Here is a 111,775-nt window from a genome sequence, read left to right on the forward strand (position 1 = left end):
GTGTTTGCTTTTGCAAGAGAACTACAATGTTTTGATGATTGGGTGACAGGTTTTCTTATTTGTGTGAAGAGTTTTGCAAAATTAGCCAATAGTTACAAAAAATGTGCTTACAGTTTTTTCTGATTGCTTAAGCACATTTTTTGTAACTATTGGCTAATTTTGCAAAACTCTTCACACAAATAAGAAAACCTGTCACCCAATAATCAAAACATTGTAGTTCTCTTGCAAAAGCGAACACAGCTAGACTAACTCTTCACACCTTCGTAAAAGTGGTGTTTCCGTATCAAACAGTACACACAAGCCATCATCTACTAAGCACACAATGCGCCAACTGCACACTGATGGTATGAATACAAAACACATCTGGCTTTTGCTTTCTCTGTGCACAAGGTAGGCTATGTCAGTTTGAGCTCATACTTCTGTCATAGATCCATAAGCATAGAGGGATCCAAACTTCAAGTTCTCCTGTTTATTCAAACACATCAAAACAAACACAAGTGTTTATTTCCAAGTATAGGATTATTTGCAATCGCCATAATGACTATATGGGTTACTTGGTCTGCAGTGAACATGCTTCCTCTGCCCCCAGCATCTGGTCATCTAGCAATTCTGTAAAGTAACAATTTCAGTATTTTTACATCAATGGTATTGGTGTGTTTCTCATTGGCATATGGCAGTGCTACAAATCTTTGTGCGAAGTGACTGTTCTAACCGATTCTCATTTCAAGATGTCCCTATGGTACTTGCTACAGTGTAGCGGCTCGAGTTAGGCTGGACCCGTTGGCCAGCTACCCTCAGGGTCATTCCACGGTTGATTACATGGTCCACTATTGTAGCTCTGATGTCATCAGCAATTCTATTTCTTACTCTTCCTACCCTTCCTCTCCCCCCTCCTCATTTTCCTCTCCCCCCTCCTCATCTTCCTCTTGCTCCTCCTTGTCCTTGTCGTCCTCTTCATCCTACTTCTTCACCTCCACATCCTCTTCCTCGGCCTCCTCTACTTCTCACTCTTTCTGCTCCCTCCATTGTACTCCGCACACACAGCTTACCTGTATTACAGTTTTTTGCAGTCGCTAACAAGCGTTTGTCCAAACAGTTGTCACATTTGCAAAACTCTAAACACAATTAGCACAGCATCGGTCTGTTGTGGCCATACCATTCACACATTTCATGTCGTGTTCACCCAATATGCAGTCAGTGAACACATTTCCACGATGCTTACATTTTCTTAACAGTCAAGCTATACCTCCCAACAAAATTATGGACTGATTTTGTAGTATCTACGAATGTTAACAAACAACAACCCACAATAGCAAAAACAATATTCCAAACCTTAGATACAGTATAAAAACCTCTGCTTCTGCAATGATATCAGTACAAAAACAATATCAATATCAAAAATATATCTCAGCTGTAAACAAACAAACAATTGAATAATTGACACACAGCTGATTTATGTTGGGTAAATTGGGCCAACCACAGCTTCTTCCATTCTGGCTTAGACTCAGTGGGGTTTATAAGGCAAGACCTTGAGGAGTGATGTTTTTGGAAACAAAAAAAAGACAAATACTGTAATTTCTGGTCGAGGAAGAGTAAGAGCAAGGGGCCCAGGGAGAAGAGCAGGCCCAAGGAGAGGGCAAGGTAGAGGTGTAAGAATGCGTGGTGGTGGCACTCCAAGGGCTGCAAGAACAGTAGTCAGTGATGAAATTCATGCCACTATCATTGACCATGTAATCAACCATGGTCTTTCACTAAGAGAGGCTGGTGAAAGAGTGCAGCCCAATTTGAGGCGGTCAACGGTTGCCTCCATTATACGCATCTTTCAACAAACCAACAGGTAAGTATTGCATTTTACATGGATTGTTTCTATTCTCACTTGACATGTCAATATGGTCATACAGTAATGCATATGTTGAATTTTTTGTCTTTCTAAAGAATGCAACGTCTTCCACCCTCTGGGGGAAGATGAAAGCTCCTCAGTAATGATCAGGAGCTTGCCATTGTAGAAATGGTTACTGCAAATAATGCAATAAAACTGCGTGAAATTCAAACTAGAATTGTGGCGGACCATGAGATATTTGACAATATCGATAGAATCAGCCTCACAACCATTACGCGGACATTGTCCAAACATAGAGTGCGGATGAAGCAGCTCTACACTGTTCCCTTTGAGAGGAACAGTGAGAGGGTCAAGGAGCTACGACGACAATATGTCCAGGTACAGTGTATATTCAATCCAATGTCCAGTTCTATAAGCTTTGCACTTTGCAAGTAGGTAACCTACACAATACTAGGTTACAGTACAGTATGGTATACAGTAATAACATGACTTACATAAACTTTGTTTCAGAGAGTTATGGAATTGGAGGCCAACCAGGCCCCTCATGAATTCATAGACATCGATGAGGCAGGATTCAATCTGGCCAAAAGGCGTCGACGTGGACGAAATGTAATTGGAAAAAGGGCCACAGTTGATGTGCCAGGACAGAGAGGGGCAAACATTACCATGTGTGCAGCAATTGCAAATGCAGGATTACTCCTTCACAGATGTCAGGTTGGACCCTATAATACAGAGCGCTTGCTTGCCTTTCTCAATGATCTCCACCAGCGCCTGGTTCCAGAGCAGGGTCAGGAGGGTGAAAACATGAGGACCTTTGTAATTACCTGGGACAATGTGGCTTTCCATCACTCGCAAGCAATAACAACATGGTTTGAAGTCCACCCAAGACTGGTAAGTCTCTTCCGTCCACCCTATTCACCTTTCCTCAACCCCATAGAGGAGTTTTTTTCTGCATGGAGGTGGAAGGTTTATGACCATCAGCCACATGACCAGATGTCCCTCCTTGAAGCCATGGATGCTGGCTCCAGGGACATCACAATTGACGATTGCCAAGGGTGGATCCAACATACCGGGCGGTTTTATCCCAGGTGCATCGACTTGGATAACATCAGATGTGATGTTGATGAAAACATGTGGCCTAACCCTGAAGATCGCAGAGATTAGATGCAAATTTTTTGCCTTTTTTTAGCCCCCCTCCCCCTCCCCCCTTTTTATCTTGGCTTTTTGCTGTTGTTTTTTTGTTCAGAATGCTCTTGTGTGTTTCATGGATATTTTGTTCACTGTAAGCAATACTGTAAAACTTTCTCTGTCCTATCATACCGTGTTTCTACTGTACCTCCTGTAGTAAACAGTAAAGGAACAAAAACTTGTTTGCTTTTTACTGGAATGCTTTTGAATGTGAACATTACTGTACATGTGGACATACAGTTACCAACCAAGACATTTCTGGTGTCAAAATGGTGGATTGCATGTTTCGCATGCAAATACCTGTAAAACTGAAACATAAAAGTCTATGCAGTTTTTGTAATGTCAATAATAGCCAGTATTTTGAAACAAGGTGTACTTTGATTGACTGCATGTACCTTGTGAGGTGAAAACAAGTGTTATTCTTTGACAGACTAATTTCATTTTGAGTCAGATTTATAGTGTTTTTGTACAGTTAGTGTGTGCAGAGAAAGATGTGTTCTATTTTGAAATGAAGAGTTAATATATATTTAACAAAATGTATTTTTGAGAAGAAAATTATCCATTTGGCCAATTGTGTTTTGTAGGTGTGAGTCTGTGTTAAGAGTTTAGAAAAAGTATCTGAAGTATGGGTAGGCGCTTGTTAGCGATTGAAAAAAACTGTATAGTGCTTAGGCAGATTGCAAAGTGAACGAATTATCTAAAAAAGTTTTCACATGTGAAAGTGTGCCAGACAGTTGGCAAATTAGTGTTAATGATAGCCATACATGTGTATACTTTTGCTAGGAGTGTGTTGGAAATTTGGTAATTGAGTGTTGTGCAGTGAATTGTGCCTACAGTTTTGCAAAGTGTGTTACAAAATTGCAAACTGAGTGCAAAGCAGTTTTTGTGCTTTTAGTTTTGCAAACTCAGTGAGTGGTTTTGCTATAAGTCTGACTAGTTTTAGAGATTGTGCTACAGGAATCACAGTTAGGGTTTAAGCATTCAGAAAAAACTGTAAGCAATCAGAAAAAACTGTAATCTTAAACCTACTGAACTACTGAATAACACTAATTTATATTCCCATTTGTGCATATATTTGTCTTACAAACACACTGAACATTACAACACCCTCAACTCTTTGTATGGACAGGCCTTTTGTTGGGAATTACTGCCATAAAAGTACCAAACTGCTAGTGTATACAGCAAAAGCTTTGCTATATTGTTTTATTTCAGGCTGCTACTAATATCAGCCACAAGGTGGTGTGATGTGCACAGCAGAAAGCTCCTAGTTTAGGTTTCAATAGGGTCAACAGCAAACAGACAAGTTGGAAAAGAAATCAACCCCATCTAGTGGCGATTTTGGTTGGGAGACCAAGTCTGGGAAAGCGGGGTTAAATATGAAGTCAGTGAGTTTTTCTTTGTTTTTGAACATCAGCCCATTCCCACTGAGCTACAAACAGACTGAACTCACTGCCATACATAACTCTAAAAGCAGGACTGGATCGTGCAGTGAAGAATGCAAAAAGACTCACAAGTAGAGCAGCACCTGTGGTTGGGAACATCCCATCCATCTTTCTGCACAGGGGGAATTGCGTGCGTGTGTGCATAAAGGAGAGGTGAGTGAGAAAGAAAAAAGAGGGATGGAGGGAGGATACTGTGGAGTCTGTGAGTAATAGGAGAGACAGTGGAAACATATGTGACCCACTGACATTGAGCAGACTGCGGTCTGTTTCTTATGGACATCCGAAAGCTGCAGGGACAATGGCTTACATATCAGCAGTGACCCACCGGCTCTGAGCTCCATTTACTGCTAGAGAAAGTCACAAATAAGCTTATGCTGGAAGTTAGGTTCATTGTTAAATTCAAAGCTTGTTGCTGTAAACTGGTTCATGAGGAAAGCAAGAAGCAGCTTCACACACACACAGAAGAAATGTAATAGAACTTGGACCTCCGCAATTCCAGCCCAAACAAGGAGCCGCTTATCATCCGCCATCTCTCCCACAGCTAATATTTCACTTCAGCTCCCGGGCCCACAGAATGAGAGACGTTTCCATTTCATGTCAGTCATTTCCAGGCCTGTGTGTTACCTGTGTGGTGATAAGTGTTTGACTGACTGGGAGTGTCGTTAGTCACTGTCCGGCTCCGAGTGACAGCCACAGATTGACGCTGATGATGAGGAGGAGAGGGCCCGGTGTGTTCAGGGACGACAGAGAAAACCGGGGTTGATGCAGGGGTGGGAGTGGGTGGAGGGGAGAAAAGACATTTGCACACTTATAATGATGAACACAAAGCCATGTGTAGACACTCAGTGCACGACAAGGTGCATTTATTTGCAAAATCACGCTTTGCATAATTCTTGGCTCTCATAAATAAAATCTGCCATTCTTTTTAATGGTGAACAATTACTACCAGTTACACTTCTTTATTATAATAAATTAAATGTATCAATTTAATAACTGATCTACCTGTTTGGTAACATAATCTGACATAAAATGCAGGAATAGGAAAGACAAAGCTCTCTTTTTTTTTACCAGTAAAATTTTGGTTTAAGAAAGAAAACATGGATCATTTTCAGTTTTTAGAGCTAAACATCCAATTTTTCTAATTAAGTGCATTTTAAATATTTTCCACCCTAAATTTACAGAATCCTGTGGAGGAACAATCCAACTAATTCTGCATTAACTCTAAGTATCGACTCCTTTATTACTCTTGCTTGCTGCAAAGTTTGTTACAGGATACAATGCAACTGGAACCTTATTATAGTGATTTCTAATCAACATTTTATGTCCACATTGGGGCGGGAAACAAATCTGGCCCTGCAGCAAAAAATATTTAGCACCCTGTTATTGCAGAAATTAGCTTTTTCGTCATAATGCTTCACCTATGTAAATTTTTATGAGTCTATGTTGAGGGCTCATGCACATGCCAGTTGTTGTTACCACATACGTTCTGATATTATCCTCTGTGTGGAGAGGAAAACCTATCCACTGTTCCTCAAGTAATAATAGAAGTATCTCACAAATGAAATTGTAGTGTAAATGCATGCCGCTGTTTAGCGTCTGGGAATAAACATCTAATTTTGTAGTGCAACACAGACAGGTTTTCTTTTCCTTCTTCTTTTATTTTATATGTTATATATATACAGTGGTAACACCTACATCCTTATCTTCACGTGCAATTTGACTTTTCACGAATAAAATAAATGCATTTCGGTCATCGTTTTAGTTACCAGCTCCTGTGCTGCTGGTCATGAGGAAAACTGGCCTCCACCGTGCAGAAGGTGTAAGAGATGCAGTGAGGATGTGGTAAGCGTCTACACCTGGGCTCAAGTCTGCGTCGAAACATCTGCCACAGCAAAGGTAGTATGGAGAGAGATGAGTTGTGTTTAGGTACATTTCGCAGCTCTGATCTCACCACTACTGAAGAGCAAGTGCGACAGCACAGAAGATCTGACGTCCTCCAAGAAACGCTGAACACAGATCTGCCGTGTCCCCTGAAAAAACTGTTTTCTGTTTAGATAAATAACAACTAGCCCGAGCATTCATGCCTGAAATGGTTGCATTTTCTGTGTTTGCTGAGGTGAGTTTGTTGAAATCAGTTTTTTTAAATAAATTATTGTTCACTACTGCTTATAAAGGCACTTAAACCATGCTACATACAGTACGGCTCATGATTCAGTATCTTGTAGAACCTTTAGCAGAAGGTTGTCTGTATGACTTTATCAGTCTCTCACATTATTATGGAGGATTTTTGGCCCACAAGTCTTCACACCTTTGCTTTTATTTGAGGTTTGGAGGCTTTAATTTAGGCACATGCAATGTTTTGTAGTTGATCTGAGGTTGTATTTCATTCATTTTAAGACCTTTTAAGGATCAGAATATTTTTTTTATTATGTCCTATATTCTTAAAATCTTATAATTGAAAAATAATGTTGTTTCCAGCATTTGCCACTCATAGCATTGTTGCTGTCACACAGTTTAAAGCTGACAGACAACAGCAGTAAATACTAACATTCATCCTTCTATTTTCTTGCACTTATCCTTATATTATATCCTTATATCCATTAATTATTGAAAAAATACATATTATAACAATCAGTTATTAAAGAAAACCTCCTTACTAGCAGGTTGTGTTGTAATGCGCTGTAATGTAGCACACTTCTTTTTTTAAAGCATTGTTGGGTACTTTGAGTGCACTTTATAGGTAATAATGTATATTAAACATTTGGATAATACTATCGAATGGCAAACTCACTATACAGTGAGTACAGCTCTTACATGTCTGTTTTGTTTACCTTTTTAGGCTCCAGTTTAGTTGAAAGTGGGTTTTCTGGAGGCAGCAGGTGCAAATTGAAAGCAGAAAATTGACATATTTAATGCTTTTTGTGTTGAACTTAGTAACCAGGTGCTCATTTAAACTTCAAGCGCTTGTGCAACAACAACAGCTTTTATTTAGAATCTAGCTATCTAGCTATTGTGCGTGCTGTTTGATGCCTCTGTGGTGAACAGCACAGTTTCGGAGCATTTTCACTGAAAAGAGCTGCCTGCTGTGAGGGTGCTGAGTGTGAACCCAACGCATTTTTTTTACGCATTGATTCTGTTTCACATCGTTTCTAACAGCTGCCACTTTAATATTCACTTTTGCACTCTTTTTGCAGACAGGGGGAATATGTATATTAAAAATGAACACAGACTGTAATGGGTTAGCCCTGAAGAACAAAATAGGTTGTAGTTTGGTTAGAATTTAGTACAGCAAGTGCACTTGTGAGCTTCTTTGCTTTATCGTTAGAATCTGCTGACTTTAGCCGCTACTTTGACTGCTCTCTTATTTACAAGGGAGTCATGACTCAGGGTAGCTCTGTATGTTTGCTTTGGCAGGCTTTTTACACCATATACCCTTCCTGACACAAACCCAAAGATTTGTGTCTCATTTGAGTCTTAAACAAAAAGAAAAGTCGAAATATAAAATTGTACAGTTAACTGTTTTGTACTTTTTACTTTGTGCACATGTATGCTTGATTACTGCAGCGCTGTGCAAACGTCTATCTTGAGCCACCCTCATTTCTTTATATTTAATTTCCACCGAGCCAGGATTTCTTGTCATTTTTAAGGAGGTTTTGAGGAGTAGTTCTCCAGGCTTTCTGAGTCCTTCAACATTTTTCTTTGGGCAATCTCATTTTAAGTCCAGTCCTTGCTAAACCACTTAACACTGAGTTGTGAGTCTTTTGAGCACAACAAAAGCATTACACTCAACAAATGGACCAATAGATGAGTAAAAGAAACAAAAAAATGCATCTTTTGACATTTTGTTACTGACATCGCCTTAGCTCAATCCATGAAGAATGCCCATAAGGGGATTCCCAGACTTGGCATATCTCTGCATGGTGTGCAGTTTGTCCTTAAAATGTTTGAGGAAACCGGACAAATGGAAGACAAAAGAAAAATGTCTGTCCTTAAAAAAACTATCTGCAGCAGACGACAAGCATCTGAAAGTCTTGTCCTTAAGTAACAGGGGGAAAAAATCCGGCAAAGACCTGACACAGGACCTGAGAGATGCATCTGGCTCTTCAGTTGATCCATCTGCTGTTCACTGAAGCCTCATAACAAATTGTCTCAGTGAGAGGGTGGCTGTCAGGAAGCCATTCTTAAGGAAGAGGATCAGGGAGAAAAGGCTGAAGTGTGTAAAACTACACAAGAACCGCACTGAAAATCAGTGGCAACAAGTCTTATGGAAAAAATTTGGATTCCACCTGTCATCAGTGTTTGTGGAGCCATCTGTAAAACATGGTGGGGGCTCTGTTATGGTTCGGATTTCAGCCAGCAGTGTTGTAGATCATCAGTAGATAAAAACTGATGGATGTATAAATACAGAAATGCACCATCAGGTTTTGATCCACCATGCAATAACATCTGGAAAACATCTGATTGAAAACATCTGATCTGATTGTAAAACTATGTTTGCTATAAACCAAAATTATGGAAGATATATTATCAGTTATGTAGCTTTAAACCGTACACATGCCTAAATAGCAGCACTAATCTCTATATTCATATGGCGGGCATGCAAAAGATGTTTCTGCTGTACTCTTTAATCGAGAATTTGCACAAATCCAACAGAAAGGAGAATATTGCATAAACATATTTTGGTGAGAATGAAGCCAGCACTGGCAGCACTTTATAATATATCTCAAAAATAAAAGAGAAGTAAGAGTAAGAGCAGTAACTTGTTACATTACTGTACTTTGGACCAATTTGATTAGTTATGCAAAACTTTGTAATTTATTACAAATGCCAGCCCTGTAATTATAGCGTTTTCAATAGGAATCATGCACTAAAACAGTGGAAAAGGATGATGGTTCAGGTATCAGTGAGTACCGAAGCTGGGAAGCCTTTCTAAAAGATGAATTACAACAGCATTGTTTTTACTATTAGTCTCACTATGGGCAAAAGTGGAAAAAGGAAAAAAACAGGAAATAATAAAGCACTACAAGGCCAAGAAGTTCAATCTCTGGACATCTCTGGAACATGTTTTCACCCTCACAGTCTCTACTCGTGCCTTTTACCACCTCTTCCAAAAACGAGGCAGCAAGCGGCGAGATGGATGGGCTGAGCGTTGCAAGATTTCCAAAAGCGAACAGAGTCTGACTGCTGCTCTACCTGAGGAGCAAAAACAAAAGAGCCATCTCTACCTGTAGGACTGTGGGAGTCGAGGCTTTGATCTGGACCAGAAAGAGAGAGTAGTTTGATGAAATATTGATGCTTTTTTTTTAACTGTGTCCTGTGGGAGCTCAGTCTGCTCTTAGGATGTGTGCGCTGATCCACAATACTGCTGCGTGCTCGGCTGTATGAGAACAGACTTGACCGTGGAGCTCAAGGAGTGTTATCGGCCCTAATGGGCCCGATGATGACCCCCCACTCTGGGCCTGAATTGGTCAGGGGCTTCTTCTACTGATCAAAAGAACAGGTGCATTTAATCAGTCGGCACCCATTGCAAAATACATACACCGCTGATATGTGTCTGACATCTAAACAGAAGCTTGACAGCAAACCTGCACAACGTAAATCTTCATTTGGTGATGGACGGGTAATTGTTTGCCCTTGAAACAAAGGTGCAACAGCTTCAGATGTGCATGCAGTGAGCGCACAATTAAAACTGAATAACGGTGTTGGAAAACTGTTTTTAAATAGCCGGGGATTATTCACACTGAGGCTGTTTTGGCCGAGCATTCAAATACTTATTCAAAGCAAGCATCGTGTAATATCCGACTGGATGCTCGGAAAGTTTGCTATAAGCTCGTATGAAAGTGACCCATATTCTTAAAGCAACAACGTCGGGAAAAAAGGAAAAAATTTGAATGTTGATAAATTGCCTAGAGTGCTTTTGTTTGAAAGTTAAGAGGCCAACGAAGCCCAATCAGCCTGGAAAAGAGTGTGAAAAACGAGGATTTATCACTCCCATGCCTACGTCCATGCACAGATAGACGGCGGAGCATAATGACTTCTGTGGAAATAGCAGAACGATTATTTAAACTTAAAGGAAGAGGAGAAAGAGGCAGAGAAACGGGTCGAGTGGGGGGGAGGAAAGACAGGGTCTTTGGAGGAGCCAGGGGCAGGAGATAGTCTGGGAAAGGTCTCGCGTTAAAGTAGCATTAACATGCCTTTCCATTGGAGTCCATTAGATAATCATATTCATACCACACAAGGCTCAAAAACCTCTCTCTGTTTCATTATTCCCTTTTAATCCAGCCTGATAAGGGGGTGCAGGCGTCGTGGTTTTATTATGTCGTCATTTGGAATCCACATGAAATCCCCACGGGATGTTATCACAGGGAAATTGCTTAAGTAGCCCAAGTGGATATAGTTTTGGGTTTATTATTTCTGACGGATTCAAAATAACTGCAAATATCATTTTTTTCCCCCTGATTATTGGGGGCTAAGAGTCTTATCAGTCATTCACACTAATGGCCCACTCAAGCCACCCGATACCTTCCGGCAGGGGGGAAAAAGGAGGGATGCTGAGAGGAGAAGACGGGTGTGAGGGTGGGGGGGTTTGGGAGTGCTGCGTTTGAGTGTGTCCTAAGTGTACAAGTGTGCACAGGCACAGGACATGTGAGGAAACTGAAAGCAGGAAAAACAACAACACAAAGAGCGATTGAAAGCGGAGACTTCTGAACAAAGTAACATGCTCCTGACGGTAGATTAGGGGCTGCTGGCGCTCTCCTTTGCGGCCGCCAGATCTTCCCTGGCAAACAGAGCAGATGTCAGATTGCTCCCGTCGTTTGTGGTTCGGCAGATTTGTGGTCTTGAGGAAAGCGAACACTTTGACTAAATCCATTAGGGCCTGTATTAGACAGACACTACACAGGGAAGAAACACGAGGCAGGAAATATATGGGCAAACAAACCTTTAATTTAACCTTTAACTAATGAAATATATGTAATTATTAAGTCACGAGGGATAAGGTGTTCATGTTTACGGATTGAAAAGTCTTCTTTTTCTGTTTCTTGTTACAAAGAAAATCTTGTGCAAAGTCAAACGAGTTGTCAAAGCAACGCTGAAGCAAGGTCGATTTTCTCTGCTGGGAGTTTTTAGAAGTTTTGAACATTTTTGCAGGATTTTATCAAACTATCCTAAGCTTCTGGAGTCACAGGTTAAAAGGTCAGGCCCCTCAAAGCAAAGGAAATCTGTGTTTTTGCTCATTTGTATGTTAAGGTACGTGTCCACACACACACATTTCGCTTTTATACGCTTATATTTTTGAGATATATATGGCTCCTCAATACAGAATAACAGTGCACTGAACTCCAATACTTTGAAGGACATATAGGGTACCCAATATATCGAGCTGGCACTATATACTGTGAATGATGTTTGTCTTAAACTACACTGCTAATGGCTTATTGCTTTCCCTTTAATATCTGCAATTAAATATTTTTCCAGAAAGTGCAGTGTTCTCTTCTTATAATGATAAAATTGACAAAAAATGATGGTGACTGGTTAATATCAACATGTTTTATAAGATGTATATTTTAAAATTTCACTCTTTTTGTGATTATTTTCTTATATTATGTACAACATTTTTTTAGACATAAACCCCTGGGAAAGCCTGGGCATGGAGTCAGAACTGAATAGTAAGTTTTGTAACCAAGCAGCCACCAAATGCCTAAGTCTTGGAGTTTAGTTTTAAAATTGCTAGCTCTTATTTCCAATCGAGAAGATTAAAATACTACTTTGTGAGCATAAACAGATTTAATAACCTGCAATTTGTGTCATGTAAAGGCAGAGATCAGCTGAGACTTGGTTGCTTAGTAAAAACTTACTGACAACTTGACTCACATTCAGCTCCTCACTACTTTCGGCCTGTGTTTGTCTACAGCCGAAAACACTTCAAAAACTCTGTAATCTGAATACAACTTATCCATTTTGCAGCAAACAGTACAGTCGCCCCTGTCATTCCTCTGTTTCATGCAGCCGCTCCATTTCCAGCGGTCGCATCTGTGTGGATATAATATGCTTATTCTGCTGTATCCATTTCACTGTGACATCTGTCCACCAGAGAAGAATTAAAGGCAAAAAAAAAAAAAAATCCAAATGCCTACGCAACACTCTGCCAAGTATTGATTTACTGTTACATGTGTAACATACAGTACGCGGACAAACCGAGCGCTACATTTTATTTCAGTGAGATCATCTGAAACTGGGAACACGCTCTGCGGGGTTGGTGATTATTTGAGAAATGAGCCCAGATGCTGATCTTAAACGCACGGCGCTCCTTCTCGATTGTGAGCTGGTGAAAAGTAAGACTGGGTGCGCAGGGATAAGATGTCTGCATCCCGCGTGTGTGTCGGTGTGTGTTTGTGTGCCTGTTTGTGAGCACGCCCGAGCGTCCACCTTAGTGAGCGCACCTCCCTGTCTGTAGATCTCAGGGTCTGGAACAAACAGTAGTTCCTTCTTAATTGGGGTGAGATCTGGGGCTTAAAGAGGGCCAAGAAGGGACCTGAACCCCTTTCTTTCTCCTCCAGAATCGCTTTGGCTACAGAGGCGCTTTTGATGTGTGCTTTGGCTCTGTGAGTCCTACTTTGGAATATGTTCTTGGGAGACCGTTGGTTACTTGCCTCCAGGCAGAATCTCAATCCCCAGGATCCTGGCCCTCTTTGATGAAATACTTTCGGGAGCCGCTAACCCCACTGATGCCCATGTGCACCTCCTCCCTCCTCCTTTACCCTCTTGTTCTCCCCTACCTCGCCCCGATCCTCTTTCCACCCTTCACCTCCCCCAGCCTCCCACCTCTACTACCACGTTCCTTGGATTCTCTTTGAGAGATTCATAACAAGGACTTTATCTCTGTGTAGTCCGGGCCAGATGAGCACCGCCTGACAAACTGACAGGAGAATTAGCGGCTGTCTTACAGAGCACCTTTGACTGTCTCCTCTCTCGGCCCGATTTCCTGTAGCTACAGACGTGAGCGTTTTCTATTCATATTCTCATACTCCATTCTTGTGCACGTGGAACACTTCTATATTTAGTTTTATGACCTCTTAACCTTGTTTATTTTGTCTGTTTCCCCTTAAAATAATAACTAAACATAAATATCTTTTAAAAAAATTTATGGATGCCAAAGAAACTTCACACCCATGAAAACCAATATAGTCGTTCACACACTCATCACAGTTTACAGTTTTGTCACCTTGCTTCTAACTGACATCCGAAATCCATCTTCACATTGCGACAAAGTCAAAATCCCGACACTTATAACGATGACAAAGACGTTGACAGTTGTGACAGAAGATCCTGAGCTCTGATTGATTGGGCGGTAATTAGTCATTGCTGACTTTATCAGCATAATAAGTGTCAGGAAAGTGATTATAAGGCAGCCTTAAAAGACGGATATTTGTCTTTAAATCAAACGGTTTAGTCATTTGTCACAGCAGCCGATTGGATGTGTGTTACAATGAGGAACAAATAGACTTGACGGACCTGACCTCTCGGCCACACACACACATTCAAATGCTGGTTAAACGGTTGATTTTCCTTCCCAAACTCCCACCTCTTCATTGATTGAAACTGCACCCTAAAGACCTCTCTTACCACATAATTTCCCTGTATATTGATTATGTATATTGATTACACCTAACCCTACAGGAGGGCTTCCCTCTGCTGAAGCATTAGTAGGTATGACTCTGAAGGCTGAGCCCAGGAGGCTCTCATAAATCTGCAGTTAAATGTATGTATGAGTTTCTACATTAAAAAGTGGGTGTTTTCAACTGAGATCTATGAGATTATTTCAGCTATTTTAGTTAAAGCTTGGATCCAATTAACTCTTGGTCCCTAAAATGCAGTCATTCATGCTTAACCTGGACCTGTTTTCCTCTTCTTTGTGGTGTAAGGACTGAAACTTCAGTTTTATTTTGTTCTTTCTCCCCTCTAGGTTTATTTCTACTACAGAAATAGTACTACTGAGGAACAAGTCTTTAAAATGCTTACTAAGAAAGAAAGAAAGAGAAAGAAAGGGGTAGCCTGCACAAAATAAAAAAGGAGTAGGCAGTGAGTAAAGGAGGGAGCAATCCGAAGGGAGGAGTCAAGCGAGGGAAGGAGCAGCTGGAGTCCCACACTTCGCCCTCACTCTCTCTCTCTCTCTCTCTCTCCCTCTTCCCGAAAAAAAAAAACCGCTCTAAATGTAATAACAACTCTCCATGCGCTTCTCTGACGCTTATGTTGTTTTTACGCACATCTGCGGTCTGCTATCGGCAGATATTATCGGCAGGCTGATGGTGTTAGTCCGGCGGTGGTTGAACACAGCAAACTGTGAGAAGGAGGAGAAAGACAGACAAGAGGAAAAAGTCTGGCAGCGCCGTTTTGGAGTTGGAGTTGCAGCGTAAAAAAAGAAAAAAGAAAAAAAAAACTCCCAGGCAACTCTAGAGGCACATCTGCAAGTTAGGAAGAGGAGGAGAAGAGGAAAGAAGACACATCTATATATTTTTTTCTTTTTTCGCCTGAGAAGATTTTTTTTAAAGTCGAGAATTAGAGGGGAATTCACCCAGAGAGAAGTAAGTAATCTGCTGAAAGCTCGCACACACCGCTCACAAATACACTTTCTTTTTCTTTCTGAACATTGTTGCGCTCGTTTGTCTGCTTTTAAAGTTGAGAAAGCCACTCAGAGTTTGTGAAGCAGCGGAGGTTTCATATTTCAAAACGATGGAATTTCATACAAGTTCAGATGTAGAGGTGAAGTGCACCAACTGCGAGAACAGTTTATGAAACTAGCGAAGAAAGCCTCGATCAGGGACTCCCCCCTCCAAAAAAAGAAGAAAGAAAAAAGAAACAGCGTAAATGCACCACTGTCTGTTTTACGCTCGGCCCGGCTGTGATTTAATCTGTGAAAGAAGCGTCGGTTGTTAGAAACCCCCGGATGGCAGACTTAACAAGTATCCACCGCAGACAGATGTGCATTTTCAAACCAGTTGCATAAACTTTCACATTAATGAAAAACGTGTTTTTGTAAAGTTTAATAAGACAGAGAGAGGGGAAAAAACACTCTTAGAGTTTGGAAGTGAAACTTTATTGGACCTCAAATAAGCGCGCGCGGGGGTGTGGTGTATAGTGGCGTGGGATGAGACGGGGGGGGGGGGGGGGTCATATTTATGTGCATTTGTGATCATATTTCAGGATCTGTTATTGATTTGCTTTAACAAGCGAGAGACTCGGGGAAACACTTAGTGACGGCATACATGTTCAACTTTTTATTTCAATCCACCCAAAACCTGTGGCTGACCCTCCCCTTGACCTTTGACCTCCCCTTGCTTCACTATCGAGCACCTAGTCATTTATAGTTTTGTAATATTTAATTAGCCGAGACTTAAAATTGGAAAAACTCAAAAAAAAATTGACAATAAATTATAACATTAAATTTCCTCATGAAATTATTTTTAGTTATAAAAACGGAGAAAATTAAAGTATTTGGATGATTTCATATAAATCTTTGTTTTCCCTGTCAGCATCCGCTAACCTGACGTAGTTAAAGAGACTCTCCAGAGCTTCTGTCAATTTGATTTGCATTGGAAAATTTTTAAAATGATGTTCTTCCCCTTAAGAAAGAACATATTTAAGCGTACATCACAGTGTGTTTGAAGGCATGCGCATGTGCTCAGAGAAATTTAAGCCCATTACACTGAGGTCTGTGGCCCTGCAGGGGTCCATGGGGGAGGTTTTATGGGGGACCCAAGCAAAATTAAATAAAGCATAAATCCTCTGTATTTTAGTTGATTAGAGTTTGTTAGTATTTAAAAAGTGATGGATATACTTCACATGCAAGGTGTCATTTAAAAAGTTACATCAATAATAATAATTATAGGAAGAAGAAGAAGAATAGAAAGCTCTCACATGGGCTTGTGCAGATTTAAAAAAAATGTGGGAACAGGGGAACAGAAGTCTGGTGTGTTCATTTTGGGGGTCCAGGACATGAAAACGTTTGGGAGCCCCCCCCACCCTCGAGCCTCCACATGTGCAGATATTTGTTTGAAACTTTCCCTCCTGTTCCTCGCCAGCTGTTCCACATTTTATCTGCTCCTCTGCTCTCGGGTTTCATACAGACGACGAGGGTCCGAGGTGCTCAGCCATGCGGTGCAGCTCAAATCCTCCCTTTTTTTGTGAGTGTTGTGTATGTGTGTGTGGGTTTTCTTTTTTCTTTTTTTTGGCACATGGCAAATTATTAACGGAGGTTTGGCTGCCTTGAGACGGAGCAGCGAGCGAACGCATGCGAAATAAGATGTTTAACAGGACACACAGATAAAAAAAAAAAAATCTCCTTTTGGGTGTTTTTTTATAAGGTTGCTCTCATCGTTCATCTTGTCTGAGCATTTGGCTTTGAGCGGGGCTTTTGCAGGTCTTGGTAACATTTGTCCAATAAAATAAAATAGGCACTGTCACATAAACTGTCATTTAATATTTCCCCCATTCTATTTTATTGATAATAACAAAATAACATTCGCAGGGCTGAAGCTGGAAAATTTACCACTGCACTCAGTTAAAAAAATAAAAGCAGACAAGTCAGGCCTTAAAAATCTGAAAATTTTAGGCCTAAGCTTTATTTTTAAAATGACAACTTGAGGACAATTTGTAATTAAATTTTGTTTGCATGTATTTATGCATTTTTATGGCGTGTGACTTCTTAATTAAGCATTTTGAGATGATACTGGTAATTAAAAAAATTACACCGATAAATATTGTTCCCTGTATATCATCATAGGAGGCCCTTGTCATTTTATTTTCAGTATAAGACATCACATTTAAATTTGACGATTAATCAACAATTCAGTGCTGATAGATCAAAATATGTAACATTTTTAAATGGTTAAATCAATTAAAAAATAATGGCTTCAATTTCTATAGTTACACAATAATCTAATGTATGTAATATATATTTTCCAAATATCTAATAAATAATAAATCATAAGACAGGAAGTCCACCTTGTGAAAAATTGTAAAAGATAAATCTGCACACTGTCTGTGTGTATATCTAATTTTGCTGCTTCTGCTTTCGCACGATACTATCTGAAAGTGGTGCACCTTTTCCAAATAAAGGACTTTGTCTCATTACAATGCAGCAGCAAGGATGAATGCAGCACTGTTTAAGATGCTAATCTTCTGGAATGAGATGCACAACTTAGAGCCATTCGCTTACTGTAGCCAGGAAAGATGTATCGTTGCCGCTCTGTGCTTCATAACTCCACGCGCAAGGAAAAGGCGGATAACGTTTCCCTCTGCAGGAATCGGTCCGTCAGATATCAGCGGCGGCGGCAGCAGCGTGCTGCTTTATCTCAACTTTAAAAATTTCTCTTTTATGCATGGGGACGTTGGCCGAGGACACCTGTGACCTGGTGACCTGGCAGAATAGGGGATGTCATGTTAATGCAGGGAGATGATGTGCTATTAGCTTTTGAGGTATGGCCTGCTCCTCTTTGTAAGGGCCTTACATTCACAGTTACAGGCAGTTTGTGTCCTCAGGCCTTTTTTGCCCTGTTGGAAGTATACCTGTTATCAGGTTTGTATGCAAGAAGCCCTAATGAGCTGTTTTGTTGTGCTAATGCCACGACCTGAAGCACTCAAAGAGGTGGCAAATGTTTTGTTAAAACGAGGGTAATGTGAGGGAAGTTGATTATCCTTTAGATAATGAGCACAGATGTGAGGGTTTTGTGTAATCGTGCTCACTTTGTGGGTTTTCCTGCAGGTTGCTGTTGGTTCGTTGATTTTTTTTCCCTCGCTTTTTTGTACTTTTCCTAAAACTTCCTGAGAGGATAAAACTGACAGTTTCATTTTATGTAATAATAAAAATCAGCTCACATTGTGATTAGCTGTTGCTTTCCTTGCATACGGCTGGCGTAGTTGAATAGATGGCCCCCAAAAGAAATCTCTTACTCTCTTACTTTGATGATTTGGTACTTTGATATGTTGACATCAAATGAAACAGACACAGTGGGGAAAGAAAGAGGACAAGTCAGACAGAGGTAGTGATTGAGGGGAAAAAAAGGCTGTTCATGAGAGCGGGTGGAAATGTGTGTGTGTGTGTAAGTGCAGTTTGTGAGGCACGGAGGAGTGCTCTGAAAACTTGGGCTGAGACAGCAAACCTGAGGAGCGTCAAAATGTCTGGATGCATTTGCGTATGAGCAGAGACAAGAAGGGGTCTTCGGGTGTGCGAGGGCTTCTCCTTGGCCTCCTAATCCCCAGGCCCAGCCATCCCTTCAGGGCATGCCTCAGATCTGGCTCTCTGGCTCTGTGCGTGGACGACCCAGCTCCGCCAGCAGATTTAATATGCTATGTGTTCCTGCTCCCCCGGCTCCCCTCCACCTCAACCATCATTGTCCCAGAGCGGGACCCTCACTCGCTGTTTCAAGGAGTCTGCTAAAGGCACCTTTCAAGCCAAGGGGTGATGTCTTTGGATAAGGCGTATGGCGGGGAGGGAAAATAGTGATGAAGGCGATATGAGACTCGAGAAGGGAAAAATGTAATTTCACATATGTATATGACTCGCATTCAGGGATTGTAATTCACTTGGGTGTTTGCTAGCCAGCAAAAACAGTCGTACTCTGAGTGCACATGCATTCTCGTGCTCATTCACACTCTTATTTCTCTTTCTTGTTCTCTCATTCATACAGTTTTTTGTTTTTGTGTGTGTGCTGTTCTCTTTCTTACTGTCTTTTTTTCGTCTTTTAACTGCATGAAAAATAAAAAGGAAAAAAAAGTTGGAAAAGTTTTTTTTTGCTATAGCTTTCGTCCTTTGGAAAGTCCATTTGCACCTGACAATTTGCCTCCCAGAGTGAGGTGAAGAAAACGGCAATAAAAAAAAATGGTGGGGGTGGGGAAACATTCACATAAATTTGAATCAAGTGGTTCGGATTTACGGTAGATGAGGCTGTGTTTGACAGCTCGACATAAAGCCTGCTGTAGGAGACGGTAAATTTTATTGCGGCAGAAACGCGGGCTTGTGTGCGAGGATCCAGTGGTGTGCCAGCTCGTGACTGGTGTTTTCTTTTCTCGCACACTTTGGAAGAGAAGCGGACAGGTCACGCCTGCGTGTGACTGCCGCTCATCTCCTCCTCTGTTTGCTGTAGCTGCTGTAAAAATGTCTTTAAGTCCGCCGTGTGAAGTGTAGCAGCGAGAGTTGAAGTGCTTTTAGTCCGGGGGCCCATTTGTTTGTGTGTAAAGTTTGTGCGCCTAAAGAGACAGTTTCCTGGGGCTCCGGGGCGGTGGCGGGTTTGGTGGGGGCTCTTTCTTAGTGCAGATGTGGCATTGTGTCAGCTTTGATGGGAGCCGGTTGTGGCATCCGTGAGGGGGTCTGTGCTTTCCTGTCAAGGGTGGCGATTGGGAGACAGATGAACTGGCCGCTTGCTGTGAACAATGATCCGTCACGTACCGCTGCTTCTTGACGTGTGGGGCTAGGCTGCACCGAGGCATCAGTTTGGGCACTAATTTTTTTCCCTCTGCCATAACTGTTTAAACTGAGCCCTGTGTAGTGCATTTTGTTGCACAAAACACCTGCACTCACAGCAGTAATTAAGTTATGTGTTGTCATGCAACGATGCTCGCGCTGTGTGTTTGCAGCCCCGTGCTGCTTGTAGTTGTCTTTCAGTGGGAGTTATCGCCGAGCTTTGGTGAGTCCCCGAGTGGAGGTCAAGGGGGTGTCTGTTGTTTGGATGTCACATATAAATCCCAAGGTTAATACCTGAAAGAAGAGCAGGCCCAGACATTCTCTTTGCTCTCCAAACATGTTTTAGATGAGTACCTCTTTACCCGCTCTGCCGCCTTCGTTTCCGTCTGCCGTGGACTTGGGGCAAGTTGGAAAAGGAGGGGCGTGTGGGGCGGGTATCCCAAATAAACCCCTTTAGTGTGTTCTTTTCAGTAATGAATGCTAACAGACTCTGGCTCTAATAATGCCTCATCTTGGAAAAACAAAAGGGGAACTCTACTATCTGAGCAAATTTCTACCCGAACCTGAAAGAGCCCTCCTTTGACAGCGCAGCATTTGAAGACTAATCGTTTTTTCTCATGCAAAGCACGCTGTTTTAAGAGCCCGGGCCACGGAAAGAGAGGGGGCTGTGTTTTAACAATACTCTGCAGGGAGTGAGGAACAGGGTTCTGGGAGGGGAGGTAGGGTTGTAGAGAAGAGGGGTGGGGGGGGATTCCTCTCTCCTTTGCTCCTCAGACAAAGCCCGGTTCCTTTCAGTTTTGCATGGGGGGTAGGGTGCGTGGAGAAAAGGAGGGAGCGAGCAAGAGTTTGAGTTCCTTGAAAGAGATGGACTCGAGCCGTTTTTAATGACAGTTTGTCACTGTGGCCTCTCTACTTTCCAGGGAATTTGTTGGGCTGGCCTTGCAGTGACAGGCCTGGAAAGAAGCAGGCCTGAGAAAATTTATCGAGAAACAGAAATATTAACGTGTACATGGGGCCCTAAAACGGCTTTGGCTATTCCTGCCAGACTGGTGTTTTTATTAAGAGGGGTCGACATGCTTTGGAAATATATCTTATTCATGAAGAAAGCCAGGTTAGACTTCCCAAAGAATTCATTATGTTCCCCCAGATGCGGCTTTGTGGGTCGCAGTCGTCCCTTGGAGGACGTGGAGCGTGGAGCGCAACATTGTAAAAGCTCCCTCAGTGGGCATGGGAGTGCGAAGGGTTCCATTTGTCAAAGGTGCAAGAGTCTTTTTCCCCTCCTCAACACTTTCCCGGCTCAGTCTCAAACTCATTGTCTGAGCAAAGGCAGGACATTAGTCACTGCAACGCCACGGGAGCCTGCGGGGGCTAAGGACCAGCGCTCTGGAGCCCGAGTCGGACAGAGGGGAGGAGAGAGGGGAGAAGGAAGAACGGTGGGAGGGAAGGAGGGAGGGAACAAGTGAAAAAGGTGAAAGAAGGGCAAGAAAAGTGGAGGAAATGTGGGGTAGATGGAAAGTGAGGAAAAGAGAACATGGGAGCTCAGAGTATGTGTGTGGGAGAGGGAGAAAGACCGTGGGGGGGTTAGAGGGAGTGGAGTCTGTAGCTCTACCTCAGGGTTCAGTATGTAAGCCCCTGTCTACCCCCCAAAGCTGCTTTCACAAAGAGATTTACAAGACAGGTCTCCGGTGTGCTTTGCTGCCCTGCATTATGAGTGAGTGTGTAAATGTGTGTGTGTGTGTTTGACTTGGAAAAATGGGCCTTTCTGTTTTTCTATTCCCTGACTTATTTTCTTCTTTGCATCATCTATGCAAAAAAGATTTGGTCAAATTTACCAATCCAGACAGGTCAGACGCTCAACAGCCCCAGTGGAGCGGTGTGAATAACCTATTCCCCCTGGTGGCAGTGTTTGTGTGTGTGTGTGTGTCTGTGGGTGTGTGTGCATTCACGTGTGAATGTATTTCACAGATTCACACATACAAGGGATCCTGTTAGCTTTTGGAATTATTTATAAAGCCTGGCTTTTGTGTGGCGCCCTAAGTCCCTGTCTCCTCCCATTACTGCCTATGACTCTACCTGGGCTTCCTTCAGCTCCAAATGCTCCCTCAGCCACCCTCCCAGCCGAAGGAACTGAGTTTGGTGTTAAAGCTAAACCCTTTATCTGCTGCTGCTGCTACTTTCTTTTTCTTTATGTGCAATCGCTGAGCATTTTCATCCTCTGTAAAAAACAAAAAAGTTTTCTTATTCAGAAAGTCATAATGTGCAAAGACAAACACAAGTCGTGCACTTCAGAGCAACACACAAAGTTACCCAGAACCATCCCATATGGCCCTGATTACCCTGTAATCCAGGAAAGTTTTTTCCCCATCCCTTTTTTCTTGCACACACTGATGGGGTGAAGGTTTTTTTTATTTAGCGTGTTTTTTGAGATGCTTTATGTTAATGTTTGTCTTTTATTGAAACAAGCTGGAATGTGATTATAGTCCTGCTTGGTACATATGAGCAGCGAACTGCTCTAGTTTCTCCATCTCCCTCTGGCATAGAGATCAATGCAAACCAGCTAACGCAGGGTAATAAGCCATTAGTACACACATTGTTGCAGAGATTTACATACATCGACCGGTGAAGTGATAAACTAGGTTCCGTGTCCTAGAGGTAAGAATTATTGTGTGTGTGAGTGATTAGCTGAATGAACCCCAGGTTAGAGTAGGTGTGTGTGTGCGGGCACGCGGGTGTGTGTGTGTGAAGCATTGCTGGGTGATCTCCTTGCGACTGCCAGTCCTGTGTGATAGGTGCCAGATTGCGTAGCTGGGAGCCAGGTTGTCTCTGCTTGTCAGGAGTGCAAGGTGGAGGAGGGGAGATGTGAGGATGATTACAGTACACTGTTCCTCTGATCTGATTCATCACTAACTGTCTCTCCTGCAAAGGGTGAACTTATTATCCCTGTCTCAACTTCCACGGTGGAGCCAGCTGCTCTCCATGCTTCCCAATTAACCCCAGGCGCCCGTCAAACGCTCCAATTAAGGCCTCCTCCTCCTCCTCGCAAATGTATTTGCCTGCGTTTGCCGGGCTGCTGGAGACGCTCGAACATGCGGCGGTGAGCGAGCCGAGTGTGTTTGTTTAGGAGCTGTCCTGAGAAATGGCGCTATAGCTCCCAGATTTATTTGAGATGGGGTTGCTAACAGCTGAATGAAGTAAATACACCCAGATGTTTGGCTTCTTCACAATCAAGTTGGCAGGCGGTGGGGGGGGGGGGGGGGGGGGGGCTGTCTGTCTAACGACAAGTCTTGTTCCTCGGTTTCTATGCTGGGGATTTTCAGGGGGCCATTTTGTGCCTGCTCTCTTTGGAGTTTATGGGAAGTTTTATTTCCACGAACACTCGGCAGTACTGTTAGGTTAAGGCATCTCATCCCGGCGTCGTGCCGTGTGATATTGCCTTGGTATTTGAGTTGCGTGAGTCTTTCTCACTGGGCTGAGAGTTTCTTCCGAACTCGGTGTTTCAAAATCCTGTGTGTTTTTGATGCACGGGTTTCTGGCGCGCAGCAGTGTGCATGCGCGCTTCCGTGTGTAGGAGTGTTGCTGTAGGTGGTGGGATACAGGTTTGGCAGCACTAGCAAATCCTCGGAGACTGCCTGTGTGTGTGTGTGTGTGTGTGTGTGTGTGTGTGTGTGTGTGTGTGTGTGTGCATGTGTGGAGCCTATGAGCCCGTGCAGGGAGAGGTAGTGGTGGTGGTGGTGGGGAATCTGTGGCTGATATGAAAGTGAAGGGAGAGAGTTGTCTCCCGACGCTGCCGTGGGGAGAGCCGTCAGGGAGCTAGAAGTCTTTGGGACTCCCTCTGAGCTTCAGCTGTCTTTGATCTCACACCTCCGCTGCGGTACACTCCACACTGCTCTATAGAACACCCTCACCTGCCGCCGATCCAGCAACACAGACTCACAGCTCGCATAGATGAGACTCTTAACTTGTATACTTGCACTTACGGCAACGCAGGGCTCAGTGCAACTGCACTTAAAAAACTGAGGTGGAAACTTTGCAAGCAGCAACTGTCAGAGAAATATATGACAATAGAGACTACACTGGTTATTTATTTATTAATTTTTTTAGGATGTATTAATTACTCGGGTAGTGTGTAAAGTTTGGGAAAGTTTTTAAAAATCAGGAGGACTCCTCATATTGCTCATCCTGTCTGATAAGGAGTCCGAAATGCAAACTTTTAAGGATCTAGACTCACAGATTTAGCATGCATGGTTTTTTTTAAATAAGATATTCTCAACTATGGTGTAATCAGTAATGACAAAGGTAGCGTGCTTAAGAGTCCTGCTAGTTTAAGCCTGCACATATGAGTTCATTCCCTCGCCTCTTTTTTCCTGTCTATTACTGACATGTTGAATTAAGGTTGAAGTGCTGACCCTATTTTAAGGTATTTTTTAATGACTTGTGATGGAAGATAAATGCAAAGCCACAAACAAGCAAACAAACAAAAAAAATCCTAATAATTTTCTCCATCTGTGGAATATGTGACTCAGTGCTACCCTTTTGGATCACTTCCCATCTACACAGGAAGTCTAGCATTAAAGCAGTGCTCCTCCTTTTCTCCATGCATTCCTTTGACTGACTGTGGCACATTTCTGGACAGCCTCATTCAGCATTCCTTTACATGCCGATTTGTTTGCCCTCCCTCTCTCCCTCCCTCATTTTTTTTTTCCAAGTCTTCCTCCGTTAACGTCCGGCTTTATCATACGAGAGCCCAACACCAAGACAACTTCATCTCATCCAATTTTCACCCCTTTAATTCGGTTTAAATGGCATGGCCGCGAGGGCCAGGGCGGGAATTAATAAGAGCCAATAAAGCTCGCCGCTGGGGCATCGAGGCCAGTCTTTAAGTAAACATTATGACTTCTTGAGGGGGGATTCAGGCGCGGCAATTGATGAATTGCGGCGAAGCTTGGGAAGGGCTAATTTCTCACTTAGCCGTCCTGATGGGGCTAGCTAATAGGCCTTGCTTTGCCTGGCTGATTGTCTGCTGGCTTTATTATTGTGCATTATCACGCTGCCCCCTGGCTGTTTTTAGCGTTCGGCCCCGGAGACGCCAGAGCACGTCATTAATCACATTGCGGCACTGACTCATTCCACTTCAACACTTATTCCAATGACACAGTGGAATGAAGGAAAGCAAGGAGGGAGGGAAAGAAAGGGAGTGCGAGCAAAATGAGAAAGGAGGAAAACTGAACTGAAAAGAGGAGGAAATTCAAGTCCGAGTGGGCAGGACAGCTTCACAATAACACTCTAACCTGTAGCTGTACAGCCATCGGATTGCACTCGGTAGTTCAGCTGCTGCAAACAGCGCTGGTTTGACTTCTGTCTGGGGTGCAGAGGATAAGAGGAGTGTATTCTACAGTCCCCTGGGCTAAGTGGAAGATCTACTGTCAAAATCATACGTGCTGCCACTCCACTTACACAGGACCCTCCGTCTGCTTGATCCTCCTCTGAGCACAGAGGCAGAGAGAAAGATGTGTGTGAGGAGGAATTTCACTTCCTCCACTCATCCCCTCCCTTGGGCACCCCCCCTCTCTTGCTCATGTTCTACACACAGTGATTGCGCTTGCATATTGAAAGGGATGTAGAGAAACATATGCATCCACGTCCATACATACTGTTACACAGCCGGTCTCGCATACTGTCAAATCTACTCGAAACATTTCCTCTTTTCCTCCCGTGCCGTGTTCACATACACATGGGTTACATACAGCCGCTGTTTAACATTTACTTTTTTTTTTTTTTGCTGTGAAAGCACAGCGAAGGATGCTGTTCTTGCGTCTCTGGTTGTGGCATAGCGTAGAGTGCCTTTTAATGACATGTATGAAGAATGCCTCCACAGACACAGAGCTGTTCTCGCTGCAGTTTGGAGGCCCGTTCTCCTGTGCTTTATAATATCTGCCATGTGCACGGGCTAATTGAATGGAAAACTTAGCTAAGAGTGTAGCGGGCTGCTGCAGTTGGCAACAATTAGTTTGAAAACTTTAGATAAAAAATAAGGTGTGCAGTAAAAAAAAAAACAAGTCTAGCATTTTCTCTTCTTTTCAAGGACCTTTGGGATATTTTGCTGAAGTATTAGTTTGCATTGTCTGCGAAAGGCTTCAGTAATCGGCTGAACAAGCATCTTTTCCTTCTCCTTAAGAATCAGAAAAAGTGTCTGATCAAACAAAGGCTCTGTGTTTTAGCATGGGAAGAAAATGGATAGGAACAAGGGAAACCGATACTGCATAACTGGGCCACCGCAGCATCAAAGCTGCCCGTATTATCCATTGTCTCAGTTGTCACAGCCCCACTTGCCCTGAAACAAGTGGTTCGTGAACAAATGCAAAGTCAAAAATATATAAATAAACAATCTAATAAGCATGGGGCTGTGGGGAAAAGGAGCAAGGCTTCCATTGTGGCGCTCGCTTTATTTGCCCCTTATCTACTGGGTAGCGAGCGCAAAAGAGGCGTCGTGTAAGCGTCGTGATTACATCGTGTGGGTTTGTTACCCAGGAATGTAAGATGCGCTCGGCTCATTCTGCTGTGCAACACACAAGGTCCCTCACCAGCCCTCCAAAGCATCTTAAATGGAGAGGTCTGAGGGACCAAGACGCATGCGAGGATAATCTTATTAACTGTGGTGAAAGCTACTGATGCTCTGTGTTGTTGCACTGTTTGTCCTTGGAAATAAAATACAAATAAAATCAGTCTTCATTTGAAACAGGCTTTCCATTTTCTAATTGTTGTGCAATACACTTGTGGTAGAAAGCTGTTTTTTTGCTGATGGGATGCTTTTAAGACCACGTATCTTTAATATAAAGATAAATCATGAACATCAGTATGTTTAAAATGTACAAAAACATCAAATTGTCATTCATAAGTAGTCTCAATAAAGCTTTGCAGTGTAACTAGAAAAAGCTGAACTCACACGTGACACAGTAACGTGTAAATGACTAACAAACTTAATGACTCAGACATGCCACACTGCACAAAAAGGGTGAGAAGATCAAGCACTAAACCAGTTTGCATGTGTGTATCTGGGATTGGATATGTGTGTGTGTGTGTGTGTGTCAGGGTGTGACTAATTCTTGCTAAATGGCCCTTACTTGAGAGTCTGGTCCCCATCAGCTGTAGGCCAGACTTAGTGCCATCTGGGCACAATGTTAAGTTTTTGCTGGTGAATGAGAGCCCCAGCCCCCAAATCCCCCCCCAGCCCCTTCCCCTTTGCCCTTCAGGGCCAAGGGCATGCTGTAAAAGTGCAGTATTGAACACGAGGCCTAAGCATGTGAAGCTATTGCGCCTCCTCAGTAGGGGTTTTGAACCCATTACAGGTCCTCTAACCACCACCGAGAACCTCTACAGTCTCCTTAAGGCATCTCATCCCCTCACACTGACCTGATCCAATGCAAACACGTGCAGTCCATAGGAAGCACACTTTGTTTTATTGCTAGATTCAGCTAATCTCGCCGAAGGGCTCACACTCCTCCTCCTCCCTCTTCTTCTTCGCCCCTCAGTGTTTTAGTTGTTCCAGCTGTGAAGGAGCTTTTAATATTGTTGGCATAGCTGCGCGACGTGCAAAACACACATTGTGCATGCAGGAAAACATGTGCAGGCACGCAGGGGCGCAGTGAGGTGCACACGGACGCATGCGTGCATACGTGAACACCCGTACACACGTGCACGTATAGTCTCAGTCTCACACTCCTCCCTTTCTCCATTCATTTTCTCCCTTATCCCACTTTTGCTCACAATCTCCCTCAATCGTCTCCATCTCCCATCTCTCCCCTCTAACTCGCTGCGCCGCGGTGCGTTTGTGCAGTGTTGATAAGCCTAAGATAGCAGATCTCGGTGGTCGCTGATGTAATGATGATGAATGCTGCGGTGCTGCCAGTCTCCCCCTCGGGGGGCCCTCGACACTGAACAGTCGCCCTAATGAAATGAACACAAATACAGTACCCTGTCTGTGAGGGGGGGGGGGTGTTGCCAAATCTAAGAAGACACTTCAAGAGTTTATATATAAATGTCCTCCAGTTTTTGATTGTGTGCGTGCATGTGTAAGTGCGTGTGCCATGCAATTGCAAATGTGTTCCTGATGAGAGCACGCAGGTACACCTAAAGCAGCTTTATAAAATTAAACTTGTGAAGTTGCAGGCTTTAAATAACAAACAGCGGTGATTTTTTGATAGCATTAGTGCTCGTTTAAGCCTGCGTGAAAGAAAGCAAACAGTTTTTTTTCTATCAAAGGCAAAAGTTTATTTTAGTGTTTCACTTTGATGTGTACAATTTGCAGATGACTTTCAACTCAGTGCCTTTTTCACCGAAGCGTATAATTTATGTTAAATTGATTTGCTTAATGTGCTTATAAAATAAGATTTTTTTTTCATTTTTTTCAGAGGGAACACTTTGAATTGTGGTATTTTAAACCTGTTTAATCGCCTCCCTTTCTGTGCGGAGGGATTACAGTTGAATGCAAATAATGATACACCCTCGTTTTTCTAATTGGGTGTAGGACATTTCAATGGCAGAAACATTAATGTGAAATTAAGATTTATTCTGACTAACAACGGCATCCAGCGCCTACTTGTGAGTCATTCTGTATGTGCCAGGGATCTGTGGAGACAACTGTGGGGCTGTAAGAAAGTCCACGTACAGGTGATTATCTCTGTGATGCACAGTGTAAATGTAGCAACGTGATTTCTTGCGAGGGGGTCAAAGGGCCAAATGGCAAATTAAAACTTCTTTTGACATTTTACGTTAAGGGAAAAAAAAGCTGTAAATTTTCTCTAAACATAGACTGATGTGTCTATGTGAGGGTATGATTTTGAGTGTTTGTGGATGGGGTAAAAATGAGCAAGCACGAAAAACGAGGGCACAGACAGCAACATCTGCACGACTGGGTGTGGGCGTCCAGGTCAGAGGGATTATGGGTGAAAAGGTCCTGCTTTTAATTGCTGCTTTGGAACTGTGGCCTGCCTTGTGGAGCACAAAAGGCCCGTCAGACACGCTTCAGTGGCTTGGACTTGTGAATATTTGCCTGACCAGTGGAATGCCCCGCTTTCTCCTCAGCCACCCCCCTTCTGGTATGATCCCCAATCCAGAACCTCATATTTACTGCACTTTCAGCTCATTTGCTTTGGTCTGACTCACCTGGGGTGTGATAGGAATACACACATGTTTATGTGAGCTAGGCACACGAGCATGTCGGGAGCTCAGGACTCCTCTTGTTCTTTTCTCCTTCACTGATTTTACCCAAGTTCAGCTGTACAGATGATGTAATGACAGTTTCACCGGGGCAATGGTGAAGTTTTCTCTCACCGTGCTCTTGTTTGACTTTATGCTGATGAAGTGAACGAGTGGCACCCACGAACTTAATATGAATGCACAGTGCCACGAAAAAGTACTTGCCCCTTCCTGATGTCTTTTGCACAGTTCTCACACTTAAATGTTTCAGATCAACAAACAAATTTTATATTCGACGAAGATAACCTGAGTAAATACAAAATACTGTTTTTTCTGTCCAAACCTACCTGAGCTTATGTGAAAAAGTAATTATCTCACTTTGTTAAATCATGAATTAAGTGAGATTAACCACATTTTTTAGAAAGAAAGACTTCAAATTCACTAGCCAGTCTCAGACCTGATTAACCCCACACCTGTTGATCAAGAACTCATTTAAACAGAACCTGTGTGAGAAAGTAAAGTTGTTTAAAAGATCTCAAAAATCATAACATCATGGCTCTCAAGTATACTTCACAAATGAAGAAAACTTGAAACAATGGTGAAACCTACCAAAATGTAATATCGATGACTCAACCAGGAGGTCACAAAAGAACCAAGAACAACATCTAACAAACTGCAGGCCTCACGTCTCTCAGTTAAGGTCAAAGTTCATGATTCAATAAGAAAGAAACTGGGGAAAAAATGGCATCCATGGGAGATTCCAGAGAAACAACCACTGCTGACAAAAACAAACACGAAGTCTGCCAAAAACATCTTGATGATTTCCAAGAAAAATGTGGGAAAATGTTCTGTGGAATGACAAGACGAACGCTGAACTCGTTGGAAGGTTTTGATTCCACTCCATTTGGGATCAAACTAACACAGCATTTAATAAAAAATATTATCACACCAACAATCAAACATGGTGGTGGTAGTGTGATGGCCTGGTGCTGCTTTGCTGCTTCAGGACTTCCTGTAATTGATGGAAACATGGATTCTGCTCCCGGAGAATATCCGGCCAGCAGTTTGTGTCTCGAAAGCTCAAGAGCATTTAGATTAGTCCACCTCTGAATATCACAAAAAACAAACAAAAAAAACAGAACAAAGTGAAGTTTTTGGAGTGACCTCAGGAGAGTTTGAGTTAAATCAGATTGAGATCCTTTGGCACAACCTCAAAACGAGCTGTTCATGCTCAAAACCCTCTAATGTGGCTGATTAAAACAATTCTACAAAGAACAGCGGACCAAAATTACTCCACGGTAATGTGAAAGACTCATTGCCAGTTAACGTAATTCTTGATTGCAGTTCTTGCTGCCAAGGGTGGCACAACCAGTTATTAGGTTTAGGGGGCAATTACTTTTTCACACAGAGCCAGTTTGGTTTGGATAAAATCATCATCATCTAAAACCTGAATTTTTACTTAAGTTACTTAATATAAAACGTTGCTTGACGATCTGAAACACATAAGTGTGACGAATATGCAAAGAACTAAGAAATCAGGAAAGAGGAACATACCTTGTCATAGCACTGTACATGTATTGCACACGCTCTAATGATTATAACTCGCTCAGGCTGCTTAACCCCCACCCCAGAAATGAAAGCATTCACTCTATCAAACACATGCAGCAGTGATTTGAGATGATATCAGTTCAAGTAGGACAAAAATGTCTTTGGTTGGAGATGACGGCTACGCATGTATTCATGTGGGAGTGATTAGAGGACAAGCTCTTGTTTAATTCTGTTTTGATTGGTAGTGGTGTAATTGCATTGTGTTTTTTTCCTCTCCTTTTTTTTTGTAAGGCAGCAATTGCTTACAGATGTTGTTGTCGGGTCAGAATGGATGACAGACTCTGGTTTTTCAGGGGGTGGGGAAAAAAACAAACAAAGCGCACAGTGTTTGTCTGAAGTTTACCCCTCACCACTTCCCCCTTGCCTTCCTTCCTTGGGGAGTTGGTAAAAATCAGCTCGCCCCCCTCTTTCTTTGAGCAGCACTACTCTCTTTGCATCACAGCTGACTTTACTGCCTTTGTATCCATGCGTGTTTACAGAGAGGAGGACAATTAAATAGTACAGTTGGGTAATTAGCTGCTCTTTATTGTAAAGAAAATCAGTCAGACTAAATATTTCCAGTAATTATCCAAGAATTACGGGGTCTAAGTAAAGGCTTTGTAACGGACCAAATGAAACTGTCCTATACTTTGTGTAAATGAGTGGTTGTGGTGTATCACCATGTTGTCTCCATAATCAGAGACCTCCATGACCTAGATACAGTTGAGCTTGTAGACAGCCTCTGAGGTGCTGAACTGAGCAGCATGTCTGCTAGACTGTTGGCTGAACCCCTTCTAAACCCACAGACAGTATTAACTTGAACCACCTTTATTCTTTGAAAGAAAAATTGCCCGGCACCATGATATTCCCAAAAGGGCCTTCAAACAACCCTTGTTTTTTCAGGACTGTGAATGTTTCTCTCTCTGTGGTATCCCCTTAAGGTTTCTCCTTTCTCTTTGGAAAGACTGCTAGAGTGGGATTATCAGTATATCCACAAGCTGCCTTTACTTCTATTCTGAGATATAAAACCTAGTCGGGATGTCCTGCCGCACTCTGTTTATAGAGTTGTTGTGTTTTTGACAAGATGTCAGAAGTTTAGCGTGACAGCTGAAAACAGTCGCACTAAATTTTGGTTTTGGATATTTAACCGCAGTTAGCGAGGAAGGAAATCAGGCCCCTGACAAGCAGATCAGAGCCCAGCAGGTTTGAGTTAAAATAAATCAGTGTGAGCTCCTGGATTGACCCTCAGTGTGCTCTGGGCACCATGAAAAGGGAGGACTGGATCTGAAGTTTTCCTCACAGGGTTCACAGTCTATTTCTGAAGCATTCTACAGATAACATTAGAAAAAGTAAACTTATTGCTAACTTATTAATCTTCTAAATATAAACTTAATCTTTGCATTCACCGGGTTTATCTTCTGTTTTTTCTCCATTAGTTATCCCGTCTCCATGAGGTCTTGAGGAATGAACAATCGTCATGGAAACCCAGTCCCAGGCCAGTTCAGCAGCTGAGAAGAAGAAGAGGGTGGAGACCATCGTGGCTACCAAGGGCTCATTAGCACGAAGTGACATCAGTGAGAAAGCAGTGGCCTCCAGCACCACCTCAAACGGTACAAGTCACCTCTAACTGAGCTGCAGTAATTTATGCCAATAACCTTTTGATCTTTCGTAATATAGCCACAAGCCGCCCCATTAGTCAGATTACTCTTTGAGTAATAAAAGTCCACAATTGAAGGAATGCAATGCACACAACTTATATTAAGGTGTTGTTTTTTCAGCTGGGACGACTGAAAATAAAAAGTGCATTCAGGTTAACCAGATCAGATAACAAATGCTATCCTAATGTGTGCATGAACATACTACTGAATGAAAATTTCCTATCCATTTTCATGTTTTATTTTGCTAGAGTCACAAAAGCTTTTGTTATTCAGCATTTTTTGGTCAGATGAATTTCAGACCTCTGTGAGTTTGGTTACAATATGTCACTTCCTGGCTGAAAAATTAAGTGCCAAAGCCTGCAGTTCCAAAAATAGCCACCAGCTCCAAACTGTAACTGGTTTACAGTTGTCTTAGACTTACAAGACCGGGTTTTACAGCAGAAATATGGATATGTACTTGGGAAAAGAGAAATTTGGTTCTCAATAATAAATTTGATGCCCCGGTAAAGGTAAAAAAACAAAACAAACAACCCCAAAATGATTGATGAACTTAAATATAAACTTCCTTATTAAGAAGTCATTTAAGTCATAGGCATAGTGTGGCAGTGCATATACTTAAAATGGACTGCTGCTGACAGGCAGCCTCATTACATACACTACACTTAAAGAAACAAGAACCTCTGAATGTTTGTATCAAAAGGTACTGCAAGCGTTGGGTTTGGTTCTAATTGTGTCACGGCCTAACATTTTGAATACTTATACTGGGATTATGCTTTCCGCATCCACAAGTTCACTAGGATCCAATAGGATCCACTTGGGTCTGCATGATGTACATTTCATCATCAGATAGTTAGCATGAGGGTCTGTGAAGATGTCTGTTTTTTATGACTTTGCAGACTTGTCAGCAAAATTTACATTACAATACATGCGCCGCAGGAAGTGAAGTGCTACAGGAATGATGTTTTAAGGCTGTAAAACCCCTCACTACACACTTTATAAACTTTTCTCAGACAGGCATGAACATTTTCACGCTTTTCTCTCTTGTTTAAATACTCTCAAAGTTCAAACCTTCGTAGAAAAAAAGGTCCAGTATTATAGTCTGAAACCAAAGGCACCCGCAGCTGCCTTTGACGGTGCAAAACCTTTGGATGACTTTTGTTTTCACTCCCATATTTGATTTCTTTACCACTTTCCCGCTAGGCCACTATGTAACCGCTACCTGTCTGCTAGTCATAAATGAAGCTACTTGTACTAACAGGCCAACAAAGTAGTCAGTGTTCCAGTTTTTATGCATGTATTTTATTTGTATCTAACTTAGCATTAGTTAGCAGGTATCTGTTTCTGTGTGATGCATCCTTTCAGGCAATGGATGCACTTTGCTAACAAGCTAGCTTGTACTAGCTAATAACAAAGACATACGATCACATATTGGTCCATGAAATCACAACAATGACTGCTGCAAGGTCACAATAAAGTCCACAAAGGGTGACGTGATGGTGTCTACAGCCATCTTCTATCTACAGTCTATATGTATCAGCGACCATCACTCAACATGTTCGAGCTGTAGGGCCACTGAACTAACCGGCAGTCCAACGAGTATTATAGGACTTAAACGACCATCTAAAGATTTAGACACCCACTGTTTTTTTGACATAACTCTTTCTTTATTTTCATGGCTAACAGTGAGTCAAATACAATGCTCACTGGTAGCAACTTTGACATGTTTACTTAGCAATGTCTTTAACACTTGCTATTAAAAGCTGCACGGAGCTTGCGCTTAATTAAGCTTGTCGTCATTCAGCCTTTCATTCCCAGTTCTGAGCCTTGGAGTAGAAATATTAGACTTTTTCTTTTGTTCAAATGAAAGTCATAACAAAATCGGAGCTGAGATCACCATGGCCTAAGCTGCAGCTGCGCTCATTAGCAGTGAGAGGATTTGGAAGGTTTTTGGGGGTATGGAGATTTGACTCTCGGAGGCAGAGCTGGTGGCCTGATAGAGTGTTTTGTGACTTCCTCTTCATTCTGCTGATGTCAAACATGATCATTCCAAGTGTGAACGGAAGACAAACAGTCTAGGAAGGGGTAAATAAGTCGCTGTGACTTGCTCTCCATATGGAAGTTATCACAGGAAGTAGGTAAGCTAATGCATCCTGAAGCATCTTGGGAACACTCTCACTCTTACTCATTCCCAGATGGCTGGCTCTGTTTCATTCATTAAAGGGACAGTAAGAAAAAGTTTACTACGGAAAAAGCATGGCTGTAATTTGGAACCGTGATTGTGGATTTTTCTTAGTAATGTGCTGATAATTACAGCTCTAAACGGCGCAAGCTTTGTCTTAAAAATCTCCCGTTTGCCACGTCACAGGGCGTGCTACGACTTTGCACTCCCTAAAATACAGTAGTCCCATAACTCACTTGACGAGGGGAGGGATGATACTTATCTGTAGAGAAAGGTCCCTTTTAGATCTCAATCTCTCTCTTTGAATCATAAGATAGCTTACACATTCTTTGTGTGGTTATAATTACAGCACATTCCCCATTCGGCCCCAGAACTCATAACCTCTTATCAGGTGTAACCCTACACTCGCCTCAACTTTAACCCTCGTAGCCCTTGCCCCAATGCATCCATCCAAACAAAAGGTAATTGTGAGCAGCTGTGGAACCCCAGTGACTGGTTCATCTTATGAAGGGCCGGCAAAATATTTCCCCCCGTCAGGCAGAGTAGCGGCCCCTGATCTCAGCACAGCAGAAACCCCCACGGAGTGCCTGGCAATAGCGTGCTATGATAAGTTGTGAAAAGTGGAAAACAATTAGGGAGGGCAGGTGGACTGGTTAGTGCGCATGTTTCCAAAGATATCTCTGCTACCAGGAAGCACAGACGTCTTCTGTGACCGTGAATCAGCTCGGAAACGGGTATTGATCTGATCAGAGCTTATTAGTGATGATAACCTTAAGCTGCAAAATCCTCCCTTCGTGTGCACTGCAGCGATAATTCCCAACTTAAGCATTCCTTGCTCCTTTGCTCTCTTCTCCATAGTTGGGTTTGTCCAGGATGAACAGGCCCCGGAGTAATTATTGAGTCTTGGTAGAGCGTTCCCACATGGTTAGCTAAATGGTGGCTTCATCCTGTGTACCATTCATCTCTGTGTCCCCTCCTTTTAGCAGTGACAGCTCAAAAGAGCCGACTGTGCCACAACAATGCTGTGATTGGTGCTCTTTAGGAGGGGTTTGGAGATGAGGGGGGGGTGGGGATGAAGGGGGGTGGGGGGTGGGGGTGTCTCTCCCCGCCAATCCTCATCATTCAGCAGGCAGGTGGACCACAAAGTCCCTTGATTCTTTTGTTAGGTCCTACGATTAAAAAAAAGATGTCCATGCTCCTTGGTTGGATAAATCCTGTCGTCATGGGATAATTTGCTAATAAAAAAAATAAAATAAATAACAGGGTGGGGGAGCTAAAGGACTGGTTATTTGCAAAGGAGAAAAAGAATAGTAAAAGTTTCTGGTTGGTTGGACGTTTATGATATGAGTGCTGCCGATCCAGGGAAGGAGAGGGAGCGAGTGTAAATAATAGGATGGGAATTGAAAAAGCGGGCTCAGTTTAGAAGATTGTCAGTGAACGCCGCTTCGACTGCAGAGCCTCTGCAAAGCATGTTATTAAGTGGGCGAGTTGGGATGCTTTAATGGGCGTGCTTAAAAGGGTGAGAGAGTGAGGGTCTCAGAAGGCAAACAAGTTAAGCCTTAAAGGGCAACAAATGTTAGGCTTTCGTGTAGGTTACTGCAGAAATCCCCAAGCAAATGGAGAGCGTGGCTAAAGTGTTTAAAGAAGAAAAGGAGCACTTGACTACACTGAAAAAAAAGGAAAAAAATCTTGAGATGGGCAGACAAGGTTGAATGATACAGAGAGATGGGTGAGGAGGGGGGGTGATAGAGGAAGAGTGAGGGGCCTCCTTCTTTTTAGGCAGCCATTTAAATGATCAACAGTAAATAGAGGGGAATGTCATCTGACAGAAATAAAGTTCCCGTTAACAGCAGGGATGGAAAGTAATTTACAGATACGCTGTCCCCGCCATCTTTGTGCCTCCCAGATAAGGTTTCATTTCAGAAACGGATAGGAGACATTTTCACTTACGGGCCCCCATTCTGGGACACCTGTGATAACAGCTTGTGGACCCCTAATTGAAAATGGGTTTCAAAATGGATTTTCACTTTTCTTCCTCCCTCTTCTCCCCCCTCTCCATTTGCTCCCTCCCTCATGACTAACCCCCTCCTCCCTCCATCCCCACAAACACCCAGCCCCCCTTTTTTTTCTTTCCTTGGCGTTCCCTTGTCGTTGGCAGAGGGAGGCAATATTGGAAGGACAGGGAGGGAGGGAGGCTTGAAATGGAGCACTGGGAGCGGATCATCCCTCAGCCCTTGTCACAGCTATGACAGCCGCATGATCCGTCTTATTAATGAAATCATTGATCACTTGATGGGACTCATAATCAACTGTTTCTCCACTGTGTCCTGCCCCATCTCCTCCCCCTCCTCCTCCCTCCTCATGCTGTCACCTCTGCTTTCCACTTTTTTGTCCCTGCTGCTTATCCCCCCCCCCCCCCACACACACACACACACAAACTCACACACACACACAAAAAGAACAATACCTACCATAAAGGAAAGTTATTCATGAATGCATAAATTTAATAGGAACACTCAAACACAGCCTGACTATAACTGTTATCAGATGACTCAGCATAATGAGGAGATCTAACGGGAGGATTGATTCCTTAAATATTTTAAGTGCTGTTTTCTTGAACTGTTGTTTTTTTTTCTTTTCCTAAAAGGTGATCTGTGTCATCTGAATTTGTGCTATATGTTTTTTTTATGGGGACCAAAGAGGAAGGCAGGGGCCTCTTCATGTTATCCTGCTGGGGGCTCTGCCTGTGGGAGCTAATGAGAAAGAACTGATGGAGGGATAAGGGACCTCATGGGAGCGCTGCCTGGCCCGTGGGTCAAACAGCACAATGGAGGAGGCGTTATAGACCCTGACATGCAGCCCCACACAGGAAAAGTGGCTTTAAGTGTCAAACGACCGCTGTATGCTACATGCATAATACATAGAAATGCATAAAAACACATTGTGTTAGAATTAGAAGGTATACATAGAAGGTGACAAAATGTAACCATATGATAGTACATTATGAGCTTTCAAAGATAAATATTGAAGCTACCTGTAGAATTGTAAAATCACCATGTGCACACGAGGCGGATGTGCTTTGCCTTCACTGGTGAGCCATAGCCATTTCATGGACTTCTGCACTGAAGGCAATTTCCTGCAGCAGCAGGAGGACAGACTTTGGCAGAGCCACCTCACAGGGGCCTGAGGCGCAGGATTAGCTTAGCCTCGCTGCTACTCAGGGCGGAGGGGAACCTCAGCAGCCCAACCCACTCCAGCGTTGCCTGGCCTCTCTCGTCTGGCACACTTCTGCCTGCCCAGATCTGCCTGCTGGGGCTTCGCTGCTCCCTCACTGCTGGAGGATGCATATAAGCCGCCGCCTCAAGACTTCTGAACACTGCAGTGGTGCCACCACAATTTAGCTGTAGTGGAATTGCATCTTTTTTTTTTTTTTCCACTTAGTGCTACTTGTTGTAGATAGAACAAAAATCAACTTAATTACAATGTAGATCTTCTTTTTGTGCTAGCCAGCTGTTACAACAACACTGGACTTAATATAGCAACTGCTGAGATCCACCACAAAGACAAGAGACAGGGCAAAAAACAAAAACAGGAAATGATAATCAATAGAAGCATCTCTGAATAAGCCACATGTTTTTACCGATTTGCAAAGGAAACTGAGTGAATGCACAGCAATAGTCTAAACCAGGAAGTCTGCAAACCGTATTAGATAAGGTTACCCCTTTTCCTTATCTTCGAGTAAGTTTGGCAATCTCAGCTTTTGTTAAAAATCTCAGTATTGTTTTTAACGTTAATGTTGTCTTTCAGCAATGATGCTGAATTCTGTGGGGTATTTTTTTATGTGTGTGTATCTTTAGATACTAAAACAAATTGTAGTTAAATGATTTCGAATTCATGGCATGCATACATCTCAAGTCTTAGATTTTTAATATGTTGTGAGAGTTCGTGTCACAGCGGCTCCTTAAAAAAACAAAAACAAACCCGAGGTCATTTTTACCAGAAAGGCCCAGGGGTCAAAGGTCATGCAAGTCTAAACCAATGACCAGCCGTTTAATGACAGATCAGCTTGTCTCATGAGAGAGGATTGGTGCGTATTGACCAGCTTCAATCTGCTGTATCTAAGGTCCTGCTGGCTCCTGCTGCTCCCCTCAGAGAGCGAGGCCGGCGGCCTCGTAAACCCGTAAACCCATAAACCAATAAAGTGGGGAAACAGTAGTTGATTATTCTACCATTCTGCCCATTTGTCGGGAGGCATCAGTGGCCTCCCACCTGCCAGGAGGAACAAAGCAGGAGTGTCACGACCCGACCGGGAGGATTTATTGTGGCGTGTTTTTCTCTGTTTGGTTTGTTTGCTCTCTTCTCTTTGGATGAAGGGGCAACTAGTGGCCTTGCCACCAGGGTTGGATTTTATATAAAAGAAAAATAGGCTTCGATATTGTCTGTATAGTTTGATTTTATTTACAAAGATGTATTTATTATGCACAGTGAAACATTTTCAGAAATAATACCAGCTAGTTGGCTTATGAATAACCTGTGGATTCTTTGTTTTCTGCAAAATAAATACATAAATAAGCCAAAAAATATAAAATTATTAATATATTATAGAGTTGTGAAATCATATGTTATGTGCACAAAGAGCTAGAGTCAGTTTTTTTTAAATATATTTTATATTTTTTACCTTTGTGAGGTACTTACTGCCTTTTATAATTAGCTTTTTGCATGAAAGATATTTCCAGGCCATTTGCTGCTCTGCGCTCTAAACTCACTGGATTAAATCAAGACATGCTTTCAGATTTGAGAGCGCAAAAGGCTCTGTACTCCCTAATCTCTCTCCCCTGACCTCTACACCCTCTGGGCCTTGACTCTCACCCTTCCCTGTGCTTTCCCTCCCCTTTCTCTGCCCAACTCTCTCCCTTCCAGTGCGAAAGAGGAGCTAGGATCAAAGGCCATAAACCATGGCAGTGATTTCTGGTGATTGATTAGAAGCAGAGGTTGAGAAGCAGCAACTCTCTCCCCTCAGTTCTTCCCACCCTCCGGTGCTGTGCACGTATTCTCCCAGGGCTCTCGTAAATAGCTCAGGCTTTAAGTGTGAAAAGAGTTGCCACGATTGGCAGACAGAACCCAGAGAACACATCCGTGCTGAAGCGGCTTGGCCAGTTTTTCTGCCTTTTCTTTCTGGACGGCAGAGGGGGTGTCAGTTGATAAGAACCATTTGTTGTCTTGCTCGGATCTGGGGAGGGACAGTGTAATCCCTTCGCCCTGGTCTGTTCGCAGACCTGGAGGAAAAGAGCAGAGGAGAGGAGGAGGAATTGATTTTCAGAGTGAGGGCATGCGGAGAATTGAACTCAGATGTGTAGCACAGACAGGGTTTGAAAGAAGCTTTCTACTTGCGGGGAAACAAACGTCTGTAGCTTACAGCAGAGGAGGTCGTGCAATTTGAACTTGAGCAAGTCCTTCTAATGTTAATCAATTGCATAGCTGTCTTTCACCATTCCCGCCTCCCGCCCGCTCTGCCTCCCTCCCCTATCCCGCGCACAACTCAGCCCGGAGGCCTCTTGACAAGCAAGTGGTCCTGTAAAGGCATTTTAATAGGCCACGGTCATTCAGTGGCATGGAGATGAATGCTTGAACCAGATCTCCAGCATGCGTGCTTTTGCACAGACACAAATACACTTGGATCTTCCGGTCTTTGCTACCCTGCATGATCTCACCTGGAGCTGTGAGTCTACTGATGTTCAGAGTGTGGGCCTTGCAGCGACAGCTCCGGTCCCGGGGAGATGTGTCTCATGTCAGACTTTGCGCCAGACAGACTCCAATGAGGAAGAAGGGGGGGAGGTGGTTGTGGTGGTGGTGGTGGGGTGGGTGTTCTGCATTGCAGCTGGAGCGAGGCCAAAACTAAAAGTGCAATTCTCTGATGGTTTTGTCTCTCCTCTGTGGTATTTACGCAGTGATTGAGCACATTTTTGGGTGTCATGGAGTATCTCATTACGCCCTTAAAAGCTTTTTGTCCGTCCACATGCTCTAAGATATGTACACACGCGTTGCAGACTGTGGAAACTCAGTCATGCGTGCTTGCAGACACCCTCGTTTTCTCTCACTTTTCTCAGCGGCACCAAAACTGTACACGCACATTTGGTGCAGCTGGAGGATGGGGTCGTCGTTATTAACTGTTTGGCGACCTCATGACTTCATCTTCGGTGCTGTCAGAGGCGGCCCATTATGTCTCTGCTCGGCTCAATGGGCTCTTTGTTCTGGCTTGGCTCTGGAGGAGCTCAGCATGTGGCTGCGTGAGTCCAACAGTCCCACTGCGGCCCAAAGGGGAGAGGGAGAAGGATGGAGGTGCTGGGAGGTAGTGGATGAAGAGAGGCAGAAAATGCAAGGGGAAAGGGATGAGAGGAGATGGAGGAAGACTGAGAAGATTTGGGGAAGACATGGGAACAGGAAGTAGGCTTGGAGTGTGAGCTGAAGGCCAGGAGTGAGTGAAAATGCACTGAAGGAGTTGGGGCGTTGAGAGGGAAAATTGGGGGACTTAAGGATGGAGAAGAAAAAGAAAAGCAACAGGCTACAGGTGAATCCTGTGGTAGCCTTAAGCATTTTAAGTCAGCTTTACCTCATCACACCAATTCATTCCAGTTCGAGCAGCGGTTTATGATGGCAATGTGTCACATGAGCTCCAACGGCCGAGTGTGGGATTAATGTAAAAGTAATGCAGAGATTAGAGAAGGAGGATTCCAGTGGTGGGAATGACAGGAGAGGTCATACATGAGAGGAGCTTATTACTGAGCAGGGACATCCACAGGAAGGGGAGATGCAGGGGGGAATAGTCGGGGAAATGGGAAGTGAGGTAAATGGACGCAGTGTAGACGGAGGAGATTTGATGAGGAAAAAACGAGGAGTGAAAAGGTCGAGAAAACAAACACAAGGACAGACTGCAATACATCTGGTCAAATAGAAGAATGTGGAACGGTACAGGGAATGGTAAAGGCTTCGATTTATAGATTTTAGGATATTTTTTAAACAAATATATATGCATTTGATAGGTGATGCTAAATCTGGGTCAGTTATCAGTCTGACATCATAGTTTCATTTTAAGAAAAGCTAAGTATCCATTAAAAAGTTTATTTTTGTAACAATGTGGCCAAAGATGCTTGCTCCACTTTTCACATTTTAAGTATTTGTATTTGCATCCCCTTCATCGTCCTCAAAAAACAAACCTGACTTGCTCCATGAGAAGTGAGTCCTTCACATATAAATATTAAAGTTTTGGTGCTCTAAATATTACTGCAGCTAAACTTGGCAGATGGTCCTTTGGAGCAGATTTATTCATATTGCATATTTCTCTAGAACAAGTAACAATACAATTTTTCCACAATGTCTCAATTCACCCACAACATTGCTTTGACTGTACTCGTCTGAAGTGGATTTAAATTTTAAAGTCGTGGACTTTAAAATTATGGTTTTTGTGTTTGTACATGTCACTCAAGAGTGACATGTACAAACAATCTTTAACTTCCAGGATCCTCTCAGATAAACATTCCCTATACTCCATACTACACTTTACGTTAAACGAGCATATAGCCCCTCAGTCATACTTTACGCATCCTGTCTGATCTAACCTGTGACATATGAGACCATTTCTCCAGCAGCTAGTCCCATAAATTGTCCACACCTGCAAGTTTCACTGTGTATTGTGCTTTCTCTCGCATTACAGAGGCATTTATCTAATCACATAGAAATCTTGTGCTTTTTCATTTCCTCGCTCACCTCCAACCTTCAGCCCCTTCCCAACAGACAGTGGTTAAGTCTGTTTGGCCAACATGGCAGATCCTCTAATCTGCAGGGCTTTCCCTGCCTGCAGCAGACACTATAATGAAGTTGTCCACATCTCACCTTTATTTTGAGAAGGAGAGGGCTAAACTACCCTCTGTTATTAAGCCGGCACTCCCGCTGATATCACACATTGGGGGCAGGTGAGGGTCAGGTCTTCTGTAGGAAATGTGGCCTGACTATTAAGCGTCATAAAATGACAGCATGTTGGAAAATCTTTATGAAGTGAACTGTTAGCTGCTCAGTCTTGACGATTAAACTGGAAAATGGGCCAATGTTATTTTAGATAATTAGAGTTGCAAAAGTAAAGTGTTGATTCACTTTTTTGAAGCCAGGGTGGATTAACGTGCGTGCCAAAGAACAGCCCCTCATTGTGGGAGCACAGTGAAGTGAGTCTGTTGAGTTGTTTTATTTTTATGGCATTTGGCTTGTAGTTTGGAATTCTGATTGTCATGGTCTCTGAAAAAAAAAGACCTTTGCGTTTAAATGTGATGGGTTAGAAACTGTAAGCATTACCAGCTGCAGCATCAAAGCTGCAGGCATGCTGTTCGTTTAACCCAGATCCGTCACACTCACATGTAGCCCCCGATTCAACCTGTAATGTAGACATTCAGCAGAAAGCATGAGACTGGGACTAATGCAGATTTATGGTTGCAAATTAACTCCCCTCAAAACTCCCAAACTGTGATATGTCAATGATTGCTAGCTAAATTTAAATATATTTGGAGAGGTACTTTAAATAAACACAAGTAAATGTATCCCTGTAGGTTTGTTTCACTTACGTTGGTTGACTGTTCAGTTTCACAGGTATGACAAGTTTGAAATCAGCAGTTCATTCATCTTGCAGCTTAAACAGAAAATGATTTAACTGCGACAGCTGAATTGTGATTGGGGAAAGTGATGACAGAAAGCAGGAGGAGGCAGAAAAAGGGTATTCGCATGAGGTGTTTGGTGAGATAAACTAAATCACGAGCTACTCCGTGAGAAACCTGCATGAGTCCAAAACTGAATCTACTCCACTGGCCTGCTAAATTGCATTGCAATGGTTGATTGCTTGTTATGTAGCATGCAACATTAGCAAGCTAAACAAAAGTCAGCTAACAGTTTGTACAAACTAAGATAAGAAACTTGAATTACGTCCAAACCTTATGCTTCTCAACAAGCTTAGCCTGAACACAACAAAGCGTACTTTGGAGGAAAGAATGTTTGCTGTGTGTTTAAATACAGGCCAGTAAACCACCTTTAGAAATGTACCGATGCGGTGACTAGCTTGCTTGTGCTGTATGCTATGTGAAGCAAACTCTTGATAAAACAGTATTTAGTCAGTCATTTGCCCTTCAGGGTGTATCTCCAGACTGCTTGCTGTGATGCTATCCCCTGCTGTATGCTAAGCATCGACACTAGCAGCTTTCACTGCATTCCAGTTGAAGTCGGAAGTCAGAATTTTCAAGACAGAAAGTTGGAACAACCCCACCAACATGACTAAGTAAGCCAAGATGGCGGCTGTAGAACAGTAAACACTAAAACTGTAAGGGTTTATTAAGCAAGGCTGAGCGTGGTTAAGCAATCCCCAAATAGTGCTTATAGGTGTGGTTAGTTTTACGGGTCATTTACAAAAGTTACATCGTTTTGGAAACAAGGTTATTAGTTAATTAAAATATCAAGCGCAAAAAATAAGACACGCTTCTTTCTTGCATTAAATATTGACAAACTTAGCACTAAACTGTTTGTTGCTCACGTTAATAAATGATTGATTTAAATATTTTCTTTGCATGCTGACAAGAAAAACTCTGCAAAATACATACGCAACAGGTCAGTTACAAAATTCTCAAAATACAATGTGCTTGCTACGTAAATATTGACAGTACTTTTAAAAAAATGCTAAAATCCAGTTTTGTGCTCGCGTAATGCGCTGGTATGTTTAGTCCTTAAACTTTTAAAGAAGAGCATTAATGAGGGTCTATTCATGAGTGTGCTGCAGGGGTGCTAAGTGTAAGAAAAAAAAAGCTTTGTTCTGTATTTCTTGTGGTGGATGAATGTTCTACCTTTCCGAGGAGCTCAATTCCGCAATTAAGTCATTCCCAGCTTCAGCATCCGACTCCTGAGGCAAATGTAACGCAGCATTTGTCGCTGTATTGCTGTAACTGTAACATGTGGTAGTTTCCTAATCTGGAGAGCTTGAGGTTGTGATCCTAAGGATGTTTATAGTCCTTTTTTGAAGTAAGGTATACCTATTCTTCTTGATTTCTCTTGACATCTCCCCGCATTCAATTCATGAGAAGCCAACAAACCTTTCTTTGCCATCTCTTTTTTTCTTGCTACTGCTATTTTCTTTAAATTTATAAATAAAAAACTGGTTGCTTTCAACCTAAATGAATCCCCATAGAGCCCCAGCAGTTTTTTCTTTTTTCTGAAAGAAGTACTGTGCATCCTGCAGTAGGGAACGTGCACAAAGCTGCGACCCACCCTAAAACTGCACGATAATTTGTGCGGTGGAAAATGGTCTACTCAGTCACTGAAATAGGATGAAGGCGATCAGCCTTCTTCCTACTGTTACAGCATTTTTAAATCATTTGGGAAGTGCTTTTTAAATACAGTTTCCAAAGTAGAGGCTTCTGGAACGACTTCACCTATTTATAAGGTGCATAGTAAAAGAGGAAACGGTCATAACCATGATAAAAACCACGAGCTGACATGTGTTTGAGTAGCAATAGAGCTGTACTATTTGTACAAGTGTTTCTGGCATTTTGACCTCGTCAGATGCTGTTTAAATTGGATGCGGTATGAATGATGTTCAAGCTTGACTCTCAAAAAAGTTTCACCTCTGTTTACTTAGCTGCTTTGCAGGTGTGAGAAGAGATCAGCAGCAACAGCACAGGCAGTGAATTAGACAGACAGATCTGAACATCCACGGGCTTAATCACCATGGAGGAGTGAGTGAGGGAGGGAGAGAGTCCACTCTGGACTTAGATGTTCACTAGTCATTGATAAAGTGCTTAGCAGCAAGAAAATTAATGAATCCGGCCTGACTGGTGGAGCGGGGGGGGTTTGGTTGGAACGGGTGGGAGAGGAGGAGGGGTGTGTACGGGGGGGTAATCCTGTTCCAGCTAAATGGCTGATCTCTCTCATTCCTCAGATATCAAATGTCAAAAGTTAAATTAGCCTGCTAGCCTCAGATACGAGTTAACATGCTTTTAAACGGGTCGTGGGGCGGCGATTTCTGTCTCCCCTGGGAGGGCGGGCAGGTGCCTTTGAAGTGTCTAATTATCCAACTCCCAGTAAGTGTGGGCAAACTATCTTAATGGGGTTCTCAATGTCTCAATGCAATGCACTAAAAGGCTCTTACAAACCTTTACCCCAATGTGTGGATGTGTTTCTCTACGTAAAAACTCATTTTGTTTACATGAAAGGATTTGAATTATAAATGCACAAGGTTTGCGCTAATAAAAGCTGATTATTCATGCTTAGAGCTTTATAAATTCTTATTCTATACTAAAAGGTGAGATATAGCCACAGTGGAATTTTGGATCATGTTTGATGTGCTTGAAATTACTGTATTATTTTTTTTTATAATTTTATCCCAACTGTTGGCTCTGCATTTCTTTGGCTGGATATTCATTTCTCTTGGCGAGCCGTCCCTAATCTGAGTGCCACAGACTTGGTCCGGATCACTGTGGTGTCAGAAGCGGGATTCCAGTGCTATGGCCCAGTGGAAAGCTGGCCCACTCTGGTCTGGTGGGCAGTGTGCCCAGATCCACCCTCGAAGACAAACTATCCCATGCGGACATGACTATGCCCTCATCTGCCCTAGCACATAATCATTTTATATTGTTGCGGAGGACATTACAAAGGTCTAACAGGTTATGGCTGATGATAGCTGGCTTGTGACAGTCTGAAGCAATGCTAATACAGTCTATGAGCCAATCAGAGCACTAAATGGCATCTTTTTGCTTTGAAGCCTTGATCAAATGCATCTCTTGGTGTTTGATTCCTCAAAGAATACAGGCCAAGGTGCCCTTTGAGTGAAAAACCTTAAAAGCTGTAACTATCTGTGGTCAAAAAGGCATCAGTGTGCTTTTTACAGTCAGGGCTTTCAGCTCTCTCACTGCGATGCTCATTGCTCCCTCACAATGTGGCCCTGATGAAATGGTAGTGGGGTTTCGGGCAGCTCTACGGTGGGCCTGTGCCCCTAATGGGTGAATAAGGGGTAGCTTAGGGCAGGCGGAGGCTTGGCACGACACAACCCTGCTGTGAGGCTGATTTGAGGTGAGCGCAAGGAAAGAGAAAGGAGCCAAGCAGGCTTTGATTTGCCCCTCCCCAGCCCCGGGGCCTGGAGGCTGGGACTGTGAGATGCTGAGGCTCTGGGTGCGTCCCAGAAGACCCCCGGCGGCAGAGAGAGCAAGCTGGGACCGCGAGTGGTGGAGCAGGGGGCTGGGGCGTAGGCTGCCGAGAGCCAAATTGAGATGTGGGAGTCGTCAAATTTGCCTAGATGAATATTGAAGAGGGCATTTGCGGACGCTGTGTGGGAAATCAGCCGCCGACAATAGACTGCTAACCAGGAGAGGGAACATCCTGACCTCTCTCTGCAATTCGTCCAAGCATCAATCAGGCACTGATAGTTAAATAATGTACCACAGCGGGTTCACTCTGCAGAGACAGAATCAAACACGAGTGCAGAGTGAGAGGGAGCTAACTTTTATATTTGCTGAAGTTCCCCAGACGTTTAGACTGGGGGATTGCTAACTATCCTGCCCACAGATATCAGAGTAATGACCTCATTCTGCCTTCTGACATTTAGATGTCTTTGTTAAGGAAGTTGTTCAAAAGTCAACCTTTTTAGTCAGATACATCAAGGCTCGCTAACCTTCACATAATGCATAACTGAACCTTGTTCTGTGGAAGGCCCCGAGCTCCTTGTGGCATTGAGCCTATCAGCCAAGAAGTTGATCAGAAAAATACCTCACACAATTGCAGTAATCCCCTACGCGCTTGCTGTTGGGTTTGGTAGAGCTTGAACGGTCTCTCGCTCTCTCCCTCGTATTTCAGCCTGCACTAATCGTGAATGATTCCCTCTGTCTTTAGCTCCAATGCCAGGGCCGGTGAATCAGGTACATAAGCCTAAGCTGCTTGGAGAGGTAGTCTTATTAAACTCTAGCCAGCTGCTGGAATTTTTCTTCCCCCTCTCATTGTTAATTGGGGAGTCTTGAGTCTTTCCCGGGAGTTGATTTGCAAGAGAAAGAAAAAGGGAGCAAGAGATTATTGCACAGGAGGAGAGGAGCTTTGAAGAAGTGTTTTGTGATTTCACCGCATATCCTCCACTCCTCTTCTCCTTGTTCGCTCTCCATGTGCTCCCCAGCCAAAACGTGTTTGTGCCACTGACAAACAGCGCTTTGAGAAGTTCGAAGGTGGAATACAGCGCATGTCTGGCTTTGGCTCAGAGGTACAAGAACACCCCTTCTGATATTTTGAGCTTTTAGAAAAAGTGGTAACTGGGGATGGGGGAAACTATGGTGCGCAATGGCCCTTTGTACAACATGCATGTCCCAACTTTGGAGACTCTGACTGAGTTCAGGCCAGAAGGCGAATCAGACGGTTGGGAGTGAGGGACCGATTGGCATGTGGAGGAACAACAGTCCTCGTTCTTAACCTGCGCCTCTAGAAAATGCCTTCAAAAACAACAAGCTGAGCGTTTTGTTTCACTTGCTGTTTCTTTGAATTGGCTGGGCATCCTTAACTTTAGCCCCCCTCTTGTCCCAGGGCCCAGTTCTAAGAGGTACTGGCCCCACTCCATATCTCATTATCTCTTTCAAAATTTCATTTTGTCATTGCATCCACGCTGTCTTTTATACTGCCATATTAAAGGCCATGCATAGGGTTTTCTTGAAAGGTATTTGAACCAGAATCCTACAATAGACACCCCAGACAAGAGGAAAAAAGGGAGAAACCTGGGTTTTAGGATTTAATGAGCGGCTTGCTGGGGGTGAAAGAAGGATAGAAACCAAGTGAGTGAGAGCAATACAGAGTGCATTTGTAGAGGGTCAGAGAGAGAGAGAGAGAAGGAGGAGAAAGAGTAGTAAGGGAGGAAGAATGCAGGAATGGAGCACCAGGTACCATTATAGTGGCAGAGAAAGCTCCTGAAATACTAGAGCTGGGGCGTGTGCTCTGATCAGGACGGCAGTGAGCACAATTACCTTCTTTTCAAATCCTTCAGTGACACTGCGGGAGGAAGGAGGACTTTGAAACTTGAAAGGCAGGAGCTCGCTTTCAACCTCAAACGCGAGCAGGAAAGGGCTCTGAAATTTGTTCAGTGCTCCCCATCCACCATTAGCTTGTTTCTTCCTCTCGCCTCCAGGCATTTAAGCGCTTTTTGAAAAGATGTTAAGAAATTCAATCACCATAGAGAGAGCGGGATAGTTCTTTTTTCTGTTTTTTTGAGAGGCATGCTTTTCCTCTGGTCCACAGAGGACCGGCCTGCTGCTTTTGTGTTGGGCTGAATAGACCTGCAAACTGGTAGAGGACTGGATGCGGCAACCATGGGAAAAGAGAGGGAAATAAAAGAGGAATGAAAAATGAGGGAGGGAAAAGGGGAAAGGGTCTGCTGGGCTGATGGTCAGAGTTGGAGAAGTGTTGCAGGGTTGAACTTTTCAAAGTTGCATGTGTTTACCTGTGTCTTCTCTGTCTTCATTACCTCATTTCTTGACAGATGCTCAACACGTTAGAAGGATGTAAAAAGTTTCCACTCGCCAGGTACAAGCAGCATAGAAGAAAAACCTTACCAGAGACTCTCTTTCCTCCACTGAGGAGTCAAGGAGTCAATTGACCCTTGTGCTGCAGAGTGTTTGTTTAACTCTTTAAGGTCCTATGAACTGATGTAATGAACTCCCTCTAGGTGGTATATGGTAGAATGATGAAACCCACCCAGGGCTTGCTGGGGTGACTGGAGGGGGGATGGTGGTACTGTGACAGTGCTGTGATTGAACTATTAGTCGCTTGACCTCCCTTTAGGGAGAAAGACACATCTGAATAGCGGTGGGGGTCACCAAGAAAGTAAAAGGAAAGAAAAAGACAGAACACGAAAGATTGAGGACAAGAAGAGTAGTGCTCACTGAAATAGTTGGCAAATAGAAATGTAAAGTATAGATTTTTTTTTTAAAAAAGTAAACGCTTGAGTCTCCTTTGTAGTTTTTCATAACTTCACGCTACACCATGTCAAGCCCCAGTGATGAATGTATTTATAAAACATCAAATATATGTATGAAAGTACAAAAACAAGCTCATGAATATGTAGAAAGTTTCTACTTTCCCAGATGTAATGCTAGATTTTTCTGGATGTTAAAGAATTGAGCGTGCACAGTAGGAGCCGGAGCTGCACACAGCCACACGCTCTGCCCTTAGCATCGCTCGCTCCCCGCATAGTTTACAGTCTCGACTTCCTCAATTCATGTCAGGAGATGAACCCAATTCTGAAATCCCTTTATGTTAATATTGCGCTTTGCAAGCGCAGACCTATTAATCCAGCTTTAACCGTATAAGTTGCATTATTCCCTTAATAAGATCACTGGCTGTGCAGTATAGGATTAAATACTTATATCATAACTGACACTGTCATTTCCCGGGGATGAGAGCGCCTTGCTTCTCTGGTTGTCAGTTCCGCGTTAAGAATCCTTGAAACTGCTGCCAGTGCTGCACGAGGGCACGCTGGTCCAAACGCAGGTAATGGATGTGGGAGAGTGAAGGGAATAAAAGCAGGACCCTTGGGTTGCTCCTCCTGCTCTCTCGCTCTCTTCGCCTCTCTCAATCTCATTCTCCCTCTCTGTTTTTCTCTCTTAACCTCCTCCTTTCTGATCGCTTCTCTTCTTCTGTGAAGTGCTACAGCTCTATAGCAGCACTCTTCAGTGCTTAAGGTAGTGCGCTCTTTAATCTGGCCCTCGCCTCTGTTTCTTAATTGGCAGTTGGATGCTGTTGGGTTGCGGCACATAGTGGGGGAGCTGCTCACGCTGTTAGGCTGCTAATACTGCAGTACCTCTGGCGCCAGCACAACGGTATTTTGCCAGGTTCCCGGTGAGAAGCGTTAATACAAGAAAGAACATTGGAGTGTACTGATGACCAGCAGCCTTAGTGGTGAACTCATAATTGCATATAACCCGGGCTGAACATGGAGACCTGCGGGCAACACAAGCTGGAACTGAAGGATTTGGCTCAGGGCAAAAAAGCAAGGGCTTGCTCTTGACAAATGATGATTTTTTTGAATCTATAACATACAGATGTCTCAGTTCAAAGCAAAACCTAAGAAAGTACCCAAGTCCCTAAGATCACGTGTTATTGAAGATCATTTGGAATTCATGTTTTGACCCTTTTGATAGTGCAAAATGTCAAAATATATAAAAACAAAAATAATTCTTAAAATAGGCCACGTACAAACAATCACACTCTTTTAAGGTCTGGCCTGCCTATCTAGTTAGCATGTCACCAGTGATTTTGCAGAATTTCCCACAAACACATTAAAGTGCTGTTCACTAAAATATCCCAGTTCAGTCTGCCCCTGAGCATCATGACGTCCGGGCCTAAATCATCAGGCAGGATTTATGTCCTCCTGTTTTAAAGATTAAATCAACCCAGTTGAAAAAAAATGACATACTTTTGATGGCATGTTTCTTTCTGAGTTAGTCTCTGTGGTATCAGACTACAGAAAGGGCTAATACCAGGTCACGAGGATAACTGACCCTTATATATGTCATCTCAGAGGTCAAGCCAAGGGGTCAGAGGTCAGGTCTTTCTGGTGGAGCTTAGCCCTTGAACTCAGCTCCACATTTATCCGCTTTATACAGCATGCCAAGCAGCTTTCTCCAGAGGGCCTCCTAATTTCCCCCTTAGACACAGATAGAAAAAGAGAAAAAGATTTAGTTTAAGAGTGAAAGGTGGGGGTTGGTTGGAGACTGAAGCAGGGTGGGGTTGGTGTAGCCAGTGATGCTTGCTAACGGGCATCTTTGAATGCTGACTGAACGCCTGAGTTGTTTTCTTCATGAGAATTTATTTTTATATAAAAAGAGAAGACAGATGTGAATTTAAACACTTGTTCAGATGTTTGGAATTTTTTCCTCCATGGTGTCCGTTTGCTCATACGCTGACTGCTTCTGAACTCTCATATCCAGGGGCTGAAGGAAGGCAGATTTACCGTAGGTTTCAGGTGTGCAAAGCAGCTCCTCCTTTTATGAGCTCCCCCACTACATGAGCAGCGTTCATAGCTACAGCTTTTATTCTGATATCTGTTTAAAAGAAAAATGTGTTGCCCTTCCAAATTTATAACACTGGATTCTTCTCCTGTCTTTCTGTCTTCATGTCCACGCAGAGGACGAGAGTTCAGGCACGCCTTACCACCGTGAGAGACGCAACGCCATCAGCTCTCAGGTCCCTGACAGAAGCATAAATGAGGAGCCCTCTACGTCTACGGAGGAACGCCCTTCCTTGCTCAAGAAGGAGCAGCACGGTTCCCTGCCACATCTGGCTGACCATGCACTTCCATACCGGGGCACGCTGTTTGCAATGGACCCTCGCAACGGCTACCTAGACTCGCACTATCGTAAGTCCGCGAGCCACAAACACAAGAGCCGCTCACTTCATTTTAAAATGGTAAACTTGAAACTTTAACGTGTAAAGTTGAGAAGCTACACAGCTCAAGGACATGCTTGCAGAACCCGTAATGCTGAAGCCAAGTTTCCCTTTTTACTGTAGGTGAGAGGCAGGGCCGCCAGATGCTTGATTAAGTCTGACAGATTAGCCCTTCTCTTACACTCCGTCTCTCCTCTGCACACAGATACAGGCACACACACTTGTGAACGCACGCACGCACTCTCGCCTTGTGTTGCGCTTGGGAAGTTAGTATGGGGAACGGCCAGCGTAGCTTCTTAATTCCCTCATTAGGGGCCTGTCTGAACACAGTACTCAGCTTTCTCTCATCAACACACACTTCAAAGTCCAAAAGCAACGCAGAGTCAAACCTCACCACCCCCTACTCTGCCTCTCGGTCTCTCTGGGACTCAGAGACTGTATGAGAGAAAGGCAGAGGAAGACACAGAGAGGGAGAGAGTGCGAGAGAGACTCACAGAGACAAAGCCCGAGAGAATCGGGTGAAGGAAGGAAGCTGGCAAAGATAATTCCAAGAAAAGGTGAGACACATAGCGGCGGTTAAGTAAAAGAAATGCTGGAGAAGGGTGTTTGGAGAGCAAAGGGGCTGATTTGGAAGTTAATCTGGTGGCCAGGACTTTAACTGCAGACAAGGATTTGATGTGATAGCTTGTTTAGTTTGGTTATACTGGTGCTGAAAGGGAGCAGGAGGAGTGCGCCAGAAGGATTTTAATCCAGCGGCAGTAATGAAAGTCCAGTGGACCCCAACCTTATACTGTAACTCTATTTATTCAGCCACTTCATTAACTGCTTCTCCATCGTGGTTGGGTGCCTGAGAGTCATCAAGGTGCCTCTTTAAGGTAAAGGTTACTTAAAACCAGGCAGTTCTCTGGACAGAACCCTCGAGGGCAGAACATTACTGCCCATTACATCCTGACCTAACTCAGCAACACTGCCACTTCTCATTTTATGTATGTGTGTGGGTATGTGTGAAGGAACTCTGGTGGTTCCAGACCACTGAAGCCTTGGGGTAGGAGTCAGGAAGGTTGGAGGGGTGGGGGTTGGGGGGAGGGGGTTAAGTCTGAGGCTTGGGGTCATGTGGAAAAGTCACAGTCTTGAAATGGAGAGTTCAAAAGCAGCAGGAAAAGTCAAAAGGGCTGTAGAGCTTCAAGAGGAATTCTTCGTGCACGAGGACTCGAGAGGGTGGAAGACTGCAGACGTATGGAGCAGACAGGAGTAGAGGACTGTGATAGCAGTGATGCTGGGATGTGTAGGCACGTGTAGGCATGATGCACAGACATCTGCAGCAAGGTTCTTGTAGTTTTTGGTTTTTCAAGACAAGGATTTACTATGTTTCTCTCTTTTCTGGTGTCGACCAGGAAAAACAAACAATTTACATATCATGTTGGGATCTGCCAAATTATCACAGGCATGATGAAAATATTAATAAACTAAATAAGAAAAACAACACAAACATTTAAGAATTACACAAAAAGTTGATTCCCGGTGTTCAGGGAAGAATGAAAACACCAACAAGGTCGGTGTCAGTGACTTCTGGTGTTTTTCATTGATGTTTCTATGATCTCTCCTTCGCTCAGGAAGACTTATGATTTGAGATGAGAGCATTGCTGTGTAAAACACCTCCTTCTGGCCCCAGGTGTTGAGGACATGGGGAGTTCCTAAAGGCAGTGGTCCCATTCTGTCTGATTGAACCCAGTACCAGAGCTCAATCCCCATGAGCTCTGACGATCTGAGGGTCAGCAGATCGAAAGGGGTCCCCCTTAAACCTTTGCCACCCCCTCCCCAACCCCTGCTCTTCGGCTGCTTTGAACCAGGAGCCTATAGCATCTGTCGCCACTCCTGCACCACAAGGTGTAAAAAGCTACGGGCTCCTGTTCTGGTTTCTGGTTCAGTACACAATTGAGCACACATATTTTGCACATACACACACACTTAATTCTCCTGTGGCAGTCCCTCTCTATGAGGGCTTTGTCACCTCCTTAATTCATCCCAGGTGTGTGCGTGCGTGTGATGGAGAGGGGGCCCTAAGCCGTTGTGCTGCGCTTGCACAGCGCTCCACGCCATGCAGCAGACAGCCAGGTAAATCCGATTACTCTTACCGCTAGTGTGTGTCAGTGCTTAATGTGCCTAAATGCGATGGCACCTGCAGCCTCACCACACCTGGCCGATGGGTCGTTAACATGGTGGCGAAGCTCTGGGAGGTGTGGGAGTCGAGCAACCACAAGAGACCGAAAGAGGGGTTTATCTTCAGGGCCTCGCGCTCTGAGTAAATCTGCGCTATTCACCCAGACTTGTGATCTCCCACTCTTCTTATGTCCTTGGCCTAAGTCTCTGTTTACTCTGGTTTTAACACCCACTTCAGCGCAGAAAAGAGGAGGCACCAAGGAAACATTGCTCCTATTGTTAGCATTAGCTAATCGTGGTGATGCCTGAGTCTTAGCCGCTTTTCTTGGGCAAACACTGGATAAGAGTCCATATCCTTCTTACCACAACGCTAATACATGAGGCTTTGCTGCAGGATAAGGAGAAAGGATTGAGATGAGGATTAATGAGGGAGAAGTCTTTTTTTTTAAGATCTTTAATTGTGTAGAAGTGTGAATGCGACGCTGTGCGCTGACATCTGTCTACATTGTGTGCTGATTAGCCGGTCAGTGGTCGTGCAGCAACAGTGAGCCCACTTGCTGGCGACGCATCTCTGCTTCCTCCAAAGGGATCCTCTTTTTTTTCTTTTTTAAAGTTTCTCATCTTTCCCTTCTTTGCCAGCCTAAACACATCTATGGAGGGACTTAAATCGCGTGCTTTTCAATGGCTTTCTTACAAATGTTGAAACTACTCTGAATGGTTGATGAATGCAACCAGTAAATTTGCAAAGCTTTAGAGATGATGCTAAAGAATTTCGTCCCTGAAGTGAGAAGTTTTGTTGCTGTGTTATATCTAGTCTGGGCAGAGCAGGCACAGCAAGTATCTTCAGGCTGTGATGGATAACTATCAGTTCAATAGTCTTCGGTTTAGCTCCTTAAAAATCTAGCCTAGATCTGGCTGCAAGGGCTTAATCCCCACACACCAAAGCCTTGCTGTCCTTGACTGATCTCAGAAACCAATTGAGCTACGCACAGGCGGTGGAGGTATGGATCTTTTGGCCGGAGGAATCCTGCTCTCTGATCCTGGTCAAAGGTGACTGCATGGATCATACTGGCCCTGTGTTTGGGGAAAGCTACCGGGAACGCTGAGCCGTGGTGTAAAACCTGTTCCACGATTTTATGGTTATAGGGAGAGGGGGGTGGGTGTCCAGTCACAGGGGTTAAACTCTGAACCGCTGCGCCAAGCTGATCTCAGGTCTACTCGGCCGTAGCACGCCGGCCGCTGCCCCGGCGTCATTCTGTCTGCCTCTATATCAAAATGCAGCTGACCACTGAACTGAATTAGCTGTCATCAAACTGTACGTGATCCACACAACAATGGCCCTGGCCTCGCTACAGTTAATTACAGTCCTTGGTCGCTCACTTCGTATGGACTGCACAGGGCCTTTCTATACGTGGCAGAGAGAGGAAGCACTGTGCGCTATGTATAATGTAAAGTATAAAGTGTGTGCATGTGTACGAGGAGAAAAAAGTAGCAGAGTGCTCTCACCGAACAAACTTTCTGATCTCTTGTTGGTTTAAATGTGACAACCGGCTTGGATGCAGGTTCAAACATCCCCCCCCCTCAAACAACTGAGGAGAGCCTGGGGTGAGAGGACACGTGCCTGTTTCAAGGGTAAGTGTTTGTCTTTGTGATTGTTTCAATATTGGCTTTTTGAGCGTGGTGGCATGGTGCAGTCCCCCAGTGGTGTGCCGGCACAGAGAAGCCTGGGGCACACTGCAGGCGATGGAAAGGGATCCCTTCCATCCACCTCCTTTCATCAAAAAAGAACAACATGGGCCTGTGCTCTGCCGTGGCCCCTTGGTCCAGCACACCAGGGATAATCAGATGATCCCCTTTTATACAGCTTATTAGAGGCATCTCGCACCGTAAGATAGGCAGTATTCTCGCATGCATGTGCCTCTTTGTAGTTCTTGATGATTTAAGAGGGTTAAGCGGAGTTTGAAGTGCTTCAAGAATGCACTTTCATACCATCTTAAGGTCATGCGGCGCTTTTACCACAAAGCTGATGTGTGTGTGTGTGTGTGTGTGAAAACGGCATATCTCTGAACAGTAGCAGTTCCTATTAACAATGACGAGATTAAATGTGAAGGAGCTAAGAAGAATTAAGAAGAATTTCTAGAGGACTGAAGATGTTCTCAGTGTTTCTCAGTGCCGTTGTAGCATCATCTGCCAGTGTGTTTACCCTCTTTTCCAATGTGATTGGTTAATCGAGTCGCAGATGCAAATAGGAACAATGGCGCTTTGTCGACGGGAAAGCTTAAAAATGAAGATTTGTTGTGTCTTGTCCATCCAAAAGGAGAATAAACACTCCCTCCTGCTTACATTAAGCACCAAATTATGAAAAGAAGAAGACTAAATACCCATGAGGGCTTCTCCTCAGCTCTCCGGTTAAAGCCACAATATCACAAGATTTTCCTCTCCGCTTTGAGTTACCCCGTATTCACCAGTATGATAGAGTCCGACATGTTTCTTCTGAATCCATATCTCATCACTTTTTTTTTCATTTGCATTCCTCTCACATAGTGCCAAAGATAAGCACCCTTATCCCTCCAACCAACAACCCGTATCTTGCTCTTGTCTCTGGAGGGTCACAAGTATATATTGTTCTACATGAAGAAGAGGCTGATGAACATAGTATAATTAAAATGTTTCTAACGGCGTGGTGAAGTGGAAGATATCGCTGGAGAGAGGAGAAAGACGGAAAGGGAGGCACGGCTGAGTATGAGGGTGTAAGTGAGACAGAGGGCTAAGAAGTAGAGAGAAGAGCAGTAGAGAGTGTAGGGGGTGGGGGGGTGTAACAAAGCAGAAAATGAAGAGAGACATAAAAGAATGGGAGCTCAAGGAGGTCAGGCCCATCACAGGCTTTAGTGTTGCCTTCAAAGATGCCTGGGACAGGTGGCAGCTCCAGACAATCTCGCACCACAGAGCAGCATCCTCTCAGGACGAGATAAGGGATTCCTCCATCCAGGCACCCTCCTCCCACCTCTCCTGCGTGCACACACGCACACACCCCACCTCCCTCATGCCCACCCCTCCCCCCCTCCCTCCCATCTCGGGGTTCTCCCAGACGGGCCGCTTTGATGTGGCTCAGTGTGAGCGGGCAGCTGTAGGCCACGGGGCTGCAGCAGCGCTGCTGGGCCACTGGGCCGGCGGACCGTTGGGATCCGACTGGAGCGCGGCTCAATCAGCGGGGCTCTCCGGTGCCCGGCACTTTCAGGTCTCATTAAAGCGCTCCGGCAGGGTTAATCCTCTTTAAGGTTTACATGGGCCTCCGTTTGTCTCTCTGCCCAGACTGAGGGAACCCCTGGGCGCCACCTGCGTGACAAAGACTCAAATCACTGTGACACAACTTCCCTCCGTCTGTACTCCTCCACACCCCTTGTATGTTCTTCTCACTCCTCCCTCTTTTCCTGCATCCGTCCCCTGTGCATTCTGCCTCCTTGTTCCTGCCATTCCCTTGATAGTACCTAGGCCTGGTTCTGAGTCTTTTAGGATTATTTGGGTGGAATCTGTTGACAGCAGTGTAGTAAATGGATTACAACTTTGTCCTTGTTTAGGGATGCTGTGAGGAGGGAAAGAGGGAGAGATCGGGGAGGATGTGCTTTGAATAACGAGAGAGGCAAAGAAACAGAGATAGACAGAAACTGGGATTAACTGAAGGAATTAGGAATACAATGCAAGAGTGAGAGGGTGAAAGAGAGGGTAAGGTGACAGCAAAGCACACTGTACAAAGAGTGAAGAGGAAGGAGACTCAGAGTTACAGATGGTGTTTTACTCATAAGACCCAAATGGTCCAGAGGCATCAAACTGTATTTGGTCTTACAGAGCCCAGGAGCCATTTGTCTGATTGTTGTAACACTGGGCTTTGTCTTTACTCTGTGACACGTAGTTTCCTTCCACCCGCCTCAAATAATGGCCACATACCTCTAGAGACCTGAGCAGACTTTGTCTAATGTCTGGATTCAGTGGAAGATAGAGCAACAGCCACTCAGCCCAGGGAGAAAAAGCCATTTCTGAGCTAGATATTTAAAGGACTGCACTGGTAGTTTTGAATGTTTATGGTGATAAAAGATTTGGGCAATCAAGTGGTGCTGCATTGGTTAGCACTTGTGCCTCACAGAAAGAAGGCCATGGGGTTGAAACCGCCTGCCAGCTGGAGCCTTTCTGTGTGGAGTTTGAGTGTATGGGTTCTCTCTGGGAACTCCCGTCTTCCTCCCACAGTCCAAAGATGTGCATGTTAGGTTAATGGGGATCCCAAATGTGAGTTATCTGTCTCTCTGTTAGTCCTACGATGGCTGTTCAGGTCATACGCTGCCTTTCGCCCTGTGTCAGCAGGGATAGCCTGCACTGGATAAGTGGTTATGAAAATGGATGATTAGTTAGATTTAATTCACATGTTCTAGCTGCTGGTTTCACAGCATGAAAAATGCATGAAAATTAACTCACGTTGGCTTTCGACTTGCCAGCTTGTTTTCATTCCCAGGGCGTCAAATACCTTGCAGTCAAAGCTGCCGGCATATCACAAATATGCATGGTGGCCCGTGGCCTCGGTGCCAGGTTTATGTCAGTAGTGAGACAGTTCTCATTTCCAGCTCATCACATACACTATATTTAGCACGTTCTTCTTGAAAGTGTTCCATTAAAACGTATGTGAAAGTATACTTTTTCCATGAGCAGAAAAAGAGGCAGGTTTAAACACGCAGTGTTATCTCCTGGCATCCAGCAATAAGTCAAGACACAGGTGCCACAGGACTGCTACGCATTTCTTTGACACCAGCATTTATATAATATCATGGATTTGAAAATTGAAGATTATTGAGGAAGAAGAACATTGAAAAGATTCCAGGTCATGTTTTGAAAAAAATGAAGTGGAACAGAGTGTTTTGCGGTTAAGTAATGTGATGCATTTTGTCTGCTCATACTTAAAGCTCTCTCAGATTGTATTTCCCACTTTAAGTCACATTATTGGGCTTTTCTCACTCACTGTGAGGGATTTATAATCTTAATCAAGACCCAGAGGTGAACTAACAGCAACAATGGCTACCAGCAAATGCATTTAGCGAACAAACTACATTAACATTGCTTGCTGCGGTCAGTGGCCTCTCAGCGTGAGTCAAAATTGAATAGTCGTCCATTTTCCCCAGGCGGCGGCGTCCAGTCTGTGTGTTATTAGAATGCAGGTGTGTTAACCTCGCAGTCACTGTCACACAGCCACATGCAGTTTTGGTATCACCTGCATATAGAGGCCTGAGGATGTGATGTGACACTGAACCGCATAGAGGGTCAGACTGTCCTGGTAGCCTGATGCAGCATGGACAGTCGTGAACACACTCTCTAATACGACCTCGGCTTGTATCAGAGTAGTTTATCGTGCATTTTCTCTAATACAGGCATTTAAATGCATCAGTGGACTCTTTTCTAAATAAAGATCTCAAAAAATTCCAAGCCCAGTATTGGCCTTGAATTTGAGTGGAATAAATCATGCAGCTGAAGCAAAATAAATGTAGCCAAGTCCTGCTTAGTTAACCTGAGGTTTAAATCGACTCCCTTTTATCTGAGTCGTCATTGTTTGGCGAAAAGGAGATAGACAGATGCAAGAGATACAGAGGAGGAGGTGGAGGGAGAGAGAGGTGTAGTGTGGAGTTTTAGCTGGTAAACTGCTGCGTCTTTTCTCAGCCGAGTCGGGGAGAGGAGGCTGGAGGGTGGAGTAGGGCAGAGAGGGTGCGGGAGTGAGGGGAGAGGGCCAACGCGTAGCTCTTTGTTCTACTCCCGGGCTTATCCCAATCTGGAGAAATTCGGGAAATGTAAGAGATAGATGGGTGCTCCAGAGAGGCCCAGTGAAATAACCTTACTAGGATACAGGGGAAGAGAAAAAAAGAGGGTGCATTGCTGAGGTTGGGTAGTGCTGGGGGCCCCTGGCAGAGATGTGTGCGTGCTTAGCTCCACTCTCTAGCATTAAAAAATCCTTAGATTGGAGTGCAATTTGTTAAGATTACGACTCTGGTTCGTAAATGTTTTGCAGCTGTGGAGCTCTGCTGAGTTATTTGTGTAACTTATGTCTAAACGTCCTGCAATTGGATACATATTTTAATGGGTAGTCATCTGTAAATCCTCTAAAAATATGAGATAAAGTCTGGCAGGGAATTGTTGCATGTCCTGCAGGTGGTGTATGAGCAAAGTAAACCCCTGGAGGGAAAAAATAAAAAGACCCAGTACTTAACAAATAAATAATCTGTTTGAACATTAAGTCTCAGAGCAAATATGCACAGACTTGCGGGCACTGACTGACTTGTTCAGTCGACGTCTGACAGCGAGTAGCGATGGAATGTATGCTCAAACAGAAAGCCTGTTATCGTGCAGACGTTTCTCTCTTTCACGCTCGTGTTCCGTTCTCTGCCTTGTTTTTCTTTTCCGCTGTGTTAATTGCTTTTTACCAAAAGAAAGACTGCTTGTGTTTAATGGTGTGAGAGCAACTGAGCAAGAGAGACAGAGAAAGCACGAACAGCAGAGAAGATAAAAAAAAAAATCTATTGACTTACAGAGGAAGGGCAGAGTGTGATCTGCCAGCCTCGTACATATGATGAATGGCAGAGAGATTGGCAAGCCAACACTTAACATTTTTCTTTTATTTAACCTCTCTGCTTTCTTTCTTCTGCCTCACTCTCACTGTTGGTCTTTGCTGAATAAAGGCTTGTTTTTATCTTTCTCTATTCTCGTGCCCGAGCATTACATACAGCGGAGAAAGCTCTGCACAGCACGAACATTAGGCTAATTTATACAGCGGTAATTAGGCCATTAGACCTGAAACAATCTGGGACCTGTAATTAAGCAAAGCGCTCCAAAAGTCAACAGCAACTCCCATTGAGCTTAGCTAAACAGTCTCCAAAAGTGTTATTTACATGTCCAAACAGCTTGAGGTCTCAGTGTAAGCAAACATGATGAGAGGCGGGGTGTGAAAGGATTGATCACAGGGGGAATTTAGAGGCAGCTTCCAAACTATGTCTGCTGATAGTCTGTTGAAGGCTTTTTTTTTCAATCTCTGGCCGGCCTGATAATGATGAGAGGCTCAGCGTCACATCTCTGGAAGCAAGTGTGATCAGAAGTGTTAAACGCACCAATCATGTAATAGTTCGAGCAGACTCTGAGTACTCACGGTAAAGCTTGTCTGCAGATATGCCATAAAGAGGAAAATATGGTGTAATACTCTTACAATTTTATATATTGGAAGCAGGGTTCGAAAATAACACCTGGCAAGCACCAAATGTCGCAAGTAAATCTTGTAAGGTTAGCTTAGTTAAAACAATACTAAGAATCTCTGTGATATCGATTACAGGTTCAGCCCTGTATTCAACAAACCCTGTTCCTGCTCTGTGTCTGTGCAAAAAAAAAAAAAGTCAGTGAGTCTTTTAGCGTCTGCTTGCAATCAAACAGTGAGTGCAAGGGTCCCCGTGGACGTCCGGATGAACGCCTAATTTTTGTGACCGTACAGACTCATCCACCCAAAAGTTCAAGCAGACTTTTAAGAAAAAGTATAAGAGAAACGTGGTGTCTCCAGCTGTATGTGTCCATGTGCTGCATAATCAAAGCTTGAGGAGCACACCATGAAAGAAGCTGGGGGTGGAGATGGGGTTGCAAAGTGGCTTGCAGATATGCAGCAACTGTAGGCAGTCTTAAATAGCATCGAAATAGCATCGGATCGACCAATCTGTCAGGAATGTTGCTGAGCTGGACTTTGTCGACTGATTTATTAGCAATAAAATTCCATTGAATTTTAAACTCACGACTTGTTAGCCGTTGACCAATACATTAGAATAATTTGGCTTCACAGCCTCTCCTTTTAAATACATTTATTTTAAATAAATAAACATATAATTTTAGCACAGATGTAAGGAAATGCATTCCTGCAAACCCACAAATGCATTTTCCTGTGCTCAGTTTATTTCAAAAAGTAAAAAGCTAAGAGTTAACCACAGCTATTGTAGCAGTTCCTAATATGGGGACTTTTGTGGGGTTACGCTATTAGACAAATCAGTTATAGATGACTTTATTCCATAAAAAGATGGAATGGAAGAAAGCTGGAAAAACAGCTGTACAAAGACCTGACCACTGTAGTCTCTCCTTTAAACACATTCATTTCCTTTAGCTTGAAAAGTTATTCAAATGGACCAATCGAAGAAAGCACTGTCTGGGTTTCACATCATCTATTTCTAGAAGTCACAATGTAGCAGGAGTGAGTATAACACTCTCTGTCTTCTTTTCCACTTGTACTTACTTCCAGAAAGGAGCGGCACACACGTGCGCTATTAAACGTGCAAATACACAAAGTCTTGAGCATCTTTGACGCGCTGCAAAGTGTTGCAGAGTTGGGTTCTAACTGTGGGCCCTGCTGCAGACGAGCATGCCTGAACAGTGAGATCACGAGCGAGGAAAGAGGTGGCATAATGAAATCTGGCACTCGCGGCCCCGGCACAGGCTTCATATGTTCCACATTAGCAATTCACAAACCTCTGGAGCAGGCCCCAGCAGCCCTTTTCTCACTCCGCCTTAGTCGCTTATGACAAACTGTCACTGGCTCTTTGTGCTCTCGCAGTGGAGCGTCGATGAGAAGTGCAGCGTTTATGGTGGAGTGTTTCGTCCTTGGCTGCGGGTGACACTCTGTGCGAGCAGAGTCAGTGAACCCTCACCGCGGGAGAGGAGGAGCCCAGGTTTTTGCCGTCAAGACAATAAACTCACAATGCTGAGTTGACAACAAAAGAGCAACAAGGGGAAATTGTTTGTATTATCAACACCCAAATCAGAATTGCAAGTGACAGCTCAAATTCTGCAAAAGTATCAGCTCACGCTTGTTCCGGAGCACGTTTAAGACGCTTTGTGCCAAAGCTTCCACTATGAAAGGAGATTAACCAATAAGGATATTGCAAATGATGTGCTTTAGGCTTTATCCTCCCCTCGTCCTCACCCCCACCCCCCACCCCATTCTTTTGAAATTATTCAAGTGTCCAATAAAGGACAAGTCAATTACCATCCTCTCTTTAATGAGGTGGAAGCTGGCTTTTGGTCCTGAGTACAGAGTGTTTGTGTGAATTAGAATTAATGAGCCTGGTCAAAGTTTGCTTCTAATTGCCCTTTCATTAAGACCCATTTGTGATCATGTCTTAATACCTTCCATCCTTTCTCCTAAAAGACTGAAAAAAGAGGGGGGCAAAACAAAAATGAACACTGCTGCTCTGAAAAGTTGCACAGAGGTCATTAAAATGTTCGAGAGGAGCTCTGAAGAGCTAATGAATTAGTTGAAAGTTATGAAAGATGCTACTACAAAAAGTTCCTGATTCTCAGTATTTGATTGGCTGACATGCTTTAAAAACATAATTAACTTAACTATACGTAACAGGGAGAAAAACCGTTAGGATTACACTTTCTTTAGGAATGCTCGAGCGGCCGTGGTGTGTGTGGCCACAGTGGGAAGGTAAAAACTGTGACATGTGTTTTGGCTTCCCGTGTGCCTTCCAGCTGTATTCTGTATTTGACAAAGAGAATACCCGGAATATCCAGAGAAGCAGGGGCAATTTAGTTTGGGAGTAAACAGTAAGGAGTCCCTACAGGAAACACTGGAGATAGATTGCAGGATGGAGGCTCTCCCCTCTTTTTCTCTGCTCTCTGTTCTTCGTGACTGTATACATTCCCTGTAGTGACACGGGTCGGTTTGCCTTGCTAATGGGAAGCTGTGCTTGGTGTAAAAGAGGTGGCAGGCTCTATTTAGATAGGGCCGTGGTAAAGTAAACTTCAGACTTGGATTTAAATAAACCTCAGCGGAATGGTTTGCCATGCTGTAAAGTCGTGGGCAGCAGAAAGAGTAGGAAGGAAGGGAGGGAAGGAGTGAGAAAAAGGCTCTTGTTTCAGTACAGGGCTGTGCTGAGTGAGTGGCTCCAGAGACATAAACAAAAGGGGGATCTGGGTAATTCAACGAGGAGCGGCGGATGTAGGAATGAAGGTGTACGTTGCAGCGGTGAAGGGGTGGAGTATTTAAATTGATAGCACATTTTTTTAACCTCAGTAGCTGTCTGTTATTGCACAACATGACAGAGGCTATAATAAAGTTCCTGCTATGTGGGCAGGGATGAGTAAGATTAGAGAACATGAAGCTTTTACTCCCATAGACGCTGGTAAACCTGATGCTTCATTTCCGAGTCTGACAGCCAAGGGCCGACAGCCCGGGAGTGGAGCTGTGGAGAGTAAACAAAGCAGATTCTGCTCTTGTCTACCAGCAGCCCATCCCTTCATCCCAGCATCCCCTCATCCCTCCCGCCCTCAGCAGCTCTGGAATCAGCTGAGGTGAGCCAAGCCAAAACTGAGTCATCAGGAGAGAACTATCAAACAGACAGAGACGGAGTGGTCAGATACTTGCCAGAGCTGCATGGAGGAGGCTTTTACCACTTATCTCTGCTATTGTGAAAAACAGGATGAAAACCCACGAGTGCTTTCTAGAAGTTTGCCTAAGTTTTCTCTTCACTTGTTGAACAAATTTTCTGTGAAACTGGAGAACTTTATAGCGTACTGTTATACAGCATGATGCAGAAGTTGACTTATGACTTGGATTTAAGAGCTGTTTGGACACGGGGTAAATATATACAATTTCATCCTGAAGTCTGACTGCCATCCTTCTCACTCATCATTGCAGGGGTGCAAACTTTGCAACTTTGCCCTCAGTTTTAGCAACTTTCTTTTCTTAAAAAACAACTTGTGCGTCTCCACAGATGAACCACCCCATTAGAGCACGTCTCTAATGGGCTTAAGCGTGGTTTCTAGTGTATTTAAAAGTAGAATGGGAGGTAGAGCCATCAGCTTTCAGGCCCCTCTTCTGTGGAGCCATCTTCTAGTTTGGCTTGAAGCTTTCCTTTTTGTTAAAGCATGCCATTATGGGCTGGATCAGGTGACCCTAGACTGCTTGGGCCTTCCCATGACGCACTTCTTCACTCACCTCTAGCCCTGTCTCCCTTCCCTCACTCCTCAACGTTCACGTCAGATGGCTGCCTCTCCCTGAGCCTGCTTCTGGTTGAGCTTTCTTCCTTCCCACTGTTGGGAATAGTGCTTGCTCAAAGGGTATTGTCTGATTGTTGGGGTTTCTCTATGTTATTGTAGGGTTTTTACCTTACACTATAGAGCACCTTGAGTCTCGCATTGAGATGACTGTTGTTCTGATTTGTAGCCAGATATAGATAAATGATTGGAACTGAACGGAAAGCCTTGCTCTCCTGCTTCAGACAGACTAAAGCAGGCTAAAGCTCCAGGTTGTTTGTGTTGATCATCACTGAAGCTCTGGGAGCTTCCCAGAAAAAAAAGATCTTTGACACTTAGTTTAGGATCTAGATTTTTCTCTCGCTTGGTTTCTGCTGCTTCATTTCTCTTATTAAGACTCAATACATTGCAAAGCTGTAAGCCTAAGCAAAACTAAAGTGACCACCTCTCAATTGTAGCTGTTGCCCCAAGCTGGCAGTGATTAACCCAGTAAATAAATGAGCCATGAGGTAAGCAGAGACCCGAGATCAACACCTGGTGTATTGCCCAACGATGCAGCTGAATCTGTCATGGCTCAACACTCGTGGAGCTGTTGGGCACCTCACCGTTTGGCAATGTGCCCTTTTGGCTCACGCTTCCAAATGTTTACAACCATAAAAAAAAAAAAAAAAATATATATATATATATATATATATATAGCTAGCAGCCTCAGAGACTTGCTGCGTGACGTTATACAGATGTTGACACATGCTTAGCCTCGGGGGGATGATAATGCAACTTGGCACTGGTCTCAGTAACACAGGTAATAAAGTGGCTAATGTTCTAGCAGTGAGATGCAGTTAATCCGTGCGCAATGGTCATTTGCTGTTTCTGCCTTGATATACACACTTTAACCTAACGTGTCAAAACTTAAGCAGGCACCTTTTGGTTGCTTGTTTCGACTCGTCCAACAGTGGGTGCACGGTTGCGACACACAAATTCAGCTTCAAGTTACAACTATATAACAACGAGTGCAAGTCAGGGTTCGACGATGAGTGCGTACGTGTGCAAAGTCAGCCTGGTTGTGGCAGTTTCAATTTCTGCTGTAAAAATTAAAATAGAGAGGGTAAAAGTAAAGAAAAGGCTTGAAAACTCATGTAATACAAATATTTTAATGTTTTATCTGGAGGTGGGGGGGGGGGTGAGAGAGTGAAAGAAGCCTCTGGATTCTCTGTGATAAAACACCAAGATGGAAAAGGATGTTTTTGTTTCCCATTTTGTTCGTTTCAGTGGTTGTACTCAAATGTTATCCTTTGTACAAAACCATATTATGCTTGGCACGGTGAGAAATGTGCCATTTGGCTGCTTTTCCTACGCTTATTTATCCCTGTTTATTTTGAGTTCTCTCAGCCTTGAGACATGTACAAAGACTTCCTCAGCTAACATTTTTCGAGCGGCGCAGCTTTTAGCTCGGCGCGTTTAATGAGGTCTCATTTGGGTGGGTCCGCTGAAAGATAGCCATCAACCACTGCCTTTCATTACTGCTGCTATTTAGATTAGCCGAGGAGGGAATGGATCCACTTGCAGACGTATTTTAGGAGAACTGGGACTTTTATAAACTGTAAAGAAAAACAGCTCATGTTTCTTATCTTTTCTGTCCTGCACAGCTGCTCCACAGTTCTTCCCCACCTTCCACCCTCCTGTGCCAATCGACGACAGACATACCCAGGGACGGTACATCTACGATCCTTCGCCTGTGCCCCCTCTTCACGTGTAAGTGTCTCGCACTCAAGCACAAAACCGCAGACTTCAATTTTGCTGATCATAACACAGGAGAACACATTTGACTCAGCCGCATGGTCCGCTACTAGCGGCGATACAAATCGAGCTTCGAAACTTCCTTCCGCCTGTGGGCGTGGAGCATCCTCCTCATGGGTGCCGGGGCGCCTCTCTTTGCCTTTTCAGGATCAAAGGCCACGGCCCCGTACGTGCGCAACATGATCCGCATGTCAGAGACACGCAAATGAACATGTGTCAGAGACAGGGAAATGAGAGCAGGGCGAGGGAAGCCTGGGAGCGCGCAATTCTCATAAGAGCAGTGATCAAGCCCTGTCAAGAGAAGGAAGCAATGCCTCTGCTGACATCTACCCATCTCTGACAGACACAGATGAGCTCCTGACACATGAACTGTGTACAAGTAACCTCCCTGCCTCTTCCAATCGCATTTGTGTGCATTCGATTCGTTTTGAAGCGAAGTAAAAGCGAGGCCATCTCAGCTCTCCAGTGGTAAGTTATTATAAACAGGGTAACTCTTATTGCTTTAGTCTGCCCCTGTGGAGTGGGTCCGATGGTGCCTGCCAGGTCAGCAGAGAACTTCAAAGTGCTCAGCGAGCTCGCTCGCATGCACAAATTGCTCCTTTCTCCTCACTATTAGTCACTACCTTCTCTTCTACTCTCTCGGTCATTTGTATTCTTTGCATCCAAACAGTGCAGGAGTCCTCGTCCTTGTGGCGCTTGTTTCCTACCCGCCGACACGGAGGAAGCGATCAGCGTGCGACGAGGACAAATTGGATGGGGCAGCTACTTGGGCCGCATTATGTTTGATATTCTTCATCATTATCAACTCCCCCCTTTCTCCTCCTCAGGAGTCATATCTCTCCCTTGCTGATGTGCCACTAAGCGTAATGAATTTTTTATGTCCCCCCCACCCCCGTCTCCGGCCCACCCCACCTCTCAACCCCTCGTCTCCTGCTCAGAGGAGGAAGGGGGGGTCGAGGCGAGGAAATAAAAAAAACAAGGGGAGGTGATTGATGCCTCGTGTCACTGCAAACAAAATGGCAAATATAATTTAGCATTTAGCTTATGCGCAGATAATGGGGCGAACACGCTCAGGCAACATAAGCTCAAACAAACAGCCGGGCTTGTTATCCGTCAGGAGCGCTTTGGTACGAAGCGGAGCAGCAGGTTAGGGAGGAGGAGAAAAATGAGGAAGCAGGCGGGGGTGGGGGGGGGGGTTAGAGGGACAACACGGAGCTGAAGAATTGAATTAAGGGGGAGAAGTTACGCAGCAACGGTGTCTTCAGTCACTCTGTCCGGACGGGAGTTATCTGCGCGCTTGGTTTGCTGTCACTGGAGACACGGCCATGCTCCTGCCACGCTACTTAGGGCCTGTTTATCCAAACCATTAGACGTGGAGCTGTTTAATATGACACGCTGCGCTGAGGGAAACTATTTGTCATGATTATAAAACAGCTGTTGAGTGGCCAGCCTTATTTAAATAAAGTCTTGTGAGCTCACTGTCATGCGCATTATCTGCGGGCCCTACGTGGGTTTCATGCAGAAATTGTTCTCATCTACTTTGGATTCTTTTGCACAGGGAAGCAGCAATATTGCCTGCTTGATTAAAAAAGCAGCCCTGAATTCCTTGGTGGGAAGATGCGCTCATCACTTGTGGTATTACAGCTGCGTCCAACCACCTGATGGCAAATTGGAGTTAATTACACTCCCAGATTTTAGGTTTTGAGCGAGTTTCAGCAACTAAACTTTACGACTGTGAAACTACCGCAAAAGCGTAAATCTCTGCCAGGATTTAAGCTATGCATTCTGCTCGGTAATGCTGCTTGTAGGCAGCCCACGCGAGGCAGTCAACGTATAGCTGTCGCTCGGGGGAAATGGAGGACAGGAGGCGGCTTATGGAGAAATATTGAATTGTTTTAAGACAAGTTCTCCTCGGTGAGCAGAATTAATCGTTATTAGCCCCCTCAAAGATATGCCTAAGTACACAGGGACTATTATTGCAGTACTTCCCCATGCAACCTCTCATTAGGGCCTGTAATTACAGTTGGGTTGGCCCTGCGGCAGTTCCATCAATCCAGCCGGCTTCCCCCCGCCATGCACACAAGCCAGCCACCACCGGGCATCCGTGGCCGGAGAAAAACACCACGAGCGCCCGGCAGCTTGTTTCCTCTGTGCCACAATGACACATACACCATCCGTACGTGGCAAATGAACAGAATCATATCCTATTACTGTGAAGGGCCTAATTGAAACGTGTTTATTTATGGCCCTCGTTTTCAGACGAGGAGCGGGCGTTAGCAGCGCAGCTAACGGGCTCCAGTGATATGAGGCGGTGGAATTAAATTAAAAGCTCATAAAATGAAATATGCTCCGTATTAGCTGTTTGACACTTAATTTGCCTTCAAATGAGCAGAGGAAATCACAAATTAACTGTCCTTTGTTTTTTTCTCTCTCGCCTCTTTACCTCACCGCCCCTATTAGGCAAGGGAGAGTGCAATTACAGACAGAGGCTAATCGTTTAGTTTATGAATTCTTGTGGGGAAGGTACCAATGTGCCATTCAATATTAACGCCTCGGGGTCAGGAGAGGAGGTGGGGGGTGGGGGGCAATTTCTCTTTACTGAGAAATTTATATTCACGTGCAAGAACAGCACTTAACAAGAGTTTCAACAATCTCAGTCTGAGTTGAAGCTAATCCCAACAACCAACAAGAAGCGTTTAACAGGTTTCTTTCTTTTTTATCTGAAGTAACCTAAACTTTACTGTCCTGCACTGATCCGGGATCAGCTGGAGTCTTTTCCTCCTTTAAACTTGGCCAGTTTTCTGTGTGTCTGTGTGTGTCTCTGGTCTGGAACCAGCTTAACTCCAGACTTAGCAAAGAGAGAAAGAGTCTTTCCTGCCTAAATAAACACATTGATCTGTGAAGAGCAGGCTCTCCATGGGAGCTTTGGTCCCCTTTGTGCTGGTTTGGCTTAATGGGAGTTTGGTGGTGGGGTGGGGGGTGTGGGGGTGAGGCCAGCTCCAACAGAAGAGACCACTCCTTTCATTCCAGCTTTATTGCCTGACCGCGGTACACAGAAAAACAAAACAGCCCTCTCATGCAGCTCAACGCCGGCTCTGGGTCACCCGGAGACCGTGCAGAACAAACAGAGGTATTCGTCACAAGTCAATTATCGGCATCAGAATTTACTCTGGAGTCCCGGGCCCTCGTGCTGTGAATGGGGGGCCACTAAAACGACAAAACATTCTTAGGGGATAAGCAATTGACTCACAACCTTTCGCTCATTTACCGTATGTGGATTTAAAAAAGAATTAGTCAAGCCAGCGGAGTCAATTAAAGAGTCTATAAAGCTGTAAAAGTAAACGAGCACTCTAAAGAGATTTTTTTCATGAAAGGTTTTCTTTGTGGTAACTATTACTTTAAATTGCTTTCCCTTCCTATAAAGTAAAACATGCATATATATTCCCCACTGTATACGTCCAACCCCCCCAAAAAATGCAAAATTAGCTCAGATGCTGTCAGTTTTCTCTATTCTCAAGATATTAACAGACCTTAAGGACTCATGTGTCTCATAAATAAAGTAAAGCGGTTTATTTTTCTCTATATGTGGAGTTAGGGTACAGGTGGGGGGCTTTGCGGGTGTGTTTCCATGTTCCCGGCCTGTGTGGTTATTTCATTCATGACCAGTGTTTGTTCAGCTGCAGGGCTGACTAGAAGGTATTCTGGAGGACCGGGGAGGGTGTGGGGGGAGAGTTGTGGCACATCTCTGTCATCACAACAAAACCTCAGCTCAGAAACGATGAAGCAGGGAGGAATTAATTGGCTCCAGGGCTGCGTGAGCTGTTGCTTCTCAAGCTTTGTTTCATTTAAACATGGCACCAACTTGACTGAGTCACCTTGTTACCCTCTAAATCCAATCAGCTCAGAAGTAAAACGCAAGAGTTCGGACGCATCGCCCCATACGCACTTCTTCCTCCCCGCTTTCCTCACTGAGCGCGCCCGCATGGGTTTTTGTTGTTTTCTTTAAGATGTGCGCCGAGTTCCTTTTGTTATTTACATAAACTGTTGTCAGAGCGCCCAATCTGCTCACGGAGGAGCCGAGTGTTGCTTTGCATAAAGACCACGGCCTTATCTCAACACCTCCTTCCAGACGGGATGAGAGCGAGCATCGCAATACGTTGCACACACACACACACACACACACACACACACACACACACACACACACACACACACACACACACACACACACACACACACACACACACAGATGTGCACACAAGCAGCATAACAATAACACAATCAACAATAAAAAGACAAAAAAGGACCTGGCGTATCTTTTCTAGAAGCTGGTGGAAACGGAGCGTTACTTACAGTGCGATTTGAGGCCTCGTTTAATCATTAAAATGTTCTTTTCAGCCACTTTCTAAAAATACAGTCCAGATTTTCTACAGAAAAATAATATATGTAAAGATTTTTTTATGATTATTCACTTTTGAATCTGTTTTCGACTAACATAGAATGAGAAGGGTAGCCATAAATTGCATCCGGTGTAAATGACCGCTCCACCATCACATCTGATAATCTCCATCCAGATGTGCTTCTGTCACCAGGAAGCAGTGGCTGAAAGATGAAGGCTGCTTTTTCATCTTCCTCTCTTAACTGTCCAAAAAACCCATTCTGTGTGACTTCATAGGTCACCCCTTTCTGGTGGAGTCACCAATACCGGCCCGCCCCCTTCCTTAGTCCCCCCCCACCCCCCACACATGCACACAATCCCCCCACCCCTTCTTTAATACTTTCTCAGTGGAGTAAGTCGGGGGGACAGGCGGTCACGCAGTAGCTGGCTTCATGATTAATGGTGTTTATTCTTGACAGAAGGCTCCTTTATTTATCTGCATTGCAGTTTCACTGATACTATCAGTCACCTGAATGAAAAATATTCAGTCATACCAATTTTGCAGTATAATTGAGTAGAGTCACTTCCTTTCAGTCCCCCCCCCCACCACTCCACCCCTTGCTCTCTTTCTCCCACTCTATCTGGCAGCCTTATCATCGCCACAGTAATTTTCGCGCTGCGTTGTTTGATATGGAGAGGCTGGCTTTAGCCGTATTTGACATAAAGCCTCTTCAATTTTCACAGGAGGGGGAGAAAAAAAAGAGCAGGGGAAGAAAGAAAGTTGCGCGCCACTCTGAAAATGTGCAAGAAAGGAGGAAAATACCCCCCTCTTTTTTTTCCTTTTTTTTCTGAGGCAATTTCAGGATTTAGAGAGAAAGGAGATAAATGCCTAAGCAGAAATGTGGGCAGATTGAAGTTACAGTATATCTATTTTTTTTGTAATACACTAGTTTCAGAACCCTAAATGGGCAGTGTAGCCTGCCTCCCATCCCCTCCTTCACCCTGTGCACAGGACCGTGATATTTTGAAGGCACCTGTGTAGTTTGAGAATGATGGATCCAGCAGGTTGAGAGAGAAAAAAAAAGAGGGGGGAAAAAACGAGTTTGGCACAGCAGATATTTGACAAGGCCTGTAAAGGTTTTAGGGTTGAGTCATTACTTGTGGAGATCTGTTAAGACATGTTCCAAAACTCTACTTACCAGGCTAGGATTACTTATGCTGGGGCCACTGCTGCCAGGGCTGCTGCTACTGCTGCTGTGTGTATATTTGTATGTCTCCCTGGTTATTAAATATCACGTGCATTTCTTTTAAATGTTTTTAATCCTCTTTAAATAGTTCATTACTGGTTTAATACGTCTTTCAGGCAAACGGGAATTGTCAAAGAATTTACAGCATTTCCAGTCTGATCCCTTTCACGAGCATTTTATTAATGCAAATCAGTTCCTGTCTGGTTATCCTTTCGACAAATATTCCCTATTAATTATATTCTCTTCTGTGTTTGGTTGAATTTAATTTGAGGCTCCATTGAAAACGGCTCTGAAAAAGGTACATTCTGATAAAGCAGGAATACATGAATCTCTAATACGAGGGGCCTGCGAATTTGCACATGTAACACATTAGTGGATTTGATTTCCCGTACACAAGTCATTTGCCCCCTCTTCATGTTTGAGATCTCAATTTGTAGCTCTCCCAAGGAGCACAATGAAAAACCAGGTCTGAGGGGAAGAGATAACAGGCAGGTGCCAACAGCTGTGTGTGTGTTTGGACGCGCGTGTGTGTGCGCTGGTGCCGCCGTGCTCGCACACGCAGATAGACGCGTGCTTGGAAATAATTTTAGCATTTATTCCGCTGCCATTTTTTGTTGTTATTTTGATCGCCATCCGTCAACTTTTATTGTCCTCCTTAATATGATATTGAGACTAAACTCCTGCTCTTTGTTGTGTTTGCCGCTAACCGGTTTCATTGTCCGCACCACATTGTTCAGACGTCTGACAATTTATCGTCTGCAAAATAAGGCGTCTATTAAAGCATTTATATACAAATAACAGCGCTAACTGTATTTTAGTAGTCTCTGTCACTATTGTGGAATGCATTCATTAGATATGATGAAACACCAAATATTCAGAATGCAACTGTAACAAAAATTCCACTTTATGGTATTTTAGCTTGAAAAATAAGAAGCATAGTTAAGAAATTGCGTAAAGAAAAAGCATGCTGATTAATTTTGTGTAAGTCGTCTGATTAATCGAGTAATCTCTGAAAAAAATCAGTTTTTTGCATGACGTGCTATGGTGCATGCGGAGTAGAGAAGTAAACGCAGTGGCTTATTTGGTGGGTGTGGCCGAGTGTCACTTTTACGAGACCCTCCTCTCATTGGCGGGGCCCGAGATACAACCCCAGCACAGATGGCGTGCCGCCTCACATCGCCTCCCCGACCTCAGGCTGGTGTCTGCTCCGCACATATAAGTCGCGTTTAAAAGAGCCTCCCGGCAGAAGAAGCCATCACTTAAGCGCACCTTTGCTGCGTTTGAGGAATCACCGAGCTTCAGAAAGGCTGCTTCTTACCTAATGCAGAAAAATCAATTCTGCTTCCAGATTTTAAAAAATTGAGAGTCAGTTTTCAGCTTCTTTTTTCTTCTTTTTTCTTCTTCTTTTTTCGAATCAACCTGTGCCCTAAAGCCGTCACGCTGTAGCAGTGTAGAAATGTGGAATTTCCATTACTCTGATCTCTGGGCTCTGAGCTCCAGACCCTGCGATCCCACTCTGGGGGCCAGTTATAGCAAGTAACGAGACCAAGGGAACAGGGTCATAAATCCTCGCCAACTCTCCTCATTTTCCATCCTCTCTCAGTCCCTCCTTTCCTTTCTTCCCTCTCTCCTTCGCCTCCGACTCTCCTGGTCGAGCCTTGGGTAAATGATTGAAGGGAACCCAAACGCAACAATGCAAAACATTCCCACATGTCGGTTACAAGAATGCTTTTAGTCATTGTGCTAAAGACCAATGAAAGTTTTAATGCTGGGAGGAAATGAGTTCATTACAGCTTCTGGACCTCCTCCCCTCCCTTTCTCTATTTGTTTATCTTCTGAATCGCATTTTTTTCTTCTTAAATCGCTTCTTTTACACTTTCCTCACCAGTGAAAATTAATTCATATCACATAAAGCGATTTCTTTTCTCTCAGCCCTTCCTTATCTCCCTTATCAGATGTGGCGTCCATTACATCTGATAGCCCGATAGGATGGTTTCCTCTAATAGTGCAGTTTGCAACGCGGGTCAAAAGAGAAGCCCGTTGCTATTTCTGTCTCCCATGGTGCCTCTCTTTTCTTTGAGAGGGCGTCAGCTTGTGAAGTTCTTTCATTTATTTATTTATGTTTTCATGGCGAGTGTCCGGCGGGAGCTGCTCGCAAATATGCAGAGTCATGCACGCAGCTGCAGGGTGCTTATAAGACAGAGCAAGGTTTTTTTTCTTCTTTTTTTGTCACATTTTCATCATTTCTCTGACCGATTTGACTAAATTAGGAATTAACTTTTTTTCAAGGGGATGGAGTAAAGCTGGGAAACTTGTTCCTGGAGCCAAAGGAAGTAAAAAAAAGTTTCCCTTATTAGGATCTCCTATTTCTTAACAGTTTTGCTTCATTTGGGTAGCGAGGTTTGTGAAACGTCCTCCCTCTCTTTGGGTTTATCCAAAATTTCCTCAGGTCTGTGTTTAAGCTTCCCAAAGCTTCATCGAGCCTGCGCTTGGCACCGCCACGCATTCGGCCCCTTCATGATTAAATATCAAGGAACTCCACTTGACATTTTATTAGCCCAACAAGATGGATGAAATGGGCAGAATAAAGTAGGCTGTGTCTGTTCACTTTCCCACCAGCGCTTGCCTTTCTTCTGTCCGGCTTTTCTTTTCTCTCCCTTCCTCTGCATGAAGTATGTATTAGGAAAACGTGATGGATTTCGCTCTGAAAAGGAGATTTTTAGTGCCAAGGAGGAAACACATATTTCTGTCTCTTACCTGATGCTCCCGCTCTGCTTCTTCCTCTTCTTCCTCTGTGTCTCGGCTTTCCCTCCCTTCCTCATCCTCCTGACCCCCACCTTTTTTTTTTCTGTTGTTCTACCTCAGATCTCTGTCTGAAGGATTAACCATCTCCAGCAGTGTGTCTCTGCTGTCTTGTAGCGCTGTGTATTGTTTGTGATTTGCTCAGGCCCATCCGTGCGGCTGCTCATTTCGGCAGCCCAGTGTGACGTGTCGAATTGCGAGGGGATCGTGCGGAGCTGTCTCACGGATCCACGAGGCTCCTCGCAGCCCCTGGGCCACACTCATTCTCCAACACCGCCCCTCACCTGTGGGCCGTACACGCAGGCACGCATGCTCATTACCTGACTCGTCGGGTAGCTAGGGCGATGGGGTGTGGAACCCTGAACCCTGTTTAGCTGCAGGCGTCAGCTGAGTTTCTGTGTAAAGGCATCGGGGCCATCGAGACACGGCTTGAGAGGGAAAAGAAAGGTAGATGTGTTTCCTCCATGTTTTCAGAAGTTTAACACTTTAACACCCAGGAGTCCCCCTCCTGTCTTCACTCTTGCCCGAGGCATGCCAGAGGAACTCAAAACACTGACTGAGAGCTAATTCCACCTGTACTCACTCTCTCGCTTTGAAAAAAAAGAGAAAAGCAGGGGAAAAAAACAGCAATCAAGTACGTAATTGGTTGCGCACAGAGATGAAGGTGTTCTACTTGTAAAAGAGCAAAATCAAGCATGGGAGACGACCAAAAAGAAACAAGAAAATCCTCTTTTTTTTCTTGTTTTTTTCCCCTGAGCTCATGTTTGTTCCCTGATTCCAGCCCCCTTGAAATTACAGGAAAAAAGGCCTGGCTCATTTTGTGCAATTTCACTTTCATGTTTTCATTTTCTCGCCGTATACTTAGTTGATTCGTTTTGGTAGACGTTCTTATCGCGATGGCTGAAATTACGTTTAATTGCAGTTCGTTGAAAAAAAAAAAAGGCTTTAAAACTGCCTGTGAACAAAATAAAAAAACACAAAGCAAACACAAAAAAACCAACCCTGCTGCGTGGCAAAGCCAAATATAAACTTTTCAAAAACGACGACTGTTTTCAGTCACATTTTGAAACCAGCACGAGTGGTGAGAAGATTTGAATCTGTCTTGTGTTTTTGTTTTTTCTCGATAAAGCCCAGTCCCTTTCTTTCTGAGCATTTCGCCTTGATCTCGAACAAGAAGCATTTTTCACGTGTGACTCAACTTTTAAGGTTCATGACTCCTCTGGAGTTCACAGAGGTGGCAGATTCAACCAGAGCCGCTGACACCTGGACCCGTGTGTTATGACTCAACCCTGTCACACTCTCTGACTCCTGCTAATAAACATGTCTTACCGCTCCAGCGGCGTGGAGTGATACGTGCTCACAGAGATGAGTTATATGCCGTTCTGGCAGAACGAGTGTGTATCTTCTGCTTGCGTGTGAATGTGACTGTAACGCACACTTGTAGGAGTTGGGGGGGATTGAAGGAGACTGCTGGGAATTGAACTGCACAGAGAGTATGTGTGAACTGACGACGCAGTGTATGGGAATGTCTGGCACGCCCCCAGAGGTATCCCGCAGAGAGGGAATCCTGCTTGATGTGACCATGAATAGAAATCCTTCCCACCCCTCGGACCCACCCAGGCCTTTGATGTCTGAGGGTCACGCAGAGCCCTCGCAGCGTTCGGGGAACATATTTACCCCGAATGCCTGGCAACCTCACCATACCCTGCTAGCTCTGCCGCCTGCATTGCCCAGAAGAAAAGCTTAAAGCAGACACTGCTGCTGGACTGCAACGAGGAAATTCAGATTAGATGGTGCTGACAGTAAAGGCCAAAGAATGAGTTTTTCAGCCTTATTTGATGAATCACTCATTTGATTTTTGAAGTTTCTAAACTTCAACATTTGACGAGGTGACCAGTCTGGAGCTTAGGTGCATCCATACACTGCATACGACTGTTATTTCCAGCAATTAATCTTCTTGACTGCTTATCCTGTTCATGGTCATTGGGGTTAAAGGAGTCTATTACTGCAACCATAGAGGAAAAGGTGGGATACAACCTGTACAGGTCCTTCTCTTTAATATGGGGCAATTAAGATAATAATGAGCATTTCAAAAGCAAAAAAAGTGGAGAACACATTTCTTTGAAGGGGTGTTAGTAAAATTTACTGCATAAAAAGCCCTTTTTTTCTCAGATATTTGCCTAAAAGGCACCAATAGAATAAAGTTAAGACAAAACACTGCACGACTCTTACTGGCGCAGTGTGGAGAAAATTCTTTTTATTATTCTGTTCGTCATCCCAAGAAAAATGGTTTGTCACAAAGGCCATGAAGGATTGCTGTGGAAGAGGGAGTCCAGTTTGCACTGGAATGTGTGTTAGCTGCAGGTCTTAATGAAGTCTTAATGAAGGAACCCCTGAATTCTCTTTCCTCTGTTTGTGTCTCTCAGTCTCTTTCTGTCTTCTCTCTCTCCCCTTGTCTCAGCTCCCTCTCCTCTCTCCTTGGGTCTCAGCTGGCTCAGTTCCTATGGCCCTTTGATCTCAGTGAAAGGGTTTGGAGCTTTAAAGTGCTTGTGTTTCCGCTGTCAGGAGCCTCTCTCTTCCACCTCTCTGGTTTAGGCTTTCAGAGCGGTGGCAGTGCTGTGCCGTGGCTGGGTGGGTTAGAGGGTTGAGAGTGGGTGGGGTGAGGGGGGTGGGAGTGCCGGCTTCTATGAGGTGGTGAGATTGAGGTGAGGTTTGAGGGGGGGAGGTGGGCATGTGATGCTGTCAGCCTCGGTCAGGAGAGGTACTGACACCTGACAGATCCCAATTCCCTCTAAAACTCTCAGTTCCCACCTCACTCAGCCCCTTGTGGCCACGTGTGTGTAAACTGCTTCTTTATTTTTCACTAATATGAAGTCCTGTGCAGTGTTCTGTTACTAAATCATCCATCTGCTACTAAATATTGTTAGCAAAAAAAAAAAAAGAGAGAACAAAAAACTGTCAGTTCACAGTACTGCAATGTTTTTGTGTCAAACAGAGAAAATAATAGAATCACAGAGACCTTTGTGATGGGTTAGGCCTTGTTCAGACTGACTGCGGCAGCACTCCTTGACAGTAGGGGAGCATATGGATAGGAAACATGCTCAGGTTTTGATATATGGTGAATAAAGTTCCATCCTTATAACATATTAAAGCAATATTTTCCCATCTTACCATCAATCAGGTGCTTAGAGTAATCACAGTCAGGGGTTTTTGGAGCCAGTGTAGTGCTAGCAATAGCACAGACCAAGGTAGCTGCTATCTATTAGCATACTACATACTATCATACTAAACTGCTACAGATACTGTTAACATAATTAAACAAAGCACCTATCTTTAAAAAAAGAAATGTATTATACTCATTCATGTAGCACTTTATCTACCTCACATCCTCACAGAATGGCGTCAGCTGGGATTTGAACCAGTTGCCTTCTATTGTGTGAGGCGAAGCTGCTAACCATAGCATCCCTATGAAAGTTAGCATACTCATTAAAAAGGCTACAGTTAGGCTACAGCTAAAATGTTTAGAAGATGTCTAGAAGTGGACATTTTAGCAGGTGAGTGTGTGGGAATGTACTGACTTTTGGAGCCAGCCCACCAAGTGTTCTTATAGGGAACTGCAGTCCTTTGTTGCCCCTAATACTGATTGTCTACAAGTCTAGAGCATTAGCCATCACTAACTTTAGCTTGAGCTTCTTCCACGCACTTGGCTGCTTATAATTTGCATTTACGAGTGTAAAGAGAGAAGAAAAAACCTTGTTATCAAGTTAATGACACCGGACTATGTAATAATATGTAATGTATATGTAATAATAGCTAAATGCTAAATGGACTGGTTCTTATGTAGCACTTTGATACTTTGCCCACATACATACAAGCACTTTTTCTATGGTTAAGTGCTTTCTATCTATAGACATTCACACTTTCACACTTTGAAGCAACTTGGGATTCAGTATCGTGCCCAAGGACACTTTTGCATACAGATTGGATCAGCACCACAAACCTACCAATTAGTGGGTGACCTGCACTACCTCCTGAGCTACAGCTAGCTACAGTATACTATTATTCATAGCTGCAGCTACAGGCAGTAGTTAAGTGTGAACATGAGATGCATCTATGCTATTTCATATTCATTAGTTCCCCTGTAAATGTGACATCGAATCAATGTAATTGTTGGCCTGTGTCATGGAAAAGCTACATTTTCCAGCACTCATGAACCGTTGCAGTGTACAGACTGGTTTTAGTAAGACTTCCTCTCAATTCGGCAGGGTCATGACTGCTGGCTTCAGTGCCTTTTTTTTTCTTTCGCGACTCTCTGTGGGAGTAGACTGGCAGCTCACAGATGAAAATTTGAAGGTCCATGAATACAGTTGTTGGGTTATTGGATTTGGACTCGCCAATTTCCTGTGCTGGTCACCAAAGAACACATGAAGAAATGTTCATCTTTTTTTCTTTCATGCGCAACGATTTCATGCTTGAGCTAAAAGTATTTTACAGAGCCCGGTTCCTATTTTAGCACACCGCTATGTCAATACCACCAGGTCAGGCTGCTGCACCACAATGATACCTTGTGTGCCTAAGTGAAGTCATCAGCCTTCACCGCAAATGCATGTTTCTGTCGCTTTCTCCCCACTCCAAAAAAAAAAAAATTATTAGTGTTGATATAATCTTGTTCCAAACAAAGATTCAAGGTCTCGACACTCCCACTCTACAAAAACTCAAAATCTTTTGGGGACATATTTACACTTGGCAAGTGTATATTCATTGGGTGAAATAAGACGACAGTTTAAAATCCACAGACCGCCCCGTGTAAACATGCGATGCCTTAAAGAGGAGCTGGCTGGTTTAAGAAAGGCCACGTGAAAGGAAATAGCTTCCATATGTCAGGAGCTCAGGCTTTCCTTTTGCCCGTTTTGCAGGACGTCTTCTTTAAGGGTTAATAGGAATTTATAAACCTGTGAAGGATGCAGAAGAGTGAAGTTTTTCTCTTCTAAGAAGAAGTATGTAAAACCCTGCAGGACAACTTTGATGTAAATCTCAAATCAGGTGTATCCGAGACGCTACTTCTCCGCACCCACACACCTACTCTCACATTAGCGCACACACAGGGCGAACATTCCTGCAAACACACGCTGCACATTGTCAGACTGCTTCCTTTTGTCATGTTGATTAATGCATGCTGGCAGATGCTGAGATGATCACGGCCCTACAGAGAGCAGCTGAGCACGGAGGATCGGCCACTCGCTTGCATTTTCTTTTAAAGACGCGCCGAACCTCCTCAGAACTATCAATCTCTCCGCTGTCCTCCTTAAATCCCCTCACACCTGGCTGCGGACCCCTTGAGACGTCTTTTTTCCCCCCCTTCCCTCCTTGTCCAACTCCCCCTCTGCCCTAACTCTTCCCTGTCCACCCTTCCCTCCCAAATTCATAGGTCATATGTTCACATACTCCCTCCTTCCCCTCCCTGAGACTACTGTTCACAGTCATCTCTTCCATTTGTCACGATTTTCCCACCAGTATTCCGGCCATTCAGGCGATTGCTCTGATCTTATTTTTAATTAATTGGAAAAAACTAAGTAAAGGTAGAGGCATTTAGCTTAGGCCGGCGTACGGGGACGCAGCCAACACATGACAGGTTTAATCAGTGTCGTGGCAGCCAGAGTGGATGTCTGGCTTCCCTCAAACAGGCCATGAAATTCCTCTGCTCTTCCTCCTGGGTTTTTATTTCAACACAGAAAATGTGAAAAATGCTTCCAGAGATATTAGTTGTGCTTACTTTGCTGCTAACCAAATGCCTTTTTTTGCAGGTAATGGTTAAAAATGTGTGTTTGCATGTCCGTTTCTCTTCTTTAATGACTGACAGAGCAGGTTTTTTCAGTTTCCCCCGTGCTACATATTTCCCCCGAGTGCGTACGTGTACGAGCTTCAAGGTCTGCCATGTGACAAGAAAGCAAACATCACCCTGCAGCTATGTTGTGATCTCTGCAAATGAGGCATATGATGGTGGCGTGGGGGCACATGACTTGCTTATCGTGAGCACGTTCTTTCGTTCGCACACCTGTTTTGAAGTGCCCGTTTGCTCTCACGATGGCTTTCTCGGCGAGGAGGAGATTTCTTCCAGCTGACGTGCAAAAAGACACCAATCATGTGGAGGTGGAGAAAAATTCCACGACCGTTTGTGTTGCAATGTCAGGTATGAGCCTGAAAGTCGCCACCTTTGCGCACTTCAAACAGAAAAGGTTTTGCTCAGGATTTCTCTTCTTCCTCCGGAGAGCGCCGGCGTCTTTTTCCCGTCCACCTGCTTCAGCGTCGCGAGACATGTTGTCACACTGTCGACCGCAGTGCAGGCCTTTAAAATTGCCCCATAGCCCCTTTTTGGTCTAATTACAGAAAGGCTTCTGAAGATGAAGAAGTTCACGTGTGACTGTGTGTTTCTGGGTCTGCTCCTCAGTGGGTGTGTGTGTCGTTTCCACTCCTCAGTGCTCATTATTGACCCTGGCCTGAGCTCTTTCATTAGGGGGGCTGTGAAGTGGAGGGACGAAGGGGCCAGGAGGGGAACAGGGGATGGGGCAGAGGTCGTAATTGGGCTGTTCCACTCCCTCTGGCCTTGCTCAAGGTCACTGCGAAACAAACGTTGGGCCAGACTTTTTCCTCTCCCTCTTTTCGCTCATCCTTTCCTACTCCTGGGGTCTTTTGTCACAGTAGACCAGTCCATCGGGGAGCCCCAGAGAAGCAGAGGGGCTAATTCAGTCTAATCTTTTAGCCCGTTAATGTCTGCCTGATATGGGGCTTTCTCCACATCCTCAGGGGAAGGCCTTTGTGGTGTAGGCCATCATTATGAAGTTTCCAGGCGCTCCTAACCAATTATAAGAAGTGGGCACAAATTAGTTAATCTCAAACTCTGCTGCTAAGAAGTTTTCCTGATTGTTCTCAACTTTATTTCACATCTCGCAGAAAAGAGAAATTTGATAGTAAAGGTTTCTGATAAAGTGAAGCTTGATAGCGCTCACATTTTCTATTTAAAGAATGAGAATTTGTATGAGACTTGCCAGTGGATTTTGTACAAAATTGTATCCGTCATGTGCAATTCTGTACACGGTTTCATCTCCAAGCCAAGTTCGAAGCCATCTGAGCAATGTAGCGTTGCGGCGCAGCGTTGCTTGTCTGGCCCTGGCTAGCGGTGAGCTCGGTCTAACGTTTCCCTCTGATTAAGACGCAGTGGTGAAAGCTGCCTTTGATCTGAGGAAATGTCTGCGTAGGGAGCAGTTGGAATGCAGCACTCTCCTCTCTGCTTTGCAGATGGAGGGAGAGAGATAGTGTCACAGTCTATTTGTTTGGTCTCGCCACTGCCAGTCTGCCAATCGAATTAACATCTGGATGTTCAGGCTGAAACAAGCCTAATGTCCCTGGTTCAACTGTGGCGAAACTGACTTATTTATGTTTAATTTACTCAAAAATGACAACATAGTGGAATCAAAAGATCTTATTCTTGTACACATGTTGGCTTTAATGGGCTAACTGGTCTCTAAATGGTGTCAGATAGAGGGAGTCTGTGACAGCAATATTGAAGTAAGTTCATTTATAAGTCAAAGATTGAAGAGATATTAGGGCCACTTTAAAGAAATCACTCCCAAGAAGAAAAAATGTTCTTAATTTTATTAATTTTTAAATTTAATTTTTAAATAAATATTTTTTTTTTAAATATTACTTTTATTTATAGATACATAAAAAGAAGGCTTTTTACTTCCCCCCCATTTGCTGTTAATATCAGCTCCATATATCCATCAAATTAACAGCTGACTAATTTCTGCTGAACTTTTTAGATCAGGTTAAAAATACCAAAAGAAAAATAAGTTGTTTACTTATTAAATGCTTTTTACAGACAAACGGTCACAAAGCACTGTGCACAAAAAAGAGTAAAATAAGTAATACGTACCAGGATAGCCCCAAAAATATAAGAAATAATAAAAATAAATAAATTCAATTCAACTCAATTCTTTACAGAAAGCCTCCTTTAGTTTATTTTTATTTTTTCATTCAGTTTTGTAATATCAAGTTTATATGTGACTTTTCAAATATATATAAATATATATTAAAAAAATGATAAACATTTGTTAAACAGTGTGTTTTTAATATTCCTTTCTACACATATATTTTTTCTTATTCAAAAAAATTTCCTGTAAAGAAAAAAAAAATATGCCGAAATTTCTAGCTCCATACTTTGGTTCTTGAGTAGCTTTGCATGAGTCACAGTTTCAAATAATCCGTATTCATCTCAACCTTGTTCTTCTCATTTTAAGTCAGCTTTTAATCTGATTGGCTGCCCCTCATAAACAGATGTTTTTTAAAGCAGGTTGGTGGGTGCAGGTTTCTGTGCAGATGGCCAGAGATTTGTGGCTAAGATCAACAGTTTAATGATATTTCCTCATTATTACATCATACTAAGCGACTACTTCATCCCTTATTGTATCACTGGAACCCCTCTAAGAGCGTTCAAATGCCAGAAAATAAAGAAAAGCACGATACCACCCCCCTTTATGTGACGCCTTTAGTGAAAACCTGTGATTTGAGCTTGTATCATATGTGTCATGTTATCTTAATATTTTCTTCTCTGCAGGCCTCCTGCTCTGGCGGGCAGTCCAGCTTTCTCCGACATCTCCCTCATCCGGATCTCGCCCCAGCGGAACCCGTCTGTGGGGGCTGAGTCGCCCTTCCACCATCCACACCCCTACATCAACCCATACATGGACTACATCCGCTCTCTCCACAGCAGCCCCTCCATCTCCGTTCTGTCAGCCACCCGGGGCCTCAGCCCTGCAGATGGTGAGTAGAATGAAACATAAACTGATACACGCACACACAACGCATGACGCGTGCACACTCACACACTCAGCTGCACACAACCCCAGCAGAGGGTGATAAGGCCTCAGAAGACCCTTAAAAATAACGGCTGGAATTGATTACGGAGGTTCGATTGCTATTAGGGGGAATCTCGGTTGTGTGTATCCGTTTAATTCCTGTTCGAGATCAAAAGAGGTCAGGTGAGAGGCAACCAGATCCATCTCTATTAAGACCCAGGGGTTGGCGAGATGCTATCTGAGTGAGGGGAGCGGGTAGATGGGAGTATTATGAGTGTAGCGCCATCCGTGTGGGTGGGGGCTCAGATTGGAGGGAGGCTAATCCTTTTGATCTGTGAGTCATGTCGGAGACCTCTGGAGGATGCATCAGTGAGCGGCAGGGTCACGTACAGTTACACCGTGCACACGGAGGGAGGGTCGGGCTCAAGTTCACAGTTTGGTGGTGTAAAGGGGGGTGATTCGTATCGCATCCTACTGAGAGCAATTTTACATCTTAATATGGATTTTAATTGGGAAGTCAATTGATCTGATGTGTAGCAGTTCATTTATTTTATACCTTATTTTATAAATATATGAAATAAGTCTTAGCAACTTAGAGAAAGAACAAAACTTTTTAAATTAATAATAAACATATTGAGTTATTTTCATCATGATTTTGGTCATATTTTAATTAAAAAAAACAATATCTTTTATTTTTATGTAAGATCTTATTTGCCAAACATCTACATTCACCTCATAGAGCTCCAAATGTCCCAATAATCATTTATGGCCCTCACCTTCTCAGCCATCAGCCTTTTGGTACTTCAGCAGCAGCAGAGACCCACTTTAGCCCACAACCTTGCACTGAAGTGTATTTCTGAAATGGCAAATAGCTGGGACATTTCCTCTGCACCCGTTCATTCGACCTCTTCTCATCCAGGTCTGTTGAAAGCTGTGACTAAGTAACGACCAAGAGTCCCCCCCCCCTCCCCCCCTTGCTCCTTTTCGTGCACTAGAGCGATATACCGAAGCTCCGACTCTCTACCCTCCAATTTTCCATTACCGCAAAATAATGTGCGCCGGTCTCGGATTGCTTTAAATCAAAATAGTTTCTCCAACCTACCACATGATCCCCTTTTCACTCCATAATGCTGTGAATTGTGAATGAGGCACCTAATTACTCCTTTAATCAATCCGGTGATTAATTAACCCATCAGCTTTTGTGTTGTTAGTATATCACCGCGCTTACAGGGAGCCTCCTTCAATATGCAAAGATTTTTTTTTTCCCAGCAAAAAGTACATTTGAATAATGATGAATTAATTAACAGAATCTAATGGAGATTTAAAGTGGGTGGGATTTAGTGCCACCCTCTTGCTGCCACACATTTGCTTTCACATCTCTTTTTTTGTGCCCCCCTCCCGCCTTCAATATTTCTCTCTTTTCTATATGAGACCGAGTTCAGAGTTAGGCTCGCCCCTGTTCCTATTGTTATGCTGGAGCACCCGGTGGCTCACGGAGTCCTGAGGCATGTCTCTGCCTTCCCTACATTGAGTGCCACACCGACAGCCTTCCCCCACTCCCCCATTTTGCCCCGAGGATCGCACTCGGATGCCAGCGTTTCTGATTTAGAAATTCTGCAAAGCTCTTTTCTGCGCACGGCTCCTGAATGGGACACATTATGGTTGAATGCAAAAGCAAAGCTAAGGCGGAACACTGGAGACAATTAAGAAACTCCCCCCTTCCACTGAAGACATAAAAGCCAGATCGAATTAATTTAGAATTTTTTTCTGCCATTCATTTAACCAATCATGGATGTGTTCTGCAGGCATACAGGCCAGCCTTAAGAGGAAATCTCCTCATACACTCTTTCTTTATTTATTTTCTCTTTATTTCTTCAATTGGGGGAGAAAAAAAGATCTGCAGCACTCAGTGGTCTGAACCGATTCCATATTTGCATCCAAAACCACAGTGTTAGTCTTTTCCTCTCTCTTTCTTAGAATATTTGCATACGGAAGCCCACCACCAGATGTTTATTTTTAGGCTATGGTTCAAGGACTTACAGTACTCTATAACTAAGGGAATGACTTGAAAAAGAGAGACATTGTAGCACGCAGATCTATCTGGGCAGATTTAGGCCTTTTGTTTCCTGCAGAGTTTAAATGTGCAGAGTCGAGGAGCAGGTTGCATATCTGCATCTGCAGCCCCCATGCGCACAGCACAAGCGCCGTGTTTGGCAAAGGATGCACCAGCCCACATAATCTTACCACACACACATACAGTAAATATATATATTCATGTACACGCTCATGCCCTTTCTCCGGGTGATCGGCACGAAGAGCGAAGGCTGTTTAAAAACTGCATTGTATTGTAAGGCGATCGGTTCTGGTGTTCACAACACGAATGCATCAATCAAACACTAATGCACACTCACTGTAATCTCTGAGCAAGCATCCGGTAATCCCCAGTGAGGCTCCCCACTTCAGGTGATGCTCCCTGTGCAGCTGTTTTGCTAAACTTGATGGTGTTGCTAATGTGCTCATTACTGTTCTGCTGAGCTGATTATCATCTAATGTAAATGAATGCAGACTTAAAACGCAGTGCAGGTGCTCAGCCTGTCATGTTTTTCTAACTCGCTAATAATTTTTCCCCTTCCTTTTGCATCTCTCTCTTTTCCTCTTCCGCCTCTACCCAGCCTTTTTTTTTTCTTTTAAGTGTTTCTTCCGTGGGTGCAGATCAGTTTATGTTTTGGTTACTTTGTTTTCTTCTCCTCCAGCCCCTCACACAGGTCTGACCACAGCTGAGTACTACCACCAGATGGCTCTGCTGGCGGGCCACCGCAGCCCTTACACGTCTGACCTCCTACCGTCAGTGGCATCCGCCGCTGGGGCTAGCAGTGCCAGCGCCCTGCACATGGAGTATCTGCAGGCGATCGACAGTAAGTGTGCGCTCAGAGGTGTCTCATATATAAAACAACAAATAAATATCTAATAATTCTAGGATTACACTAAAACACTGCCTCACACACATTCCCCATTACATACATCCAAAACTTGTTTGATCTCTTTTTTTTTTGTTGTTTTGCGTCCATAAGAAATACTGGATTTCATGAACTTTCATTATAAAAAATAGTCAATAATATAGACAGCTTTTTCTTTTTTGGCTTTTATTCATCCACTTAAGCACATTTTATCTGCTTTGCAGTTCACAAAGTTAAAACCCTGATTAAATATAGTTAAAAAGTGAAAGGTTTTACACCACTGAATATCACTCAGACTCCCCCCAAAAGGGGCAGCTTTGTACTTCATCCACACAACCTACTCACACAATCACACTAAACTCTAGTCACCTACAGTGTTGCACTTGAAGGCACAGATCAACAAAGAATGAAGTCAAGAGATAAAATTGCAATAAATAGTAAAATACATGAAAAAATACATAAAATAAACAGACAGATTGACAAAGACATTAAAAATGATTTAAAAAATCTAAAGGTTAATCTAGAGGTAAGTGATCTAAAAGCGGAGGAAATGAAGGATTTTAAGTGTCTATTTGTTCTGCACTGGGGTACTGGTGGGAACAGCTTACTAAACTCAGATGACAGAACATAATCAGGGTGGTTAATAATGTTTTTAATAATTGTTCTTTATCTAAATCTCTCTGCCCGACCACCAGGATTTTAAAGCAGGTGTTACCAATGGTGCTGAGGCGGTTTCCATTCTTAGCGATTAAAACACTAAACCAGCAGATAAAAGTAAAAGTTCAAAGACTCCTTATTGATATTAAGAGTATAACCTCTGTGATTTACAGTGGCTCTGAGTTTATTGGGAATTATATGTCAACTGTACTAGGCACCAAAACTGGACATTTACAACGTAAGTGAATAGACGCCTACCACATTCATCCCTACATACCTGCACATTTAAGCATGAGTGGCCCCAGTGGGAATTCAACCCTTAAAACTGCACTTTCATAATTCACCTATCTTGTACTATATATAGATCAACCACGGCGAGGAGGTATCTGCAACTTTTTCCTCTGACATGATTTAAATGAGCTATTGTCTTAATGTGTTCGGCTCAGGTCTGTGTGCAGAGGACTTATGCTAATGAGTTATTTTAAAGTGTAAATAGGAAATTAAATGCACACTGAATCTTAGAAAGGTCGGACAGCCTCACCCCGTTCCCTTTGATGAGAATGTATTTAGTCAGTCAGACGCCGCTTTCATGGAAATCCGGGGTGAAGTTCCCCCCGATTCCTCAGAACAAACTAATTAAAACTAGCCAAACTTGTGCGGGTATCAGAAAATTAATTGCTATTAAGTGGGAATTGGAATGTCCCACCATTCATCACTGCAGAAATCCTTTCTTCTGTGTCACTTTTTAAGATTAATAGACTGAAACAAAACAATTAGGGCCAAATTTAAGTAGAGATGCGGCGCTCCTCACTTTTAAAAAAAATCGCCTGTGATCATTGCTGGTAATAACTCATCATGTTTCAACAATGTGTGTTCCTGCGCCTGAAATATTAACACTTTAAAGCTTTGGTTGGATTTCAGAGAAAAAAAAAAACACATACAAAGAGCGGCGTCTGTCAAGAGGCTTTCGCTGATAATCTGGGCTAGTACGACACTGCAGCTATTTTAGTCAATTTCAAATCAGTTTAATTACCTTCAGAGAGCGCTCTGCTAATGAAACAATGGGCCTGTCCTGCCTGTTTGTGCTCTAATGGGCTATTGTCTATGCTCATACTGCCTAATTAGCACCATAGCTCTCATAGATTACTAAAACTAAAGTCTACACTGCCATAAAGTCTTTATTTGTGGTCTTTATTAGCTGACTTTAATCTCCTTGCTATTCTCCACTAACAGCTGGCTGTTTTTCTTATAAACAGGCTTGCTTTTAGCAGCATTTTAGCATTTTTAACACCAGAGCTGTTTTATGTAACCTGATTAATTGTAGCTATTAATTATATGGTAGCACGTTAAGACTTCCTGTTTGGAATTCATAAGCAGTATAAACATTTCATAAATATTAATAATACATTAAAAGGTAGCTGTAAGCATACAAACATATTTACTGTTATATTACTGCTATAACTCTCCAATAGGCACCTTTAAGTGGAAACGTGTGTGTAAACAGATGAATAACAATGAAAACAGCTTTTTAAATATAAAATACATCTTAGAAAAAGTTATGATGTCTGACGCGGTGAAAATTATTAAACCTTTTAATGTCCTTTACACTCTAGCTGTCTAAAGCTACATTACTGTTTACTGTAAACTGTGTATTAAATATTAATATACCGCTTATTTATGAGAAATGATGGAGAAAATATAAAGTAAAAATGTAGTTTTAGCAAACAGCTGTTCACAAACAAAGAGATTTTGACCAGATTACTCGTTTATATCAGCGTCCTTGGATCTCTAAAATCAAGTTTATATCACACTAAAAAGTCTATATTCATAAAATCCCTCTCATGTGGCCCTCAGGTGTGTTCGAGACGGTTCAAGCACAGCTTCGGAGCCACGTTTTATTTCCACCGCCAGTCAGTCTTGCCCGTCTGAACCCTCTCTGGCCGTGAGAATTAATGACGGGGCAACTAACCAGCCATCCCGTCCATAAATCAAGAGGAAATTAGAGGGACAGTCCCGCAACGAGCCAGCATGTTTCTGTCTCGGTCTTCCCCGGTTGGCTGATTTATCATTTGGGCTGTGCATTAATAAATACCACTCCCATGAGATTTTGCAGTGTTGGGACACAGACCCATCTCATCAGCTGTATTCCCCCCCACCACCACCAAACACCACCACCCACCCCTTCACCTAATTCACCACAAGTAGACGCTTTCCCTCTTGCTCGCCGCTCTTGCTTGCGTGGAGTGTCAGCTGGTGTCAAATTTAGGACGCGCAAAGTTGTGCAAAATCAGATGTGCCATGCGGTGTTCCTCGCTGTGTTTAACAATGTGAAGGACCCCCGTCAGAAACACATAAAAAAGATGGCTTTTCCATACAGTGACATTATTAAGGCAGCGTTGCTCTCCTTACGTGGCCTGTGTTTGCCAGAACACCACTGCTGCCACTGGAGCAGCATCCACACACACACACGCGCACACACACACACACACACACACACTGTGATTACCATGTGAATGGAGCGTTCTGTAATCGCTGGATGTGTCAAACGAGAGATGGAGCATTTACATTTGGGAGATGGATGGATTGTGGGGGACGTAAATATGGAGGGGGGTTATCGGGGCTGCCTAAGCTGGTTTTGTTTGCCTTTATAAAATAACTCAAAATGTTTTATTTCCAAATCTTGAGTCACAAAGTCATTGTGTCAGTTCACGCACAAAGCACGACATCCCCTCAGCGCTTTTTTTTTCTCCCCCTCCTTCCATCTCCCCCTGTTTTTCTCTGTCTTGTTTGTGACATCTCCATGTGAAAAGACAACAAAAGTCATGTTTTAATCTCTACCCGTGGCTCATTGTATGTGCGCAGAGAATGGTTGCGCCGTTTCCGCCTTTTACCTTTTCAAACCCCCTTTTTCGTATTTCCAGTCAACACTGATTGCATTTGAATAACGAGTCAAATTGGACTTGATTAAATATTACCATACACAGTCGGAGCATTTCTCCAACATAAAAGGCATGTTTTCTCATAGATGAAATGCAAGCAGTGCATCAAGTGACAGCCGAATACTCGTTCAGATGAGCCTTTTGTCTGATGATTGACAAAAATGTCATCTGTTGGGGTTAGATTAGGTTAGAGTTTGGATGCAAAAAAAAGTGTAAAAACCAGCAAATGCTCGTTTCATTTCAAACATTTTCAGAGTTTAACTGATGCTCGGATATGGGTGTATTTTTAAGTGTACCGGTCTTTCTAAACCCAGATACTTGGCGCTCAATCTCCACCTCTTTCCTCATCCCCCGCAGGCTCTCGTTTCCCGAGCCCGAGGCTTCCGTCGCGACCCAGCAGGAAACGCCCTCTGCCCATCTCACCCCTCTCTGAGCACAGCTTTGACCTGCAGACCATGATCCGCAACTCGCCCAACTCCCTCGTCACCATGCTCAACAATTCCCGCTCCAGCTCGTCTACCAGCGGCTCTTACGGTCACCTCTCGGCTGGGGCCATCAGGTAAAAACTGCCCTGAATGTTCTTATGGCTCCTGATTAATCGTTTTATTTGTTATTAGAATTTTGAATGGTCTGATATCTTTGTATTGTGTGTATTTGTGTGGACAATGTGGATGGTGAAGAGGAAAGGGAAGTCTAATTAAGGACAAGTGGAAGTTATAGTGCTTTTCTATTCAGTTGTAACACACAAAGTGCTTTCATACAAGCCCGATTCACAAGTGCTTTTCCCCTATTTTAACCCAACATTCAAACTCTGATAGATGCATTGGGCTGACTCAGGGTTCAGTATCTTACCCAAGGATACTTCGACATGCAGTTAGGAGGGATCAAACTAGTAGACAAGCTACTATACTCTTGGCCTACATTGATTGACTCCCATGAAAGGAATTGTGGGATTGACCCATAATAGGGACTAAAGATTTTGACCATTACTTTAAAAGTAAATCACTCAGTTGTGAGTCACTTTTGAAGAAGGGCTTTGTGCATTTGGTTCTTTCAAGGTGGTCATTCTGGAACTAACATGTGTCAATAATGAATGAATGGATGGAACAGCTGACTCTCCCCAGGGGGAGGATTAATGCTGTACGTGGTGTTTCCGATGCCATCGATGCTCATAGTAAAACTCCATAAAGTTCAATAGGATCAGTGTGTACAACAAAAGTGTACCAGAAGTGTGGGGTGGTGGGGAAATAAGTGTGTACGTATCGTCCATGTCAAGGCCCCGCGTGGGTGACGATCTCCCAGCCAGCCAGTCAGCCTGCCTCCCCGGCGGCTCGTGTCAGTCATCCGGTGCACCTCACGGAAACATCACATACATCACGCCTCTGTAACGAGACTAGCAAAGGGAAGTGAAAGAGCAGAGTAGAGAAGGGAAAAGGAAAGATCCATCGCCCCACCCACAGCCATTGATCAGCAATCTGTAAGAAGAGCCTGATCAATCACGCTGCACACTCAGCCACTGTCCAAGTGTCAGGGCCCAAATAACCAAAGCCAACAGACTGATGAGTGATATGACAAGCGGATGGGCCCCCAAATGTGTCTCGGCTCATTGATTTCCACTCGGCTCGTAATAAGATCAGCAGAAATATGGGTCGCAGCGAGAGCAAAGCGTCAGAGCGCAGGATGAATGGAGGCCTGTGCTCGGAGCCACACAGATCTGTGTTGATTTGGAGGTCCGTCCGTGGTTATACAGACCCCAGGAGAGGTTCTGGGTCGCTTCTGGCATTTTTATCATCCACAAAAAGTTAGCTCAGGTTGCAGGTTAAGAAGCTACAGAGGGGAAAAAAACTAACTCTGCTGCAGTAGATAAAAAATAATTTACATGGCTATAAGATACACCTCAGATTATTTATCGTGTGTATCATTTGCCTGGTGGAAGAATGACATACTGCCTTACACAGACCACATGATAATTCACTGTGTTAACAAGCTGAACATTCATTGGCAGGGATTTGTCGACGGTCCTGTGGTTCCAGCATTACCGCACCGTCTCCTGTCAGATTGTCCTCAGGGATTGAGGCGCTATCCAGAACAATCCATTTACTCACTATCTTTCCCCCTTTTGTGCCTCATTTCTTTTACAGCTGATTTTTTTAGTGAAGTAGTTTAGTGAGGATTTTTTTGTTTCCCCGTGCTCTCTCCAGCCCAGCATTAAGTTTCGCCTACCCTCCGACCCCGGTGGCTTTGCATGTGCACCAGCAGCTGATGGGCCGTCAGCCGGGCATTGTTGGCTCTGCCTTTGGCCACAGTCCACCTCTCATCCACCCAACACCAGCCTTTGCCACCCAGCGACCCATGCCTGGCATCCCACCATCTGGACTCAGTGCCAGCGAGCGCTCAGTCATCTCCAACGACTCCTCGCAGGTGAGAGCGATGGCTAGTGCCTCTGCGATTCATCATTGCAGGTAATAGATAGCAGCGTCTATGCCAGCCACATCTGAGGGAAATGCAGCGAGCTAAGGTGGTATAGGCAGGATCCCCCCCTCCATGTGTGCCTCTCCTGGGAGTTTCCTCCTACTTGTGTTGTCTCTTGTTTTTAGACTGCCGAGCGTGGCCCAGAACCCGCCTGCAGCAAACAACAAGGGGCTTGTTAGCATAGAATCCCACTGCTGACTCCATTAATCACTAGAGAGAGAACAAGAATATAGAGAGGGAATATTGACATGGATGGATGGATCCAAAGGGACTTTTTCCTCTCATTCCTCAGCCCTTACTGTATGTGCGGGCCTGCATTTGAAGTGAATATTCAGTGTTTATTACCCATCCTCCCTGCTGTGTCCCATGCCTCGAATTTTATGTTATCACAAATGAGGCCTCATTCAAATCGGGCACACCAAAATTGCCTTTTCCCTTTTGCTAGAGTCAACAGAATATTGCTTTGAGGCCACAGCTGAATATCAAATATTGGACAAATGCTGAGGAGACTGAGAGAACGGAGAGTTCTGTAAAACACTCCAAATTATGGGAAAAAACATTTTCAGGAATAGAAAGTCAAAGAAGAACTTGCCTGTTTTTTTCCACCAGAAGTTTAAAAACTCTTTGTTAATTCTTTTATTTCTTCTAGCTTGATATGTAACAAGAATTCCCTCTAGGGCATATTTAAGCCAGGGCCAAAGTCAGGTCATTCATTGGTTGAATTGGTTCATGTGTTTTTTTTTAATTGCAATGATTAGGGTAGCTAATGTGATACACTGAATTGCATTGCTTTTCATTAGCTCGGTTAAAGCTCTTGTCTGGGACTTGCAGGAATCGTTAAGGTTCAACCACGGTTGTTTTTTTTTTTTCAGGCTGATTAAGTAAATGACTGATTGACTTATAAGCATCGCATACATTTTTAATAATACCATAAAGAATAAAACAAAAAAATATATATGAGGAAATGGAAAAATATACAGTACTGTGCAAAAGTCTTAAGCCAGCCCCCCCTCATTTTCTTTGTTTTGCTAAGAAAATGGTAAATAGGTGCAATTATTTAACTAAATATATATGCAAACACACATGGAAATAGAGTATTCCAGGCAAGAACACGATTTATACAATTCTAATGAGCTTTTATCCTTCGACACAGCCTGAGCTCACTTTAGCAAGCTTTATTGTGATTTCTTTAAGTAGTCTTCAGGAGTAGTTCTTCAGGCTTCTGGAAAGTAATTCAAGGCTCTTCTTTGGATGGTGGATGCCTCTTGTTCTGTTCTCTGATGAGATAATTTCACAGTAATGTTGAGGTTTGGGCTCTGGGGAGGCCAATCCATGACTGATAGTGTTTCGCCAGGTGTTTTTCTATTCAGGTATGCTTCACTGCACTCTCAGTGTGTTTAGCATTATTGTCATACTGACAGGCATAATTCCTGCTCCCTAACACCACTGATTGAAATACAGACAGAGCTGCCACTGTGTTTTACAGATGGCTGTAGATACTGAACCATTTGTTAAATCTCTTCCATACATAATAGCAATGATTTGAACAAAAAAATTACATAAAACCTGTTTGTACTGATTTTCAGTCCAGTTGTTGTGTAATATGACAAACCTCAGGCTCCCCCCTCCTCTCCCCCCCGTTTTACTTCCTCAAGACTTCAAGACTGACTTCTAGAAAGCCACGATTCCTCATTTCTCTTGAGGCTTCATGTGTCTTTGCTAAGCTGTCTGTAATGTGTAGACACAACAGTGGCTCATTCTTTTAGTTTGGCACCTAGTGGCTAAACAAAGAAAAAAAAAAACACTGAAAATGGTCAGGCACAAGGACTGGACTGAAAATCAGTGAAAAAGCAGCCAATGTCCAAAGAAAGGCTTTGAGAGACCTTCAGAAAGTCTGGAGAGCTACTGCTCGTGGCCAGTTTAAAAAAGTCTGATCAGATTTTTGTACAGTATAGTCTTTATAGTCGAGACAGTGACACTTTAGGCTCAAAGAAATACAATCTAATAATGTAATCATGTAAATATTCAAATATTTCTTCACAGGCCAAACCAACGAGTGAATCCGCTGTGAGCAGCACAGGAGACCCGATGCACCACAAACGTTCCAAAATGAAACCAGAGGAAGAATTGCCAAGCCCGGGCGTGGTGAGCATACAGGTGGGAGTCACCCGCACTAACTGCAAACATCAAAATTAGCTTTCATTTACTGACTCAATAGGTATTTTTCACTTATATGAGAACTCCACACATTCTGGGGAAAAAAGGAAGCAAATTACTGCAAAATCCCACCAGCTTGATTTTATTTTTAGACCCCCCCCCCCATATAGCAAGCCCATATAGCTGCTGGTCACCTGCCAACATGGCTACAACAATAGGCAAGCCTAACAGCCACAGTTTAGTGTTTATTTACCTGCATCTGGCTGATTTTCCCTTTTTTCCCCCTCTAATCAGTTTCAGTTTCCGAAGCAAAACTATTCATTGATCTTCGGGACACTGGTAGGAAATTGTTTTTGCTTTGGTTTAATCTGAATTTAAATGGCTGGGGTAAAGAAAGAGAAGTGTGATAAGAGTAAGTGTCTGCATCTGGAGGAAAAATCTTACGGGGGTCGATTCTCAGGCAGAAGAAAGAGCCTGAGGTGTGCAGTGGAAGCCCGGGCTCTCCTTTAAAGCCGTCTCCAACTCCCTGCTCTACTCCGGCATCTAGCTGTGACAGTGAAATATGTCTGGGCTAATAGAGCAGCCTAGGGAAGGAAGAGGGGGTTAGATTCCTCAAATACTCACCCCAGTCTTGTCGTATAAAAACCACCAAAACAGAGAGGGGCTTTCAGCGCTACATTTCCGCCCTGTACTCTTTTCTCCCAGGCAGCCAGGTGAGGTCAGCTGTGCGGGGGCACTGCGGCTACACCACTAACCAATAACCTTCAAGGCTGTGCCTTTCATGTGAAAAATGGCTTTTGTGACAGGTTTACATGGACGGATGTCAGGAAGAGGAAACGGTTACTTTTGCTTTCTAACTTTTATCTCAGCATGTTGTGCCGGTGATACTGATTGTTGTGCTAAAACTTGTTTTCCTCAGGACAATCCCGACGGTATGACTTTGGTGAAGGAGGAAGGGGACAAGGATGAGAGCAAACAGGAGCCAGAGGTAGTTTACGAGACAAACTGCCACTGGGAAAACTGCTGCCGTGAGTTTGACACGCAGGAGCAGCTAGTACAAGTGAGTAGATTTTAAAACCCACTAACAATCACAAGAAGTGTTCAACAAAATAACTATAAATGACCTAATATGAAAACAATTTTTCGTTGCAGTCTCACTGTGCTCATACTGTCAGTTTGAGTCACAACAAAAGGGTCATGAGTTCAGGAAAAAATCAGCTTAGCATTTTAACCAAACGTGGAAAGCTATTTGTGTAAGATACCTGATAATTAGTATTTAGTAACAGAAATAAATGCTACAATGTCACTCACAGACTTTTGTAGACTGTCATATTATTTGACAGGTAATGCCTGTAAGCAGATGTATGAATATGAGTATGTACAGTATGTGGACAAAGGACAAGATTTTTATTATTGGAAGCTTTCTGGCTTCTGTCCATAGAGAACGTAAAAGAGAGTTGGCATGTGTGCAAAATGCATTGGATAAGCAGATGGAAACAGAACCCAGCAGACTAGTGAACAGATTCCCTAGTTTTTGTTAGACACTTCCCTTAAAAATACTTCAAAAGTATTATCTTACAACTTGAAGTAGCTGAGGTGATGCCTTTTTCATGGTAACACAGGATAGCGTTGCATAGGTATTCATATTTGGGGCCCACCTCTAGTGGCCATTCAAGAAACTGCAGGCCTGGAAGTTGCTGCTTGGATTGCACATAACTCCTGGACACGCAACTAAGCAACTTAGTCCCAAAAATGTTTAGTATTTCGTCATATCAACTAAAAAAGTGTTCATATGTCAATGTTGTGGCTTCACTGGAGAAAATTTCATTGTCATTTGAAACTGCCCATCCACCTGCAGCCTTGGACTTGCATAGACTGTTGTTGGTCCGTCAGCCAGTGGCAGAGAAGAGCGATTTTATAACACAAACTGTGAAAAGTGACCATTGCCGCCACTGTCTGTACATTTCATGCTTCGTTTTTGGATTTTTATTTTAACCCATCAGCATTCGACCAGGCCATCCTCCTCCAGCAGCACGGGAGTATGTTTGTAATGGGTGAAAATCCCTCTTTGTATCCTGTCTGTACAGAAATCCATACGCAAATATTTGCAGTTCCATAAATTACACATAATGTCACTAAACTGTGCTCAGAATATTTGCTTTCAGTCACTTCACCACTTTTTTTTCTTGCTGCTGTTAAGCAAATGGCTGCTATTGCACTCAGGTGTCATTCATGGCTTACTATTGGGAGAGAAGTTTCTGCACTTCTCTGACAGGAGCAGCTTGTCTTGCAGGTAACAAACAGCGAGACACAACAGGGTGTTTGCATCTGTAAGACGCAGCAGAGCTACCACCACCAGTCTGCTTTTTTTGTTTTCTATGCTGTGAGAGGTTTTTGCTTTCCCTTTTCTCAAGCTCAGTACGTCCTAGCACAATCTACAGAAGCTGTGCTATTTTGGACAACGCCTGCTATCAGCCAACAACTTCTGCCTGCGTGTTTGAACACCAGCAGCAGCTGCAGCTGTTGCTGCCGCTGGATAATGCTTTTGGAGATCCGTGGACGGTGGTAATGGGCTCAGAAGCTGAAAAGCACATCACACAGCTGAACGGTGCAAACTGATTTGGAGGGTTAAGCCTTCCAGAGTGAGCTTTGTGTATTACACTGACTTGGCCGAACCCCCCCACCCAGCCCTCCGGTCTGTTATCTGAACTCTCACACAGCCCGGGAGATGGATGGCTCTCATCGTCTTGTGCCCGAGGGTTCGCTGTAAAGCTAAATATTAATGACATCACGGCTGTGTCACCCCCGCCATGGCTGCTCACACTGGCACCATTAGCTTTGGCCCGTGAACAGCTCGGCCATCAGCTAAGTCGAGGAAGCAGAAGTTCAGAGCGAGCGATGAAATTACAACAATAGAAGGGGACGGTGTGCGTGTGCGCACGAGACACACATCTGATAGAAAGATCCTCAGCTCTCCACAGCTGTCTACTTGCCGTCTTGACATTGCAATCCTCAGCCGCGGTGGTAACCCCTATCTATAATTGATATCCTCAGCACGGAATGGGCTGCCTCCCGTGTTTGAAGGGCTCAGCTCAAAGGTTGAGGATCTTGACAACTTCTTGCCCCGTGTTTCAGGGGGCGGGGGGCGAGCGGAGGTGGTGGGAGAGGAGGTGAGAATGGCCGATTATTAGAAAACCTTGCCCACATCCACCCACCTTCTTTAGTCACACCAGGTGGCCACTCGAACAAAGCCGTGTCCTCTCATTCCTCCACATATACTATCCGGCCTAACCCCGCCAAACCGCTCTTATTATCAGATCGCCGTGTAGACACACGCTAACAAAATCCTTATTAGTTTTCCATTTTTCCATCCGCCTCTCCAGCGTTTGACTTTTTGATATTACGTTTTATTTCTCATTTTCTATGCACATGCAGATATGCTGAGAGATGCCAATAAAAGTCTTCGCCTACAGAATCCCTGCCCTCTAATTCAGCAGAGCGGACGGGAAAATGCTCTTATCTCTCCGCACCCCCACCCCCCTCAGTAATAGGATAAGTACAGTATTTGGACCACAGTGGCTCTTCTCACACATTGGGGAGGGGTTTGGGGGCTGGGGGTGGAGGGGGGGATTTCCATATAACTAAACAATGGAGCGTCCCTTCCCCCTGTACTTGTCTTCTGAAATGGCTTTGGGGAAAAAAAACATGATGAGGGGGAAAAAAGCCTTTTTCTCCTTGGTTGTAACTCTTTCAACCAACACAAACTTTCTACAGCGACTGTGTTAAGAGTCGCCGTCATACCATAAACGCCTTTTAAGTTTTAAAACTGGCGGCTTCACTGATTCCAATCCCCCCTCCCTCCTTTTTCTTTGTGGTTGGCCTAATTTTAGAATTAAGCCTTTGCACCACCCTCATTGCTCTCCACCTTGTTCAAAAGCACTCCTGCCGTGCTCTTGATGCATATTTTTACACTCTCAAACGTGCTTTCACCATGACACGCCACAGCGTTCCTTTATCATCTGCGTTTAAGCGCTCTCGGTGCCGCCGATAAGATAAACATCAGATCTGTGCAATTTGGCTCACTTATCTGGCCTACCCAGTCAGCAAAAGCGAGGCGGGCGTCAATTTTCGTTTGCTGTATTTATTTCATTTATTACATTTCAACTCTTTTGTACCTCTCCCATCTCACTCTCCCCTCAGCTACACATTCTTTTGCTTCCCCATTTTTTTTTTTTTTTGAGGGTGGGGGTGACACAAACCTCTCCCTCTCTCATTTTCTCTTTCATTTTCTCTGCCTCCCCTCTTTCCCCCTCAGAGGGAGTACTTTTAAAGATAAGGCCTGGTGGCTTCTTTAATGTCTCTCTTGAAGTAGGCTTTTTTCGCTGGGGTTTGTCGCCGGAGATGTGAACCCCACACTCCCAAAATTCCCTAATATGGCCTTGCTGAACAATCTTTTATTTTTTCATTGATCTATTACCGATCCTTCACCAATGAGAAGTCTAAAATCAAACTCTACCTTGTTGCCGCAATTTAACACTGAAAAGATGTTGAAAAAAGTGGCTTTAAGGTACTTGCATATAATGCAGTTTTACTCGATGATTCATTTTTTTACCCTTCAGCTTTTTTCCCTATTCAAAGCCTGTTTATTTTAGAATTACGTGAAAAAAATAGGTGATGCTGGATATCAGTACTTAAACCAATTGTGGCTTCTGAATTATTTCTCTCTCAGTATTGCAGGCAGGCACAAATAGCAGGCTTGTTTTGGAAGATATGACAGACTTTAAACTGGGGTGTCTGAAGAAGTTGGTGGTCTGCATGCATGCAATTTTTTTTTTTTTTGAGCTAATAAAGCCTTTTGCATCCTCCAGAGCCTACTGTTATGTTCCAGGTCAGCTTCATAGGTGGCGCTGTGATGTCCTTGTTCTTAGATGGGGAGCTGCCTTTGGTCAGCCGGTGTGCACCCTCGCTGAGGTGACTGCTGCGCGCCTCCCCAGTGTTAAAGGGAGATAAACGCAGGCGCAGTCTGAAGGCAGTCCCCCACACACCCTCTCCCGCCTGCTGGCGCAGGCCTTTAATTGGTAAAATGCAGATTTTTTTTGATCAGGAGAAGGATTAGGCCCCTTATCTGTCTAGAGTATCATACTCTAAGATGAAAAGAGTGTGCTGAATTACACATGCCAAATCTGGCTCCCTCACTTACTCTCTTCCCTTCCTTCACTCACTCATTCCCACCCCCCTCACTTCCCATTTACTTCCTCCCTCCTTCCCTCCCTTCTTTGCCTTTTTCGTTCTCGCTCCCCCCCCCCCCCCCCCTCTCTTTACACAATGCACTTCACCAACTGACATCACAAAGGAACATATGATTTATTAGGCGGCGCTTGATAAAGCTAAACGGTGTTGCGGGTCCCACAGCTTAGTGAAATTGCCTTGTAAACAGGCCCTCTTTTCATGCACGCATGCATTCTAATGCGTGGAGGCTATGTCCCAGAGAGGGTTTGATAAGGAGACATGGAGATGGATACTGAAGTGGGGAACGGCAAAAAATGCAAGGAAAAAAAAAAGAGAGAGTGGCTTGATCCTGTGTTTTAGTAATGCATATAAGACATGAGCATTTGAGTATTTTATGGAAACAAATCATGCTTTTTTAATTTATTTTATTTTATATATATATTAGTTATTTTACATATTTTGTTTACATGAATTGGAGTGTAAAGCAATTGTGTATTTTCGGGTTATTTATGTTTATTTTAAACAGTTGTTTGAACCAAACAAGGATATGGACCAAGAAAACAGTGCCTGCACCTCTGTGTGTGTGCGCGTGCACCTCATATGTCACAGACGGCTTCACTGTCCCCTGTGTCCGTGTCCCTTGCGTTCCCCGTTGTGCGACTCCCTCCTAAATCCATCTTGGTGGCGTTTTTACAGTTGTTGGCCGATAAGCTGGCAGGGGGAAGATGAATAACCTGCCGCGCCGGCGCTATCAGCACCTGTTTGTCGATTTAGCCGGCCAACGGGACCTGTCTGCTCAGCATGGAGATTATTGATTCAATAAGAATTGCCATTAGATCTTGCCATTAGGTTTCTCGGCGGCCCTTCTCCCCCGTGCTGCCTGTCCCCCTTTTTGTCAGCCCGGAGGCTCATGCATCACGCCCGTCAACGACCTCCTTCGTTTTGTACAAACAGAGTGTGACTGCGTATCCATCCGTGTGTGCGAGCGCGCACTGCGCCGTGCCATCCACCGGCATGATCCAGCGCCGCGGCCCTTCTCCTCATCGCTCTCAGCCGGCTGATATTGAACGCTGGTCACAACAGACCGATCGCTTGCCACCGGGGTTCCCTCACGGAGAGGAAGAAAAAGAGAAGACGAGTCAGGTTTTTCCGAAGCTCGGACCAAGGTGGGGGAGAAGATCAATCTTGGGGAAACTTCGCTAACGTCCATGGTCAATCAGGCTCCAATCATTTCCCCTGGAATTAGTCTTGTTTTGTCACTTTAAAATTAAAAACTGTCAAGTGAGAATAATGGCGGTTCCTTGCCGATATATTAGTGTCAATTTTACTCTTTGCTTTTGCGCTCTGCTGTTACTGTTTTCACTCATTTGTTGGTACTCATCCTTTAGTATTGCTGGGAAGGGAAAGGCTTGGGGTCAGAATAAAAGAATGATTTTAAGAAGCGCGGCGTCTCTCTGATGTCATGGTCACGCTTGCGCTTGGGGTCATGATCTAGCCAGTGAGCGAGGAACTGAGAAGGTACAAAGATGACATTGTCAGGGCAGCTTCATGCCTGGAGGGTAAACGACCCTGGGTACTTTATCTGCTTTGGTCCTGCATGTTTTATAGCTCGACAATCTTGGATTTCCCAGAGATTTAAGAGCGTTCAAAGTCAAGTATGTATTCATCTCCCTTCCTCTGTCCCTCCTCGTTCACCCTAAAGGTATAAAGAGTCCTCTCTGCTGCTCAGGAATGTAATAATACTGGTTTCTTTCAGTCAGGATATTGTCTGTCTCTGTGGGTTTAAATTGCTCTCGGATAGACACTTCAGAGGCCACCACACACTGTTGTCTCTGAAAGAGAGCCAGATGTTGACTTCTTCCCCAGAGCGTCTACATCTTCACATCCCCCCCACCTCGCCTTTTCTCTTTCATTCCTCTGTAACTTAGGCCACTTATCCCATTTTAGAAGACAGTTTGTGAGGAAAAAGAAAAAAAATGGAGTAAAAGGGAAGAGAGAAGGGGATGGAGCAAGGGAAAGGTGGTACTTGCAGATATAATGCTTGGCTGGAGTTGTAAAGCCCTCGACTGAACTTTTGATTTCTTTCCCTATCCCCTCACCTCGCTCCCACCTCCCCCGTCTTCCTAAGCCTCAGATTGGAAGTTGCCACGGCAGCACAACTGTCAGCACTTGTCATGGAGGGGCGCGAGCCCAGTGTGATGCGAAGTGACAGGGTTTTATTTGAAAATCCCGTTCAGATCGGACACCGAGACTCACACGTCTGCCTTTTCTTTGCCTGCTTTTATGCAGATTTCAATACACTGTGAAAAAGAGAAAGACTGTAGAGGAAGGAGACTGAAGAAATTAAATGGAGATTTGCCAAAGGAAATATTATATTTCCCCCTATGTGTTGCAGAGGGGAAAAAAATTGCTCAAGCTGAAAAACAAATACGCTCGACGCAAAGTGACGTTCCACTTCTCATGAGAGCGGTCCCGTTTTAAATTCTCTCATCTTCTTTTGCAGCACATCAACAATGACCACATCCACGGAGAGAAGAAGGAGTTTGTGTGCCGGTGGGAGGAATGCTCTCGAGAGCAGAAGCCCTTCAAGGCACAGTACATGCTGGTGGTCCACATGCGCAGGCATACCGGGGAAAAACCGCACAAGTGCACAGTAAGGGACGCTCAGATAGACTCAGCTGATGTCACATTATTGCGACGTTTGTGGTAAAAGAATGTGATGTGTGAGTGAAACTGTCTTCGTCTCCTCAGTTTGAAGGCTGCACCAAGGCCTACTCTCGTCTGGAAAACCTGAAGACTCACTTACGCTCCCACACCGGAGAGAAACCGTACGTGTGTGAACACGAAGGCTGCAACAAGGCTTTCTCCAATGCATCAGACCGGGCGAAACATCAGAATCGAACACACTCAAATGAGGTGCCAACAGGTTCTTTCACACATTCAACATGCCAAAAAAAACAAAGAAAAACAAACAAACTCAATGTTCGTCTCTCGTCTCTCTCTTAGAAACCGTATGTGTGTAAAATCCCGGGATGCACAAAACGCTACACAGATCCAAGCTCCTTACGGAAGCATGTTAAGACGGTACACGGGCCGGAGGCGCACATTACCAAGAAACAGCGGGGCGATTACCCGCGCCCGCCGCCCCAGCCCCGGGAGCCTGGGGGGAACGGCCAGGGTCGCTCGCCAGGGCAACTTCCGCTGGGCGGGTATACGGACCAAAGGGAGTACAACCACTCTACCTCAAAACAGGACGATTGTCTGCAGGTCAAGTCTGTCAAGACAGAGAAGCCCATGGTAAGACTTCAGCTTTTGTATCCTTCTTGCCGACTCGCATGTGTTTAACTTCATTTTGATTCCTGCACTTTAACTTTCTAACATTCTGACTACTATTTACTTAAACTTAGTGAATGAATGCCTAGTATTTAGGTTTGATGTAGCATTTAATAGGGGCCATGCACGTTTAACACCATAATCTTCTAATGAGTACATGTTTCCTTCTATCCAATGCTTCGGCATTTCTCTCCTTGCCTTTCTAAGGACAGTGGGTAATCAGGTGAGATAGGTATCACTTTATATTTTATTTGTAAAATATTCTCATGTTCTTTGCTCATCGTCCTATTTCCCATCAAACGTTTAACATCCTGTCACAACTGCTCCACTTGTTGACTTTAAAACATGCCAGATGGGTTCCCATTCCTGGTTTCTCTCATCCCTTAAATTCATAAAAAGACTGTTGTTCTTATTGCATTGTACGACACTTTGATATTGACCAAAGACATTGTGTTACTATAAGCTGAGAGCATGCCTTTGGGGAGAACTGCAAGGGCACTGAAAGTAAGCTTGATACTGCTCAGGGCTGCACTGTGCAGCCAAACTTAATCACTAGTAAACAGGATCAAAAGCACTAAACACTATTTCAACTTGATGCCAAAAAAAAGGATCTCATTATTCCCATCTGCAATGTAATCTATAACATTCCATTAAATAAAATCAAAAAACAGTAGCTCAAAAAGATATTTGACTATTTTATCCAGATGTGGTCATATGAGAGGAGTTTTTGATTCGACCTCTGTTACAAAAAAGATGCTTGGTGATCCACAGACTATGTGATTTCTGTTCCATGTGTACAATACTCGTCTGCTTCTCATGCAGCACCACAGCTGAGCAGACCGTGTTAGGGTCCAGTAGATGTGGTCACAAGTATTCTAATAGATTTCTGAACAGAAAATAAACAATGACTCGGTGATGTTCTGTTTTCAATATACGTCTAACATTTTGCATCTGTACAACTATCGGCTAATATATACAAAAGTCTTAAGTTTCCTCTAATTTTTTTATATTTTTCTATGGAAGTGAAAATAGGTGCATGTAAACATGGAAATACAGTATACAGGGCAAAAACAGACCACAGATATTCTTCAACACAACCTGAACTCTCTCAGGTAATTTTCCAGACTTCTTGAAGAGCATTCAAGGCTCGTCTTTGAATGTTGGTTTCCTTTTGTCCCATTCACTTACAACATGCTGCATTGGCAGTGTGTTTTTCAGTCACTGGCATGCGGAACAATGAAACAGTTACCAAGCAGATGCTTTCCAGATGTTATTGCGTGGTCAAAGAAAATCTGATGGTACTTTTCTGTATACTTTCTTGTACTGTTTTTTTAGAACTGGCACATTTTCTTTTATCCTGCACACCATGCTGAGATATGCTGATATAAGTTTTTGCCTAATAACTTTTTACGAATCAACTTGTTGGGGCAAAAGACTTTTGCACAGTACTATAGACAGTGGAGATTTTATACACTGAAAGTTTTTAGGTTGTATGACTTAAGGTCCAACTTTCTATAGACTTAAATAAACTAAAGGTTTTTTTCCCCAAAAGATTAAAAGTAACTTTCACACAATCATTACACACACACACGACTACAGTTGTGTTTCATAATGGTTCGTTTTCATGAATAATGATCATTGTCCAACATTTTAGAGTGCATGCTCATTTGTTATCATTTGTAACGCTTTATATCTTCACCTGTGTAACCTGGAGTCATTGTTTCTAACTATTTAACTAATATATTGATTTTTTTTCTCACTTCTCTTCTCCTATTCTTATTCTTCTCTTTCTTTCCTGGCGTGCATCAGACGTCTCAGCCAAGCCCTGGCGGTCAGTCTACATGCAGCAGTGACCAGTCCCCCATCAGCACCTATCCCAGCAGTGGAGTCCAGCTTGCTGTGAGCGCCGGACGCTCGCCAGGGGAGGGGCTGGAGGAGGACGAAGAGAAAGAGGAAAACGAAGAGGAAGTAGAGGAGGAGTGTGAGGGTGAGCCAGCCCCCATCATGGACTCCACTGTCTCCACAGCTACCGCGGCCATGCTGACCCTCCAGGCGAGGCGAAGTATCGGCCGCCCTCTGCGATGGATGGAGCACATCAAGATGGAGAGGCTGAAGCAGGTGAATGGAGCGCTGCCCAGGCTGGGGCCCCTGTCCCCTACACCGCCCCCCAAAGCTTCTGCAGTACCCAACATGTTGGGGAAGGGTAAGGGAAACTTTTACATTTTTAAATGTCATTTTGTCCATTTTATTTGAAGCTCAAATGGGATTGTGAAGATTAAAAAACCCCTCTTATAATGGAATGGTTTAAAGACATGGTAGTTAAAAAGCACCTGTAAACAGAATTCACACCTCACCATGACCGTGCACACAAATCACAGAGATAAATTATCCTGAATTTCATCTTCTGGCTGAAGGATTCAGGCAAAACAAATGCTTAAAATTTACTGTTCTGCTGGAAAATGGTATCAAGACCATATCAAGCTGTAAATCATATCGGAGAGAATAGCATGTAATGTGATGTTTCATGGCCCAACTGCTGCCAGTTGTCTGTGGTAACATCTGTTTGAAAGATCTCTCCACACTTACACTTAACTTATTTGGCTTCTTCTCATCATCTTTGACTAATATCCCGTTTTCACCACACTTTTTCCCCCCTCCCCTCGTTTCTCTTTATCGTGTCCAAACTTTTCTCATTCCCATCTCTTTGTCTGCGTGTCTCCCCAGGAACCTGTCTGGGCAGGCAGTGGGGGGTGTCTGCCCCTCAGCCACCTGCTCATGCTGAGCTGGGCAGCACAGAGCTAACAGTGCTCAACTTGCTCAGAGACCGGCGTGACAGCAGCGGCAGCGCCACCAGTTCAGCCTACCTGAGCAGCAGCCGGCGCTCCTCCGGCATCTCCCCCTGCTTCTCCAGCCGTCGCTCTAGCCAGGCTTCCCAGAACGAGGGCACGGCAGCAGCCGCCCACCACCGCCGCCACCACAACCTCAGTTCCACCGACTCTTACGACCCCATCTCCACCGATGCCTCCCGTCGGTCCAGTGAAGCTAGCCAGTATGGAGGTGGGGTGGGAGGAGGGGGTGGAGGGGTGTTCTCAGTTGGGGGCTGTGGAGGTGGGGGAGTAGTAGGCATTGGGGGAGGAGGAGGGGGATCACGAGGGATGCTCAATTTAACCCCAGCCCAGCACTATCACCTTAAAGCCAAGTATGCAGCAGCAACAGGTGGCCCGCCTCCTACGCCTCTACCCAACATGGAGCGCATGAGCTTGAAGACCCGCATGGCCATGATGGATGAGGGTGGTAGCAACCACTGTTTGCCACCTCTAGTCAGGCCACCTCGCTGCAGTGACGCCACCAGTGGGTACAGCAATGGCTACACGGGACATGCAGGTAATAGGAGGAGGGTCTTCTACCCTGGTGAGGGACCACTGAGTGGAAACCGGAGGGCTAGCGACCCAGTGCGGACGCAGGCTCCTGAAACTTGTAGTTTCCCTCCGGTGCAGCGCTTCAGCAGCCTTAATAACCTCCACCCTCTTCCGCCTCTTGCTCTGCACTGTACGCCTGAGTCTCGAAATTTGAACCTACAGAACTACACGCGCTCAGAAGGCAACCTGCACAGAGGCCTGCAGCACTCACCATACACCCCTAGCATTGCGGAACAAGCGGCCTTAGAAGCTCTGGCAATGGAGGACAATGGGGAGGCTGAGCTGTTGCTTGGGGATGAGGATATATTACCAGATGATCTGGTGCAGTATCTCCACTCCCAAGTTCAGTTGGACAATGGCTCCCACATGCACAATGAGGACCAAATAGCTTCTAGCCAAAGGGACACCTCCCACCTATCTATGGAGGAGATAGACCAGATCCAAACTCCGGGGTCAAATACGGCCTTCCCTGGGTCCCATAGTCTTCAGCAGCAGCAGCAACAGTTACGAGAGAGGAAGAGCCCCAGTAAACTTCCCATCCAATGGAATGAAGTGAGCTCTGGGAGTGCTGACAAGTGTCCTCCAAGGGATCAAAACCACCATTCGCAGTGTAGAAGGTGGCCTAGCACAGAACACGGGCCTGTGTCTGCACCTTTTGGCAGGTTTGGAAACATGGTTATTCAGCAGCAAGTACCCGTTGATTTCCAGAACAGTTGCGCCCAAGCTAATCAGTCTCAAAGTGCTTGCTGCGTAAACCCTGGAGTGAAGCTAGAGACATCACCTAACTCCTGCTTGGAAATGAGAGGTACTGGTCAAAACTCTACAAACAACTTTAATAGGTCTAATTTTACACAGATCAGCAATGGACCTTTTCCCCAGGGCTTCAGAGAGCAGGCCTCCAACGGATTTCAAAAACAGAGCCACTTCCATCAGAAGCACAACAGCAGCTCTTGCCAGGTAGGAAACAACCTAATCCTTAGCAGAGCCTCCATGGATTACCTCCCCAGCCTCTCCCAGGGGTCTGCTCTTCATCACAATCGCCCGGTACATGTTCCTCATCCACCAATCAACAGGAACTTGGGCAGAACCCAGCAATACCTCAGTCCCGGGAGCACCAATGAAAACGAATCTTGCGTCACTCAACAAGCACAACTGCAGAGGAGTGGCGAGAGCTGCTCCCTTGCGAATCAAGTTTCTGGGCTGAAGCTGGAGTCCCAGGATCATGGATACTTAGAGCAGGGCTTTGTTGACTGCCCCTCTTACGAACCAGCAGATCATAAGACCTCCACATTCCATGTTCTGGAAGATCAGTGCTTGTTGGACTCCATAGCTGCATCTGAGGGACAAGGTGGTGGAAGCGGCAACGGGGTTTCGGTTGCTCTTCTCTCCCCTGGTGCAGATCAGGTGACCAGCACAGTGGACGGTAGTGTTCCCGGTGTATTAGATGAAGGGGTAAGTCTGGACTTCGGTGCCATGCTGGAGGATGGCTATGACCAGGGCAGCTTGGTCTCAGGAGCGTTGAGTCCCTCCGTCTTCCAGGGTCTGTCCAGGACCTCCTCACGCCTCACCACCCCTCGGGCATCTGCTGCCTTCCACAGTGTGGTCCCTGGCCTAAACAACATGGCCATCGGAGATATGAGCTCTCTCCTCACCACCCTTGCTGAGGAGAGCAAGTTCTTGGCTATAATACAGTAGCTGCTCTCTGCTTTCTCCTCCCGTAGAAAAATAAAGGAAAAGGAAGAGGAAAAACTCTGGTGTATGTGAAGACAAAGTTAAAAGCGGTAATTATGAGAACTTTATGTACTTAGAAGTGTTCTGAAACAGGCAGTTGCCAAGCCCTTGCTTTTTTATTTTGTAAAAATGTCATCCTACAAAGAAACGGGATGTGTCAAAAATTGTGTATAAATAAATAGTTATATTCCTTTTCTGGAATGAAGGCTATTTTTGGAAGCCCTTCTCTTTGTAAAACTACGTGATGGTGAGCAAAAGCTCACGCCCTTGAATCAGTATTCTGTGTATTGTTACTGTTTTTGCTGTACGCCCTGTCGGTAAAAAAATAAATAAAATAAATGCATGTACTCAAGTGAAACATTTAACACTGTCTATACGAGTGCATAGACTAGCCCACGTGCCCACGTATCAGTCGTGCACCGCTCCCACTGGTACAAAGCAGATGAATCCATTGTCATCATAGGAAGTGAGACACGGGTCATGAATTCAACAGGCCCCGAAAGCAACTTTATATATCATAGGTTTTAACAAGTGGTATATTTACATTTGTTGTTACGTTTTTGTTTGTACGTTCCTTTTGCGAAGCTGTAAATGTTTCAGTGCTTCTACCAAGTTTTGCCAAGTGGTGTTTTTCCTCGACACGGTATCGAGTCCAAAACGCGGACCACACATCCGAGTCTTCAAGGCGCCGTAGATTGTTGTCTACTTAATATCTAAATGGCTTGATTTTGTTAGTCTGGTAAGGTACTCACAAGTGTATATAACTGTTTTTATATTCTGTTTGTTTTGTTGACGTTGGATTGCACGGTTGTTCGAAGCTGATGTGTAAATGGACTTTCTCTCCTTGATTTGGTGCTTTTTTTAAAAGAAAAACAAAAGAAATAACAAAAAACGAAAGATGCTTACATGGATTGATTTGAGTACTTTCTATGGTTTTGAATTGTCTTAATAACTGATGGCGGTCCACAGCACACAGCGTTTTCCGCTCCCAATGAAAAGTGCTGTACAGTGACGTGTTTTGTTTTATAGGAAATCATGCGTATCGTTCTCTCCAAAGCTCTTAAATTCAGAATGTGTACTGCCATTAAGTATTGCAGTGACTTTGTCAACAGTGTTAGTATTGCCTTGCAGTCTTGTGTGACTGCACACAGAATATCGAGTAGTTTACCTTTTACTCTGCATCAAAGCGGTGAGGTACAAACTGTTTTATTGTTTTTTGGTACTTTTTTGGTCATTTTTGTAGCTGTGCATTGATGGTGTTTACTTTCTTTGGTTTTGTTGTGTGTTTTTTTTTCTTCTTCATTTTTTCAAAGAAGTAGAAATCATTTCCCTTTGAAAGAAGGAAATTTCAGAGGTATGTGCCTTATATGTATCTGCCTGTCAGAAAAGAAAGAGATCACTGCCAATCTTCCATTGTGAATTATGAAAAGAATAAAAAGTAAACATGTAAAGTGTCTTGTGGGGTCTGAAAAAAAGAGAAAAATCACAGAACATTTATATAAGAAAAGTCTGGATATCAGAAAAGTTGAGATTTGCGAAATGCATTCTACTTTTCTTTTTTTTTTCCGTTGTTGTTTTCACATTTATTGTGCTTTTATATATATATATATATATATATATATATATATATATATATATATATATATATATATATATATTGTAAATACATTACTCATGCTGTAGTTTTAGCAGAGGAACTAGGGCAGGGGATATCCTGGGCCAATACAGAACTGACTTTGATAGCAGGGATTCCCAGGCCCTGGGCAGAGGCCAGGCAGATCTGGCTCAGAGCGGAGCTTCAAGTGCCCAGCGCTGCCCCTCCGCCAGAAGAGCCACTTTGCTCTTTTATAACTGACTACAAATGTTTGTATGGTTTTAATAAAAATGGAAATTATATTTTAAGTGTCTTCCCTTCTTTATACTGCGGTTTTGATATTATATGAAACATATTGCTTTGAACTCTGTGCCTGTTTTCATAAAGACACAAACCCAAGATAAGAAACCGAGCTACTTCAGCAACTCTGCACACATCCACCTCAATTTACTATAAATCAAAGTCACTAAAAGGAACAATATTGTGCAAGTTTATTTAAAAAAAAGAAGAAAAAGACTGCAAGATACAAAATAAAATAGTCTGATGCTACTTCAGACTACTGTGTGGAAATATTCTGCCATTAAAAGTAAACACAATGTTCCAACATGAGTAAATTCATTCAGAGAAGCGCGAGTGTTCCTGATGCCCTCTTTTGATCATCAACAGAGACTACACTGTAAGGTTGGAGCTCATGAAGTTGATGGATATAAATTACATGTTTGGTTACATATTCACATTAAAAGCAGTCACGTCCTCATCTATGTTGAGATTAAAGCCAGCAGGTCTATAGCCCACGTCTATTTACAGGCCCCTTAAAGCTGACAGCCCATCAGCTCCAATCAGAAGTCCTTTTAGTGTGAGCACAGTGAGATCTTGCATCACTTCCACCCCCCCCCTCTCTCCCCGCCTGACTTTCCAGAGCGAGAAAAAAAAAAATCGGAGTCTTTTCTAAGCGAGACTCCCATTATGCTTTTAAGGAGCTCGACACAAGTGCAATCATACAACGAGAACGAAGGCTACAGTTAA

General features: G+C 43.9%; 1 protein-coding gene across 1 annotated transcript; it reads left to right on the top strand.

Annotated features, from left to right (window-relative positions):
- Positions 1–14,586: 14,586 nt before the first annotated feature.
- gli3 (GLI family zinc finger 3) lies at positions 14,587–109,154 on the top strand. Its single transcript, XM_026179958.2, has 15 exons — positions 14,587–15,053; positions 32,149–32,322; positions 51,726–51,956; positions 66,829–66,934; positions 84,021–84,226; positions 87,015–87,176; positions 91,172–91,373; positions 93,016–93,235; positions 95,330–95,443; positions 96,363–96,503; positions 103,176–103,325; positions 103,424–103,588; positions 103,679–103,969; positions 105,815–106,208; positions 106,730–109,154. The coding sequence occupies exons 2-15, from the start codon at positions 32,190–32,192 to the stop codon at positions 109,117–109,119; spliced, it is 4,905 nt and encodes a 1,634-aa protein (XP_026035743.2). The 5' UTR covers positions 14,587–15,053; positions 32,149–32,189; the 3' UTR covers positions 109,120–109,154.
- The last annotated feature ends 2,621 nt before the right edge of the window (positions 109,155–111,775 follow it).

Source organism: Astatotilapia calliptera, chromosome 9, assembly GCF_964374335.1.
Source record: "Astatotilapia calliptera chromosome 9, fAstCal68.1, whole genome shotgun sequence".
NCBI classification, from domain to species: Eukaryota; Metazoa; Chordata; class Actinopteri; order Cichliformes; family Cichlidae; genus Astatotilapia; species Astatotilapia calliptera.

Bases quoted from the DNA above. Each gene is read 5' to 3' on its own strand.
- gli3 (XM_026179958.2), top strand. From the start codon at position 32,190: ATGGAAACCCAGTCCCAGGCCAGTTCAGCAGCTGAGAAGAAGAAGAGG. The intron at 66,935-84,020 runs GTAAGTGTCTCG...TCTTCTCTGCAG, and splicing joins CCTGTGCCCCCTCTTCACGT to GCCTCCTGCTCTGGCGGGCA. The intron at 103,589-103,678 runs GTGCCAACAGGT...TCTCTCTCTTAG, and splicing joins ATCGAACACACTCAAATGAG to AAACCGTATGTGTGTAAAAT.